Below are 144,179 nucleotides of genomic sequence, written 5' to 3' on the forward strand. Positions count from 1 at the left end.
AACTCCGCCCATACAATGCCTCAAAAGGACTTATTATCAATGATTCCTCATACCCATTGTTGTACATGAACTCTACCAAGGGGAGATACTTGTCCCATTTCCACTGTTGATGAATCATGCACATCCTAAACATGTCCTCCAATATCTTGTTGACCCTCTCTATTTTTCCATCTATTTGCGGATGATAAGTCGTACTGAAGGCCAACTCTGTGCCCAAACCTACAAACAATCCCTTCCAAAACTTGGAAGTGAACTTCACATCCTTGTCTGACGCAATCTTCTTTGGAACACCATGCATTCTGACTACATCTTTGATGAATACTTGTGCTACATTGCTAGCTGAGAATGTAGACTTAACTGGAATGAAGTGTGCAACCTTTTTAAACATGTCCACAATAACCATGATGGAATCATGTTGTCTTACTATCTTTGGAAACCATATGATGAAGTCCATGGAAATTACCTCCCATTTCCATTCTTGAATTGCAATCGGTTGTAGCAGCCTACCTCAATGCTTACATTCTGGTTTCACTCTGCTACATCCCTCTTCAAATTTTGCCAATAATAAAATTTCTTCACCATTGCCAGTGTCTTTTGATACCCTAGGTGACCCGAATATGGTTTTGCATGAAACTCCCTCAAGATTACATTCTTGAATTCACTGATATTTGGCACATATATCTTATCTCGTAACCTAACCAATCCATCTACCGTAAGACAATAATCCATATCCTCTGCACCTGCACCTGTACTTGTACCATCACCTATACCTGTAATGTACCATCACGTATACCTGTGATTTGCAGCAACCTATGTACAATATCCATATATTTGACATCCTGTTGAACTGCCTACAAGATCTTATCATGTAACTATGTCCCATAGGAGCTCATAGATGCTAAGTGATTTACCTCTATTCGCATGCTAAGAGCATCGACCACTTTATTATCTTTACCTTTGATATATCAGATCTCAAAGTCAAACTCATTGATCGTGGCCAACCATCTAGCCTACCTGGCATTCAGATTCAACTGGTCAAACAAATACCTCAATCCAATATGATCACTCATAAGTACAAATCTCCTTCCAAGAAGATAGTGTCTCCATGCCTTCAATGCATGTATGATCGCTGCTAACTCCAAATCATGTGTAGGGTAGTTATTCTCATGCTCGTTTAATTTTCGGGACTCATAACATACCACTTGTCCATCCTGCATAAGGACTCCACCAAGTCCTCTCTTCCAAGCATCTGTGCACAATACAAACTATTTGTCTAGATGTCCTAGATTTAGCACTTGTGCATGTGTCAATAACTACTTAAGCTGCTCAAAGCTAGCCTCACACTCCTCAATCCATTTGAACTTATTACATTCCCTCTTTAATGATGTGATAGGATAAGCAATCTATGAGAAGTTCCTGATGAACCTCCTATAATAGTCTGCCAAACCCATGAAAGATCCTACATCATCTACATTCTTAGGAGCTACCCACTCCATGATGGCTCTTATATTCTCTGGATCTACTACAATTCCCTCCTTGGAGACAACATGCCCCAAGTAGTGTACCTCAGCCTGAAAGAAAGTACACTTGCTGATATTAGCATACAATTGATGCTCTCTCAACAACCTCAACACTACTACTAAATGTTCGACATGCTCTTCCTCATTCTTAGAATATACCAGTATATCATCAATGAACATAATAAAAAACTTATCCAAATATGGATGCAACACACTATTCATAAAACACATAAATGTAGATCGAGCATTAGTTAATCCAAATGGAACAACGACAAACTCATAATGCTCATACCTGGTCCAAAAAGTGGCCTTGTAAATTTCTTCCTCTTTGATGTGTACTTGATAATATCCGGGTCTCAGATCAATCTTCGAGAAAACTGCTTCTCCCTTCAGTTGATTGAACAAGCCATCAATCCTCGGTAACAAATACCTGTTCTGTAGAAAATTTGTGATAGGTTAACCCAATAATGCAATATAAATCAAAGAAAAATGTTATAACCTACTTCTACTATCAATTTGTGGAAGCTTAAATATCGAGTTGAACAATATAACCAGAAGAAGAAGAATCAATGGCACAATACACATGAAAATACTTTAGGGAAAGCCTCAACTAAAAACCCCACACTATTGTATTATCATACAAGGTGGAAATACATAGGAATTATACAAAGCCTTAGTTCTCACAGCTAGCCAACTCTCAGTACAATCCTCACAGATGCTCACACGAAATCTTGGCTTCTCTCCAGCCTTCCTCTCTGCCCTCCAAGCTCCTATTTCCTTGTGTTGTTCCTTTGGGATGATTCACCTTCAACCAAGTGGAACACTCTGATCTCACACACTGTCAGAACTGCACAATCCTCAAGGAATGATTCCTTGACTTCATGCATGAGTTTTCTTTAAAAGAAAACACATGCAACTGATAGTACACTGTCCTTGTCTTTAATATCAACTGGGTCTTTCTCAGAATAGAAATGCATGAGTTTTAAATGAGGGAATCTTCAGTTAATTGGAGTATGCTAGTTGAGTGCATGCATTCATCAACTGACTGTTAACTCTCTATTAGTTCTTTAAATAGTTTGGAACTAATTTAACTAGACTTAACTTAGTAAACTGAGTTAACTAAGTACAACTCAACTATAACTCAATCTTATCTCCTTAATTTAAGGGATAACTCTTGCATGAATTCAGAAGGGCTTCAACTTGAATTTCTCCAACTAATTAATTTAAAAATAAATTAAGTAATTATTTCCAAGTAGCTATTAAGAGTAAATTCGATTTTAATTCACAATTTAATTCAAGGACAAATTAAATTGGAATATTCTTGTTGCCACATTTCAACACTCCCTCTCAACAAGAAAGGGATTATCTGCCACCCCGATCCTGTCTCTATGGAACTCGAGTTTACACTTTGACAATGCCTTTGTTAAAATGTTAGCATCTTGCTCCTCTGTCGAAATATACTGCAACAACATGATCCTCCCATCACCAACAGCTTGTTTTACCTTGTAAAGCCAATGAGAACTCACAATTGACTTGTTCTCCGGTCTTAGAACCACATCCCAAACACTGTTATGAACTATGGAGTCATACTTCTCCACCATAACATCAACCCAAATTGGCTACTGCATTGCTTCCTCAAAGGAAGATGGCTCGGTCTCAACACATTCCCCGGCAAGGGCCATGTATCCAATGTACCTCTCAGGTGACCTCCTTTTTCTACGCTAAGAAGATGGTGCTCCCACATTCTCTCTCATCCTCCAACAATCTGTCAGCTTCTCTTGTGCACTTTTGTCCATCTCTGGAAGACTCGACTTGAGTGGATGTCTCCACTCCTAGAACTTATGAATTTGGCTGCTTCGTAATCTGAGGCTCCTCCTCCTTAGGAACTAACAGTTCCTCCACAACTTGTAGTTGGAGCTCCCTCTCGAGGGAAACTTGCATGGCTTCCTGCTCATCAAACTTGAGATCTCTGCCAACCATTTTCCTCCGACTGGTAGGCAAGTACACCCGATAGTTGTTAGGTGTATCAGTGTACCCCATGTTAACACCCAGGTTGTTCCCTTTGACTCCTAAGGGAATACGGCCGGGGTAACCACTAACCAAGCTTTGGATTACAGGTTCTAGCCTACCTGTAATCAGAGAGGGATCTCTCTTTTTAGATTCAACTTTGTTTTTTGAAGATTTTAGGCTAGTTATGAGGTGAGAGTTTTGTTTGAATTTTGGTTGTCGGCTATTGTTAAAAGAAGGGCATGCAAGCATCAAAGGGAGTTCAGTCCATTGGGCATGTGGAGTCCAGAAATGAAAAGCATTAGAAATCTGTGATAAAGAAAGGTTCACTGCAGGGCCAGATGGGTATTCATGATACAAACTTTGATTTTTTAGAAAAGAAACGGTATAAATTACACCAGTAAAAGGCAGTTAAGAGTTCTTTCACAGTGCAACAGGGAATAACGGACAAATCCTAATCAGTAGCAAGTGAGAATTACTGAATAAAGACTTATCATGTGATTAGAGCAAACAGGAGCATTTAAGAATTCCATAGTTGCAGCTAACCCTGGAGAAAACATATTTAGTAGTAAAGATTGAGTTTAGGGTGTCTTTAGTGGACAAATCCTGAACTATTCTTTTTCTTTTCTACCAAGACTAATCACCATGCATCACAGATGGATTATGCAAGAAATGAAAACACAAATATGGAGAGAAAACACTTATTGTATCACGCCATAACACGAGAATCCTGCAGCAGTCAATAGTTTCATCACAGCACGTCCAAGCCAAACCGATTTTTTTTTTTTGGAAACCAACAGCTCCTTTGCATTATATCTCTCAGAGGATATACAGCCGAGTTCTCTCGAACAACTAAGCAACAACAACCCTCCAATAAGCTATGCGGGGGTGCATATATACAAAATATCACAAAATATCTCAACAATGAGTTATTGCACAATAACTGCTCTTACCAACTTTCTAAGATATTTCTTACAAAATTTAAAGCTACTTAAATAAATATACATCAGCTGCTTGCTGTTTGTCAGAAATTCTTTGACTTTTGGGTTTATGGGCCATTTGAGCTCCTTGCGGCGATTTCGATTGCTTTTGCCTTTATGCTACCGTGTCAGGGCACTGCTGTATTCGGACAGCTCATCTGTGATGCTCAAGCTGTGCATAGCCACTGTCCACCTCATTCAACTGTTTTCTTGTTGCTGTGAAAAACTTTTAGACCAAAATTTAGACTTGATTTAAAGCAAAGTTTTAATCATATTCATCCACCACTCTTTAGTGGGCATTTGATGTCTCTGCATCTTGATTAGGGTCTCATCTACCTCTGTATACTTATAATAATTAGGGGGCACTTCAAAAAGGTGCTTAATTTCATGTTCAATGAAGAATAAATTCTCTAATTTATCATAAATCTCTTGCCCTGATGGTGGCCCAGCTCCTTCTGGACTGCTTGCTGTAGCTGTCAACTGATTAGATGTATATTTGTTGACCCTTTTAGCATACTGTTCATGGGACAACAGTCTTCCTACACTGGTCACTAGGCTGGGAAGCCCTCTGCCATGCAATGCTGTGATTTTGGTGGCAAAAGCATTGACCTCTACTTGAATATCTTGGCACTTTCTTTCTAATGTCTGCAAATAGTTCCTAAGGGTGAGCACCCTTTCGATTAACAAAATTGTATCAGTCCTATCCCTGATACCCATTGTTGCCAATTGAAGGCCAGTTCTATTATTTAGGAAATTGATCATCCTGGTAGCAATATCAGGCATACTTCCCAGAGAGGCTCTGGCCCTTTGATTTTCAGCATGAGCCCTGTTCAGCAGATCCATTTGCTCATGAATTGTCTCTATGTATTTCTACTGATCTATGATTGACTGGCCAATCTTAGCCCATAGGATCTTCTTGACCTTAGTTATGACCTTGCTCATGGTGAGCTCCTTTTCAAGCTCTTTGACCCTTCTTTCTAGAGCCCTAACTTCCCTGGTCCTTTTTGCCACTTGCTGCTTGGATTTGTCATATTTCTCGTCCAGCTAGGCCAGCTTTTCTTTGGCATCCTTTAGCTCAATCATTTGGGTTTCAAGAGCTCGTAGCTCCTTCATCATATCTCGCATACCGAGGCCTGGGGCTTGCTCTGCTGCTGCTTCCTTTTCTATGTCTTGAGGCTCAGCAATTGAGGCACTTGCTTCTGTTGTTTGTACCAGGGGAGGACTTATAATTTGAGGAGGCTCCTCAAGATTTATTACTGGCTGAGAGGGCTGAGGTATCTGCTCTCCTTGTTTTTGTTTCAGGGCTGCCTCTAATGCACCCTCTGTTGCTACCAATCGTCCTTCTGTTTCTACCAATTGTTTGTGTAATGTCAACAGCATGGCCGCTACATCTTCATCCTTTCTCTGCTAAGCAACATCTTCTGTTTGGGGGTGAAGGGTTGCTGGAAGTTTGACCATCTTCCTCAAAGCTGATATATCTTCATCTTTTTTCTTCATTAGCGCCTGCATAGCTTTGGGATCATTTGGGTCATGCCCAAGCTCTATGATGATATCTTCCAAAGACTTAATCCTGTTGTCTTTGGCTTGAGAAGAAGCTTTCTCCAATTCTAGTTGGGCAGTAGTATTATGGAGAGAATTTTGCAGTTTGTGTGCTAGAAGTGTTTTATCTGCAAGAGTAGAGTAGACCATCTCACCCATTTGCTTATGCAGCTCTATTTGGTCCATTGGGTGGATGTCTTTTGCGAACACTTCTAGGTTGGTTCTGATGTAATCTGCAGCTGACTGTGGCTGTAGCATGGCAGGCATGAAATGGCTCATAGTCATCTTCCCTTCTGTAATGTCATATGCTGACATGAGCCTCTGTTGATTGGTGGGAGCCATCTTGAGCAAATGATTGTAAAGCTGGATTCTGACTGGCTCATTCCTAGCTTTTATATCCATAAATTGCTTTTTGATTCCAGACTCTGCCCTTCTTTGCTGGCTTGAGGAGCTGACCTCTCCTCCAAGTGGTCTCTCTTGTTCCTGCTGGAAGGAACTGGCTGATGCTTCCATACTAGGGGGGCCCATACCCATGGATGGTCCAATAGGCATCTCTTCTTCAGAAAAAGGGTTTAGTCTTTGCCTTTTCTCCCCTTGTTGACTTGCTGATGTAGTAAGGGGAGTTTCTTGCTGTCTGTCCCTCTTCCTGGCTCTCTCTTCATTCATCGGGGTTTGGAGCACCGAGGTCTCCACTGCTATTTCCTGCCTTGGAGGCACACTTTCTTGAACCTGTTGCTCTGTGGATACAGGGGCCTCAACCATTTCTTCTTGCTGTTCTGCTGTTGGGAGTGTCTGATCCTACTCCATTTCTTTCCCCTTATCTGTGCTAGCTGCTAGAGTAGTGGTTTGAGCTGCTTACTGGGGAGCTGTAGAAGATGAGGCAGCTGCTCCAAGTTGAGTATGATGAAAAGAAGAAACCTGCCCACAATATTCCAAGTCAGCTTCCTTCTCAAGTGTCTTTGCTGCTTTTTGTGCTATTTCCTCTTTAGAACTTGCCTCTTCTAGGGTGCCCTCTTTCCATTCTAATTGATTTGCATATTTTTCAATATGTGGTAACCTGAGATGATCATAGCTAGCCAATTTATATTTGACCCTTCTAAGACTAATGAAGTGATTGGGGTCATAGGGTAACCAGAGGAAACTGGTTTGCAACTCGAGGCACTTCAGGATCTTATCTGCTTCTTGCCATGCCTCTTCTCTTTTGTTATAAATAAATGGGCCTAGCTGGTTTTTGACTTTGAGCTGTGCCTTCTTATTTTTGCTGTGGACATGGATCATGTCTGCATTTCCAAATTGTCTGAAATATTCTAAAGCAAAAAGTCTCATAGGGACATATCTTGGTAGCCTGTATGGGGCTAACTCACAACCATATATCCTGATCACTGTATGGTGTTGGTAGAAGTACCAATCCCCAATGCTGTAGGCCTTTGAGAGCTGGAGGATTCTTTGCATCTCATCTGTCAATCTTGGAGGAGGAGAACTCAACAACAAGGACATGGCTGGGTGGATGAAAAGGTCTATGAATTCACAGTAGCTATATGGTGAAAAAGAGGTGTGATGAAAGATTGAAGACCAAAATACCACAGACCTTTGGTTCCCCTGGGCATCAAACTTCTTGAGAGTAATAGGGAAGCTGTCAGGCTGATTAAACAGGAACAAGTGATAGATGTAAGAAGTGTATCTAAACACCCTTTCCCTCTCTAAATTCATCAACTGCTCGTGAATTTTGTTAGCAATGGATGTAGCATAATCATAGTGAACCGAAGGAGGATTTCCAGGGGAGAAGACAGACATCATAACCAGAATGGTTTCATCAACATACTCAGTTGACTTGTAACCCAGGATAAATTGATCATATCCATAAGAATCCTGCCCAACTCATTGAGATATACATGTCCAATAGGAGGAGACCTCACAGTTTGAGAGCCTGATTGAATGAATAGTTGATTAATCTTTATGATTTGGGCACTGGATAGCTTGCCTCCTTGGTCTATCAAGTGCATCATGGATAGAGGAGTCAATGGCTTTGTAGTATGAAAGTGCAAAATTTGATTTATAGCCTCAGGGGTGACATAGAACAAGACTGAGCCTGAGGGACTGAGGACAACTCTCTGACATGGATCGTAGTTGGCACTGCATCGATGGATTAAATCTGGGAGGACATTGACTTGAGGAAGATTGAAAATGGGCAAATAGGAGTCCCAAATCCCTAGAATATCAGTTCCATTGAGATGTTTGGCTTTTAGCTCATTGATTAAATGAATATGGTATCTGCTGTAATCTGGGATTACCTCTGCCATCTGGTAGTCTCTATCAGCCAGGGGCAGCCATTCTAGCTCTCTGTGTGGGGCATTTAAAGGTGCAATGTTTAGAGCTACTGGTGTCTGCATGTGTTTGGTGCTCTTCAAGCAGAATTTCACTTAGGAATGTAGGCAAATGCAACCTTGTGCGGTGAATTGCGGTAAAAAGGATCTGTGGCGAAAAGAGGGTAGTTCTGGTGTAAAAAGGGGCACAATTGGTCACTCTTGGAAGAAATTGAATCACTTGCAGGAGGAGGAAGCTTGAGTTTTTAGGAGAAAATGGCAGTTCCGCGCGTTTTTTACAGTGAAGAACAAACTGAACCAGGTGCAGGGAAAATTGGTAAATACCTGGTCACGGCGCGATGGGTGGAGGCTTTTCCAAGCTGAATTCTGGGCGGCCACGGCTTTGAATCAGTTTCTGCGGGTTGGCGGCGAGAACATCGTGAAATTTCATGCAGGAGGCATAGTAGTTTTTTGGTGAAAAATGCGAAAAAACGTGATTTTGGGCAAAAATATAGAAAATTTGGCCTTTGGCGCGCTTTTGTCGGATGACGTCAGCATGACGTCATAGGTGGGGTCATGGTACAGAATGATGACGTGGCGGTCTGTGAGTGGTCCACGTGGATAGGGGATGTGGCAGACAGCTCGGAGTGATGGCGGGTCGGGCGCTGATGTGGTGCTGACTCGGCAATGGCGTGGAGGTGACGTAGGGGCGACTTGGCGGGTGGTAAACAAAAGGTGGTAAGCGGTAATTTCGGACCGCTTAACGTACGGGCGCGGTTTTGGCAGGAGGTCTCCCGATACAATTAAATTGTGACGCATGTCCAGCGCCCTACGTCATCATTCTGACATTTTCGGGCGCTAAAGTACCGCCATCGGAGGCAACCCGATATTGCAGAGGACTGTCGGATGGGAGGGCCCAGATCAGACGGTCGGCGGGGAGCAGATCTGATCGGATAATACGGCGGGGAGCGGATAATAAAGAATTATTTTTTCTGGGAATGCGCGCCAGGGCGGAACTTTAGTCATCAGCGGGTTTTTGGGTTTTGCAATGTTTTGTGGGCAAAATGGGTTTTGGGCATTTGATTAATAAAACGCGCTTAGGGCTGTTAAACCAAGCGGGTCTTGATTTAATCCCGAGACATAGTTTTAGCGCTATTTTGCCTTTAGCGCTTCAATTTCTTTGCGCTCTGACCTTTTGGAGCTATAAGGCTATATTGCCTAGGGGAAGGGGTATATACATATTTTTTGGGTTTTTTCATATACAATAGTGATATAATTATAGGGAAAAGGGGAACATAGGGAGTTAAGTAATAATAGAGTTAGTAGTTAGTTTTGGATGGGAGATATGGAAGAGAGGAAGCAAACACTAAGTTTTTAGGGAACAAACTTAGTTTTGAGAGTAGATCAAAATGAAAAGATTTTTACACAAGAAATGTGGCTCTTCTATATAACAAGAATCAACAAATGAGTTTGATTTCTGTTATGACCCAAGGTGATAGTGGGATGTTAGAAAGAAGTTTGATAGGGAATGATTGGGAAATTAGACATGCTTCACTTTGTTGCTACAAAATTGCTGAATAGGAAGATCTGCACTGGCCACCATGTGTTTCCTTTGCTTAGGCCAGTGATATGAAAGAAATCATGCTTCTGCAACCCCATCTACCTACCCATTCTATTACCTAGCATTTTTTATTACTTCAGGGAGGGTGCACTTAGACTGGCAAACCCTCAATTGCTCTCTTTCTTTTCTTTTGCATTTTCTTTTGATTTTCTATCCAAGGCTAGCCTTATTACTTCCAAGGCCCCAGATTAAGTAGTTGGGAACCTTCATTCTCTACCTAACTACTAATCTGCCAAGATTGAACAGTTTGGACAGATTTCTTTCTCTAATCTACAACAAAAATTGAAATATGGCATGACCCAGCTTAGACTGTTGGATCACCCATTTAGAAGTAGGACAGTATCAAACAATTGTAGATAGGTGTTTTCCACAAAAATATGAGATCTTTGCATCACCAAAGTAGAGCATATTTGGAACTTCCCCTGCCAATCATGAAAAATGAAACCTATTGGTATAGGTAGCTAACAGTGGCTCCACTTGGGGATGGTTTTTCTACTTGAAAGACCAAGAACAGCAGGTCAGAATGCCTTGGCTCTTGAATTCTTATCAAACTTGAAGGTTTTCTGCTTGAATTTCAAAACTGGAATCTTCCACCATTGTGGAACTTCTGAAGTAAAAAGCCTTTTCCTGCTTATTTACAAAACTTGTGAAGCTGCAGTATCTATATGCTGAAAGAAAATACTATATACAACTGATAATGTACAGGGCAAAGCCATGTTATATACATGGAAAGTAGTCAAAATAATGCTTTAGCATCCGGCCATTCACAGGGCCCTCTTCAGCTTCAGTGTCATCCAAATTTTTCAAAAAATAATTGTTATTTCCCTGCACTGCTTGAATAGCAAAAGGCCCTGTCCAAAGGGAATCAAATTTGCCATGCTTTCCCTTGTCTTCTTTTCTTGAATCCCATTTAAGCACTTTATCACCAATGAAAAAATCTTCGGCCTTTGATATTCTATCAAAGGCTTTCTTCAACTTCTCTTGTAGGATTTGAACTCTGCTGTACACTTGATCTCTGGTTTGCTGTAAACAAATTATCTGGTTGATTCTTCTTTGCATGTTATTTGGTTCAACCTGATTTTCTTGAAGTAGCTTCATGACAGGGACCCCTAATGATGAAGGGAATTTGGCTTCCATTCCATAAACCAACTCATATGGGCTGACACCAATAGATCTTTTAGTTGTTAGCCTATCTGCCCATAAGGCATTTACAAGCTTCTTATGCCAATTTTTCTTATTCTCTTCCAATATCTTCTTAATGATGTTGATAAGGCTTTTATTAGATGATTCAGCTAAACCATTGCCTTGAGGGTAGTATGCAGTGGAATGACCCAAAGTGATATGGAATTTGTGACAAAAGTTCACCATCTTCTTGGATCTGAAAGCAACAGCATTGTCTGTTATAATCTTGTCCGGACAACCAAATCTGGAAAGAATATTCGTTTCCAGGAACTGAATGATAGTAGAATCATTTGCTTGTCTGCATGGAACAGCCTCAATCCATTTAGTGAAATAATCGGTGGCTGTTAGGATCCATTTATGTTGGCCTGAAGACGAAGGATGAATTTCCCCAATGAAGTCCAAACCCCATTGCTGAAAGGGCCTTTCTGTTGCAATAGGCTTTAGGGGAAGTGGTAGTAACTTTCTTTTTCCCTCAAACATTTGAAACTTGTGACATGAAGTGGTAAAATTTTTAACATCAGAGAACAGTGTGGGCCAATAGTAACCTGCCCTTAATATCTTATCCGCAGTGGACTTCCAATACAAATGTCCACCACAATCACCTGCATGAAATTCTTTCATAACATTGTTAGTCTCATCCATATTCAAACAATTCAGCAATATACCTTCATGATTTTTCCATAGTAAATTACCATCTATAACACAAAATCTGGAAGCTTTCATTTTTAAAAATCTACATTTGGTTCTAGATAATCCTGGGGGAGCACACAGGTTTTGCAATATATAACAGATATCAGAATACCAAAGGGATTGTTCAAAGGCTGCATTGATCTTTGGAGTCGCTAGCTCTGGTTCATTGTCCAGTTGGTTAATATCCAAGGCTTGGAAGTTTGCTTCAGACATCAGTTTAGCCTAACCTTGCCCTTTTATCAGTTTTTTAGGTCTTATTTCAATGTCAAATTCTAAAATGTTAGCAATCCATTTTCCTCTTCTGCCCTCTAAGCTTTCTTGAGTCAATATGTCTTTCACAATGGCATTTGGTACATAAGCAATAACATGGGAGTATAGGATGTAAATCCTAAAGTCTTTGATGGCCTTAACCAAAGCATAAGCTTGCTTTTCCATGATCTGATATTTCAGAGGTGCATCTCTGAGGGCTCTACTGAAGAAAGCAATTGGTTTTTCATTCCCTTGATCACCTTTCTGCAATAAGACAGCAGCAATGGTATGCTGGGAGGCAAAAGAGAAAATGATAAATCCTCTGTCAAATTGAGGATTTGTTAAGACTGGGGTTTGGGTAAGGGCCAATTTAATACATTCAAAAGCTTGATTTGCTTCTACTGTCCACTTCACTTTAGAATCCTTTTTTAGCATGTTGTTTAGTAATCTGATCAATTTTGCTAAGTTTGGGATAAATCTCCTTAAAAAGTTGATCTTTCCCAAGAAGGCTCGTAATTCTTTAATATTTCTTGGATGGGGCATTTGCAAGATGGCCTGTATTCTGTCTGGATCAATTCTAATGCCATCCTTTGAAATGATATGACCCAATAGCTTACCCTCCTCCAAGCCAAATAGAGACTTCTTGGGATTTAAGGAAATTCCATATTTCCTACATGTTATGAATATTTGTCTCAAGTGTTTCAGATGTTCTTGGTCAGACTTTGAAAAAGCTATGAGGTCATCTAAGTAAATAACAAGGAAATCACGAATCTATTTAGCAAAAGCAATATCCATTGCTCTCTGAAATGTAGCTCCTGCATTTTTCAACCCAAAAGGCATTTTGACATACTTGAAAGTTCCCCATGGGGTTGTGAACGCTGTTTTATCCTGATCATCAGGGTGGACTAGGATCTGATTAAAGCTTGAAAATCCATCAAGTAATGAGATTCTTGAAGCCCCCACCACTCTTTGGAGAATGTGATCCATTTTGGGTAAGGGATAATTGTCTTTGAGGGAAACTTGATTCAAATTCCTTAGATCAACACAAAGCCTAATCTCACCAGTTTTCTTTCTTGTGGGGACCAAATTTGAAATCCAATCTGAAAACCTGATTGGTGCTATGATGTCGGCTTTAAACATTTTTTGTACCTCTTTCTCAATTGAAGGGAGAAGCATAGGATTGATTCTTCTTAATTTTTGCTTGAATGGCTTTTGATTAGGCTTGAGAGGGATGGTGTGTTGAATAACAAAGGTGTCATAGGATTTCAAATCCTCATAACTCCATGCAAACACATCTTGGAACTCTTTAAAGAGATCAACGTATTTGGGCTTCTGGTCGGGAGGTAAAGATGTAGACAATTTTATTATCTTGGGTTTTTCAGTAGTTCCAATGTTGCATTCTTCAATGGCAGCATTACAGGGTTGCATTTTTGGTTTCCTAGGAACATCATTTGAGTCAAAAATGTCCTCCAATGGAGTCAGGCATGTTGGTAGAAAATTGTCTTTTAGCTGTATGACTTCAGCCTCTGTACCAGCTATTACATCAAAATGTAATTGTTTGAGTTCTTGTATATTTACCTTGTCAAAGGTTGTTGGACAAAGTATTTGATTTGCTGTTTTGGGTGATATAGTTGTTTGGTCCTATTCACTTAGTGGTTGTGTGTCTTTCACAGAATCAACATCAATGTTTAAACCTGAAAATTCATGCTGCAAGGTCAAGAAACTATTTATCTGTGTGTCATCCTCAAATACTTGCCAATCTTTGACATTGTTTGGGATAGAAGGTCTGTGTTTTATCTCAGCTGTAAAACAATGGTTGGGTTCAAAAGGTAATTTGAAAGGTACTGGAAAATGTAGCTAAACTATGTGCATGAAGGTTGTGGGTTCTAGATATTTTGGTCATTTGAAATTCAGTGAAGGCCTTGAGTATTTCAATAGCAGCAGATCTGTATGATCTTAGTCTTTTTTCATTGGTGACAAAATTTCCTTTCACTTGTTGAATAATGAGGCCTGAATCTCCCAGGATTGAAACTTTTGTGGCCTGTAAGGATTTTACCAGTTTGAGGCCTAGAAAAAGAGCTTCATACTCTGCCACATTATTAGTACATCTGAAATTAAGCCTATAGGCTCGACCTTCTGCATGGTTGCTTTGTTTGTTATGAATCCACACTCCCGCTCCTGCCCCTAATTTGTTGACTGATCCATCAAACTCAAGAAACCAAAGGATTTCTTGATTTAGGGGAGGTTTAACAACCTCTCTATGACTTGGAATTAAAAGCTGGAGGTCTTGTTTTTCATCTGGTTTGTCTTCTAGAACGGTCTCATCAATTGATTGCTCCACCTCGATTTCTTGGGAACTTGATTGCTCATTCATATGCAGATCTTGTTCAAGTATGACACATTTGTCATCATGTATTGGACTTATATCATCATTGAACAGAATGAAAGAATCCATGTCAGAATGGACTGCATAAATAGGGAAATTTTGAGGTTTTTCTTCACTGCTCACCATGTATTTCATGAGTGATTCTCTGTATAGCCTCTTTGGTTGCCCAAAGACATAGATGGTGGCATATGACATGTCCAATTGTAGGGAACCCTGGAGTTTAGCTCCCCATGATCTTGACAACAACATTCCATATTTAGGTGGGATATCAGCAACCACAACATCCATTAAAATTGTTTTATTTGGGTACTAGACAAGGGAAACACATAAATCTTTTATCAAGCCTAAACACTTAACTTGGCTGGAGTCAAATGAAAATAGGTCCTTATATGGTCTTGTGATGTCTAGATTCAATCTCTCCATTACTGACTTAGGCATAAGGTTATGAGAGGCGCCTGAATCAAACATTGCATTGTGTAATATCTTATCATGAATATGTAAGCTGACCTAAAAAGGTAAGATTCCAGTACTTCCTGTCTTTCCATCAACTTCTGGACCGAAAAGCAATTCTGGGGTGTCATCCAACACATTAACATCATCCTTATTATGGGTCAGTTGAAGGGATTTCTTGATTTGTTGTTTGTAAATGTTATGTTTAGCCAGCTCTGAAAGAGGAATGGCTATCTTTAATTTACCAATTTCAGCTTCCAGGTCAAAAGGTTTTTCAGATTGGATCTTGGTGTTCTGATTAACCACTTTTTCTTTGTCAATTGACCTTTTAGAGGTTTCCTCTTGACTTTCTATCTGATCTTGAAGTTTATCTTTTTTGCTCAACTTTTGAGAAGTGTTACTTGGATTGTGCTGTAAAGGTGGTGTGGCCAATGGCTGTTGATTTGAGGGATATGCTTCGGTTACCTCTTCAACTGTTACTTCATTTGTAATTGAATAAGTTTTGTCAATTGGATCTGTGATAATAACCTTCCTGGGCTGTTGGCTATCCTTTGTCTTCTCAGGCTGTGTCACGTTTATAGTTCTGCTTCTCAATTTGTATTATTTATGAACTTCAAAAACAGCTGTGTCATAGCCTTGTTTGAAATCAAATGATTCACCTGATTTAGTTTGGAACTGATTAATGTCATAATCCTTGTGATCTTCTTGACTCAAAAAAACTTGCTGATCATCGTTCAGGCCCATCAAATTAATGTGGGTATCATCTATCTGCTCACTAGAAATGGATGCTTCAGCATAGTTTTCTTGGAACGGAGGCCTAATCTCTGGTTCAGGGCTGGCCTTGCCAGCATTAGGATTTTGATTTCTTCTAAAATTGGGATTCCTGATAGGATTATTCTGTGGTGCCTCCCATGATGATTTCCTCTCAACTGATTCTACTCTGTCACCTAATCTGTGCATACCAGTTATTATTGCATCTAATTTCTAATCCCAGCCTGAAGGATCTTCTTTGAAGGTAGTTTTTCTTTCAGTTCTGGTCCTATTTCTCTTAGCTATCAGGTTGGCTTCTACACTAACTGCTATATCTTGCATCTCAGCTAAAGTTCGGCGAGCTCTTTCTCTCAATTGGTATGCCATATCTGGATCAAACCCATCAGGAAAGGTGTATAAGGCCAGATCAGGTGGGGGTCTCAGATTTTTGGGAATATCATTGTACACATTGTTGAATCGAGCACAATAGTCCAAGACAGTTTCTTGAGGACCTCTTTTGATAGCATTGTATTCAGATAAAATATGAAGTGGATCCTTTTTCTTCTCCCATCTGTTAATAAAGGTTTGGTACAGGGCTTCGGGGTCAGCTATGGAGTTTTCTGGGAGTGACTTGAACCATGATCTTACATCTCCGGTTAGACTTTGCACACAAATTTTCATTCTAACCCCATCATCAACTATCTCATAATTTTCAAAATAATCCTGCATTTTCTTAGTATTTTGAAGGGCTGAATAATAGCCAGTACCATCAAAATATGATATCTTGGTTTGATAATCTTGAGGCATAGGCCCTGGATTGGCAGGTAACTGCAGTGGAGAATATCTATTAGCCATGTTTGGTGGGACAATAGGGATAACAGGAACTAATGGGACAAGTGGAGGAAAGGGGATGAGAAGGGTATGTGCAGTTAATGGAGGGTTTGAAAGGACACCTTGTGAGGTGGATGAAGAACTAGGAGAGTGTGGAACGGTGGTATGAGGATGTAAAGAAACCTTAGCAGGGGTTGGAATATTAGTTTGAAATCCTGCCTCAGAACGTGAATCTGATAAAGTCTCTTCCGATTTTTGTTTCTTAAGGATTCTTGGAATCAGGTTTGGATTTTGGAACTCAGGTGATGGATCTGGATCCGGGTTAGATCTTGTATAGCGAGTTTTCTTCTTAGGAGCCAGCTTCTATGATTTTCTTTGGGAGAATTTTCTAAGAAATATTAATGTTTGAAAAGGACTGATCATGTATAGAACAACTGTATGGAACTTAAGACTGAATAAAGATTGACTGAGGCAACTTTTATATACTCCTGTAAATGCAAAGCAGAGGCAGTTTCTAAGGCTGTCTGGCTATCACTCAGGCTTTATCTACAGTATTAAGAATCAGACAGGGGTTTATGAATTGGGTTGTCCCCAGCGGAGTCGCCATTTATGTTAACACCCAGGTTGTTCCCTTTGACTCCTAAGGGAATACGGCCGGGGTAACCACTAACCAAGCTTTGGATTACAGGTTCTAGCCTACCTGTAATCAGAGAGGGCTCTCTCTTTTTAGATTTAACTTTGTTTTTTGAATATTTTAGGCTAGTTATGAGGTGAGAGTTTTGTTTGAATTTTGGTTGTCGGCTATTGTTCAAAGAAGGGCATGCAAGCATCAAAGGGAGTTCAGTCCATTGGGCATGTGGAGTCCAGAAATGAAAAGCATTAGAAATCTGCGATAAAGAGAGGTTCACTGCAGGGCCAGATGGGTATTCATGATACAAACTTTGATTTTTTAGAAAAGAAACAATATAAATTACACCAGTAAAAGGCAGTTAAGAGTTCTTTCATAGTGCAACAGGGAAACAACGGACAAATCCTAATCAGTAGCAAGTGAGAATTATTGAATAAAGACTTAGCATGTGATTAGAGCAAACAGGAGCATTTAAGAATTCCATAGTTGCAGCTAACCCTGGAGAAAACATATTTAGTAGTAAAGATTGAGTCTAGGGTGTCTTTAGTGGACAAATCCTGAATTATTCTTTTTCTTTTCTACCAAGACTAATCACCATGCATCATAGATGGATTATGCAAGAAATGAAAACACAAATATGGATAGAAAACACTTATTGTATCACGCCATAACACGAGAATCCTGCAGCAGTCAACAGTTTCATCACAGCACGTCCAAGCCAAACCGATTTTTTTTTTTTGGAAACCAACAGCTCCTTTGCATTATATCTCTCAGAGGATATACAGCCGAGTTCACTCGAACAACTAAGCAACAACAACCCCCCAATAAGCTATGCGGGGGTGCATATATACAAAATATCACAAAAATATCTCAACAATGAGTTATTGCACAATAACTGCTCTTACCAACTTTCTAAGATATTTCTTACAAAATTTAAAGCTACTTAAATAAATATACATCAGCTGCTTGCTGTTTGTCAGAAATTCTTTGACTTTTGGGTTTATGGGCCATCTGAGCTCCTTGCGGCGATTTCGATTGCTTTTGCCTTTATGCTACCGTGTCAGGGCACTGCTGTATTCGGACAGCTCATCTGTGATGCTCAAGCTATGCATAGCCACTGTCCACCTCATTCAACTGTTTGCCTGTTGTTGTGAAAAACTTTTAGACCAAAATTTAGACTTGATTTAAAGCAAAGTTTTAATCATATTCGTCCACCACTCTTCAGTGGGCATTTGATGTCTCTGCATCTTGATTAGGGTCTCATCTGCCTCTGTATACTTATAATAATTAGGGGGCACTTCAAAAAGGTGCTTAATTTCATGTTCAATGAAGAATAAATTCTCTAATTTATCATAAATCTCTTGCCCTGATGGTGGCCCAGCTTCTTCTGGACTGCTTGCTGTAACTGTCAACTGATTAGCCATATAATTGTTGACCCTTTTAGCATACTGTTCATGGGACAACAGTCTTCCTACACTGGTCACTAGGCTGGGAAGCCCTCTGCCATGCAATGCTGTGATTTTGGTGGCAAAAGCAATGACCTCTACTTGAATATCTTGGCACTTTCTTTCTAATGTCTGCAAATAGTTCCTAAGGGTGAGCACCCTTTTGATTAACAAAATTGTATCAGTCCTATCCCTGATACCCATTGTTGCCAATTGAAGGCCAGTTCTATTATTTAGGACATTGATCATCCTGGTAGAAATATCAGGCATACTTCCCAGAGAGGCTCTAGCCCTTTGATTTTCAGCATGAGCCCTGTTCAGCAGATCCATTTGCTCATGAATTGTCTCTATGTATTGCCACTGATCTGTGATTGACTGGCCAATCTTAGCCCATAGGATCTTCTTGACCTCAGTTATGACCTTGCTCATGGTGAGCTCCTTTTCAAGCTCTTTGATCCTTCTTTCTAGAGCCCTAACTTCCCTGGTCCTTTCTGCCACTTGCTACTTGGATTTGTCATATTTCTCGTCCAGCTGGGCCATCTTTTCTTTGGCATCCTTTAGCTCAATCATTTGGGTTTCAAGAGCTCGCAGCTCCTTCATCATATCTCGCATACCGAGGCCTGGGGCTTGCTCTGCTGCTGCTTCCTTTTCTGTGGCTTGAGGCTCAGCAATTGAGGCACTTGCTTCTGTTGTTTGTACCAGGGGAGGACTTATAATTTGAGGAGGCTCCTCAAGATTTATTACTGGCTGAGAGGGCTGAGGTATCTGCTCTCCTTGTTTTTGTTTCAGGGCTGCCTCTAATGCACCCTCTGTTGCTACCAATCGTCCTTTTGTTTCTACCAATTGTTTGTGTAATGTCAACAACATGGCCGCTACATCTTCATCCTTTCTCTGCTGAGCAACATCTTCTGTTTGGGGGTGAAGGGTTGCTGGAAGTTTTACCATCTTCCTCAAAGCTGATATATCTTCATCTTTTTTCTTCATTAGAGCCTGCAAAGATTTGGGATCACTTGGGTCATGCCCAAGCTCTATGATGATATCTTCCAAAGACTTAATCCTGTTGTCTTTGGCTTGAGAAGAAGCTTTCTCCAATTCTAGTTGGGCAGTAGTATTATGGAGAGAATTTTGCAGTTTGTGTGCTAGAAGTGTTTTATCTGCAAGAGTAGAGTAGACCATCTCACCCGTTTGATTATGCAACTCTATTTGGTCCATTGGGTGGATGTCTTTTGCGAACACTTCTAGGTTGGTTCTGATATAATCTGCAGCTGACTGTGGCTGCAGCATGGCAGGCATGAAATGGCTCATAGTCATCTTCCCTTCTGCAATGTCATATGCTGACATGAGCCTCTGTTGATTGGTGGGAGCCATCTTGAGCAAATGATTGTAAAGTTGGATTCTGACTGGCTCATTCCTAGCTTTTATATCCATAAATTGCTTTTTGATTCCAGACTCTACCCTTCTTTGCTGGCTTGAGGAGCTGACCTCTCCTCCAAGTGGTCGCTCTTGTTCCTGCTGGAAGGAACTGGCTGATGCTTCCATACTAGGGGGGACCATACCCATGGATTGTCTAATAGCAATCTCTTCTTTATAAAAAGGGTTTAGTCTTTGCCTTTTCTCCCCTTGTTGACTTGCTGATGTAGTAAGGGGAGTTTCTTGCTGTCTGTCCCTCTTCCTGGCTCTCTCTTCATTCATCGGGGTTTGGAGCACCGAGGTCTCCACTGCTATTTCCCGCCTTGGAGGCACACTTTCTTGAACCTGTTGCTCTGTGGATACAGGGGCCTCAGTCATTTCGTCTTGTTGTTCTGCTTTTGGGAGTGTCTGATCCTGCTCCATTTCCTTCCCCTTATCTGTGCTAGCTGCTAGAGTAGTGGTTTGAGCTGCTTGCTGGGGAGCTGTAGAAGATGAGGCAGCTGCTCCAAGTTGAGTATGATGAAAAGAAGAAACCTGCCCACAATATTCCAAGTCAGCTTCCTTCTCAAGTGTCTTTGCTGCTTTTTGTGCTATTTCCTCTTTAGAACTTGCCTCTTCTAGGGTGCCCTCTTTCCATTCTAATTGATTTGCATATTTTTCAATATGTGGTAACCTGAGATGATCATAGCTAGCCAATTTATATTTGACCCTTCTAAGACTAATGAAGTGATTGGGGTCATAGGGTAACCAGAGGAAACTGGTTTGCAACTCGAGGCACTTCAGGATCTTATCTGCTTCTTGCCATGCCTCTTCTCTTTTGTTATAAATAAATGGGCCTAGCTGGTTTTTGACTTTGAGCTGTGCCTTCTTATTTTTACTGTGGAAATGGATCATGTCTGCATTTCCAAATTGTCTGAAATATTCTAAAGCAAAAAGTCTCATAGGGACATATCTCGGTAGCCTGTATGGGGCTAACTCACAACCATATATCCTGAGCACTGTATGGTGTTGGTAGAAGTACCAATCCCCAATGCTGTAGGCCTTTGAGAGCTGGAGGATTCTTTGCATCTCATCTGTCAATCTTGGAGGAGGAGAACTCAACAGCAAGGACATGGCTGGGTGGATGAAAAGGTCTATGAATTTACAGTAGCTATATGGTGAAAAAGAGGTGCGATGAAAGATTGAAGACCAAAATACCATAGACCTTTGGTTCCCCTAAGCATCAAACTTCTTGAGAGTAATAGGGAAGCTGTCAGGCTGATTAAACAGGAACAAGTGATAGATGTAAGAAGTGTATCTAAACACCCTTTCCCTCTCTAAATTCATCAACTGCTTGTGAATTTTGTTAGCAATGAATGCAGCATAATCATAATGAACCGAAGGAGGCTTTCCAGGGGAGAAGACATACATCATAACCAGAATGGTTTCATCAACATACTCAGTTGACTTGTAACCCAGGATATAACTGATCATATCCACAAGAATCCTGCCCAACTCATTGAGATATACATGTCCAATAGGAGGAGACCTCACAGTTTGAGAGCCTGATTGAATGAATAGTTGATTAATCTTTATGATTTGGGCACTGGATAGCTTGCCTCCTTGGTCTATCAAGTGCATCATGGATAGAGGAGTCAATGGATTTGTTGTATGAAAGTGCAGCATTTGATTTATAGCCTCAGGGGTGACATAGAACAAGATTGAGCTTGAGGGACTGAGGACAGCTCTCTGACATGGATCGTAGTTGGCACTGCATCGATGGATTAAATCTGGGAGGACATTGACTTGAGGAAGATTGAGAATGGGCAAATAGGAGTCCCAAATCCCTAGAATATCAGTTCCATTGAGATGTTTGGCTTTTAGCTCATTGATTAAATGAATATGGTATCTGCTGTAATCTGGGATTACCTCTGCCATTTGGTAGTCTCTATCAGCCAGGGGCAGCCATTCTAGCTCTCTGTGTGGGGCATTTAAAGGTGCAATGTTTAGAGCTACTGGTGTCTCCATGTGTTTGGTTCTCTTCAAGTAGAATTTCACTTAGGAATGTAGGCAAATGCGACCTTATGCGGTGAATTGCGGTAAAAAGGATCTGTGGCGAAAAGAGGGCAGTTCTGGTGTAAAAAGGGGCACAATTGGTCACTCTTGGAAGAAATTGAATCACTTGCAGGAGGAGGAAGCTTGAGTTTTTAGGAGAAAATGGCAGTTCTGGGCGTTTTTTACAGTGAAGAACAAACTGAACCAGGTGCAGGGAAAATTGGTAAATACCTGGTCACGGCGCGATGGGTGGAGGCTTTTCCAAGCTGAATTCTGGGCGGCCACAGCTTTGAATCAGTTTCTGCAGGTTGGCGGCGAGAACGTCGTGAAATTTAATGTAGGAGGCACAATAGTTTTTTAGTGAAAAATGCGAAAAAACTTGATTTTGGGCAAAAATATAGAAAATTTGGCCTTTGGCGCGCTTTTGTCGGATGACGTCATAGGTGGGGTCATGGTACGGAATGATGACGTGACGGTCTGTGATTGGTCCACGTGGACGGGGGATGTGGCAGACAGCTCGGAGCGATGGCGGGTCGGGCGCTGACGTGGTGCTGACTCGGCAATGGCGTGGAGGTGATGTAGGGGCGACTTGGCGGGCGGTAAAGAAAAGGTGGTAAGCGGTAATTTCGGACCGCTTAACGTACGGGTGGGGTTTTGGCAGGAGGCCGCCCGATACAATTAAATTGTGACGCGTGTCCAACGCCCTACATCATCATTTTGACATTTTTGGGCGCTAAAGTACCGCCATCGGAGGCAGCTCAATATTGTAGAGGACCGTCTGATGGGAGGGCCCAGATCCGATGGTCGACGGGGAGAAGATCTGATCGGATAATACGGTGGAGAGCAGATAATAAAGAATTATTTTTTCTGGGAATGCGCGCCAGGGCGGAACTTTAGTCATCAGCGGGTTTTTGGGTTTTGCAATGTTTTGTGGGCAAAATGGGTTTTGGGCATTTGATTAATAAAACGCGCTTAGGGCTATTAAACCAAGTGGGTCTTGATTTAATCCCGAGACATAGTTTTAGCGCTATTTTGCCTTTAGCCCTTCAATTTCTTTGCGCTCTGACCTTTTGGAGCTATAAGGCTATATTGCCTAGGGGAAGGGGTATATACATATTTTTTGGGTTTTTTCATATACAATAGTGATATAATAATAGGGAAAAGGGGAACATAGGGAGTTAAGTAATAATAGAGTTAGTAGTTAGTTTTGGATGGGAGATATGGAAGAGAGGAAGTAAACACTAAGTTTTTAGGGAACAAACTTAGTTTTGAGAGTAGATCAAAATGAAAAGACTTTTACACAAGAAATGTGGCTCTTCTATATAAAAGAATCAACAAATGAGTTTGATTTCTGTTATGACCCAAGGTGATGGTGGGATGTTAGAAAGAAGTTTGATAGGGAATGATTGGGAAATTAGACATGCTTCACTTTGTTGCTACAAAATTGCTGAATAGGAAGATCTGCACTGGCCACCATGTGTTTCCTTTGCTTAGGCCAGTGATATGAAAGAAATCATGCTTCTGCAACCCCATCTACCTACCCATTCTATTGCCTAGCATTTTTTATTACTTCAGGGAGGGTGCACTTAGACTGAAAAACCCTCAATTGCTCTCTTTATTTTCTTTTGCATTTTCTTTTGATTTTCTATCCAAGGCTAGCCTTATTACTTCCAAGGCCCCAGATTAAGCAGTTGGGAACCTTCATTCTCTACCTAACTACTAATCTGCCAAGATTGAACAATTTGGACAGATTTCTTTCTCTAATCTACAACAAAAATTGAAATATGGCATGACCCAACTTAGACTGTTGGATCACCCATTTAGAAGTAGGACAGTATCAAACAATTGTAGATAGGTGTTTTCCACAAAAATATGAGATCTTTGCATCACCAAAGTAGAGCATATTTGGAACTTCCCCTGCCAATCATGAAAAATAAAACCTATTGGTATAGGTAGCTAACACCCCACAAATATCCCCAACTCTACTGTTGGCTCAAGCTTCTTCCATGCATCCTTTGTCACATGGAAATATACTGATGAGCCAAAGATCCTGAAGTGACCCACATCTGGTTTCTTACCAAAAAAAGCTTCCTCTGGTATCTTCATCCCAAGTTTGCGATGTAGGCTTTTATTCTGCAAATAGACTGCTATGTTGCATGCTTCAGCCCATAAGTGAAGTGGTAGGCCTTGGTCATGCAACATTGCCCGCTACCCCTACAATAGTTTTGTTCTTCCTCTCGTTCACCCCATTTTGCTATGGGTTATGAGGTGCCATCAACTCTTGCTTAATTCATTTCGCTGCACAGAAGTCCTTAAACTCTTGAGAGACATATTCTCCACTGTTGTCACTTCTCAAGGCCTTGATCTTCTTCCCTGACTCTCTCAATCAAGGCTTTGAACTCACAAAAGTTTGTGAAAGTTTGGTCCTTCTTCTGCATGAAATAAATCCAGCATTTATGAGAATCGTCATCAATGACAATCACATAATACCTTTTCTTCGTTGTGGAGGCCGTTGAGAATGGTCCACATTAATCAGTATGAACTCACTCTAAGATAGCCTTTGCTCGATTGGCTTGATCATGAAAGGAAGACTTGGTGTACTTTCCCAAGGTACAACCTTTGCATGTGCAACTTGCTCAAGTTTACCTTTGGGAAGTCCTATAGATATCTGCTGCATTATCTTCAAAGTTCCATGATGAAAATCGTGCAACTGCCTGTGCCACAACTCGCCAATGTCTTGGCTTTGCACCAATTCTTCTTTCGTACTCAATGCTACACAATCATATACCTCTAGTTTATATATATTCTTCACCCAAATCCCTGTCATCTTGGTTTGACCCATGGCTATGTGTCTTAGAAACGCCTTTTTACTGAAGATAAGATCGTAGTCTTTGTCCTCCAACATCACGACCGATACCAAGTTCTTCTTCAGTCCACGCACATACATCACATTTGTCAAGGTGAGAGGAGCTCCATGCTCCCTCTGAAAAGCAACTGTGCCCACTCCTGAAACACTATACCTTCCGTCGTCACCCATCTCTATGCGCATCTTGAGGTCTTTCTCCTCCAAGGCACTGAATAAACTTTTATCACCAGTCATGTGGAATGAGGCTCCACTGTCAAGATACCAAACACAACCCATCATCGATGACACCATGCATGCGATGAGGGTAAAGTCCATTTCGAACTGAGAGGCTAATGCCTCACCTTCTGATCCTTCCGAGGATCCCTTCTTGGACTTCTTCGATGGGAAATTAGTCGCATAATGTCCCATCTCGTGACAATTAAAGCATCTCACTTTAGACATGTCACCCTTCTTCCCTCCATGAGAAGAATTTGATTTGGAATGGGAAGCATTCCCCTTCCCTTTCCTTGCCTTACTTGCTAAGGCCAGATTTTCTTCATCATCATTCTTGGATGAAGAACCATCTCATGTGTTCCTCCTGTTCTCCTCCTACATGAGATCTGACCACAATCGTTCCCAATTCGGCAGTTTCTCCCTTCCATTCACAGAGTCCTGGTAGCTATTCCAACTCTTTGGAAGGCCAAGGAGAGTGAGGCTCACTATATCATCATCGATAGTAGTTATTCCCACACTGCCAAGCTCATCTCTGCACGTGGTGAGCTTTTTCAGATATGTGGAAATAGTATCACCCTTCTCCATCTTGATTCTTTGAAGCTTATCCTTGAGCGCCAATTTCCTCTGGTCGCTACTGTTCTGGTAGAGGTCCTTCAATGTCTTCCACATTGAAAATGGAGTATCCTTCCCATGGAGACTCGAGACAATATGGTCTCGAACTCCCTCAAGGATGATCTGACTCGCCTTCGCCACACACTTCTTCCACTTAGCCAACTCTTGTGCATTAGTTTAACCTGGCTTTGGGATTTCTTGATCAATGAAATCCTTCAAGCCATTGTCTTCTAATACATCCTCCATTCTATCTTTCCATGCTATGTAATTTTAGCTACCTTCCAAGGCATATTTGAGTCTCAAGCCATAGAATGCTATTGGCCAACCTTGAAGTATGATATGAATTCAATTTGCACCTGCAACCCCGAACTTCAAAATTTGAATTCTCTTCTTAGTATATTGTTCACAGCTCTGATACCATGTATAAAATTATCTACAAATCCATCTCTGATACCATGTAGAAAATTCTCTATAAATCTAGCTCTGATACCATGTAGAAAATCTGCGATAGGTTAACCCGATAACGTAATATAAATCAAAGCAGAATACTATAACCTACTTGTACTATCAATTTGCGGAAGCTTAAAGATCGAGTTGAATAATATAACTAGAAGAAGAAGAATCAATGGCACAATACACATGAAAATACTTTGGGGAAAGTGTTAGCTAAAAACCCCACACTGTTGTATTATCATACAAGGTGGAAATACATGGGAATTATACAAAGCCTTAGCTCTCACAGCTAGCCAGCTATCAGTACAATCCTCACAGATGCTCATAGGTAATCTTGGCTTCTCTCCAGCCTTCCTCTACCCTCCAAGCTCCTATTTTCTTGTGATGTTCCTCTGGGATGATTCACCTTCAACCAAGTGGAACACTCTGATCTCACACATTGTCAGAATTGCACAATCCTCAAGGAATGATTCCTTGACTGCATGCATGAGTTTTCTTTATAAGAAAACACATGCGACTAATAGTACATTGTCCTTGTCTTTAATCTCAACTGGGTCTTTCTTAGAATAGACATGCATGAGTTTCTGATGAGGGAATCTTCAGTTAACTGGAGTACACTAGTTGAGTGCATGCATGCATCAACTGACTGTTAAATCTCTATTAGTTCCTCAAATAGTTTGGAACTAATTTAACTAAACTTAACTCAGTAAACTGAGGTAACTAATTACAACTCAAATATAACTCAATCTTATCTCCTTAATTTAAGGGATAACTCTTGCATGACTTCAGAAAGACTTCTAACTTGAATTTCTCCAACTAATTAATTTAAAATAAATTAATTAATTATTTCCAAGTCACTGTTAAGACTAAATTCGATTTTAATTCATAATTTAATTCAAGGAAAAATTAAATTGGAATATTCTTGTTGCCACATTTCAACATGTTCTTGATGGTCACTTTGTTCAATTGTTTGTAGTCAATGCATAATATAAGTGTTCCATCTTTCTTCTTCAAAAACAATACCAGTTTGCCCCATGGTGATACACTTGGCCTAATGTACCCCTTTTCCAACATTTCCTTCATTTGCAACTTTAACTCAACCAACTCAGGTGTGCTCATCCTATAAGGTGATTTTGATGTTGGAGCTACCCCTGACACTAACTCAATAGAAAATTCTACCTCCCTATGAGGTGGAAACTCTATAATGTCATTAGGAAATACATCCTTGAACTGTTGTAAAACTAGGTACCCGCTCAAAACATACATATCCTCAACTTCCTTACCCTTATCACTAGAAATGTGCATTGCAAATAACTTACACCCTTTCTTGCGACTACACTTTTCTTGCATAATTGTCACCATCCTAATGGATGTAGCTTTCTTCTTACCCTATAAGACTCTTGGTTCCCCATTTTCATCAACACACTCAATGGATTTATCATAACAATCCACCTTGGTTCTATGAAGATACAACCAGTCCATGCCCAATAACATACTATATGAACCCAACAGTAATACATTTATATGTGTTGCGGTAGACCTACCATTCAATTCAAATGCACAAGCTCTTACCCAATGATGAAATCGCTTCTTTGTACATGTAGCCAACTGAACTAACTAAGATTCTACACGAAATTCCTTACTCAAACCACACTTATCCACAAAGTCAAGACTAACATAGCTATGATTAGATCCAAGGTCAATCAAAATAGAAATAACTTGATCACAAAGCTTACCGTCCATCTCAATGATAGATTCCTGATGCTCTTCCTGTTTGTTATCCAATGCTACATAGATACATGGAATACTCTAACCATAATCTCCAACAATTTGTGCCTCCTGCGCCCTATATAGCTTAGGCCTACGACTATGGTACTGTGGACAATCTCTCCTATGATGATCTCCTCCACAAGTCCAACACCACATATGCTCCTTTGTCTGTTCCTCATATCAGTGTCCCTGTCCTTTGTTTGATGCATTGAACCTCTTATGTGGTGTGGCATTCTCCTTGTTACATGTATCCTAAGGCCTTGCTCTCTTTATTTCCCATTTTCCTTTGTTCTTTGCAATACCTCTCCAGTCAAGCTTAGTCTTGGTTTTTCACTTCAATTGTTCATAGCAACGCCTTAGCTTTCGAAAGGCCTCCTTTAATGATCTAGGCTCATTGAACTCAATTCTATATTTAAATGAAACCATTAACTCACTAATGAACCTCTGAATCTTGGCCTTTTCCTCCGTGAGATGAGACACATACCTTAGTAACTCCAAGAACCTACTAGTGTACTCATCATCCGTCATAGATCCTATCTTTAGCTCATAAAATTCCTTCACCCTGTCATCAAAGCATCTTTCTAGCAAATACTTCTTCTTGAATAGCCGCTCAAACTCAGTCCAAGTCAAATATTCCTCATGAATACATTTGACATTCTTCACATTACCTTTGAGATTGAATGTAGCCACTCTAGCTTTCATGTTCTCTGAATAGTCATGCAACCTGAATAATTTCCTCATGCCAAGCAACCATGCCTCTACAACTTATGGTTTCTTCATCTCTCCATCAAATGTTGGTGGATTTTCTTTCTTAAACTCATATGGAAAATATCCCCTATCACTCCTCTTGTAAGGATGATGACGATGATGATCATGATGCCTATCTGAATCAGAACTAGAATCATACATGTGTCTATGCCCTCTTCTATACGGAGTCTCCAACAATCTGTCATCTCTATCTGATCTATGAACACCATGTGATCGAATACGATATGCCCCATTAGTTCTATCCTGCTTCTAATAGCTGATCCGACGTGGTCCCTAGCGTTGCAAATCTGACAAACTATGAAGTATTATTGCCTGTTTCTCTTGTGCCTGTATGATATTGTCATTATCTGCCTTACAAATCCTTATTTCTTCCTTTAAGATTCTCATTGTAACTACAAATTTAGAAGAGTTCCCAACACCATACTTCTCTTTGGATTCATAGGGAGAGGCTTTGTATTCAACCCTCTTGCTAGCCATTTGATATTTCTTCTTGCAAGGTGTATCATGTCAGCTAAACCAACGTACGTTGGTATAGCTCAGGGAGGATACCTTGTCTACAAGATCAACAAATCATAATGATACATGTATAACATAATCATGAAATCATATCAAAATATAAAACATAAGCATATGACCATGTAATTGTCATTCTAGCTAGGGTCCAACCATGAATGCACGACCTCAATAATAAAGCACCACGACCTCATGCATGACAACCACCACTACATCATTGTACACTTGAACACATGCAAACATGAACATGCATAAGCAATGGATAACCATCCACACATATGAATAAACACGTATGATCAAGCATGAATGAGCAATACTTGAAATCAAACCTACAAGAATGGTGCATTCAACCAAGCACACAAGAGTGTAACCAATAAAGAAAGAATGTAACCAAGCATACTACAATGATACATGTAAGTGACATAATTCAACATGTAACTAGTCATACACTCATGACGATGCATTCCTCAACAAAACATCAAGTTTCACTTGACGACATCACTACAACCATGAACAACATCATGCAAATGCAGCAAGCACATGTAATGCAAGGGTGAGAGACACACATGCAACTAACATGCATGCATGACCAACACATATCCCATCTAGTCTGAGGGGTGAACCATGCTCTGATACCACTCTATAACAACCTCCTCCCACATCTACCCAAGCAACCAACCAGATGGGGTAAACACATGATGAGAGGCCACTATGATATGATTCGACCTCCTAAGTCACATTAAGGAAGTGGAACCAACAGAAACACATCATACAAACATTAATCATCAGCTACATGACCCTTAGGAACCAATCTAATGCTTTAGGCATCTTGTCTTGGGGTCCCACTAAACTTTTGGACAACTTAAGCATCAGTCGCTCTCATGCTATAGGCATGACGACATCCAGAAACCCAAAGTCGCTCTCATAGGCTTGCTTGCTAGCGACTAGAGACCAAAATTGTCAGTGCTATGCCAACAACTCCAGGATTTGAGCCACCTTTTAAGGCGCAGATCCCAAGTCACTGCCCATAATTGAACCATCTCTTCAAATAAGAAAAATAACATGGAAATGAAAGTACTAAAGCAATCACTTTTTCAAGACCTTGGTTGGACCTCTACTAGCCATGATAGGAATTTCATCAAACATATTGCAAATGTGTAATATACAGGTGTAATTAATAGTTCTAAGCATAGGCGTCTCATACTTAGCTAAGAATTTTTAAGAACCATGGATGTATCAACACATCAACTACCATTCCATCCATTAGGTCATAGATACATTGACCATTCAATTACAAGTAAAAACATAATGAGAGTCACACATGGCTGCTGTCATGAAACACATACATAACTAGCATAATAGTAGTAGAAATACTCATGAAAGTATAGTCACATAAACCACCTATAATCTGTTAGAATGATCATAGGAATACAAGGAGAAACAACCTTTCATTAATGATGCAAAATCCAAACCCGAGATGAGACTTCCACATTCCACCCAACCATAGAATGACTGAGCCAAATCTCTCTTTAGACATTCACCCCCGTTCCATATTCCAAGCACGAATGTGGGATCTCATAGAACACATCAATAAAAAACCATCCAAGGCTTCTAGAGGCCATCCACCTCAACCCATTAAACAACGATTCCACCTCACGGTCGGAAATCACAAAACCATCATTGGATTGGTTTCTATCCTAGCCATCCAAGGCTCCAAATAAATTGTTCCAACCAAGGCTCTAGGGCTAGTATCTCAACCCATAGCTTCCGCTGGGCTCCAGAGCATTTTTCCAACCAAGGCTCCAAGACTAGTAACTCAACCCATCAAGGGCTCCAAAGCGTTTGTCCAACTAAGGCTATCAGACTAGTAACTCAACCCAAGCTAAGGAAACATGAGAACCACCTAAAAACAAACAATGAAAGTATACCCACAATCACCATGGCTATCTAGGAAATGGCAAGGCTAGGAAATCCAATGTCAATCCAGGAAATCCTCCATGCCAATGACAGATCACAACCAAGAAACCACATGCATGTGCCATGCATGCCAAAACTAGGGAAGGAAACATACATGCAACTCAGTACCTACAAGAAAATATGATGTAGTTGCTCATCCTGATGCCTTCTTGTGCTTTCCTACTCTTCCTTTGCCTTCTTACTCCAAGAATCCAAATATGCCACACGCACCAAGAGTGCTCCAAGAAAACTCTAAGTGTCCAAGAGTATGAGAGAGAGAGAGAATAATGAGAGAGCTCCAAAACTGAGCTAACAAAAGGTTACCAACTGATCCTTAGAAGCATTTTTATGAATGAGGCCTATATTTTCTTCATTTTTCATTATTTCCCTTCATTTTCATCTTCACATGAAACCTGTGACCTTTAACCTCCATTTTCTCCTAATTTCCATTATTTTCATAAATAACTATGCCAAAAATTCCATTTTTCCTTTCCAAAGCCTTAGCCATTGCCTTTTCCAATTTCCTTAGCCTTAAACAATCACAAGTGATCCCCGTCACTAGGATTCTGCCCAATATTTAGCTTGGAATAAGTGTCCCACTATCCATGGTTATTAATTTTCTTTTATTTGCTTTTATTACTTGGTATTTTCATGAGGGTTGTTACACTACCATAGACCCGATTTCTAGGTTAACTAAAGAACCCTTAGGATGCACATCACACAATGTGAAAGTGGCACATAGTTATAACATTGTTGATAACCTCGCATAGTCCCCCACTACCATGTCAAAATTGGAAGTACTAAAACATGTCCAACTCGAAAGAAGGATTTTCTCTCAACATTAAGCGCAATTAACCCTTCTAATTATAGCTTCAATCACAATTGATTTAGACAACTCAAAATTGCAACTCCCATCACTACTAACTTTCCAAATCCCAATTACTATATGTAATTTCACCATTCATTGATGCATCACCATTGTGGTTTAATCCACATGTATTATGTCCAAGATAGTACGGAAGAAACTACGATTACCTAAGAATCGAGGAGCTTGCATAGTCTTCTACTTCCATGTCAAAATTTGAAGTACTTAAAACATGTCAAACTCAAAAGAAAGATTTTATTCCCGCATTAAGTGCAATTGACCCTTTCAATTCCATCTTGATCACATTTGATTTAGACAACTCAAAACCGCAACTCCCATCACTAGTCATTTTTCGAATCTCAGTTCCTACATGTAACATCACCTCATTGATGCATCATCAATGAGGTAGAATTCACATGTATCATGTCCAAGACAGTATGGTAGAAACTAGGATTACCTAATATTGTAACTTCATCTATCATCTTAAGGCATATGATAGTCACCCTTCAAAACCAGTAGGACTCTTTTAGAATGTCCTTCGGTGGAACTCATTCAAAAAACAGTTCTCATCGATATCGAAGTCTTGGATGCCCCCTAGTCTACATCATTTTGTTTGGAAAAAGTTACATGTTGGACATGAAGGCTATAACATCTTCATTCTTTTGCACAATGAGATTTCCTCGTAATGGAAAAATCATAACCATTGACCAATTCACACACTATGAGTGAAGGGCCTCCCCCTCCCTTGACATTGGGTTTCCATTTGTGGGTTCCCAATAAGAATTGGTCTCGTCTTTCACAAAAGTGGCTCGGAATATTTAAGGATTCCATTCTCCTTGGTACATATCCAAGAGACCCCCCAGTCATACCTTCTCCCATGTTAGTTTCTGTAAGTGTAGTAACCAATTGACAACCATAAAACTAGAGATGGATCTAAAGAGTGATATGAAACTTTTACCATATGCTATCACTCGCACTCCCTTCCTATATCCCCTGCCTGGTTTCACCTCACATCAAGTGATGGTGATACTTAACTTGTCAAACATGGCTCTGCCACGAACCACTGGGTATTTGGCACCTCTTTCCACATCGACTATGTTAGTGGCCACTCCCATTAGAAATATCACATCAACTTCACCTTCAGAGGACCCTACTACTTTGGAAACACCAACCAACATAAGGATACTAGAGGGAAAAAAAGATTTAGAAGGGAAAAAGAAAAATAAGAAATATCCCCCAACAGAAACTACCCCCAGGATGAGCCCCCCATGCAGCCTTTACAATATGGAAAGCCATACTACCAATCAATTCCTAGCACTGGAAGCATTGAAATGCCTTCTTCATGCCCCTAAGGAACTCCCATTATGTCCCACCCCATCAGGTGTGTTATAGACATTTTTGGGCACTGCAACCCCAATCAAACATGTCCATAAACCAAGGGCTCCTAAGTCCCTAAAAGTGTTGTTTCATACCCTAAAGGAACAAGGTCAACTGATTACATCATCTCCCAGAAGTTCTCCACAGGAAACTGCTCAAAACTGGTCAAAACTGGACCATACAGGTTGCTCAGTGCTAAGGGTGCGATGCATCCCACCTGCCTAGTGTAAAAGGTACGATGCATACCAAAAAGACCTTCTGTAGGGTGCGATGAGCGAGAGTGGACAAATGGCAGAGACAGTTTGCGAGGTGGATGATCATAGAATCTTCCAGAAACTTCTCCTATGACACTTGCCTCTCTGAATTCGCCCAGGGATGAGTAAGAGATCATCAATCTCTAAGTGGAATCAAGAACTATCAGAGAGAGGACACTAATCAAAATCCCAGAAGATGACTCACCCCCCTGCAATCATCTATATATGGATCCCTCATCCCAGACATCTAGAGGCTAGAATTTTGTATCTTGTAAGGAAGTGTTGTTGGTTTCTTATTGGAATATCATAGTGTTGGGTGATCTAAGCTTTTCATGAGGTGAAAGAAGGGCTTTCATGCTGGAGGATGACGCTGGGTCAGAACAATTGGTTGTAATCCTCTTTGCTATTCTTGATTATTAATAAAGCTATTCAAGTTTTCCTCCACATTCTTGTATGTTTGATGATATATGCATTTGTGTGGTCAATATATATCTGGTCTTATATTGTTTATGATTGTAGATCTCTGTTCTTCGATAGTATTATGCTGCTTTGATTCCACAGGTTCTCTTTGAAGTTGGGTAGACAAAGGAGAAGCGGCAAAGATCTGTCAGAAGGGAGAGGAACCGAGCAAGGAACCAAGCGCAAGACTGAGGTTGGTGTCCTTCATTCCACTCTTATCTACTTCTCATAGAGGAAAATGAAAGTAGTTTTGGTTTGTTTGTTTCTAAGATAGCTACCGAGTGGACACTAGATTTCCAGATAACAAAATGGCGACTCCACTGGGGAGTGAATAGATTGTTTGTTTGTCTATATTTGTTTGTTTTATAAACTTACAGGCGGAGCCTGAAGTCAAGCCAGCTAGCCTTTGAACTGCATTTGCTATGCAAGTGAAAAGTGGATCAATGTTGCTTCAGTCTATCTTTGGGTTTTGTTTATGAACCAAACAATCGATTTGCAAACCTTCTAATTTCCCTAGTGGTGGCTCTAGTAACCTCATTAGATCAACCCCTGTGATTTATATTTACTGAACATCACTTGCTCGGCCTAAATCCCTGAACTGAGCTGCAAACTGTGACCCGGAACCCAATTGAAGTCTCGTCCCTGGATCATCGTACCTTCTCCTCTTGGGAATCTGGATGCATCGCACTTCCCGTGTGTAGTAGGTGCGCTGCATCTCACTTTCCCTGTGTTACAGGTGCGCTGATCAGACAAGACCTCTTCTGCTCTCAGTTTTTGGTTTCTGTGTTCACTCTCTTCAGCTCTATTCAAGAGTTTTGTTGTCTATGATCAGTATACCACTGTGGAAACCCCCTTCCTTTCCATCATTCCGTCTCCATTTTGCAAAGAACTGTGAATGTTTTTATGTATTTTGCGACATTTTCAGTTCTCTTTTACAAAGTAGTAGCATAACCGAACTGTCGTCTTTTGATTTGAAAGTGTCGCGAGTGTCGTTTTCAGTCAAAGAAAAGGATTCTATTGTTCTTGATGGTCGATTATACAATTACCCTTGTATTTGATTTGAATTAGTAGTTTTTCAAGTGTCGAAAGCAGATTTCAATTCAAAATAGTAAAGTGTCATCATTATCTTCCTTTTGTTTTTGAAGAGAAATTTGTTAGTACTATCGCTTTGAAAAGATAATTTAGATTTATGCTTAGCATTCTTCTTGTCATTCACACATTGAGAAAGCTGAAAACAAATACATGCATGTGAATTTGCATTTAGACTGCTTGTTGGTTTGATTTAGGACAGTGCATCTAGTGTGTGCTCTTTTATCTATGTTGAAAGAATACCGTCTCTCTTTCTTTAGTAGCTAGGATTTTCATTTGCAAAAAGAAGATTAAACGATTGTTTATCATCTTAGATTGCATTTTAGGAATTGTACATCTACATCATGCGGTGAACTTGAAAGGAAAATTTCTTAAGAAAGATCAACTATAAAATAAATTTAATGAACCTAAAAATGTTTTGGAACCTAACACACAACATCTAGAAGTCTAGGCTAGAGACGTATTCTGGCGTCGTAAAGCCTGGTAACTATCGCTTTCACTGTTGTTTGGGTGATTCCTCCTCTTGAGACGAAAAGTGCCAGTATGGACTTGTGCTCCCATGTACCGTCGAGTATATATTGGGAGACCGCAATAGGCTATATCCTTTATCCATAGGAAGCCGTGTCTGCCGCCCTATCGATCGCAATGCACTGAACACATCATTTGGGAAGATTGTCTGTCGTACCGTAAAATGTATTCTGTAGTTTTGCGATTGGTTTGGTAATCCCTCTGTCTAGATTTCCAGAGTAGTCTCTTTCGTTCCTTTTCAGACTCCTTAAAGGAAAAGGTCCATATGAGCACTTGTCACTTCAGGCTCATTAAAAATCAAAGGCGACTAGAGTCATCTTTTGTTTTTTCTCGACTCTTAAAAATTAAAAAAACAAGTTGTGTCAAAGCGTCTAGAATTTATTTTAATTAGAATAACACCACCTTTCCCGCGTTGGTCTTAGGTTGAGAAAAATGGAGTCCACCAACCAAGGATTTCCCCTTTGAGGAAATCCTAGTCCTTTCTCCTCTTGGGGAGATGTTGGTGCACCCCATATGGCCACATTGTCACTTCCAGGATTGACAATCGGCTTGCCCGTATGGCTCTTCTCAACCTCTGTCATTCAGAACACTGTGATTCCTGAGCAATCAAGTCAACAACTAGATGATACTAAAGTTACCCCCAACCTTCTACTTCATCCAATTCTCCCTCTCCTCCTTCCTCTTCACTTGATAAAGCCAGTAAAGCTAAAAATCAAGTAACTGAGAAGAAGAAGAAAGGGAAGGAGAAGAAAGAGAAGAAAAAGAAGGAGCCAAAGGTGAAAAGGAGTAACTAGGCATCGTCTAGTGAAAATCCACACACTGCACCATCCAAGCCTAAATCTCCATGTTTCATTTGCAAAGGAGACCACTATCACCGAGATTGTCCCTGTATCCCTCGGATCTTAAGGGACTGGTCTCCTCGTTTGCACAACCTGGTGTCATCAACCTCTGAAGACCATGTTGAAAGTACACCATCAACTAGTGAAAGCGAAGCATTTGGACAAAAAAGGAAATGTAAATTTCCTTGTAAACTGTGTGAAGGTGATCACGCTATCCACCGTTGTCCCTTCCTAGATGAAGCTAAAAGAGTTTTGGATGACCGTCCGGCTTCACCGCTACGACTTCCTCCTGGATATAAGAAACTCTTGCCGAGTCCGTCGCTAGTTGAAAATCCGACCGACACGCCATTGTGGTCGGTCGAAGCATCTGTCATTGAAGATAAACCTGCTGAATCCATACCAGATGAAAGTCAAAAGGTTGAGGTGGCAGTCGACCCGGTCTTGCCTTCGGAAGGTCCATCTTCAGATGACACAATCACCGAAGAGAATGAGAATGACACCGTTCAAATTATTTTCGTAAACACCGACTCCGATGAACATGGGGGCAGTCTACCCGTTCCTTTACCGTAGGAAGGAAGTTCGTCAGAGTCATATCCGGCCGTCTATTCGGTCCCACCTCCAAGAAACCTAGTTGTTTCCTTCGATTGGAACCTACTAGGCAGACCCCGTTTATCGGCTAGTGTACCATTCCGAATCATTGCACAAGTATACAGAATGATCATGGCCGGTACCATCATAGATGAAGGGGCTTTTGTGAGTATCCTTTCCTCAACTGCTTGTAAAGCGCTTGGTTTGCCATCGCTTCTGCCTGAGATGAGCAATCTGATAGGCTTTGACAAAGGAACCAGTTGATCGTTAGGGATCCTTCCCAATGTGCTGATAACATTGAGAAGGAAAACCGTTCACATGAACGTAATGGTAGTCCAAGGACCTCTGGATTATAATCTACTCCTTGGGCGTGACTATATTTATTGCATGGGAGCCATTGTCTCCTCACTCTTTAGAGTAATGTGTTTTCCGCGCGAAGGCAGAGTGGTCAAGCTCGTAGACCAGTTGTCGTTTCCCGACTCACACATAGCTAATAGTCAAATTCCATCCCTAAATGGTCTTTTCACGCAAGGAATGTCTCATCAATCTCCAGTCCATCCACCTGATGAGCGCGAGTGATTCGGGAGGACATGACTGAAACCCAGGGGGCATGCACCGTGGTCTGTTTCGGTAGGAAAACCTTGGGTATAGAGTAGGTTTCCGCGGAGGATATATGACTAGTTTGACACACCCTCCCGTTTAGGAAAATGGGATTAGACTGGAATAAGATTCCCTCGTCAAAGTTATGTGAGTGGAGGCAACCGCGCCACTCACCTTTGTCTTTTTCGGTAGACATCGCCAAGGAAGCATTTTGTCTGCAACGCGGATGGAGAGATTTCATATGGTAACCTAGAAACTTTTCGCTATGCCTGGGGGCATGCAAACCTTTTTGCATGCAAGCGAAGAGTGACCATTTATTTTCTTAGTTTGTAGTTTCTCAACCCTTTAAACTCGTAGGATTGGTTGTTCCTAACTTGCATAAATAAAGGATCCGGGGAAAAGCTTTGAAAGGTGCAAGCTCCATAAAAAATGGCATCTTAGATGAGATATCCTTATTATACGACTGGCACGAACAATTTTTATGTGGAGTTCAAGCTCGTTAAAAATTAAACCTAAGCAATGAGAAAATGTTTCCCCCAGCGTTTAAGCTCATTAAAAAATGAACCAATTTCCGGTAAATAACCATTGTGAATGCATTATCATCAGCGTTTGAGCCCTGGTCGTGTTCTCATCAGCACCTCCACTCTGTTTTAGCCAATCATTCACCTCCATTTGATTGTTTACCCCTTTTGAGGAATAGCTGTGAAGAGTGATCCTGTTAGCCATCCTTGTGACACTGCCATGATTGGAAAATTCCAAACCTTACCTGGAATCAGCTGCTACCCAAAATTATCACTCTTCCTCAAAAAACGAGTCTCCTTTAAGCTCTTTTCAATTGACTCGTAAAATATGAGAAGATTTCCGAGAAATTGACCTCTCCAACTTGTTAAAGTGACCAGAAGTGCTATCCCTCCTCTAGATTTTAATCTTTTTGGACCTGAGGGATTATTACACAAAAAGATCGAGCGCTTGTTTTATTCAGATCGTTAAAATTACCGAAAATTCATCCCTTTCGTATTGTTTTATACTTTTTCGGACTTAAGGGATTATATAACAAAAAAGGATTATTGGATTTTCCTTTACGTCCCTTTCAAACTCTCTAAAATTGAAAAGGACCGAGTTATCTTTGTCGTTAAACTCGTTAAAACCGAATAGCGACAAACTTGTCCATACAGACAAGAACGAGTTTCACTGTCGCTAGGCTCGTTAAAACATAGCGACGGGTTTTTCCGAAGGGAAAATTATAGAAAAAGCATATGTTATCCTCCTCAAGCTTGACAAAAATAAAGAGATACTGGTCAGCAATGACTAAGGAAAAATTGGGAAGAAAACTTGAAGAAACTTTATTGGTAGCAAGTCGCTCTTGAACATGACACTTTCACTCCGCATCCGAGTTAGGTTGGGTTGTTCCGTTCACCAGTCATATCACCATTGGTCCACCACACCATCCATATTTGGGGATAACGCTACAATCCATGTCAGTGTCGCCGGTATGTTCAAGAGAAGTCGCTCAGAGAATTCACCTGTGTCTCATCCACTGCAATACATTCACGCTCCATTCTTTCATGACCGCCACCCTAAACCCTGTATCATCAAATCGTTTTCACCTCAAAAATCATTTACTCAGTTCCATGTTGTAGATGTGGGATTCATTAAGGCCCTCCTACGACGGGTCGCTTCTTGTCGAAATCAGCTCATTGTCCAAGAAGTCGACTTAGGGACAACCCTTTCAGTACTTTGAAGCTTGCATGCCTCAATGGCAAGTTTCTCACTTCCGGCGACAGGTTTACATCATTGGCCTTTGATCGAAAGATTTTGCGTGGTGTTCGATGCCAAGTCCCTTTTCACACCATGCGAATTGTACTGTAGTACCTTGAGGGTCATCATCATTATCGGTGATTCCTCTCATGCCTGTTAACAGCTTACATCATTGGCTGGTAATCAGGTGATGTCTTTCCATGTTCGACTCCAGAACATCTTTCACATGGATCGACTTGTACTCCGAGTGAAGATTGAATGAGTTTGAAGACCCCGGATCTAGTTTCATCCATCCGGGCTGCGATATATTCAGGAAAATAAAGACATCAAATGTACATTGTTGCTGCACAGATGATCATCTGAATCAAAGGATGATGACTCTATCAGAATCATCGGTCTCCCGCGCAGACGGTTGTCTGTCTTATGTACATGAAAATGAATTTATAAAGCTGAGCATGGGAATGCCTGCCTCAGCTAGATCATGAAAAATATTATGAAGATAATGTATTGTATTGTATCTTGTTACAGGTCACCTTCCAGCTCGAAAAAACTTCAGATCCTCATGATAAAGCATTTCACCCGACATCAAAAGATTAACTACCTCATGCTTTAGGGGGCAACTGTTATAGACATTTTTGGGCACTGCAACCCAAATCAAACATGTCCATAAACCAAGGGCTCCTAAGTCCCTAAAAGTGTTGTTTCATACCCTAAAGGAACAAGGTCAACTGATTACATCATCTCCCAGACGTTCTCCACAGGAAACTGCTCAAAACTGGTCAAAACTAGACCATATAGGTTGCTCAGTGCTAAGGGTGCGATGCATCCCACCCGCCTAGTGTAAAAGGTGCGATGCATACAGAAAAGCCCTTTTGTAGGGTGCGATGAGCGAGAGTGGACAAATGGCAGAGACAGTTTGTGAGGTGGATGATCATAGAATATTCCAAAAACTTCTCCTATGACACTTGCCTCTCTGAATTCGCCCAGGATGAGTAAGAGATCATCAGCCTCCAAGTGGAATCAAGAACTATCAGAGAGAGGACACTAATCAAAATCCTAGAAGCTGACTCACCCCCCTGCAATCATCTATATATGGATCCCTCATCCCAGAGATCCAGAGGCTGGAATTTTGTATCTTGTAAGGAAGTGCTGTTGGTTTCTTGTTGGAATATCATAGTGTTGGGTGATCTAAGCTTTTCATGAGGTGAAAGAAGGGTTTCATGCTAGAGGATGACACTGGGTCAGAACAATTGGTTGTAATCCTCTTTGCTATTCTTGATTATTAATAAATCTATTCAAGTTTTCCTCGACATTCTTGTATGTTTGATGATATATGCATTTGTGTGGTCAATATATATTTGGTCCTATATTGTTTATGATTGTAGATCTCTGTTCTTCGATAGTATTATGCTGCTTTGATTCCACAAGTGCTCTTTGAAGCTGGGTAGACGAAGGAGAAGCGGCAAAGATCTGTCAGAAGGGAGAGGAACCAAGCAAGGAACCAAGCATAAGACTGAGGTTGGTGTCCTTCATTCCACTCTTATCTACTTCCCATAGAGGAAAAAAAAAAGTAGTTTTGGTTTGTTTGTTTCTAAGATAGCTACCAGTCTTAGTGGGACTAGCAGCTCCGAGTGGACACTAGATTTCCCGATAACAAGGTGATAGATCAACCACATCATGTAGTAAGGATCTACAAACCAACCACTTGTATGCCATGTGTCTCTAACACTAATAATATACACATCATTGTCCTTATCTTCCATGATATCAGGACCAATTTTTAGCCCTACACCATGACTCGACAATTGCACCACCCTTTCCACCAACCTTGGATGTAGATGAGGCATTGACAATAATTTACTACATCACCAACTTAGTTAATCAATATGAAGCACACACTTGTGTACTTTGTGTTGAGACCACTCACTTCATGTATATGTGTCCTTTATGCATCACATATCAATAGACCCAAGATTCTAATGAAATCTCCCCCACCTTAGGAGATTATTCCACTTTAGTATGAGACTACTCCTAAAGCACCAAATTCCTCAACCATTCCAAGGGACACAATCACACCACCACAAATCCCATTTGGGATTTTCAGTAGCATTTCACACTAGAATGGAATTTACCTTAAGGCACCTATTACCTTGACCATTTCAAGGGAATGAGTCACCCCTATCATGGTTCCCATGACATAGGCATAATCATCAGAAGTCTCAACGTCCCCACCAACTAGAATCAAGTAGGATATTCTTCCATCCCCAGGTATTAATGACACAAAATGTTAAGAACATATCTACAACATTTGTTCACCTATAGGAACTAAATGATACCAATCATCATCTCATTAGTCCATGGTGTCGATATTGCTTCATCCACTATGAAGATAACACCATCTAGGATAGCATGGACTCAATCTATCTGTGTTGTGTCCACATCCATTGTTGCTACAATATCTAGTACAACATCACACTCTTGTATGTCCACTGCTACTTCCATGTGCCAACCATTGCCTCGTCACTCGACAATGACATCGCACCCCTCTTAGAGTATCTTCCACTTATATTAGGATATCCTCGCGACCATGACAACACCTAAGTGTCCCTGGGATCCCATGCACTATTTCTCCTTATTTTTACCCCGAGGAGCATAAAAACATTCCTTACCAACTATGGACAATGTGTGCACAGTGGAAACAAGGGATTTTATTCTAGTTAGATATGTACATTGGTTAAAAAACCCCATTCCTACAACATATTCCTTTGAAGAATGTAATATGGTTAACATTTCCCCAACCATCAAAGTGGACATATCAACCAAGTCCAATGTTATTAAAGAAATAGAGTTGAGGCATCTTGCTCCCAAGAAGAAATCGCCACCTAGAAAGCCTTATTCTAATAGTACTATGATATTTTTACTTGGTCGTATGCATAAATTCCTAGCTTAAGCCCTACTATTGTAGAGCACCATGTTGAAAGATGACCCGATTCCTCCCTAGTGAAGTGAAATAAATGCTCACTGCACCCATTAGAAGACACAACTATCAAAGTCGAAATTGATAAGTTACCTAAAGAAGGGTTCATATACCCCATTTCTTATACTACATGGGTATCTAAATTAGTACATGTCATGAAAAAATAGGGGACTATTTTGATATGTATTGATTTTTTGGATTTGAACAAACCATGCCCAAAGGACAATTTTCCAACACCATTCATAGATCAAGTCATTGATGCATGTGTAAGACAAGAGTCCTTGTTCTTTGTCGTAGGATTCTTAGGCTACAATCAAATTCAAACCCACCATACAAATCACTTCAAAACTATAAATAGCCCCAGGTTAAAACTTCATGTAAAAAAGTTAATAAAGGCAAAATAATAAGACCAAGGTCATGGGACACGCATTCCAAGTTGAATGTTGGGAAAAACATCCTAGTGAGTGTCATTTTGGTTCATTATGGCTAAGGAAATTGGTGAAGGCATTGGAAAAGGAAAAGAGGCATTAATTGGAATTTTATTTATGAAAATAAAGGAAAATAGGAGAAAAGGGAGATGAAAGGTCAACGGTTTGCATGAGAGGAAAATTGAAAGAAAAATAGAGGCCTCAATGATAAAAATGCCTCTGAGGATCAATTCACAACCTTTTGTTAGTTCAGTTTTGGAGCTATCTCTATTCTCTCATACTATTACACACTTAGAGAATTCTTGGAGCATCCTAGCATTGGAGAAAAGAAGGAACAGAAGGAAAAGGGAAGAAAAAGGAAAGGAAAGGAAAAGAAAGGAAGTTTGGATCAAGTAACTTTAGTAGGAAGATTTGTAGGTAAGAGGTTGCATCAATGATTTCATAGCTGGTTTGTGAATGCATGGTAAATGCAATTTTGTATTTCTTTCTTTTTATATCATTGTCATGGTTTTTTTTGGGTGTGATAGTAGTTTCAACTTTGCCATTCCATTTTTGGATAGCCATGGTGTGATGGGATTATTTTATTTGGTTGAGATTTGAATTACCAAAAGATTTTGAAGCTGAGTGAGGTGGTATTAGGATAATTCCCAAGGGGTGGGGGTGGAGGTGGTTTAATCTATAGGAAGCCCTTGAAAAGTGGGTGGAGACAGGAAAATTCCTCAAGGTATTGGTGAAGAAACTTTGAGGCTTCTGAGCTTGTTTTGGGGCTGAGTGATCCCTTGGCCGGTTTTGGTGGAATCACGATAGCCTGAGGGTGGAGGTGGTTTAATCTATGGGAAGCTCGAGTTGTTTATGTCTCGAGTTCCCACATTCGTGCTTGGAATATGGCACGAGGATCTTGCAAGGTAAGAAGAAGACTACATTAATGAGAATGGTCACAACTATGCAGGCTAAGCACAATTTCAATAAAGGGTGTGTTGTGTTTGTAGTGCATATTTATAATGATAAAGGTAAGGATGTTGATGATGCAGAAGTATTGAAGAGGTATCTAGTTTTACAACATTTCTAGGATGTATTTCTAGTAGAGATTTCAGAGTTGTCTCCTCACAGGGAAGTGGATTTCTCTACCGAGATGATATCAGGAGCAACACCAACATCAAAGCCACCTTACATGATGAGCACTCCATATTTAGTGGAAAAGAAGTTGTAGTTGAAGGAACTGCCTGACAAAGGATACATTAGGCCAATTGTGTCACCTTAGGGTGCACCAATGTTGTTCGAGAAGAAGAAGGATGGTACTAAGGTTGTGCATTTATTAGATGCAACCGAACAAGGTGATGATCAAGAACATGTATCTATTGCCGAGGATTGATGACTTGTTTGATTAGTTGAAGGGAGCAACAATGTTCTCAAAGATTGATTTGAGATCAGGATATCATCACGTACGCATCAAAGAAGAGGACATCTACAAGACTGATTTCTGGACTAGGTATAGGAATTACAAGTTTATTCTGGTTCCTTTTGGTTTGACTAATGGTCCAACTAATTTCATGTGTTTGATGAATAGTGTGTTGCGTCCTTATTTGGACAAGTTTGTGATAATATTCATTGATGAAATATTGATATATTCTAAGAATGAAGAAGAGCATGCAAAACACCTGGAAACAATATTGAGATTGTTGAGAGAGAATCAGTTGTATGCCAAGATTAGTAAGCGTAGTTTATTTTAGATAGAGGTACATTACTTGGGACATGTTGTTTCCAAGGAAGGCAAGGCAGTGGATCCATAAAATATCAGAGCTATCATGGAATGGACAACTCTTAGGAATGTGGATGAGGTTAGATCATTCATAGGGTTAGCAGGTTATTACAGGTGGTTCATTAGGAATTTCTCATGCATTTCTTATCCTATTACATCCTTGAAGAGGAAAGGAAAGAAATTTGAATGGACAAAGGAATGTGCAACTAGTTTTGAGCAGTTGAAACAATTGCTTACAAATTCTCTGATTCTAAAGATTGCAGATCCAGATAAAGAGTTCGTGTGTACAGATGCTTGCAAGAGAGGACTTGGTGGATTCCCGATGCAAGAGGGACAGGTGGTATGATATGAGTCAAGGAAATTGAATGAGCATGAGAAGAATTATGTGACACATGATCTTGAGTTGGCAATAATCATTTATGCATTGAAGATGCAAAGACACTATCTTCTTGGCAAGAGGTTTGTTTTGATGAGTGATCAAAATGGAATGAGATACTTGTTTGACAAACCTAATCTGAATGCCAAGAAAGCTAGATGGTTGGACACGTTTAGTGAGTTTGACTCCGAGATCAGGCATATTAAGGTTAAGGAAAATAGGGTTGTAGATGCTCTTAGCAGAAGAGGGCAGGTAGATCACATAGCAACTATGAGTTCATATGGGATAGATTTACAAGATCATATCTTACAGGTAGGACAACAAGATGAATTCTATTAGCAGCTTAAGCATAGGTTGCAATAGTAGGGTACAAGTGATCAAGGTGTGGATTATCATCTAACAGAAGATGGTTAGGTAAGATTTAGGGACAATATCTATGTGCCAGACAACCGTGAGCTCAAGAATATTATCTTGAGGGAATTTCATATTAAGTTGTATTTAGGTCATACGGGATATCAAAAGACTTTGACAACTTTGAATAAGTTCTACTATTGATCGAATATGAAGAAATAGGTAGTTGAGTTCATCGCAAGGTGTTTGGATTGTCAAGAAGTAAAATAAGAGTGCAAGCATCCAGGTGGTCTATTATAGTTGATCTCAATTTCAGAATGGAAATGGGAGGTCATTTCCATGGATTTAAATCACAGTTTTTTTAAGGACATCTAGACAACATGATTCAATTATGGTTATGGTTGATTGGTTTTCCAAGGTAGCTCACGTTATTCCAGTGAAGTCTATTAATTCAGCTAGTGAGGTAGCTTAGGTCTTCATCAGGGAGGTAGTGAGATTATATGGTATTCCTAAGAAGATTATATCCAATAAAGATGTTAAGTTCACTTCTTAGTTTTGGAAGGATTTGTTTGTAGTTTTGGTTACAGAGTTGGATTTTAGTACTTCTTATCATACACAGACAGATGGACAAACAAGGAGGGTTAACATGATTCTTGAGGACATGTTGAGGATGTATGTTATTCACCAACAAAAGAAGTGGGAAGAGTATCTTCCATTGGTAGGGTTTGTATACAATAATGGGTATCAAGAGTCATTGAGGATGAGTTTGTTTGAGGCACTTTATGGGTGGAGTTGTAATACTCCTATCAGCTGGAGTGATCCAATGAATAGGGTGTTGATTGGACTAAACATGTTGGCACAGATGGAACAACAAATGTAGGTTATCAAGAAGAATATAAAGGAAACACATGACAAGAAGAAGAGTTATGCAGATCAACACAGGGTATTTAAGGAGTTTCGGGTTGGGGAGCATGTGTACTTTTCATGTGCCAAGTTGGCACCTCGGTATTGTGGGCCTTTTGAGATCTTTGAGAGGATTGGACTAGTGGCCTATAAACTTGCATTACCGATAACAGTAAAAGTCGATGATGTTTTTCATGTTTCATTTCTTAAAAGATATGTGAAGGATGTTGATCATGTGATTGAATTCTGTATATTGCAGGTGGGGCCAGAAGGAAAATTATAGTCATAACCTTAATGCATATTTTAGCAAAAAAAACTCATGCTTTGGAACTGAGTAATCAAGCACGTTAAAGTGTAGTGGAAGCACTTTGGGCCCAATGAAGCTACATGGGAGATGGCTGATCAGATGCGAGCTATGTGTCCTTGATTGTTTGTCGGTTGAGGCAAAGGATTTTTGGTATATGTACATATTTATGTATGTTTGTTATTGTAAATACCGCAATGAGCTATGTTATAAAGCTCCAATAAGTGGTATGGTTTTCATGTTGGTTTTCTTTTCAGTAGCCTGTTGTTCGTTGTAAATACTGCATTGAGCTAAGTTATAAAGCTCCATGGGCAATATGTTTTGGTTTAGTAGTTTTGCTGGTCATAGGTGTCATAGAACACTGAGGATTGTGTTCCCTTAAGGGGGAGGGGTTTGTAACAACCTTGGGTTAAAATTTCATGTAATAAAGTTAATAAAGGAATAAGGATAAGACTAAGGTCACGTGACACATATTCCAATCTAAATGGTGGGAAAAACATCCTAGTGTGTGTCATTTCAGTTTATTATGTCTAAGGACATTAGAAAAGGCATTGGTAAAGGAAAACATGCATTAATTGGCATCCTTTTTATGAAAATAAAGGAACATAGGAGAAAATGGAGATGAAAGTTGACAGGTTTGCATGAGAGGAAAATTGAAGGAAAAATAGAAGAAAATAGAGACCTCAATGATAAAAAGGTTTATGAGGATAAGTTCACAACCTTTTGTTAGTTCAGTCGTGGAGCTCTCTCTATTCTCTCATACTATTGCACTCTTTGAGAATTCTTGGATAATTCTAGCATTGGAGAGAGGAAGGCAAGGAAGGACCAGGGAATCAAAAGGAAAGCAAAGGATAAAGAAGGAAGGTTGGATCAAGCATCTTCAATAGGAAGACTTGCAGGTAACATGTTGCATGAGTGATTTCCTAGCTGGTTTATGAAGGTATGGTAGATGCATTTGTGTATTTGTTTCTTTTGTTGTAATTGGCATGTGTTTTGTTGAGTGTGATAGTGGTTTCAGCCTTTCCTTTCCATTTCCAGATAGCCATGGTGTGATGGGATTCTTTTATTTGGTTGAGCTTTGGATTGCTAAAAGTTTTTGAAACCGGGTGAGGTGGTCTTAGCAAAATTCCCAAGGGTTGGGGTGGAGGTGGTTTAATCTCTGGGAAGCCCTCGATAGGTGGAGACAAGAAACTTCCTCAAGGTATTGGTGAAGAAACTCTGAGGCATCCAAGTTTGTTTTGGGGCTTAGTGAACTCTTGACTGAATTTGGTGGGATCACGGTAGACTGAGGGTGGAGGTGGTTTAATCTCCAGGAAGCCTTAGTTGTTTATGTCTCAAGTTCCCATATTCATGCTTGGAATATGGCACAATGGTGATTGGTTGAAAGAAAGATTTGGTTCAGCTTAATTTATGGTATGGTGGTACATGGAAGTTCCTGATTTCATTGGCTTTTGCATAAGTTAATAAGAAATATTTTCCTATTGTGTTCTATTAGAATTTGTGCTTGTTATTATAGTGATTTGATGGTTGTTATGTCATGGTTAATAATATGTTTATATGTTGGTTATAAACATGTATTTGAAATGTACTCTAGCTATGTCTTGCTCATTATTTGATAAGTATTTTATGGTTAATGAATGCATGGGATAATAAATGTTATTACAACTATTATCAGAGGGCATTAGAACTTCTTGGTGATTTTTTAGATAATTTTCAGACTCCACTGTTTAGATATGCATTCATGACTTGTAGATTGCATGTTCACTATATGTTTGACGAAATGTTTTTCAATGTTAGGCATGGTATAGTCAAGTCCTTGATAAAATTTTGTAGGCTTAGAATTGTCTTAAAGTATTTTTTCATCCTAGAAAGTCTCATGATGTTTTGGGCAGTGTTATGGAGGCTGGCCTAGAATTGTGGCTTAGATTGCGAGACTACAGGCACTGAACTAAGGATTTTGGGTCACAACCGCACTCAGATAGGCGTGTGCATGTGGTTGGAGGGTCACAACCACACACATGCAAGATTGTGCATGCGGTTTGGGTGTTAGGTCACTAAAAAAATAGTTTAGCTCAATGTTTGGTCACCTGGGGTGGTCCTTTAGCCCCTGAGTGTCCTGCAAGCCTTGTAGGATGTCCAGTTGTGGTCAGTAAGTTCCAGTTGTTGGCCCCACTTCCATAACTGAAGCTTGGAGGTCAGGTCATGTCATAGTAACTCTTCGTCTCATGTTTACCCTTGCAGACTAGTGAAATTGGGTATATGTGGGAGGGGTGGTTACAAAAACCATTATCACCACCCATAGGGTGTCTTAGCATATCATGTAATTCCTTCCTACCTTAAAAATGTTGGAAACACTTTCCAACAAACCACGAATTAAATTTTTCATGATTTTCCTCATACTATCCTAGCCTATTTGGATGATCTCATTTTTCTTTCCAAATAGTGCTCTAATCACATTAAGGGTCTACATATTCTATTCCAACAACACCAGCTGTACAAACTCTATACGAATCCCTTCAATTGTGTGTTTTGCATCTCTACTAGATTATTGTTGGATTCATTGTTTCCCATCAAGGAATCATGATAGAACCCCTGAAGGTCCAAGAAATTTGTGAGATACCCCCACTGAAAACTCTGCACCAATTATAGAGCCTTCAAGGAAATTTAAAATTATTATGCCACTTCGTTCCCATCTACACCATTTGTACTTAAGGCTTTCTTCGTTTTCCCTGTCACAACATCCATTTCCAAAAGGATGAACAAGAATAACAATAATTTAATGCTTAAAATACTGAAATTTCATAAGAATGATTGATAATCCCACTTGACTATACTAAGGACTATACATTATACATGTGTTGTCTTTGCTACAACACCCTCCAAAATTTTTCTACATCTTTGGAGCCTACCTACTGTCATATCAGGCATTGGTTTCAATCACCAAGTGTCATTTAATGTTATTTTATATGTTTCAAGTGTCCTTGTTCTTTCCTAAATGTCATTGCATCATCAAGGACATCCATAATGCACTTCACAGTCTTGATACTCTTTATAGTCACAAAATGACACTTTTGGTCGCAACTACACACACTTTGTTTGTTGTACTTGGAGAGTGTTTGAAAAATAGTGTTTTGATGTATACTTCTATGTATTGGGTCATGTATAAGTTTAACTAATGATTTTGTATGTGTCGCACTTGTTTTTACTCCAAAATCATTGTGTTTTCCCACTCCTTACCTTCTAGACTTAAACAAATTTTGGTTTTCACAAGATTGCCCACTAGGCCCAAGAGAGTGCACCGTGCACTCTCAAGACTTAGTCAAACCCTCCTTGTTTGTTGAGACTATGCCCAATCTTAAGCCCAAAATTTACCCCCTTCCAAGCATACAATGCACTCTCAAGCACCAAGACACCCTTTTTCTTCCAAACTACGCCCTCCTTTTGCTCTCTCTCCCAAATGAGCATACAACGCACCAATAGTGGTCATTCAATCCTTACTTGAGAGTTAAAAGTTTGCCTTGTTACCTAATTATGTTTAATCCTCCCAATTTGAGTGCACTTCACATCAAAAGTCCACAGTTATCTCCCTCACCTTTTTTTATTGCACCCTGCACCCTCCATTAGGTCTCCTCTTCTCATCAAACTGCATAGTGCATCCTCAGTGGCCAATACAAAACCCCTTGTCCCTTGTCAGTGCGTCCTACACCCAAAAAATTCCTTGAAGACATAGGTGGCAATATTTTTCACCTCTCAAGAAATTCCATATCACAAGTAATTATGGGTCCAAGTCATCAATGTTAGTGGCTTGTCATGTTGTTGCCACATGAATATGTGGAAACAACAATTTAATTTTGTAATTATTATAAATATGAGTATGTGGAAGTCCAAGAGTCATATATGGACAAACGAGTCACATAGATAAGTCTAAAGGTCACATATAGAAGTCCAAAAGTCATGTTTAAGCCCAAGATGCATTTCAAAATCCAAAGGTTATTTAGATGTCTAAAGGTCATTAGCAATTGAAAATTCATATAAGAAGCTCAAGAGTCATGGGGATATGAATATTCATGCCTCTAGTTTTAAAATAAGCCTCATTACCAAGAGAGGAATTTTCACCTTGGATTCTCCCACAAATAATTAGAGAGACAAGGATAGTTCTTTTGGAGAGAAAGTAGTGGCTGAAATGCTCCACTATTGGAGCTAGTGGTGTTCATTATACTCACATATCTTGGAAATTTTGCTTAAAACTTGAAGCCTATTGGGCCAACACATTTTCATGCATAGATCGTGGATGTTCTAAGACTATTCTTTGAGTGTTTTCAATTTATGTTGGAATTATTATGTACTAAATAAATTGAACTATTTTGATGGATTTGGTGCTCATATTGTTGAAAGTGTGTTGTGGTGATTACAATGATCATTTCATCTATGTGAAATATTTAACTTGGTGTTTAATGATTCTCTCATGCATTATTTGTGTTTATTTACTAGATTAGTACTAATACTTGTCCATCGAAGACTCACTTTTATTCCTTTCAGTGAAAGAACCTCAATACATTCTCCAATTGAACACTTCAAAAGGCATAATTTATTGCTCATTTAAAAGTACATGTGCACTACTCTCTTATGATAATTTCTCAAGGCAAGGAAAAAATTTAATTAAATGGTGATCAAGCCATATTATGGATGGGACTCATATACCAAATAGTGTGAGGTCTAATTGGGACTTCATATCGGGGACATCCCCTGTATGTTGGCGGTATCCAACACCGTAAAAAATTGGCGCTAGAAGGAGGGTAGCCACCTTTTTTTTTAGAAAAGTATATATTACAGAGCAATGGAACACATAAGATATTGCGGAAATATAAACACAGAAAACACATAAAACAAGAGAGACATAGATATACGTGGTTCACCCAGTTTGGGCTACGTCCACAGAGAAACAACCAATCCCTCCTTTTATATTATCCAGCAAACTGAAGAGATACAACCTACAACAGATCCGCTGTAATTCCCTCTTCGCTCTCAATCTCCTCTCTCTCTTGTGGAGGTAAATCCCCTCTGTGGACAGAGGCAATCCCTACTAGCCCAAATGGGGTATAGCAACAATCAAACAATGCTAACACGCAGGTTCCTAATTACAAATCAAATACCAATGATGAGGGCCTACCTGGATTCCAATGCTAGTACTTGTAGAAGAGTCGTCGCTCCCGTTCCTTTGCTTCGGCCGGTCACAATCCCCACGATCCTCGTGAATGGACACCTGCACATGCAAAGAACAACATAAACACAAGCATAAAATCTAATAGATGCAACTATATATCAGTCAGAAAGGATATAACTCAATCACCATTACAAAGACAATAAGAGTGGAACCATAATGATAGTCATCTATTATTGACAAAAAAAGAAGAATACAACCATAGTTCTGATGTCAAATCCTTCTCAAGAGGGTCTAGCTAGCCAGTTCCTCAAGCATTCACCCTTGGAGATAGATCTCCCAAGACAAAACTCTCTCACTCACAAGTTCACACAAGATCAAAACACTTCTCAACCTTCCTCAAGCTCTCAATCAATCCCACACTTGTCACACCAGTTATCTATCAAGATCACAACACCATCAGCAACACTCCAAAGACTAAGAATTCCAAAACTAGCAGCTCATAGCAATGGTGGAGGCTTAAATAGGAGAAGGAGTCTCCATGAATGGTGGGAAGATGAGCTTATCTCCAAGGAAGGTGGCTCAAATGACGAAACAGACATGCCAGAGAAGGGAGGGCGACATATACAAGGCCAACAACCAGGTCTGGAGCCATCTGGAAGGCCGACTGTTAGAAAAAACTCGCCCAGATTGGATCATCGCGGGTACATAACTGTACTGGAGCGCTGACATCGCTACTTCATAACGGAGAAGGTCATGTCATCACGATCAAATATAAGCAACAGTCGCGCTGTCTCATGAAATCCGACCATCACGGGAATCACGTGTACTTCCGCGATGGCAGCGCATATGGTCTGTTTTGAAGCGCTCATAAGCGCGTTTATTTTGACAACGGTTGCGATGATGCAGAAACTTTGGAAAAGTGGGTCATTTGGCAACATCAGAGAGCATGAGCATGAATGATTTGGACTCATGACACAGTAGGAAGACTGGGATGAAGGTAGTGACAAATTACTATGTAAAAGATGCCCCCTAAAGTATGAAGCCTGAGAGAGTGGGAGGGGTGAAATGCTTTATGAAACTGACTTGAACTGGAACACCACCGGGAAGAACCTGCACGCAAGTACAATTGATATCTCTGATAATGAATTATGTGTAGTATAGGCATGGGCGTAGCTATCCAAAAGACATACGAAATAGGTTTGTGGTATGGACGCAGCCACCCAGCTAATGAGACAATGATGATAACAAAGGTATTGTCGCAGCCATCCATGAAGACTCAGGTATGGTCACAGCCATCCATCAAGGAGTCATGTAATGATCATAATAATCCACAAAATCGCAACCTGGAACTTAACAGACAAAATCTATGGTCTTGCGCTCCATCTCGACCTGAACAAAGTACAAGTTCAAGCATGCGAATATGGGACTCGAAGTCGAACATGCAAGAACATCGTCTGATTACCAGTCAATGATGAAAATTGTTAACAGACGCGAGAGGTACCACCAATAACGACAATGGTCCTCAAGGTACTATAGGTACAATCTACGGTGTGCGAATCAGTGAGCTAGCGTTGAACACCTGTAGAATCATTCGATCGGAGGCCAATGATGAAAACCTCGCATCGAGCACAAAGAACCTGCCATTGAGGCATGTAGGCTCCAAGGCACCTGAAGGGAGTCTCTAGGTCAAATTCCTGGATAATGAGCTGAAGTCGATAGGAAGTGACCTTGATCGAAGGTGGGCCATAGTGTTTCCCACATCATCGACACGAGACTGAGAAGGATAAGATGTTTTGTGTGAGGTATTAGAGGTAGGTTGATTATTCTGCAGAGGTCAACTTCTCTTGAACATATCAACGACACGACAATGGACTTGGCAGTATTTGACATTAAATGATCAGGGGTCATGGTGACAGAGCAATGAGCAGATGAGAGGTCAAACAGGATAACCCAAACCCACGGAGGTAAGTGTAAAAACAAGATGAGATGTCCCCACCCAGACACGAATGCAGACAAGTGCCATGTTCAAGAGCGACATACTGCTGACACGACAATGATTGTGGTTCCATTTCCCCACCATTGCTAGTGAGTACCCTGGTTATTTTTTGATGACAAGATTGATGGGGATAGCGTATGCTTGAAAGGCATCATTTCGACGGAATCCGATGTCATTAAGTTTTAGCGAGTCTGACAAAGGAAGAACTCGGTGTCTTTTCCTATTTAGAGAGTCTAAAAAGACAGCAGAAAAGTAAACTCCAGGGGGGTCCTTTTTCGTAGAGTTGTGTCTCTCGAGCTCGAAAAAGTATAAAAAAATGCTTGAAAGAACCGCCCGAACAATATGATCGAGGAGTACTTTTCGTAAGTAGTAACTTCGACCCGAAAAAGTAAAAAAGCGGTCAGAAGCACGTCGTTTCGTAGCCAAAAACGAGTCTGAAACGACAAAAACCTGACGATCTTTTTAAGTTTAAACGGTCGAAAAAAGAGCTTAAAGACGACTGCCTCTCGCTTCTTTTAACGAGTTGAGAGGGAAACTCGGCTATCTTTTCATGTTTCATGTCAGAAAAGAGCTTAAAGACGAATTTTCGGGACCAAGTGCGTATAAAACTGTCGTAATTCCACCACCTGAGATCCCGCACAAAGAAAACTGCACACGTAAACCCGTTCAAGATAATATAAACAATGCGCATAAAAACATAGTGAAAAACCATATTTTGACCAAGCATATAGTAAAAACCATGATAAAAACCAATATTTATGGAAAATAATATTTAATTTTACAAAATTACCATAAATAGGGGGGGTAAACCATATTTTTTACCATTGTTACCATTGAGCCTTTGTGGAGCGACTTGGAGCATTGAGGTTGGCGAATGAAATTCGGCCCCGTATGTGCATCATTCGTCCCGAAACCAGTTCCAGGTAGACACACATTGCCCTACGCTCTGTTTTGATGTCTTTTTACTGCATTTTGATGGTGGGATGTGGTCATTTGGGCGGATTTTGAATTTGCATTCCGCTCTCGATCATCGCGGGTTTCGCTATCGGGTCCGCAATGACCGATAAAAATTTCCACAGGCCGCACCTGGATCAGTGTGGAAAAGTGATGTACTTTCGCGCTGACCTGGGAAAAATAACAAAGGCGCCCATTATCAGCGCGACTGTTTTAAAAATAGTCGTGATGACGCCGCGCGACAAGTTTAAAATAAAATTTACGTTTGAAACTTTGCAAGCAGAGCGCTAATGAGATTTTTGGTCATGCAGGGTTATAATGGCGTTCGTCTGGCAAGAACGCGCTCATGATAACGATGATATAGCGGCTTTTGCTGATGTCGGGTGCTGGAACGCATTGCGGGGGTGTGGATTACTCAAAATTTTCTTAACTCCATGCTTATGGGCACAACCTGACCTTCTGGAGCTACTGATCAGGGCCTGGAATCCCACGGATGGGGAATTTGTTATCCGAGGCCGGGATATTGAGTTCGATTATGCAGACATCTATTTTTTGACCGGGCTATCTCGTCGAGGTGAGATGCCTATTCTGGAGGGGCAGCGACCCGAGGGTGATACTTTAGATATGCTGATGGCTCAGGTGTGCCCACAGGCACGCAAGTCGAGGAGTGGAAAGGTGGCAATCCCTACGGTGGAGGACATAATCCTTCGTGCGATGCTCTTCATGGTGACACGGGTAGCGGGCTCCCAGGCCCAACATGAGGCCTCGAAGACTCATCTTCGACTAGCCCTCGAATGCCTAAATCCCACCATGTTTAACTGGGCAGGGGCAGTAGCGGCAAACATGAAGAGACAACTGACCAACTGTCGTCGCAGTGAGACGAAACAGTTTGGCTATGGATCGATCTTACTCCCACTCATGCTGGAGCGGGTGCCGGCACTGCAGTTACAAGATATGGTTTTGGACCCAACCAGGCCACGTGAGACGAGGGCCACACGATGGGCCCATGTCATGCCACGAGGAGGTGGCGGCCGACCGGTGGCATGGGGGACATACTTCCAAGAGTGGTTGGAGCGAGAGACGATCTTCATGGAGGACTGGCCGTATGCCGGCCTGGACTTCCGCGGAGATCCTGACATGCAGCTAGCTGCTGGAGAGTAGTGGGATGACGGTGGTAAGACACTTGATCTCATTTTTTGATTTTTTGATTTTTATGATGTTTTTTATTTTTTCATGTACATGCCTTATTGACGAATGCTATGGTATGCAGATGTAGGACCGGCGAGACCCCTTGGACTGGCTCCAGAGGCGTGGAGGGATGCGAAAGACGTTAGAGTTCTAGCCCTGGCTCCTCCGGGAGATGACACGATGGAGACAGTGATCCGAAACCTTGAGGACCTGCTAACAGGGATTCCAGACTACATGGGGGTAGAGGAGGTCCCCATAGCATCCCAGATCCATACAGTAGGAGTAGAACCTAGGATGCACCACCTGTTGAGGTGGGTGGCACAAGCGGCTGTGCAGTATAGGGAGTATAACCCACCGCAGTAGATACCTAGGTCTTTATTTCCTACTGGTGATTTTTTGAGAGACGTGTCTCAGATGTACAGAGAACACATACTCTATTTAGACATGTACACTTATTTTTGAGCGCCTTGGTGCGCCACATGATATATATATATATATATATATATATATATATATATATATATATATATATATATATATATATATATATATATATATATATATATTCCTATGGTCTATCATTATGATTTATGTGCTTGCTTGTATAATGTTTTGATTATATGTTACGCAAATGTCTGTCCAATACATGATTAGCCAATGCATCAGATAACGTGTTCAATCGTCGTGGAATATGCTGATATGTAATGAAATCAAAATTCCTCTCTAACAATTTAACACGTAAATACAACCTTAAAATGCGATGGTCTCTGACGGAATATCGCCCATTGAGCTGGTGGACGACAAGTTGAGAGTCCAGGTTCACAACCAATGTACGAATATTGAGATTAATCGCCTCAGCTAGTAATTCAATCATAGCACTATATTCAGCGACATTGTTTGTGGTACAACCTAAACACACACCTTGAAGGTCTATCAACTCACCGTGAGGATCGTAGATCACCCACGCCGCAGAAGACAAGTTACGGGTGCTGCGGCAGGCACCATCAGCGAAACCAACGTAAGGTGCACCAGACATCTGCACAAGAAGCAAAAAACACAATAAGCGGCAATCACGCCTTCACACCAAGCCAAAAACATGAAAACACACACACACAACACACCTGCTAAAACACACGCATGTACAAACCGAAGTGCATGGAGTTCACGCATAGTACTTTTTCAAGTACAGCCCGTTTCGGGGCTTATCAAGAGGGTTACCTTCGTAGTCAATTAGCTCATATGCCCCTTTCTGCAAAACTCTCTTTACAATATAAGGGCCTAGCCACATGGGCTCGAGTTTGCCTGCCCCCAGCTTATCATTCGCTTGATCATATAGCAGGACTAAATCTCCCTCAACAAAGGAACGAGGGTGGATGGTATGGTCGAAGTGAGTTTTAACTCTCTTCTTATGTGCTTCGATAGCTAGAGAGGCTAGTCGACGGGTCTCGTCCAACCTTTCTAGGTAAAGAAGGCGTTCCTCTACCGGAGTAGTGTTGGGAAGTAACTCGATGACCAATTTTAATGAAGGGATTTCGCATTCGATAGGAAGGGTAGCCTCCAGTCCGTAAACTAATTGAAATGGAGTGAAACCGGTGGCATCCTTCACAGAGGTTTGGTAGGCCCACAAGGCGGGGAACAACATCAAATGCCAATTAGACTTATGCATGCCAACAGTACGTTGAAGCATCCTAAACAAAACCTTGTTGACGACTTCAACCTGGCCATTGGATTGAGGATAGTATGGAGTCGAACTATCATTTCGTAAGCCTAGTTGGGTTGTTAGTTCGGTCATCATGTGATTACGGAAATGCTTCCCGTGATCCGTGACGATGGCCTGAGGAACTCCAAACCGTGAAATAACATGGTTGAACAAAAATTGCGCCACTGTGTGACCGTCTTCAGTTAATGTGGGCATCGACTCAGCCCATTTTGTAAAGTAATCAACGACAACGATAATATACCCAGCCCCCCGGCCGAGCGAGGGTTACAGGTCGTATAATCAATGCCCCATTTTGCAAAAGGGCCAACGGTGACAACAGGGTGCAACAGAGATGGAGGCGCACACATCTTCCCTTAGTATATCTGGCACTCGTGACAGGAGCGGATGGCAAGAATGAAATCCTTAAAGATGGAGGGCCAGAAGTAACCAGCACCGAGGATTTTTTGAGAAGTGGCATATCCGAACATGTGACCACCACAGGCGCCAGAATGGCAGTCATTCAAAACTCGCTCAGCTTCCTCGAGAGTTAGACATCGACGGAGGACGGAGTCAGTGCCGAGATGGTACAGGGTGTCCCCGATAATACGGTAGGGCTGAGACTGATGACGGATCCGTCGCCGAGCATCCTTGGACACCGCGGGACGGAAAGAGGATGTCTGCAGGTATACAATGATATCCCCGTACCAGGGATCGAGGGTGCTAATTAGGAATAGAGTTTCGTCCGGGATATGGTCCTCTGAGTGAGAGGGTGCGTAGGAGATGGCAAAGAGAAAAGTAACTCAGCAAAGACCAGGTACTTCTTAGACTTGGCAGTGGTGAATTCCAAGTCAAACTCTTGGAGGATGACGATCCAGTTTGAGTACTTGCCCCCCAGCAACTGACGTGACAAAATGTACGTCATCGGGTCACAATCAGAAATCACGGTCGTAGTACGCAACAAGATATAATGCCGGAAATGTTGGACGGCACAAACGGCGGCCAATGCCAACTTCTCGACGTAAGCATGTCAAGTTTCCGTATCTAAAAGATTGCGGATGAGGTAATATATTACATGCTAAGTGTCATCATCGTCGTCTTGGATGAGAACCATGCCGATAGTGGTATCGGCGGCGGCCAAATACAGAGTATAATCGCGATGGTAATTCGGAGGACGCAATAATGGAGCAGAAACAAGTAGACCCTTGAGACGCTCGAAGGACTCTTGAGCGATGGCATCCCAATGAAAAGGGGTATCTCGCTTCAATAACCGTGTAAAACCTTTAGTCACTTCGGCATAGTTTGGAACGAATCATCTTAAGAAATTTGCTTTTCCCTGCAAGATTTGCAATTGCTGCAAAGAAGCAGGGGGAGGAAGATTCAGAATAGCCTCGACTTTAAGGGGATCCAAACAGATGCCCTCTCAGGAGACGATAATTCTGAGCAGTCTGCCTGATTCAACGCAGAAGACACATTTATGATGATTAAGCCTGATCCGGTAGTGTCGACAGCGGAGAAATATTTCACGAAGATGGGTGGGGTGGTCCTGGCGTTTGACTGAATGAGCTGGCAGATCATCCAGGTACGGTTGTACAATGTGATGGATGTCATGAAAAGCATAGGACATTACACGTTGGAAGGTAGCACCGATGTTCTTCAAACTAAAAGGGATCTTTTTGTAAGCAAAAGTGCCCCAAGGACAGATAAAGGCAGTCTTATGTTGATCAACGGGCGCAATATTGATCTGGTTATACCCAGAAAAACCGTCCATAAATGAATACATTTCGCTCCCCGCACACTCATCAATGAGCTGATCAATGAAGGGTGTGGGGAAGTTATCCTTAGGACAGGCCCGATTAATGTCACGGTAATCAACATAGACTCGAATGGTACCCTGTTTTTTATTCACAGGGACAATATTGGAGATCCAATCTGTGAGTGGAATGGGGTAAATAAATCCAACCTTGAGAAGCTTTTCAACTTCCGCTTTAATGGCTGCAGCCTTTCAGGGGTGCACGGGGTGTAGACGTTAGCGAACAGGCTTAGCACCAGGATACGTAGGTATCTCATGCACCACTATGCTAGGGTCAATGCCGGGCATTTCTTCGTAGGACCAGGCGAAGACATCACGAAATTCATGAAAAAGGTCGGTATAGAGCTGAATTTCCTTCGGAGTGCAAGTGACTCTAATGTGAATGTGCTCGACAATCCCTAGTTTCGCAAAGATGTCGATGGGTTGGGTCTGCGTGATGTTTCCCATATTTCCTTCAGAGGACACTTGATAAACTTGAATAAGTGTTTGAAGGGGTTGAGATGGGAGACAAGGAGCAAACCGCTCGAGACAGGTGATCATTTCCTTATGGGCAGGGAGAAACGAGGAACGATGGTGATGGTCAGACCAAGGAGGTTCCTCGAGAGACATGGTCTCGATAATGGCTTCATCGGAAGGAAATATTTCCTTTAAAGGATCCAAGGTAGCATCATCTCCAAGCCAAGGGGAATGAACATACAAGTCGGGAGCTCTGCTCGAAGGAGCAGGTTCCGGAGGGGGAGTTGATGCAGCAATGATTTCAACGTAGTTGAGCTCGACAGGACTCAACGACATCATATCGCCACAAGATTCTATCTGATTAGCGGGGGGAAGAACCCACAGATCAGAGCGCATGGAAATCATATTAATAGGAGCGAGATTAGGAGGTGGGAGGGAAAAGACACCCATCAGGGCAGGATCTTTAAAAAGTCTAGCTCCCACACTCTCACATGATTTGGAGGTATGCTCCATAAAAGGCACGTTGCCTTCGGAAGAGGAGGCGAAGAAGGAGAGCTGGTCTACGGTGACAATCTTCCCCTGATGAGGGAAACGAATGACACGAAAAAGAGACGAAGCCACGGCTTGCATGGCGTATGTCCAGCTACGTCCGAGGAGGAGGTTGTAGGTAAGATTAGCATCAACAACTTCAACTTCCACTTCGACCGTCTTCCCCTCCAAAGAAATGGGCAAACGTTGGAGTATACCATAAGGGCGAGACTCTCTTCCATCAAAGGCTTCCAAGGTTGTAGGAGACTGGCTCAGCGTCGGAGAACCAATAGCCTTCCAACAGGCAACAAACATGATGCAAGTTGAAGCACCTTAATCAATGACTATACGATGAATCATTTTGGTGTTGATAATGACTTGTATGAGGAAGGCGATTTGGTGAGGCAGTCTCAGCGTATGGCTTTCGAGGTCAAAAGTAATCAGATCCGAGTCGGCCGGGTCTATGCCACCGATGGCCGATAGCAAGGACTTCCTCTAGGAGGGGCAGCTCTGGAGTACTTCTAAGGCAGACATAGCAGACAGAGCCTGAGCTAAGTCCTCAACGATGCTGTAGTGCTGGGCAGCACGAGCATTAGGGTTGTAAGAAGATTTTCAGAGTACACCTTTTGGAGGGGGTCGGATGGGCGTCTCAGTGCTAGGTCTCTCGATATGGAGCGGACTAGAACTGGACGGAGGAGCGCTGGAGGGGACCTCAGGCTCTTTCCCGGCATGCGACAGATATTCTTTTGCCCGAGTACTGATGTGGACGGGGATTGTCCCAGCCATAAATACTTGAGAGCCAAATGAAGAAGAGGGTTGAGATGGATCAGCCACCATTTGAGTTTGCTGTGAGGGGAAAGGTTCTTTGAGCACAACAGGAGTCCCGGGAGCACCTTTTAGCAATCGATGAACTTCAGACCGCCTGGGGCAGTCTTTGGTATAGTGATCCTCATCACAGATAAGACAAGGATACTTGGGCTTACGTTTGGCTCCTTCCTCAGGTGGAGGTTTAGGGGAGTCCTGTCTGGGTTGCTCAGATTTATTTTTCGCTTTCCCCTTCTTCTTTCCTTTCGAGGCTTTATCCGTCATGGTGGACTGGAAGGCGTTGACCTCATAAGTATTTCCAGAATTAGATACACCCTGAGAAGTGTTTTCATTTGAAGCATTCGATTTTTGCTTCCCAGGGTTCGCGGATGATTTCTTCAAAGATGGATTTACAGAGCCAATAACACCGTCAACGGATGGCTTTGGCGGAGCTTTGGATGTTTCGGGCCTCGCGGCATCAGGCAAATAATCATATAAAGTACCTCACTGAGAATAAACTAAGTCGAGGTACTGAGCACGTGCGATAGCTTGCTTTTCAGTTACACAAGCTCCCATAGCAATTTCTCACGCGATTGCAGGGACAAAGGAGGTTGTAAACCAATCGTCAGGAGCTGATCAGGAATCCAGAACTTGATCAAATAATGATGCTGTCTCCATTCATGTATATGATCGGATATGTGTGTGGCTGTGTCCTGTTTAAGAGACGTGAGGAGATGCGTTCCCATCTCATACCGAATGGGCAACTGAAAGTGAGTTAGAAATGCCATTGCCAACGAGTTGAAATCTTGAAAGGATCCGCGATTCAACTCAATGTACCAATTAGCAGCCGAGCCCATGAGAGTCCTTTGGAAAAGGCGGAGCTGGATGGAATCGTCAAGCCATGAATTTGACGAACACCAAAGGTGATAAGTCATAACGTGGGCTTGAGGGTCTTCTCTAGCTTTGCCATCGAATTTGGGACAATCACCGGGTATCTTGGTTGGAACTGGTGGCCAGTATGGATTATGAAGAATAGGATCATTAGTTAATTTAGACACATCCGACAGTTCCAATGTTGCTAAGAAAGGTAACTGAGGATTGAAGGACATCTGTGGCCGTGGATAAGAGGTAATACCAGAGTTCCAACCAGTTGGTAGTTTTCCCCATGGAATTTGTCCGGACAGGCCTGGCCCATAAGGGTTCTATCCGTAGGGATTCTGTCCATAGGGGTTGTAGCCATAACCGGACGGTTGACTCTGGATCTTCCCCCCAGCACCCCATTGATTACCAACTTGGCTTGCCTTTCGAGATAAACACAATGATCAGAGTGACATCTAGTATAACCTTGTTCAGACATAAACCTATCAAATTTTAGATACCACTGCCTTGGAGTTTGCTTTAAGCCATACAAGCTCCTCTTCAACTTGCACACTAGTTTCTCCTTCCCTTTTACCTCATATCCTTGTGGTTTCTACATATATATCTCTTCCTCCAAATCCCCATGGAGAAAGGCTGTCTTTTAATCTAACTGTGCAAGATGCAAATCTTCAGCTGCTACTAGACTTAAAATAGTTATGATTGAAGTCATTTTAACAACATGAGAAAATATCTCATCAAAGTCTGTACCATTTTTCTGTGCAAACCCTTTCACCACAAGTCTAGCTTTATACTTTATTCTACCTCCATCTTCTTCCTTCAACTTGTAAACCCATTTATTATACAATGTTGTTTTAATTGTAGGAAACCTGACTAAGTCCCAAGTCTGGTTATGTGCTAAGGAGTCCATCTCTTCTTTCATGGCTTGCTCCCACTTCTTCATGGTTTCTACTTGTACTGCTTCTTCATAACATTTTGGTTCACCAGAATCAGTCAAAAATACATAAGATAATGAAGGAGAGTATCGTTCAGGGGGTCTACTTATCTTGGTAGATCTTTTAACACCACTTTCAGGTGTTTGAGGTGCTTGTTGCTATTGTGGTTGTTGTTCTTGATGTTGGTCATTATGATTTTTAGGCACCATCACTTTTTCTATGATCTCATCAAGCACTGTGTATTTTCTATTTTCTTTTTCCTGTTTCTTTTCTTACAGCTGATCCTTATACAAAACCTTTTCATTGAATATGACATCTTTGCTCCTAATGATTTTGTGTTTTTCATAATCATAAAATTGATAGGCAAAATCATTAACACCATATCCAATAAAGGTACATATCTTTGGTTTTGCCTCAAGCTTTATACAAAACCTTTTCATTGAATATGACATCTCTGCTCCTAATGATTTTGTGTTTTTCATAATCATAAAATCGATAGCCAAAATCATTAACACCATATCCAATAAAGGTATATTTCTTTGATTTTGCCTGAAGCTTTATACAAAATCTTTTCATTGAATATGACATCTCTGCTCCTAATGATTTTGTGTTTTCCATAATCATAAAATCGATAGCCAAAATCATTAACACCGTATCTAATAAAGGTACATTTCTTTGATTTTGCCTCAAGCTTTGTTCTATTTTCTTTATTAATGTGGACAAAGGCTTCACAGCCAAAAGTCTTTAAAAAAGAGTAGTTTACCGTTTTACCTGTCCATGCCTCCTCTGGAATACCACCATCCAAGGAACTTGAAGGCCCTCTGTTTATTAGATAAACAACCGTATCTACAACATCTACCCAAAATTGTAAAGACAATCCTGTGTGCAATCTCATGCATCTTGCACACTCCATGATTGTCCTGTTCATCATTTCTGACACACCATTTTCTTGTGGTGTTCCTGGAATTGTCTTCTCTCTGCGAATTCCATTCTCTAAATAGTACCTATCAAACTCTTTGCTATAATATTCACCTCCATTTTCTGATCTGAGACACTTCAACCTTTTTCATGTCTCATTTTCAACCAAAGCTTTCCATTTCTTGAAAGTATCAAATACATCATATTTATTTTGAATACAATAAATCAAGAGTTCTGTCCGTAGGGATTCTGTCCATAGGGGTTGTAGCCATAACCAGATGGTTGACTCTGGATCTGCCCCCCAGCACCCCATTGATTACCAACTTGGCTCGCAGGAGCAACATACTGTTGCTGGTAATTCTGATAAGGAGCGACCTGCATTTGTTGATAATTTTGGTACGGGGCCAACTGAGTTTGCCCTTGGGGTTGCTGGTAACCATATGGTTGCTGAGCTCCATACTGAGCTTGGGGACCAGGCTGTGCTTGGTAAGAAGGTTGGGATTGAAACCCACCTTGCATCTGAAGACCAGTTTGGGTCTGGGGCCTAGCCTGGGGTTGAAAGCCGGATTGAGCTTGAGAAGCAACCACCATTTGAGTGCCCGGTTGAGTAGGCCCAGAAGGATGTACTTGAAAGGATGGAGATTGGGCCACCTGGCCGGAAGGTTACCCTGGTTGAGTTTGGGATGGACCCATTTGCCCAGAAGGATGAGCTTGCTGGGTGTTAGGTTGTCCTTGTACAACCGAGGGTTGTCCTTGCGGAACAGATGGCTGAGCGGACTGGACGGCTGGTTGACCCTGAGGTCGACCAACTTGTCCAGATGGATGACTAGGCTGGGCAGTGGGTTGGCCTTGCTATACGTAAGGCTGACCACCCTGCCCAGAAGGGTACCCTTGCTGGATTCCAGGTTGTCCTTGTTGCATATAAGGTTGTCCCGCTTGTCCAGATGGGTAACCTTGCTGGACACCAGGTTGACCTTGTTGGATGTAAGGTTGTCCCGGTTGCCCAGATGGGTAACCTTGCTGGACACCAGGTTGACCTTGTTGGATGTAGGGTTGTCCCGGATTGCCAGAAGGTTGAGCAAAATAAGTAAGTGACGGACCACCAGAGGCCAAAGGTTGTCCCTGAAAGGGTTGTCCTTGTGGGCCCCTAGGTTGCCCTGGGTGAGACTGGCCGTAATACTGCTGCCCTTGGGAGGTTTGCACGTAAGACAACTGGCCTTGGTTAGGCGGTCCCTGAAGCTGTGCAGGCATTGCTTGGCCACCATGATAAGTGGTGGTGCCCCAAGCAACGAATAATGGCACCGAGACCTCAACAGCAGGCTGAGATGGCAAGGGCCTGGAAAGATAAAGGTACTGTCCTGTGGAATCGTAGTAATAGAACAAACCTTGCGAGCTCGGATCCTGGACAGCTTGCAAATATCGATCGTATGCCCCCCTGCTGGAGTGGGACTAGAAGAAGGTGGGGCACTTTGTGCAGGGTGAACAACTCTGGGTGTATGTGCCGGTTGGCTACTATTTACTAGGCCGTGGGACGGACCAGCAATAGTAGTCATAGCCGAAGATGCCGTAACAACACTAACAACCGGTGTCGAATACGCTACACAAACAGTCGGAATAGTTGGAACTGAAGTGACGGGTGTATTGTGAACTTGTGGAATAAAAGATCCTGTAGTGGGAGTGATGTGGTGATCCCACATGGTACCTGAAGAGGGGTTCCTAGTACCCATATTATCCCTCAAAAACTTATAGCGTGAGGGTACCGGGGATGTGGCCGGGATAGGAGTTTCGATACTTGACAAAAAAGGTGTCTCACTTGCTCTAGGAGATGTGTCATCCATGTCAGAGGAAGACATTGGGACCGAAACACCAGTAGGAGTAAAAGGAATATCGTCTTCGTAAGGCTTCCAAATGGGGTTCCAGTGAAGTTCGTAAGCCTCGTCGTCTAGAGCACGAGAGTTAATCGGGCTGATACTCGAAATAATAAGGAGAGTATCACTCACAACCGGTACCTCAAGAGCAACACAAGAAGGAGACCCTTGGTCACTTGGAACGGGAGACGGGATCGATGATTCCGCAAGGATGAAAAACTTCAAAAAATCCTAGGGAAACTAATGAGAAAGGACCCTACTCAAACTAATGCAAATAAGATCTAACCGGGTAAATGTTAATCGTGGTCGAATAAATTTTAAGACGCAAGGACATAACTTGACCTTTTCATTTTTTAAGAGTCGAGAAAAGGACAAAAAGATGACTCTAGTCGCCTTCGAATGTTTAATGAGCCTGAAGTGACAAGTGCTCAGATGGACCTTTTCTTTTAGGGAGTCCAAAAAGGAACGAAAGTGACTACTCTGGATAGCTAGGCGAAAGGGTTTACCAAACAAATCCGTAAAACTGCATATACACCTTGGCAGTCATATGAAAACCAAGGACTTTCCGTACGGCAGTCAATCTTCCTGAATGCTGTGTTCGGTGCGTTACGGCTTGTAAGGTGGTAGACACGGCTTCCTATGGATAAAGGATGATAACCCAGTGGGGTCTCCCCATATACTCGACGGTAAGTGGGAGCTCAAATCCGTGCTAGACCACTATTGAGTCACAGAAGGAGGAATCACCCAACCTTGAGTGAAACAAAAGTGACTAGGTTTAATGACGCCGAAGCACGTCTCTAACCTAGACCTCTAAACAATGTGTGTTATGTTCCAATGCGTTGTTAGATTCATTCAGTTCATTTTAAAGTTGATCTTGTATTAGGTTTCAGTTTTCAGGCCTTACCGTATGTAATCTCTCAAAATTCCCTAAATGCAAACTATATGCCAAAATATGTCATTTCATTCGATGAATGCTAGTTACGAGAGGGTTTGAGGGCTTTCACACAAACGAAATGACCACACAACAACAAATAACTTCCCTAATGCAACTAATGGAAATTAACAAACTTTTCTTCAAGATCACTAATCACTAATCAAAATGAAGAGCTTCTAATTCTCATTAACTAATACAAAGCAAAAGAGATTTTTCTTTTTGTTTATGGCAAAGTGCATTAAACAAGCCTTGAGAAATGATAACAAACAAATGTGGAAAACCGGTTGACCCCAAACAATTGTGATCTATGTTCGGGTAGTGAAAAGAAATCGAAACAACGTCAAGATTGGTTCAACAACGATCACTTAAACAATCAACCAAAAGCAAGCAAAGGGGAAGGCTCAATCGGACCAATAGCAAGCAGTAAATGAACCTTTGCAAACAAGTAACCAAGCAAGGCTGATCCAACAAAGTTGGAATAATAAAACTAGGTCACAAAGCAAAAAGGCAAGATTCGCTCAACAAAACTCACAAGAGAGTGCTTCAACCTCCAAACAGTGAAAAAAAAGTCACAAACCAAGTGAGAACAGTAGGGGATAGCAAGACTAATAGGTTCAGGAGGTAGAATCGAAGAAATTCAATTCTACAAGAATCAGCGCGGGTGATACACAGCAACAAAGCACTGATAAAGAACTACGCGTAGCAATAATGCGATGTCAGCGCAGAAGTACACGCCTTACCCGCGATGGTTTGATTTACAGAATCGTCGCGTCTATTAGGTGTATTAACGCAATGAACAGGAGATCACAGAAAGGGGTGCGCGATGACAGCGCGACTGTTTAATTATAAAACACGATGAGGTTCAAAGACAGCCACAATCAAGCCAAAAAACTCCCAAACCAAGACAATCAATCTTTAAACAAACCAAGCATCTCCCAGACCAAACTAGGAAACCAAGAAACAAAGAACTAATCCCCAAATTTTGAAAAGAGACCGAAACAAAAACTCAAGGGAAGAATGAACAAAAAGGGACAAAGGCCAGCTCCAAGCTATTTAGTTCATAAACCAAACCGAAGATTGACTGAAGTGGCGTTGATCTACTTCGCTAATGCAGAGCAATAGCATTTCGAAGGCTATCTGGCTGTGCTTCAGGCTTTGTCTAAAGTTTACAAATCAAACAACAAGCTCCCCAGCGGAGTCGTCGAATTGTTGTGGAGGTAAATCCTTTCTGCGGATAGAGGCGATCCCTACTAGCCCAAATGGGGTATAGCAACAATCAAACAACGCTAACACGCAGGTTCCTAATTTCAAATCAAAGACCAATGATGAGGGCCTACCTGGATTCCAATGCTAGTACTTGTAGAAGAGTCGTCGCTCCCGTTCCTTTGCTCCAGCCGGTCACAATCCCCATGATCCTCGTGAATGGACACCTGCACATGCAAAGAACGACACAAACACAAGCATAAAATCCAATAGATGCAACTATATATCAGTCAGAAAGGATATAACTCAATCACCATTACAAAGACAATAAGAGTGGAACCATAATGATAGTCTTCTATTATTGATAAACAAAGAAGGATACAACCATAGTTCTAACGTCAAATCCTTCTCAAGAGGGTCCAGCTAGCCAGTTCCTCAAGCATTCACCCTTGGAGATAGATCTTCCAAGACAAAACTCTCTCACTCACAAGTTCACACAAGATCAAAACACTTCACAACCTTCCTCAAGCTCTCAATCAATCCCACACTTGTCACACCAGCTACCTATCAAGCTCACAACACTATCAGCAACACTCCAAAGACTAAGAATTCCAAAACTAGCAGCTCATAGCAATGGTGGAGGCTTAAATAGGAGAAGGAGTCTCCATGAATGGTGGGAAGATGAGCTTATCTCCAAGGAAGGTGACTCAAATGACGAAAAAGACATGCTAGAGAAGGGAGGGCGACATATACAAGGCCAACAACCAGGTCTGGAGTCATCTAGAAGGCCAGCTGTTAGAACAAACTCGCCCAGAGTGGATCATCGCGGGTACATAACTGTACTGGAGCGCTGACATCGCTACTACATAACGGAGAAGGTCATGTCATCGCGATCAAATATAAGCAACAGTCGCACTGTCTCATGAAATCCGACCATTGCGGGAATCACGTGTACTTCCGCGATGGCAGCACGTATGGTCTGTTTTGGAGTGCTCATCAGCGCGTTTATTTTGACAACAGTCACGATGATGCAGAAACTTTGGCAAAGTGGGTCATTTGGCAACATCAGAGAGCATGAGCATGAATGATTTGGACTCATGACATAGTAGGGAGACTGGGATGAAGGCAGTGACAAATTACTGTGTAACAGGGGACATTCCCTGTATGTTGGCGGTATCCAACACCGTCAAAAATTGGCGCTAGAAGGAGGGTAGCCACATTTTTTGTTAGAAAAGTATATATTACAGAGCAATGGAACACATAAGATATTGCAGAAATATAAACACAGAAAACACATAAAACAAGAGAGACATAGATATACGTGGTTCACCCAGTTTGGGCTACGTCCACAGAGAAACAACCAATCCTTCCTTTTATATTATCTAGCAAACTGAAGAGATACAACCTACAGCAGATCCGCTGTAATTCCCTCTTCGCTCTCAATCTCCTCTCTCTTCCTCAATAAGAATACAGATCTACATAGATGCAATAAAATTCCCTCATATAGAGCAAGGGGTTGCCTTCTAGGGAAAAAAACCATAAATTAAACATAACTTCTATTGTCAGATCTCCACCTAATGAATGGCCCATATTGACTACGAAATTACAACATTTTACAAGGTAATTTTACATCTATTTTTTGGCTCCCAACGGTTGCAGTTGCCCCCCCTGGACCCCCCTTGTAGAAAACATTTTATGAGTGGCATATCTGACCCATTACAAACTAGGGTCCAATGTGGTGATACCTTTGAATACAGAAGATAATCAGGCTCCACACCCAACAATCTCCCACTTGGAGACTGATTATAGCAACTCCACCGTTGCTTCATTTGCTAGACAATGACTCCAGTTTGGACGTAATTGTTTCTCATATTCTTCATCATACTTGAAGACCAATTGAAATTGAGAATATTCTTAGTTTCTCCCTGGTTACAACTTTTGTTAACATATCTACAGGATTTTGGCTAGTGTGTATCTTTTCCAGCTTCAACTATCCATCTTTCAACGATGACCATATGAAATGGTACTTGAGCTGTATATGTTTAGTCTTGGAATGAAATGCAGAGTTCTTTGCAAGATGTATGGCACTCTGGCTGTCACTGTATAACCTGCCCAACTCCTGCTTCTTACCCATCCAGAAACCTTTGTAACCAAATCATTTCTTTACTAGCCTCTGTAGCAGCAACATACTCTGATTCTGTTGTTGAGAATGCAACAACACTTTGAAATTTTGAGACCCAACTGACAGTTGTTCCACCTAGAGTAAACACATACCTTGTTGTGCTCCTCATGTTATCTCTATCACCCACCATATATGCATCAACATATCCCTGTAGAGCAATGTTTGAACCACCAAAGCATAATGCTTGATTTGTGGTACCTCTCAAATACCTGAGAATCCACTTCACTGCCATCCAATGTTCTTTTCCTGGATTGTTCATGTACCTGCTTACAACTCCCACTGCATATGCAATATTAGGCCTTGTGCAGACCATTGCATACGTTAAGCTTCCAACTACTGATGCATATGGAACTTTAGACATATGAGCCATTTCTTCCTAAGTCTTGGGACACTCCTCCTTAATTTGAAATGTCTAGCCAAAGGTATACTAATTGGTTTTGCATTCTGCATATTAAACCTTTTCAACACTTTTTCTATGTACTCACTTTGAGACAATGTTAAGTTACGATTCTTCCTGTCTCTAGTTATTCTCATACCAAGGATTTGTTTTGCAACACCCAAATCCTTCATTGCAAATGAGTTTGGAAATTTTATTTTGAGCACATTTATTTCTTGCATGTTAGAACTTGCAATAAGCATGTCATCTACATACAATAACAATATAATATAGTTGCCGTCATTTTGCCTTTCGAGATAAACACAATGATCAGAGTGACATCTAGTATAACCTTGTTCAGACATAAACCTATCAAATTTTAGATACCACTGCCTTGGAGTTTGCTTTAAGCCATACAAGCTCCTCTTCAACTTGCACACTATTGATTTATTTTAAGGATCATCAATAAAAGTAACATAATAACAAGCTCTAATTCACTCTTCTTTTATTTCCCAACTCTGAGGAATCTGACTCTCTTCTGTTTTCCATAAACACAATTCTCATAGAATTTTAAATCAACATGCTTCAAACCTAGCAAAAAATTTCTTGAGTGAAGAATCTGCATCCCCTTCTCACTCATGTGCCCGAGCCTATGATGCCACAATGCCGTGTCTTCTCTTGTAGATGTTAAAGCATTAACAGAATTAGAAATACCATTGCATAAATACAATGTACCAACCTTTTCTCCTTTTGCTATAACCAGGGATCCTTTAGTGACCTTCTAGGTTTTATCTGTAAAAGTAGTCACACAGCCTTCACCTCCCAACTGGCCTGTTGAAATAATATTTTTCTTCAGATCTGGAACATACCTTACCTCCTTCAATAGCCATTGATTTCCATTCTGTTGTTTTATGAAAACTGTACCCATTCCAATGATTTTATAGGGTTTATCATCACCCAATCGAACCTGTCCAAAATATTCTTAAACATAATCATGAAAATGTTTCCTATCAGGTGTGGCATGGAATGAGGCCCCTGAATCTACCACCTAGGCATAAATAATATTTTCTAAAGAAAGAATCAAAGCATCTTGCAACACATCACCTGTTACATTCACTTCATGATTATTTTCTTGTTGCGCGTCTCCTTATTTTCCCTTCTGAGACTTGCAGTCATTCTTTAGGTGTCCTTTATTCCTGCATTTCTAGCACACTATCCCCATTTTGGACTTGGATATGCCTTTTCTTGACTTATTACGATATCCAGGGCTCTTTTCTCTTTCAATGTTTCTTCCCCTAGACTCTGCAGTCAAAGCATTACTTGATGTCTCATCGGAGCTTTTTCGTCACATTTCCTTGCTAAGGATTGCACCAACAACATCATCAAACTTTAAAGTACTAGATCCAGAGACAGAGTTACTAATGGCCATAACTAAACCATTCCAAATTTTTGGCAATGAGCACAGAAATAATAGAGCCCTAATTTCATCATCAAAAGTTACCCCTACAAAACTTAACTGACTGGTAACTGTATTAAATTCATTTAAATGATCAACAACAGATCCATCTTCTTACATTTTCATATTAAATAAACGCTTCATAAAAATACCTTATTTGAGGCCGAGGGTTTTTCATATAGTTTGGCCAATGTCAACATTAAACCCTTTGTCATCGTTTCCTTTGAAGTATTAAATGCTACCGACACCGCTAGGCATAATCGTATTGTTCCAAGTGCCTTTTTGTCGAGAATATCCCATTTTGTGTCTGTCATACTCGTCGACTTCTTTGCCTTTCCGCTCAATGGTTGGTACAGATCTCTCTGATACAGATAATCTTCCATCTGCATCTTCCATAGCTGGTAGTTTTGGCCATTAAATTTTTTGACCCTAAACCTACCATCTTCGGCCATTTCTCCCACTTGAACCAGGAACCCTTCTCTCCTATCAGCCCAATAGACCTTCGGCTCTGATACTAGTTATTAGAAAATTATATATTACAGAGCAATGGAACACATAAAATATTGCAAAATATAAACATAGAAAATGCATAAAACAAGAGAGACACAGATATACGTGGTTCACCCAATTTCGGGTACGTCCACAGAGAAACAACTAGTCCTTCCTTTTATATTATCCAGCAAACTGAAGAGATACAACCTACAGAAGATGCGCTGTAATTCCATCTTCGCTCTCAATCTCCTCTCTCTTCCTCACTTAGAATATAGATCTCCATAGACGCAATACAATTCCCTTATATATAGCGAGGGGTTGCCTTCTACGGCAAAAAACCCTAAATTAAACATAACTTCCACTGTCAGATCTCCGCCTAATGAACAGACCAGATTGAATACGAAATTACAACATTTTACAAGGCACATCTATTTTTAGCTTCGGGGGTGCTGCCCACGATCCCCCTACCAGGGAGGGGCTCCCAAAGGTCATAACTGCCCCTGTAGTGAATATTTTACGAGTGGCATTTTTGCCCCATTACGAACTGGGGTCCAATGCGGCGATACCTATGAATACAGAAGATAATCAGGCTCCACACCCAACATTTTTATGGCTGACAATTTATCTCACCCAAAGAAATAAGCATCTATCCAAGGTAGTAATGGTCTAAGTTCAACTTCAATTCCCACTCCTAAGATTGGAGAATATTCTCATCTTGGTCTAGAACAAACTTTTGAATTTCCTATTAGAAAATTATATATTACAGAGCAATGGAACACATAAAATATTGCAGAAATATAAACACAGAAAATGCATAAAACAAGAGAGACACAGATATATGTGGTTCACCTAGTTTGGGCTACGTCCACGGAGAAACAACCAGTCCTTCCTTTTATATTATCCAGCAAACTAAAGAGATACAACCTACAGCAGATCCACTATAACACCCTCTTCGCTCTCAATCTCCTCTCTATTTCTCACTCAGAATACAGATCTACATAGACGCAATACAATTCCCTCATATATAGTGAGGGGTTGCCTTCTAGGGCAAAAAACCCTAAATTAAACATAACTTATACCGTCAGATCTCCGCCTAATGAACATCCCAGATTGACTAGAAATTACTATACTTTTACAAGGAAATTTTACATCTATTCTTAGCTTCGGGGGCATTTCCCACGAAACCCCTCGCTGGGGGGGGGGGGGGGCTCGCCAAAGGTCGCAACCGCCCCCCCTGGACCCCCCCTGCAACGAATATTTTAATGTGGCAAGACCTTTGAATACAGAAGATAATCAGGTTCCACACCCAATAATCTCCCACTTGGAGACTGATTATAGCAACTCCACTGCTGCTTCATTTGCTGGACAATGAATCCTCTTTGGACTTGACTGTTTCTCATCTTCTTCATCATACTTGAAGACCAATTGAGACTGAGCATATTCTCAGTTTCTCCTGGTTACAACTTTTGTTAGCATATCTGCAGGATTCTGGCTAGTGTGTATCTTTTCTAGCTTCAACTCTCCATCTTCCAACATTGATCGTATGAAATGGTACTTGAGCTATATGTGTTTAGTCCTAGAATGAAATGTTGAGTTCTTTGCAAGATGAATGACACTTTGGCTATCACTGTATAATGTGCCCATATCATGCTCCTTACCCAATTCACCCATAAACCTTTGTAACCAAATCATTTCTTTACTAGCCTCTGTAGCAGCAACATACTCTGCTTCTGTTGTTGAAAGTGCAACAACACTTTGGATTTTTGAAACCCAACTGACAGCTATTCCACCTACAGTAAATACATATCTTGTAGTGCTCCTCCTGTTATCTCCATCACCTGCCATATCTGCATCAACATATCCCTGTAGAGAAATGTTTGAACCACCAAAGCATAATTCTTGATTTGTGGTACCTTTCAAATATCTGAGAATCCATTTCACTGCCATCCAATGTTCCTTTCCTGGATTGTTCATGTACCTGCTTACAACTCCCACTGCATGTGCAATATCAGGCCTTGTGCAGACCATTGCATACATTAAGCTTCCAACTGCTGATGCATATGGAACTTTAGACATATAATCCATGTCTTCTTGGGTCTTTGGGCACATTCCCTTACTAATTTTAAAATGGCTAGCAAAAGGTGTACTAACTGGTTTTTGCATTGTGCATATTAAATATTTTCAACACTTTTTGTATGTACTCATTCTGAGACAATGTTAGTTTGCAATTTTTTCTATCTTTAGTTATTCTCATACCAAGGATTTGTTTTATAGCTCCCAAATCCTTCATTGCAAAAGAATTTGCCACTTTTGAGCACATTTATTTCCTGCATGTTAGACCTTGCGACAAGCATGTCATCTACATACAATAACAATATAATATAGCTGCCATCATTTTACTTTTTCAGATAAACATAATGATTAGAGTGACATCTAGTATAAACTTGTTCAAACATAAACTTGTCAAATTTTAGATACCATTGCCTTGGAGCCTGTTTTAAGCCATACAAGCTCTTCTTCAACCTGCACACTAGTTTCTCCTTACCTTTTACCTCATATCCTTGTGGTTGTTGCATATATATCTCTTCCTCCAAATCCCCATGGAGAAAGGCTATCTTTACATCTAACTGCTCAAGATGCAAACCTTCAGCTGCTACTAGAATTAGAATAGTTCTGATTGAAGTAATTTTAACAACAGGATAAAATATTTCATCAAAATCAATACCTTTCTTCTATGCAAACCCCTTCACCACAAGTCTAGCTTTGTACCTTTGTTTTCCTCCATATTCTTCCATCAGCCTGTAAACCCATTTATTCTGTAATGTACTTTTACCTGCAGGCAACTTGACTAAGTCCCAAGTTTGGTTACGCAGTAAGGGGTCCATCTCTTCTTCCATGGCTAGCTCCCACTTCTTCCTGATTTCAACCTTCATTGCTTCTTCATAACATTCGAGTTCACCAGAATCAGTCAACAATAAATAATATAATGAAGGAGAGTATCGTTCAGGGGGTCTACTTATCCTGGTAGATCTTCTAACACCACTTTCAGGTGCTTGGGGTGCCTGTTGCTATTGTGGTGGTTGTTGTTGTTGTGGTTGTTGATTATTATTATTTTCAGGCACCTTTACTTTTTCAGTGATCTCATCAAGAACTGTGTATTCCTTGTTTACTTTTTCCTATTTCTTTTTCTGCAACTGGTTCTTATACAAGACCTTTTCATTGAATATTACATCTTTGCTCCTAATGATTTTGTGATTTTCATAATCATATAAGCGATAACCAAAACCATTAACACCATATCCAATAAAGGTACATTTCTTTGATTTTGCCTCAAGCTTTGTTCTATTTTCTTTATTAATATGGACAAAGGCCTCATAACCAAAAGGCTTTAAAAATGAGTAGTTTACCTTTTTACTTGTCCATGCTTCCTCTGGAACACCACCATCCAAGGAACTTGAAGGCCCTCTCTTTATTAGATAAACAACAGTATCTACAACATCTACCCAAAATTGTAAAGGCAATCCTGCATGCAATCTCATGCACCTTTCACGCTCCATCATTGTTCTGTTCATCCTTTTTGACACATCATTTTCTTTTGGTGTTCTTGGAACTGTCTTCTCTCTGAAAATTCCATGCTCTGAACAATACCTATCAAACTCGTTGCTGCAATATTCACCTCCATTGTCTAATCTGAGACACTTCAATTTCTTTCCTGTCTCAATCTCAACCAAAGCTTTCCATTTCTTGAAAGTATAAAATACATCAGATTTATTCTTAATACAATAAATCCAAGTTTTTATAGTTGCATCATCAATAAAAGTAACATAATAACGAGATCCACCGAGAGATGATACTTGAGTAGGTCCCCATACATCTGTATGCACAAGCTCTAATTTTTCACTCTTCTTTTCTTTCCCAACTCTGAGAAATCTGACTCTCTTCTGTTTTCCATAAATGCAATTCTCACAAAAGTCCAAATCAACATTCTTCAACCCCGCAACAAATTCCTTGAGTGAAGGATCTTCATCCCCTTCTCACTCATGTGTCTAAGCCTATGATGCCATAATGCTGCATCTGCTCCTTTGGAAGTTAAAGCATTAACAGAGTTAGAAATACCATTGCATAAATACAATGTACCAACCTTTTCACCTCTTGCTATTACCAGGGATCCTTTGGTGACCTTCCAAGCTTTACCTGTGAAAGTTGTCACACAACCTTCACCACCTAACTGCCCTGTTGAAATCAGATTTTTCTTCAGATCTGGAACATGCCTTACCTCCTTTAGTAGCCATTGGTTTCCATTATGTTGTTTTACAAGAACCTTACCCATTCCAACAATTTTACAGGGTTTATCATCACCAAAACGGACTTGTCCAAAATCTCCTTGAACATAGTCATGAAAGTATTTCTTATCAGGTGTGGCATGGATTGAGGCCCCTGAATCTACAACCCAGGAATCAATAGTATTTTCGAAAGAAAGAATCAAAGCATCTTGTAACACCTCACCTATCACATTTTCTTCATGATTTTTTTCTTGTTGTGCATCTCCTTCTTTTCCCTTCCGAGATCTACAGTCTTTCTTTAGGTGTCCTTTCTTTCCGCATTTATAGCAGACTATCCCCGATCTAGACTTGGATCTGCCTTTCCTTGATTTACTGCGATATCCTGAGCTCTTTCCTCTTTCCATTTTTCTTCCCCTAGACTCTGCACTCAAAGCATTACCTGATGTCTCACCGAAGCTTTTCCGTCGCATTTCCTCGCTAAGGATATCACCGACACCATCATCAAACTTTAAAGTACTAGATCCAGAAACAGAGTTACTAATGGCCATTACTAAACCATTCCAACTTTCTAGCAATAAGCACAAGAATAACAGAGCTATAACTCCATCATCAAAGTTTACCCCTACAGAACTTGACTGACTTGTAACAGTATTAAAATCATTTAAATGGTCTGCAACAGATCCACCTTCCGAAATCTTGATAATAAATAAACGCTTCATAAGAAATACCTTATTTGAGGCCGAGGGTTTTTCATATAGTTTCGCCAACGCCTTAATCAAACCCTCCGTCGTTGTTTCCTTCAAAATGTTGAAGGCAACCAACGCTGTGAGGCACAACCGTACTATTCCGAGTGCCTTTCTATCGAGAAGGTTCCATTCTTCCTCTGTCATACCCGTTGGCATCTTTGTTTTTCCGCCTAATGGTAGGTACAGATCTTTCTGATATAGATAATCTTCCATCTGCATCTTCCACAACGAGAAGTTTTGGCCGTTAAATTTCTCGACCCTAAACTTACCATCTTCCGCCATTGCTCCAACTCGAACCAGGAATCCTTCTCTCCTGCGAGTTTGTCAGCCAAAAAATGACCTTCGTCTCTGACACCAGTTGTTAGAAAATTATATATTATGGGGCAATGGAACACATAAAATATTGCAGAAATATAAACACAGAAAACACATAAAACAAGAGAGGCACAGATATATGTGGTTCACCCAGTTTGGGCTACGTCCATGAAGAAACAACCAGTCCTTCCTTTTATATTATCCAACAAAATGAAGAGATACAACCTACAACAGATCCACTGTAACACCCTCTTCGCTCTCAATCTCCTCTCTCTTTCTCACTCAGAATACAGATCTACATAGACGCAATACAATTCCTTCATATATAGTGAGGGGTTGCCTTCTAGGGCAAAAAACCCTAAATTAAACATAACTTCTACTGTCAGATCTCCGCCTAATGAACGACCCAGATTGACTAGAAATTACTATACTTTTACAAGGCAATTTTACATCTATTCTTAGCTTCGGGGGCGCTGTTGCCGAAACCCCTCACCAGGGGGGGGCTCCCCAAAGGTCACAACCACCCCCCCAAGGACCCCCCCTGCAGCGAATATTTTACGGGCGGCATTGCCGCCCCATTTCGAACTGGGGTCCAATGTGGCAATACCTTTGAATACAGAAGATAATCAGGCTCCACACCCAACATTTCCTTACGATAAACTCTGGACAATCAGACCAATTACTCATCAGTTCACAAGGGATCTTGGATTACTTCCTGTTGCTCATAATATTATTCATAATCCAAGAAAGAAAGAGGAAAATCGTACTGGTGTATTGGTTTCATCATTGGAAGATCTGGCTATTTCCGCCCTTAAATAGTTAGCAAAACATACATATGAGATAGTTCAATAAGGGGACCTTCCACCTATTGAGGAAGGCTTATAATGTGACGAGGGATATTTTCAATTTTTTTTATGAAGAACAATCGAGATACGCAGATTTTAATGGTGAAGGAGAAGACTCTTCATATTTAGAAAAGAGGAGGAAGGAATAGAAGAATACAAGGTTGTTCAAGACTTGGATTGAATGGCCCAAGGGCCACTTGCTCTTCTAAACATCCAGAAAAGTTGTTGTCAAAGTTCGATCCTGACAGGAATGACAAAGTTGAATACCATATTGATGATTTCTACATGCATTTATGAATGCTTGAGGTACATTTTGATGGCGTTGCTTGTAGAATATTTTCGTACACTCTAGAAGGTAAAGAATCAATATGGTATCATAGTCTCCTGGCCAATTCAATCCATAATAGGAGGAAGTTTAAGAGGGTTTTTTAGAAATTTTTTATGATGATTAAACTTTCGATATGTTATTAAAATAATTCGAGAATATCAAAATGGGGGACAAAGAAAGAGTCAAATATTTCAATCAAATATTTACCCGTATATTGCATAAGTTCCCCGCAAATGTGCAACCACACAATAGTATCACTAAATGCTATTATACAGTTTCATTTTTTATCAACATCTCCGTGTTTTTCAAGAGAGCTGCAAAGGATACATTAGATTTAAATTTTGCATAATCCCTTGTTGTTGAAAAGGATATGTGTTCTATCAGAGTCATTGTAGACCCCGAGGGTTCTAAAGACTCAAAATATGTAGGTAAGAAAACTCAAGCCTATTCAACTAAAACTAAGGAAAATGATTCTTATGACATGGAAATATTGGTCATATTTACAATTACTTACTAATGAAGTGTCTGAATTAAAGAGAAAGTCATGCAAGGAATCTACCAACAACATGTCTTATAATTCGTTTTTTCTTAAGAGAAATAACGATAATTAACATGACAAATCTACATAGAGCCCGAATGTTTAGTTTAATGTGGAAAGTTTGGGCATGGAAAACTATTGCATCTTCTATCAGAAGAGGCATTTAGAGAAAACATGACCATAGTGGAATCAAATATGAATGATATGGTAGCTCATATTGTCGATACCTTATTAGCAGATGAGCAGTTTGAGAAGATTGAAGAAATAAATGAACCTATCATGGCCGAGGAAAGTATAGGTGTTGGACACTTAGTTAATGCATTCAGAAATCATATTCAATGTTGATAAGGAAGGTGTTTCAGAGCCATCAACAAGTGAAGCTCCTCCTCAATCTACAACTAGTCGATATAACCTGAGGATCAAAGGACCAATTTATTAGTATGAGTTGAAGAAACAAATGTTAAGAAAGATTCTACCACCATCTAAACCTGCTACGAGTATGAAAAACAAGTCTAGAAGTGATCCTTCTTATAAAAACACTTCTGAAAATAGTAAGAACAAGTCCATCACTCCAGAAGTTGCTAATAAAGACACACCTCCAAATACTTCAACATTGTCTGTTAGAAATGAAAGTATTGTTTATAACATCATTGAAGATATGAAGAGATCTTGTGCTAATATTTCAATATTTGAACTCACAAAGATGATAGGCCAATGTGAGCTGATTGTCCAAGTATTTTCATCACAACCTCCATCAGGTGACCAAGTCTCTACTTCTCAACCTGTGTCTGATAAGTCACTTGGTATTCTTGAAACTGTAGGTAATGTTGTAAATTTAAATACTAACATTGTCTACTCTCCCTTTCTCTTAACATTTGAAATCTTTAATTATAATGTCCACAATTGTCTTGTTGATTTGGGTGCATTTGCAAACATAATTCCTTTATCTATTGCCAAGAAAATCCATGCTAAATGGGATAAAACCGATGCACGAATCATTTAGCTTGACAGATCACTAGTCTAGGCAATTGGTGAACTCAACAATGTTCTAATTTTCTTGTCATCAAACCATAGAGTGAATTAATTCATAAACATTTTTATTGGGGACATTCCTGAAGCCTATGATTTACTTCTAAGTGAATATTGGTCCAATAAGCTACAAGGATATTTCTCAACAAACTGGACACATTTATGGCTTCTATATAAGGAAAAAAAAAAACCAAATTCAAGTAGAAAATGAGCCTTACATGAAGTACACTGTGACACCCCTTGAAGGACACAATGATCTAGTCGGCTTTGCAAACATTATATTTGGAAATTATTTCTTAGATACTAATCACAGTTTTTATCAAGCACAACCCTCACTTGTCCCATTAGATACACAGTTGGAGCTCCTTCCTTGCAGTCCAATTGGTGAAAATGAATCTTGTAATATAGATGTACATAGTAGTAGTGTAGGAACTAGCTTAGTAGCTACCAATTTTTGGACTTTGTACTTCGATGGTTAATTCTAAGACTCTGACTGGATCTGGAGATGGTTGTGTTCCTATAGGCCCACATAAAAAGAGGTACATTTTATCATGTCACTTGGAGTTTGAGTGCATGAATAACATTGTTGAATATGAAGCACTCATTTTGGGAATTAAAAAATCCATTAACATCAAGGTGGAGGTTCTTAAGGTAATTGGTGACTCAAAGGCCACCCGTCAGGTATGGAATGATATCCACTATGTTTCACCAAATTTGAAAAAATAAAAGCAAGAGGTATGGCAAGTTATTTCTCATTTTAAAGCATTTAATATTAGTTATGTTCCTAGAGCTAGAAATGTCACCACAAATACATTAACTAATGCAGTTGCTAGGATGTCACCTTTTAAGAGATGGTTTTTGCATAGAGATTATTTATAAACCATCTATTCCATATAACAAAACTAAATTTCATGTTTTTAATGACGATCAACAAATACTGCATTTTATGGCCAATATGGCCATGCTTAAAGATGTGGCCATTGAAGAAGATGAGCACAATAAGGCTTTGCAGGGAGCAGTTGAAGCAATGAGAGGGAATACTATGCCTAAAGGTTTGGTATCTATGGAATAACTCTATGTCCTGCAAAACTGTTTCACAGGACCAGCTAATACTAAGACTCAGATCTCAAAGTTATCATTTGAACAAGTCAACTTGGGAACCAAAGTCGATCTGAAATGTGTAAAACTCAGTACATTTTGTCCTCCACAAGAATAGAAATCATTTATTTGTCTTTTCAAGCAGTACCATGCCATTTTTGCATGGACATACATTGATTTAAAGACATATGATACGCGTATTATCCAACACATCATTCCTATTAAAGAAGGGCTAAATTTGTTCAAGAAAAAGGTAAGGAAAATCCATTCAATGATTGAACCCCTTATCCAAAAGGAGTTAAGGAAGTTGCTCGATGCTCAGATCATCTTAAAAGTAAGACACTCTAGTTGGGTTTCCAACTTGGTCCCTGTGAGGAGAAAGCCTGGTGAGATATCCCTGTGTGTTGATTTTTGCAACCTCAACTGGCCATCATATAATGATAATTACCTAATGCCATCTATGGAACAAATACTCCAATCAATATTTGGGTCAGAGCTATTCTCATCGCTAGATGGATACTTTGAATATAATTAGGTGCTAGTGGTAGAACTAGATTGTATAAATGCCACCTTCAAGACAAAGTGGGGGGCTTTTGCAAGAGCATGCCATTTGGACTTATCAAGTTAGTGCTACTTTTCAAAGGGCTATGGACATCGCGTTCTTTGGCTTAATTGTACATAGTTTAGTAGTTTATTTGGATAATGTCACTGTATTTTCAAAGAAGATAACAGACCATGTGCATCATTTAAAGCAGATACTCGAGTGATGATGTAAGTATGGAATTTATTTGAATCCCAAAAAGAGAATATTCAGTGCATTGGAAGGTACTCAAGACACATCATTGCTAAAAGGGGAATCAAGGTTGATCCAGAACGGGCCAAAACTATAACTCAAATAGATTTTCGTGTGAACAAGGAAGCTATGCAATCTTTCCCGGGGAAGATTAATTTCTTGCGTAAGTTCATCTTTGATTATGTACAGATCATCAAGCCACTGCAAGAGATGATAAAGAAAGATGTGATTTACAAATGAGATAAAAGCGAAAAATATTTTTTTCCCGTATTAAACAAGCCATCGTCGATGCTCCTGCATTATATAGTCTAGATTATGGCAAAGATTTCGTGTTATATACTTTCGCTTTTGATGCATATATCGTGGTCGTATTAATGCGAAACCATAATGAAGGAAATGAATGGCCTATATCTTTTATGAGTGTTGGTTTATACGGGTCAAAGTTAAACTACCCTGTCATTGATAATCAAGCCTATGCAATATATAAGGAAATTAAGCATTCCAAGCCCTATCTCCTCAAAACTCACATGGTCATATATGTGCCTCATCCAATAGTCAGAATGAACATAGTTATCATTCAAACGAGAAAATTACCCAGTGCCCTTTTTTTTGAGGTAGCAAAAAATTGCTCGATTTTGAAAAGTGGTGATGCAGAATACACCTTTTTTTTTGGAGCATATTTTTGGCATTTTAAATTTTCTTATGTATCAAGTATGAACATTTTTTTAAATGTTAGTGATTTTCATGCTGATTTTGAAAAGTGTTGATACAACATCAACACATTTTTTAGAGGGCTAATTTTTGACACTTTATTTTTTTCATGTATCAAGTCTGAACATTTTTTTTTATTAGTGATTTTCATCTTCATTTAGAAAAGTGTTGATGCAACATTAACCCTTTTTGTTTGGAAGGCTTATTTTTTACACTTTAAACTTTCTAATATATTATGTGTGGATATTTTTTCTTAAATGTTGGTAATTTTCATTATGGTAATAAAACATAAGAAAAAATAAAAAAAACATGACAAAAATAAAATAAAATATAAAAAAAGAAAAAGAAAACATAAAAAATATAAAGAAAACAAATTATATATATATATATATATAGAAAACTAAAATAAAAAACACATAATTTAAAGAACAAAACTACATAAATTTAAAAAAAAAAAAATAAAAAAAAAATTATAATAATTAAAATTTAAACAAAACAAAAAAATTTAAATAAACAAATTTAAAATAATTGAAATAAAAAAATTTAAAATAATTAGAAAAAATCAATTAAAAAAAAAACATTTAAAAACTATATATATATATATATATATATATATATATATATATATATTAAAACCGACTTGCCTAGGTGGTCGCGAGGGCTCGACCCTAGGCGGGTGGGGAGCTGACAAATGCCTACCCACCTAGGGTCGAGCCCTTGCAACCACCTGGGTGGGGGGACGCTGATTTCGGGAATCAACCTCCCCCCATCTAGGTGGTCACAGGTGCTCAGACCTAGGCAAGCTCCGGAATCGGCCTCCCCCACCCAAGTGGTCGCGGGGGCTCAGCCCAGGGTCGAGCCCCCGCGACCACCTGGGCAGGTTGGTTTTTAATATATATATATATATATATACATATACATATACATATACATATACATATATATATATATATATATACATATACATATACATATACATATACATATACATATACATATACATATATACATATATATATATATATATATATATATACATATATGTATATATATATATATACATACATATATTATTTTTTATTATTTATTAGTTTTTAAATGTTTTAATTTATTTTTTGATTTTTTTTAAATGTGTTTTTTAATTATTTTTTTGATATAAATGATTTTAAATTGATTATTTTAATTATTTTAAATTTGTTTATTTTAATTTTAAATATTTTAAATTTTTTTAGTTTAATTATTTTATTTTTTAACTTTAATTTTATTTTTTTAATTTTTATTATTATTAAATTATGTGTGTTTTTTTTTTTTAATTTTCTTTTAAATTTTCTTTTTTTTTTGTTTTCGCTATTTTTTAATTGATTTTTGGCCTCTCTTTTTTTCAATTTTGTGTTTAAATTTTTTATTTTTACAAGTTAATTTTGTTTATTTTTACATTTTTATGGGTTTCTTTTTTAATATTTTTTTTTTTTGGGTCATGTTTTTCAATTGTTTTTTTTTTTTTTTTTTTAATTTATTTTTTTAATGTGTTTTTACAAGTTTATTTTTTTTAAATGTTTTTTTTTTCTTATTTATTTCTTTTAATTTTTTTTTAATGTTATTTTTTTTTTAATATTTTGTTTGTTTTTTAATCTCATAAATATTATTAATTTCTTTTTTATTTTTATTTTATTTTTTGTCATATTTTTAAATTATTTTCTTAAATTATGTTTTTTTAAAATAAATTACCTTTTAATTTTTTTTTACTATTTTTATGTTTGATTTTTTTGTCTTTTATATACATATATTTTTGGTTCATGTCTTTTTATTTATTTTTATGGTTTAATATATATTTGTATTCACTTGTTATTATTATTTTTTTAGATTTTTTGTGTTTTTTTATTTATTTATTTTTTCAATGTTTTCATACTCTAAATATATTTGAATAGATATATGTCAAAATAAAAAATATGTAGAAGTAATAAGTTAGGGGAACAATTTTTTTGTTGATGGTGTACTTCGTAGCAGTCCATAGGATTCTAGAAATGACTTTTTTGTTGTTGCATAACCTTTAATCTGTTTATTAGTTTTGATTTCTTAAATTTAAAAGAAATATAATTTTATTATTAAATTATTATTATTACTATTATATATGATAATAAAATTAAATATATATATATTTCTCAATAATGAAATATAGTTTGGATTTTAACTGGTACTGTAACATAAGATGATCTGCAGCGGAAACGATTAAACAGGGTTTCAGCACGGTGCAAGTATTCGTTGCTAATGGAGGGCGCAAGAGGAGGGAGCTCAACTCCCTCCTACAAAGACGCGGCAGCTGGCAGAGGAAAAACACAAATCTCTAGCAGCAAAAGTTTTGCGGATGGCAGGAACAAAGATAAGGAAAAGGAAATAGAAGGGAACAAAACCAAGGAAAACAGTAGCACAAAGGACATGGAGGAAGAAGACAAAAGTCAGGGTGCAAGAGACAAAAAACAAAAGGGACCCTGCAAACCAAAAGCAAAAATCACTCCTAGAATAATATTAAATGATCCTGCTCTGCAGGCGCACAGGGAACACATGGGAACCTACGCCATTATATGTAAATTCATGGGACTCTCGCCCACTGAAAAAGCTTTACAGATGTGGATCAAGTATCACTGGAAACCCAAAGGAAGCTACATCTTGGGTCAAAGGGATTCTTCACAGTAATGTTCTCAAACATCGAAGACAAAGAAAGAATATTTGAAGGAGGACCCTACTTTTACGCAGCAGTCGGTCTCTATATGAGGCCTTGGAAGATGAACTTTGTTCCAGAGCGGGAAACCTTCACTTCAGTCCCTGTTTGGGTAAGACTTTATTCTTTGCCTCTGGATTATTGGCAAGCAGAATCGGTTTCTGCCATTGGCAATAAATTAGGATGTTTCATCAAAACTTTTGAAGCCACAAGAAGGGGAAAATATACCTCCTTCCCCAGAATATGTGTGGAAATGGATCTATCAGGTGCTCTGCCCGAGGAAGTAATCTTGGAAGTTTTTGATGAAGAATGGTTGCAAGTTGTGGAATACGAGCATACCCCATTCAGATGCCGTAGATGCCATGAGCATGGACATTTGTTCAGAGACTGCCCTCTTAGTAAAACAGAGAATAAAGGGAAACCTAATATAATGAAGGAGACTTAAAGCTTTCAGAAAGTGGCAAGTAAAGGGAAAGTGGGAAAAAAGGGGCCAAAGCAACAACACAATGAGGCACAAAAGAATAATCAGAATAAGTTTCAAGTGTTGGAAGAGAATGAAGAAATCACAAGAGAAACTAGTCTCAGGAGAAAGGTCCTAATGAAGAAGAAAAGGAAGAAGACAACAAACATTCTCAAGACACTAGTTATCCAAAAGAGCCAATGATGATTGAAACAGAAATGGAGATGGACCAGGAAATGACCCAAAGTGAAATAGATCTGGAAGATCAGGAACTACTGGAAATACTTGATAAGGAGAACCTGGATCTAGAAGGATTCTTGATGCAGGGAACCAAGGGAGGAATAGACTCTCTGCCTCAAGAAGAATGCAACAGAATACAACAGTTGTTTTTATGGAAAGCTCAGGAAAGAGGGTTGGAGAAAGGTAAAAACATTCACAAGCAAGAGAACCGAGGTGTGAAAACTATGAAAGCTACTCCAGGATTAGTGACTAGAAATCCAGGAAATAAGAGGGGCAGAAAAAAGAAAAACGAGCTCTTGATGGAGTGTGGAAAGCTAATGATAGATTCGGGTAAGATGAAAGACCTAACCAGTTACTCCTTTACAAATATTTAATTATGAAGTTCATATCTTGGAACATCAAAGGTCTAGGTAGCAAAAGAAAACAAAGAATGCCAAGTAATAGAATGAAACTAGCAAGGCCGGACATTATCTTCATTCAGGAAACAAAATGCTCTATTCAGAAATTAAAACAGATTCATAGTAAATGGCTTAATAGATTTGAGTTTCTAGAGGTTAAAGTAGAGAACACAGTGGGAGGTATCCTAACTCTATGGGACCCACTAAAAATCAACATAATAGATGGGGAGGCATCTAGAAATTACTTATCAATAATTTTTCAACCAGTTGGGGTTCAGGGTAGTGCCCTGGGATTTTTTTTTTTGGACCCTATATTAGGTTGGGCAGACCTGCCTATGGTTTTGTGTATGGTTTTCGCACATGGTTTTGGAGGCGATGGTTTTCGGTCCATGATTTTGGACGTGATGGTTTTTGGTGCATGGTATTGGATGCTTCAACATGTATAAATATGTATTGTAACATTAAAGGAAAATAATGAAAAATCAAGCTGGTAGTCCCAGTTTTGGGATCCATGGGAAAATCTTTGTGTATATGTGTTTTATGTGTTATGCTCTCGCATTGTTTATTTTCTGTGTTTTAGAATTCGTATGTAGGTAATTTCTATACGGGGTTAAAACCTACATTTGGTATTAGAGCTATTTTGACTTCAAGGGGATGCCTTTATTGCTGAGGGGTTTCGCTTGGGCCTATGGTAGACCTTGTTCATTGGGAGATCTACGGGATCGATTCTGGTGGTGAAAGAAGATGGCGAGCAATGGAAAGATAGAGATAGAGAAATTTAATGGTTAGAGTTTTGAGTTGTGGAAACTCAAGATGGAGGATCTGTTGGTGGATAAAAATCAGTGGATCGTGGTAGATCCAGGTACTAAACCAACGAGAGTGTCTGATGAAGAATGGAAGAAATTGGATTGGAAGGCAAAGAGAACAATACGATTTTGTGTCTCAAATTTAGTATTGTTGAATGTATCAGGGGAAGCTATGGCTAAGGCGTTGTGGGACAAGTTAGGGACTTTGTACCAATCTAAGTCTTTGATGAATAAACTGTTCCTACGGAAGGAGTTGTATAACCTGAGGATGAAAGATGGAGACTCAATGATAGAGCATCTGAATGCATTTAATACTATGGTAAGTCAGCTATTATATGTTGATATTAAAATTTCAGATGAAGATAAGTGCATCAGTTTGTTATGTTCTCTACTAGATTCGTGGGATAGTTTGGTTATTGCAATAGGTAGCAATGCAACTGCCTTGCAGTTTGATGAAATAGTCTCATCCTTGCTGATGGAGGAGATGAGACGGAAAAATATGGAGAGCCAGGATGGTGATGCCTTGTCTATACAAGGACGGTCCCCGGATAGAAACAAAAATAAGTCATCGAGTGGGAGATCTAAATCTAGAGGGAGATCTAAATCTCTAGGAAAACTTGTAAAGGTGGGGTGCTGTAAATGCAGAAAGGAAGGACACTACAAAAGGGATTGTAAATCTAAAGCTCCTAACAAAGGAAAGGGATCTGATGATGCTCCTTCTGCAGAGGCAAAAACCACCTCAGATGAAGGTGGGGATGTGTACTTGGCTTCTTCAAGTACACATGTAGATCATGAGGCATGGTTGATTGACTCAGGTGCATCCTTTCACTTCACTCCCCATAGAGAGTGGTTATGCGGGTATGAGAAATATGATGGTGGTGATGTCTTCTTAGGGGATGATAGGAAGGCTAGAATCGTTGGTCGCAGAAAAGTAAAGTTGAAGTTGCAAGGGGGAAGGGTTAGAACACTTCCGGGTGTTCTGCATATTCCTGCATTGGCTAGAAATCTGATTTCTGTAAGCAAGCTCGATGATGCATGTGTAAAAATAGTGTTCGAGAAGGATACCTACAAGATGGTTCGGGGAGCACTGGTGATGCGGGGAGTTCAGATTGGAACTCTGTACAAGCTGCAAGGCAGTATTGTTGTTGATGGGTGTAATAGTTCTGTGGTTCCTGAAAGTGGAGCAAAAAAGCTAGTGGTATCTGGAGAGAAGACCATGCTGTGGCATCAAAGGTTTGGACATATTAGAGAGAAGGGCCTTCGAATACTTCATGGTAAAGGTATGGTAGATGGTATGAGCAATAGCTCTCTGGATTTTGATTTTTGTGAAAATTGTGTATATGGGAAGCAGAATCAGGTGAGTTTCCCCTATGGTGGTAAGAGGGCGAAACAAATATTAGAGCTTGTGCATAATGATGTGTTTGGACCTGTGAAGGTTCCATCACTGGGTATGTCTGTGTATTATGTATAATTTATAGATGAATTCTCAAGGAATAGATGGATATATTTCCTTAATAATAAATCTGAATTCTTTGACAGGTTTAAAGAATTTAAGGCTCTGGTGGAAAACCAGACAGAAAAGAAGATAAAGGTGTTGAGGTCGGATAATGATGGAGAGTTTTGCAGCAATAAATTTGAATAATTCTGTAAGAAATGTGGTATAGCACGACAGAAGACTACTCCAAACACACTTGAGAAAAATGGAGTTGTAGAAAGAATGAACAAGACATTGATGGAAAGGCAAGAAGCATGCTTAGTGGTGTCAGGTTAGGACAGGAATTCTGGGCAGAGGCGGTGGAGACAACATGTTACCTGATCAATGGATCACCTTCATCAGCGTTGGAGGATAAGACTCCACAACATGGAAAATTTTAGGGGCTAATGTTCGCCATGTGGGCTAATTTTCCATGATTTTTCCATAAAAAAGATTCGCCAATTTCCAATTTTTATAAAAGATGATTCGCCCAAATTTTAGAATATAAAATTATTTTAACCTAAAAATCGCCAAAGTTAAATAGAGACTATATATAAAATCACTATAAATTTGAATAATTTTACAAATATATCAATAAACATTTTATAGTTTGCACATTAGGGATTAGTGAGATTCGCCAATGTTTTTAAACTTCAAGAAAATTTTCCATCCTTAAAATTTTCCTTGCTCCACAAGAGGTATGGACTGGTAAGAAACCCTCTCTTTCACATCTGAGGGTATTTAGATGTGATGCATATGTACATGTTCCAAAGGAGAAAAGAACCAAGTTGGATAGTAAATCTGAAAAGTGATTTTTTATTGGGTATAAGGATGGTTTAAAGGGTTATAAGCTTTGGAACCTAGTAACAAGGAAGGTTGTGTACAACCGAGATGTGGTATTCAGAGAGGTGAAAGATGTTATTAAACATGAAGTCCCATCAAAGGAACCTGAGAACATAGAGTTTGAGCTTAAGGAGGAAGAATCAGACTCTAAAGTAGAATAGGAATCAGAAGATGAAGAGCCACAAACTTCGGGTGTGAGAAGATTATTTCGAGAAAGAAGGCAACTAGAAAGGTACGGTCCATATGCTTTTTGTTCAATTTTTTTTCTTTATCTATTACTGATGATGATCCAAGAACTATGAAGGAAGCAACATATTTAGAGGATGGGAAACTCTGGAAAGAGGCCATGGTTGATGAAATGGCATCTTTGCATAAAAATGAGGCATGGGATCTGGTGGAGTTGCCAGCTGGAAGGAAACCCATTGGTAGCAAATGGGTGTTCAAGAAGAAGACAAATGTAGAAGGAAAGGTCGAGAAATACAAATCTTGGTTGGTAGTAAAATCTTATTCCCAGGTGTCGGGAATTGATTTTGGTGATATTTTTTCTCTTGTTGTCAAGGTAGCTTCTATTAGATTACTTTTATCTATTGTTGCTGCTTTTGATTTTGAGGTAGAACAGATGGATGTGAAGACAACATTTCTTCATGGGGATCTGGAAGAGGAGATCTACATGAAGCAACCTGAAGCCTTTGTGGTGAAGGGTAATAAAGAACTGGTATGCAAGTTAAAGAAGTCTATGTATGGGTTAAAATAGTCACCAAGAATGTGGTATAAAAAATTTGATACATTTATACGGGGACTTGGCTTCACTAGAAGCAAAGGAGATCACTATGTGTATTTTAAATTAATTGGTGACCATGTTATTTATCTGGTCTTGTATGTGGATGATATGTTGCTGGTTGGAAATGACAAAGAAATTATCCAGGATTTGAAGACCCAATTTTCCTCCAAATTCGACATGAAAGATCTTGGTGCTGCAAACTATATTTTGGGCATGGAAATTAAAAGAGATTAGGAAAAGAGGAAGCTATGGTTAAACCAAAGGAAGTATGTCGAGACAATATTGCAGAGGTTTAATATGCAGGATAGTAAATTGGTGAAGGTTCCTATTCCTATAAGTGTAAAGTTATCTACCGAATAGTGTCCCAAGACACAAGAAGAGGAAGAGGACATGTCCCATGTTCCATATGCAAGTGCAGTCGGTAGTTTGATGTATGAAATGATCTGTACTAGACTAGAAATTTCACATGCAATGGGCGTATTGAGTAGGTTTATGTCAAAACCAGGGAAGGAGCACTGGACAAAAGTGAATCGGGTTTTCAGGTATTTGTGTGGCACTAGTGATTATGGTTTGTGCTACCAAGGAAGACCAGGATTAGATAGAGTGTTGGATATTTGTGGCTTTGTTGATGCAGACTGGGATGGAGATTTGGATCAGAGAAGATCTACAAGTAGGTATGTGTTTAACCTATTTGGAGGTGTAGTCAGTTGGATGAGTAAGAAACAATCTGTAGTGGCACTATCAACTACAGAGGTAGAATACATGGCAGCCACTCATGCAAGAAAGGAAGCAATTTGGTTGCAGAGATTGTGTTCAAGTATGGGTTTAGTACAGGGAGCGATAAGGATAGACTGTGACAACCAAAGTGTAATTTTCTTGGCAAAGAACCCTGCTTACCATTCAAAGACAAAGCACATCGATGTTCAGTATCACTTTGTGAGGGATATGATAGAAGACAAAAAGGTGTTGATGGTAAAGGTGGACACTTCGAAGAATATTGCAGATGCATTGACAAAATATGTGAGCTCTAATAAGTTCTCTTGGTGTAGAGAAACAATGGGTGTTGTAGTGTTGGATAAATGACTAAGCTCTCCTGTGGAAAGAAAACAACAAGTGGGAGAATGTTGGGTTGTGTTATATTGTTTCCATGACTATCCCATGTAGTTTATCGGGGGGTTAGATGGGAGGCGGAGGCCCCCCTTCATTGCACCAATTGCACAACGGGGGGTTTGAGGGGGGCGGGTAGCCCCTCTCTACGGGGTCCGAGGTAGCGCCCTGAGATTTTTTTTTTTTGGACCCTATAGTAGGTTGGGCAGACCTACTTATGGTTTTGCGCATGGTTTTCGCACATGGTTTTGGACGTGATGGTTTTTGGTCCATGGTTTTGGACGCGATGGTTTTCGATCCATGGTATTGGATGCTTCGACAAGTCTAAATATGTATTATAACATTGAAAGGAAAATAATGAAAAATGAAGCTGGTAGTTCTGATTTTGGGATCTAGGGGAAAATCTCTGCGTATATGTGTTTTATGTGTTATGCTCTTGCATTTTTTATTTTTGGTGTTTTAGAATTCGTATGTAGGTAATTTCTGCATGGGGTTAAAACCTACAAGATATATGACAATATATAGAGCATGGCACCTTTCCCACACATTTATTGAATAAACAAAAAAAGGAACTTCACCTAAAAGATCTATCTTATTAGCTCATACATGGAATGATTTTCTATAAGCAACATAATGGTGTCCTACTAAGACGCCCACAACCTCAGAATATAGGAAGGGTATTAAAATATTTTCACGATTTACTAGTAAGTGAACACTTCACAGGTGATATAATTGAACATAAAGTAATGAGGGTTGGTTATTATTGGCCCATTTTATTTAAAGGCACCCATGCTTATGCCCAAAAGTTCCCAGCATGCAAGAGATGTGCTATTCAAGACCCAAATTTAGTCGCCCCACTATTACCAATAGCAATTGAAGAACCTTTCCAATAGTGGGGACTAGATGTTATTATTGAGATCTTTCCACATTCGTCGAAGCAACACTGATATGTTTTAATAACAACAAATTATTTACTCGGTGGGATGATTGTTAAATTGGCAACTAGGGCAAAACTCCATGTGGGTCAGCTTATTTATGGCAACTGATAATTTTATTGGATCCCTCTCATCGAGAGGTGTAGGATTGATCCAAAGATCATCCGATTCCGATAAGTATTTATGGAGATATGAATTTATTTTGTTTATGTAATTATTATCAAGCCGACCAGCACTTATGTAGGCTCTAGAAGCCCAACCGACGTGTCTATTCAACCTCTACATTTTTAGTATAAATTGGTGAGGATTCGAAGTCATTTTGGACATGTATTCTTGAGGTGATCTCCTCTCCACGTCTGGGTTTTTGGAAGGAGAGAACCAAAAGATACACTTGCCCAAGGTTGATGCCCTAACCGCAGGAAGCCGCAGGCATATGAGGATGATCAACAGACAGAGTTGGATACGAGGCACGCAGGCCCTAATCTATAATGAATCCGATAGCACAACTCTTATACGCACAACGATGAATGTTGAATGTTGGTAATGGAAGCAACTACGCACAGCAAATGAACTCTATACGTTGTCATCTTCTGTATGCTCAGCAATTACTAATACACAGTTCTTGTAAATACGTATACGATGTTGTTCTTGAACCATATGCAGGAAAGAGGTAGTCAAACCACATGCCGCAGTCATAACCGTAGTCATGAGGAGGTGAAACCGCAGCTAAGGCGTGGAGCTGCTGTCTCAAAAAGGGGAACAAAGATCAGCCATAGTAAGCCGCAGTCTATAGGGGTTAAGAAGCTACAGATCTGTGGGCCGAGAGCCAAGGCATATGAAGCAAAGCCGCAGACAGGTATATATGAACCACGTTGTTTATGAATAAATATCATACGTTGTAATGAAGGCAATATATACGCACAACATTACGCTGTCCATACACTATAATGAAGGCAATACGCACAGCATTACGTTGTCCATGGAAACCTTTATACACAGTTAATGAAACCACAGTAAGACCCTATGTGCAGTCATGGAGACAGTCATACGAACTCAAATACTTTTGATGTTTTGAAGAGCAGTTACAGGTATACGTAGTTAAGGAGAGACGGACTTCTCATATCCGCAAACAGAAGAAGATTCACATTAGGGCTTGACTGCACCTCGGTTGGGCATTAGGTGCAGTCATGGCAAAATCTCAGGTACATGATCTAATTCGATGAGGACACAACATTAACTAAGGTCTGGTGTAGGTTCCATTCTCAGCATACCTGTAGGTGCAGTCTAGATGAATCTCAAATCTCATACTTTGTAGATCATGGATGGATGAAGGAGAAAGGACTGCGGATAAGGTTACAACATTAGCATGAAGTCTGTGCTATTAATCTCGGCATATACATAAGTGTTTTTGTGCCCTTACTATCCTCACTGTCTGGGTCTAATTGAGATCATAGTAATCCTGTAGTTGCTATCTCAGTCTTAGCATTGATGTGATCATGTTGGAGAGTATTTAAGTGATGACTGTGTTTACTACACTCTAAGCATAATCTACAGTGATAAAATGGCTTACCTGTAGCAGCCCTATCACAATGAACAACAGTGATAGAATGCCATCTGTCAAGGCAGCAACATGATGATGATGCACATTAGTATGGGCAGCATGATGATGAATGATGATCATGGACATGAAGGGCAACATGATGATGGATAAGATCATGGACATGAGCAACGTGATTAGTGAAGTATGGTGCAGTATGAGTGGTACAGCAAGAGAACCAGATGCAGCACGATGATAGGTGAAGGAGTCACCTTGGAGAATCAGTTGAAGCAGAATGTCTTCAACTGATCTCATTGTTATAGAAGATGATCTATGCTTAGATCTAGACAAGTCAAAGTGTTGACTTCTATTGTAATTATACTCTCTCTCTCTCTCTTTCTCTGTTGAACTTTGAAGATAAAAGAAGATTTGATCAAAGGGTTTCCCCACACATTATGGGGTTTGTCCCTGGCTTGTGCCATATCTTGTGTCCTCTTGTCTTGGCTTGTCTTCTGCATATTATATTTATGTTCTATCTGCAGTTTATCGTAATGCTAATGTGATTGCTAACTGTGAAAATTTAAATAAATTGCTCTAGCATAGAACATACCAAACATTAACAATGATGCAGTTCCTTTAAGGCAAGTCATTGACTAGGAGGTCACCCAATTTCTGAAGCAGAACATCACATCCAGGTTTGGCGTTCCAATGTCTCTTGTCTTTGATAATGAAACTTATTTTTCCTTGTTAATTTTTTATGAGTTCACATTAGAAAATGGTATTGCTTTGAAGAATGCATCAAATTATTACCCACATGGGAACGATTTAGAAAAATAAATTAATAAAAATCTTATTCGCATAATCAATAAAATCGTCTTCTCTGAATGAAGGAATTGGCACAATGCTTTGGTGAATGCATTATGGGCTGGCCGTGTAACTCCCAAACCTTCTCTTAAAACCTTGCCATACTTCCTCTTATATGGTAAAGAAGTTTTCCTGCTGCCAAATATGTATCTCCTAGCCTTACAATTTTCCCAAGAGTTTCAACGAAAACCATGTCTCCTGGTTCAAAGGAGGATAGATACCTTGCATAAACTTTAGGAAGAAAGGCTTAAAGGCAAAGAAATATTTTCCATACACCTAAACCATAACAAGCTTTGGTTTGATAAGAAATATGCAGGGACTAAGAATTACGATGTGGGTGACTTAGTATCGAAGTGGTATAAATCCAACAAAGAGAAAGCAAAACACACAGAGTTTCAATCTTTATGGATATGCCCTTTAACCATTGAAGAAAAGCTCAATCACAATTATTTCAAGTTGAAATATTTATATGGTAGGAATGACCCTCTTCCCCTTAATGGCCGAGATCTTAAACACTACTTTTAGTAGCAACCTTAGGTTGTGTTCCTCTGTACAATTTTATTTCTTTGTATGTTTTATGTTTGTTATGTCGAGTCATGTCCTGTCTTGTTTCCATTTGTTGGTAATTGTACATAAATAAGAACTTTATGTGAAAGTGTGTATGGATTTGACAATGGTAAAGCTTGGCTACCTGTTAGTTCTCCTTCTTTATTTGGGAAAATGTCTTAGGTCAAATAAGGTCCAGACGAAAAAATGATACATTCAAGAATAAAACCTTGAGTGAAACTTTGATACCCATATTAATTTTAGCATCTCCTCTCCTCAGACTTGGTGTTGAATATAACTAGTGTTTTACTTGCTTATCCAATCAAGTAGAGAAAGGATATGGGGAAAATCTATAGCGAAGTAGAGAAAGGATATGGAAGAGGGATCCAAACTTATTGAGAGAACAAGAGGTTTCCCCTTCAAATCAATAAGTTTGGATTCTTCTTCTACCCCATTGAAATAATAAGTTCCTAAGAATTTTTATACTAAATGAAATAAATAAAGGGTGAAAGAAGAGAAAGGCTTCCTTCTCAGGGAGGTGAAGCAAGTAACTTCGTCAAGGTACTATTCAGGTTCGTTGGCAGTGAAGCAATGTTTGTGCTCCTGTAGTGACTCTGTTGGGGTACTATCTAGGCCTACTGGTAGTGGAGCAACACCATAGATGAAACTCATATTTTGAATATCTTAAATTTGTGATGATATATTACCTTTTCCTGGATTGAAACAATTGTGATATGGCATAATCTCTTGCGTGTTAAACCAATGTAAGGAATGGTATGTACTACATCTATAACTGAGTTGAGTAGGAAAGTCAAGGCAATCCAATTAATGAGTCAATACTTCCTGAAGGGCTAAACCTTTACTTAAATATATTCCTAGGTAGAGAAGTTGAAGTTCGCCCAGTGTGTCGCCAAGTGTTGTCGTTGCTACAACACCCTCCAAAATTTTGCTACATTCGAATTTTGGAGCCTACCTACTTTTATGTCAAGTGTCGCTTTCAACGACCAAGCGTTATTTCATTTTATTTTATATGTTTCAAGTGTCATTTTTCCTTCCTAAGTGTCTTCATGTCATCAAGGACATCCATAATTCACTTCACTATCTTAATACTCTTTCTAGTCACAAAATGACACATCCATACTGCACACACTTTTTCTTTTGTACTTGGATAGTCTTTGTAAACGAGCGTTTTGATGTCTACTTCTCAATATTGGGTCCTATTTAAGTTTTACTAATGAGTTGGTATGTGTCACACTTATTTTTACACCAAACTCGTTGTGTTTTCCCACGCATTAGCTTACAGACTTGGACAAATTTTGGCTTTCACATGCTTTCCCACCAGGCCTAGGAAAGCGCACTTGTAACAACCCCTAGTTGATTTGCACGTAAAAGATATAAGACCAAGGTCATGGGACACATATTCCAAGTTGAATGATGGGAAAATATTACAGTGGGTATCACTTTCAGTTTATTTATGGCTATGGAAATTGGCAAAGGCATTGGTAAAGGAAAAGAGACGATAATTGGCATTTAATTACGAAAATAAAGGAAAATAAGAGAAAAGGAAGGTGAAGAGACACAAACTTGAATGAGAGGGAAATTAAAGGAAAAATGAAGGAAAATCAAGAAAATAGAGGGCTCAATGATAAAAAAAGAATCCAAGGATTAGTTCATAGATTTTGTTCAGTTAACATTTTATCAGTTTAGTTTTGGAGCTCTCATTTCATTCTCCCATTCTCTCATACTCTTGCACAATTAGAGTATTCTTGGAGAAATATTGGAGAATTTTGGCATGCATTGGATTTGGAGAAAGAAGGCAAAGGAAAGAAGGAAAGCGCAAGGGAATATTTCGGTTAGCAACTACAACTTTATTGCTTTGTAGGTAACAGATTGCATGTGTGATTTCCTTACTGATTTTTGGGTGCATGTTATATAAATTTGATTTTATATTTATGTGTTGTCATTGGCATGAATATCTTCTAGGATTCAAAATGGTTTTATCCTTGCCTTTCCATTTCTTGAATAGCCATGATGTTATGGGTTTTTTCCACTTATTTATTTTTATTGGTACTTAGTTTCCTTATGCTTGTGGGTTGGAACAAACGCTCTGGAAGCCCTGGAACAACTTTGGTTGAGTTACTAGTTGATGAGCCCCAAAAATGGATAATTATTTGGGCTCATTCAACCTCCTAATTTGACTTAATCCACCATTCTCATTAGTTTATTGCATGTTTTTGATTATATTTATGCTAATAGAGTGAATTGCGTTAGTCATTATGCCAACAAGTCTAATGTGTGCTTTGTGTAGCCTTTTTGGTCAATTTGGAGACAAAATTGAAGGTTTTAATGAGCACTTGGCAGCCAAATTCGTGGGAGAACAAGGGAGAGGATTTGGAGGAAGGTGTCCCCTTCATTTATGGGCCCTTACCTCGAATTCTCCACCATGAGCTCGGAGTTCAAGGGCCACCAAATCAATTAGCACAAGGGTAGCCAAGAAAGTCAAATAGGACTGCTGTTAACTGCAAGTTTTGGGCAGCCGAGTCCCTAAAGTTTAGGAGGATTGTTGGGGTCCTCAATTTGTATAAATAAGAGGGCTTAGGGCCTCATTTCAGTTAGTCATTTTTGTTAGCTAGTAGTTAGTCATTTTGTAGTCACTTTATAGTCATTTTGTAGCCAGTAGTTAGTCACTTTATAGGCAGTAGATTAGCTTTTCTTTCAGCACATTTTCAAGTTCTCCTTGTGGACAGTTTTTGGAATGTAACTATTCTTTTGATCAATAAAGATGAATCCAGCTTTGCACCAGCTCTAAATCTCTCTTAGGAGGCTGTAGCTCTTGGGGTTGGGCCCATCTCAAGTACCCAGTACCTCCTTTGTTTACTTTCATGTGTCTTTGTTGCATTCTTAGAATAAAATTTGTTATTTAGATTTAAACCTTGTTTTATTATTTAGGTTGTTTTTGATGAGTAAAATAGCTTTTCATGTTCAGATCTAGTTGGTAGGATAACAACAGAAAAAAGCTCCAAGGAAAGGGTCAACAACAATCTCTGTTTTGCCTCATCCTTATTGGATCAGGGGTTGGAATTGAAGAAACAGTGTTGCCCCAACAAAAACACTAGTTTGCTTGACCATGCAATCCTTAGTGTACTGTTTCATTTGCAGAAGTTAGTTATGGGTTCAGATCTCTGAAATTTTTCTTTGCATGATTGATGTGCATGGTTTTCTTTCCAAATAAAGCTGTTGTTCAATCGTTTTATTGACAGTTAGATTAGATTAGCTAGGACTTTGATTATTTGTAAGACGTTGTTGATTCGGTTAAATGTACATTGTGGAGGGAATCTCTACCACTCTCCCATCCGCCTAAGCTTCATCAGAGCCATTTGATCCATCTCCTAGCTAGGTTCCTTGTCTCACATCTATCCTCTTGCCCACATAACCCTAGTTTTTGTACATCATTGTTTAAGCCTTCTTTGAGCCAACTTAGCTATCTACACCTTCTCACCACTCCATCCACCAGTCCCTGGGCCACTTCAGACCCCTATCCTACCTCCATATCCATTCATGCATCTTCCCTCACTCACCCATCCTCCAAAATCCAAATTTTAAATATCCTGTAGAAATTTTTGAACATCCTGTAGAAATTCCGGAAACATCCTGTAGAACCCTTGCAGACTTCCTGTAGAAGCTCACAAATGAGGTTTCTTGATAGCCAAACTCTGTGAAACTCTCTGGAAGGGTGTTAGGGACCCCTTAGGCCCTCTCTGAACCTTCCCGACCTCTTCCAAGAATTTCCTCTCGCCAATCCACCTCTGCACAGTAAAAAACAGTTAAATTGTATGCATGATAATTGTGACAACTTATTCAAAAATACAAAAAGATGTTTTCTTCAGATAGTGATAACTTAGACACATGCATTTTACCTTCCTAGAATTCAATGGCATTCCTTTCAGTAGCTTGCATCCTCTTCCTTGCATCAGTAGGACTAGCTGGTAGAATTAGGGTTTGCGTTTCTTTTTGGCTTTCAGTTTCTTTCTGCAAGTAGATTAGCTTCCTTTGAGTTAGCTTTCATCCATCAGTTAAAAAGCTTCTTCTAAGATCTCATAGAAGTTGGCTTAAGCCCCTAGCGGACTTGTGCCAGCTAACCAAGTGACAACTGCGGCAAGAGCTAGTACTTGTGCATACAGCACCGTCGCTTCCAAGTTTGTTACGAACTACCGGGTTGATAAAAGTAAAGACGGGAGTCCCAGGAGTTGCAGCATTATTGCTGCAATACTGGAGCCCACCATCATTTTGGCGCCGTTGTCGGGGACACGTCAAAGTATTGGTGATTGCCGCTTTTCTTCTATTTTCCACTACAATATTCTGCTAAGTAGTTTATTTCATTTCCATTATGCAATTTCGTTTATGCAAAAGTAGATTAGAATTTCCTGCTTTCATAGATTAGCATTTCAATTCCGCAATTTCATTTCTGCAAGCGTAGATTAGCATTTCAATTCCGCAAGCGTAGACTAGCATTTCATTCCTGCAATTTCATTTGAGCAAAATAGATTAGTCATTTCCTGCTTTCGTTTCAATTCCGCATTTTCATTTTAGCAAGATAGTTAGTTGCAGTTCAATCTATTTCAGTTTTGCAGGTAGAAGTAGAAAAAATAAAAAATCAACCAAAAAGATTTCATTTCATGCCTTGTAGGAGTAGAGATAAGTTAGAAAAATGATTGCACAACATCCCCACTGCTTCACACAGCCAACATTCTCTCTTCTTCGATGGCTGTGATTAAAGAACCCTTAGGTGGACATCAAGACATATTTGAAGAACCTCAAGGGAAGAAGAAGAAGAAACCATTCCTCTGGAGCAAATGGCTACAAGCAGAAATGTTGGGAGCAGTACCTTGTCCAAAAATGAATTTGAAAATCAGATGGAAGATTTCAAGAGTGATATGAGGCAGTTTCTTGCCATGCAATTGGATACCCTGCGGATCCAAAGGAAGCAAGAGGAATCCAAGAGTGCTTTGGCCATCTTTTGTCCCAGGTGCACTAGAAGGCATCCTAGGAACGAATGTCCAATGCACTCCCTAGAAGTGTGTTTCTTTTGTGAAGAATACCATCCTACGAATCAGTTCCCTTCCTTGCCTAGACTTAAAGCTGCATATCAGAGAGCCAAAGGAGCCACTGAACCACTCTATTATATGAACCAAAGGAGGCCACATAGACCTAGATCTTACCAGCCGGAACTGCAAGGGACATCCGATACCTATTATGACCCCTATCAAGCCACTTTCATGCCTTCTTGGGGTCCCCTTGCTCATCCTTCTTGGTCCACACCCCCTCCTTGGTCGGATCCATCTCCATATTATGCCCAACCAGCTGCTCATTCGTTTCACTCTTATGCTCAGCCATAGCCTCAGTGGAATGCACCTCATCAGGGGTGGAGGCCCCAATACAACACTCCTCCCGCTTCTTTTCCTCCACCACCTGCTCATCCACAACCATTGCCTCTTGCTCCACCAAGGCAACCCCAAATGCCTGCCCAACCACAACCCCATCCACATCCATCTCAAATATACACCCCCACTCAACTACCCATACCACCATTTCCAAACCCGCTCATTGGAATAGCTCAACCTAATTGCAAAGCTGAGGCACAACATGTCCAAATGACTCCTCTTGAGTTTAATGATCTTCACCATAGCTCAGGAAAAGCATTGCAAAAAAGAGATTATCTTGAAAGCATTGAAGGACCACATCCGGCAAAAGAAGATTCAAAAGAGGAGATCAAAGAACCATGGGCTGCACTTGATGAAGAGAAGAGATCAGAATCAGAGATCGAGAGAGTTCCCTCATGGTTACCATCAAATCCTCCATGTACTCAAGAGAAAGATCAACAAAAAGAGGAAGATGAGAAGGTCATGATAGAAGGTGACATGAAGAATGATCCAGATCAGCAAAAGGACCAAGGATATCAAAGCTATATTGAGACATGGTTCCAGACAGTCACTAAGTTGCAGCAGTACTCTCTTCCTCAGCTATGTTTGATCCCTTCAAAGTCAGATCATTTTGTCTGTGAAATATGGATAGCTGTCAAAGCATGCATTTCAAGCCTTCACATCATCTTGTCTCTAATCTTGATGTGCACATGGCTCCATTGGAAGTATTCTTATACTTGAAAATGATTTTGTTTTTCAAGTAGGGTAGGGTAGAAAAAAGGAAAAAAGAAAAAAATTGAAAATAAGAAGAAAAATAAAAATCTAAGGTGAAAACCTCCTCAGAGGCGCCTTAGATTAGCTCATTGATTGAAAACCTCCATGAGGCGGTCAATGGGTTGGGAAAAAAGAGAAAAGAGAATAAGATCTCTGGGTGAAAACCTCCCTTGGAGGCGCCCAGGGCAGGCAATTAGGGTGAAAACCTCCATGAGGCGCCCTAGTTGTTTTTCAAAAAAAAAAAGGAGAAAAAGAGAAATAAAAATAAACCTAATTTCCATTGGATAATTTCAGGTTGCAAGAAGGACATTGCAGGTCAGGAGGATCACACAAAACAAAGACAAAATAATTTTTGTGCCTTCTACAGGAAGTTCTGTATTTCTACAGGAAACATCCTGTAGAACCTTCAAGCGAGCCAGATTCGATTTTGGAAGGGAATCTAAATCTTGGAATCTATTGGTTATGCCTGCAAGCATCCATTTTTCCATTCCTCACCCTTTTCCATCATTTTTTCCACCTCATTGTGCTTCTTTTATGAAAACTGTGTTTTCTACAGGAAGTTCTGTGTCTTCTACAGGAAGCTTACAAAAAAGCCAAATTGATCTCCGAAGAGGACCCAAAGGCTGGGAATATGTCCATGAGGCCTGCACACATCCATTTTTCCATCCCTCACCCTTTTCCATCATTTTTTCCATGTCATTGTGCTTCTTTCCTCAAAACTGTGTTTGCTACAGGAAGTTCCTATAGAAATTACAAGAAGTTAAAAATGGATTGAAAAAAAGTAGTTTGGCGAACATCGTAGCTTCCTCAAGGGTTCAGAAGTCCTCCTGCAATTTTCAAACTCCTCCTCCATCATCTCCATGCCTGCATCACAGCCCAAGCTCATTCTTTTTCACCATGCAAAAACTTGCAGAATGCTTTGAAGAAAAAAATACATAGAACAGAATTTGTTTTTGCCCTAACTTGAAAACCATGCATCCGTTTGAAAAAACGTTTTATGGGGAATTGTATAGGGGTGATGGAAACATGCCTGAGCAGTTTTAGCCAATTCCGGTGCACGGTTTCCAAGAAATCAGCTTCCATCACCTTCAGCCATTTTTGCATTTTCTCTATATCCGTGCATCCATTTCAAAATCTATTTCATGGGGAGATGCATATGGGTGATAGTAACCTACCCAAGCAATTTCAGCCAATTCCGATGCACGGTTTCCGAGAAATTGATCTCTAAAATCTTCAGTCATTTTCCATTTTTCTCGAAATTTGTGCATCCATTGATCGCAAATTTGCTATGGGAGGTGCATAATGATGATAGGAATATGCTCAACAAGTTTCAGATTGATCTGATCTATCGTTCAGGAGCAATGGCGAAAACAAGTTTCGGTCTTGAGAAAATTCAGCAGCAATAGCTTGAGGGTGCAGATCTGAACGTGGAAATGAACTCCTCCAGCTTAGATCCGGCTAGAGGATACCTGCACAAGAAAAATAACCACACATCAGACAACAAAGAGCTTATAGCACAAAGGATCCATCATGCAACCACTGAAACAGATGCATGCAGCAGCAAAAAGCACCTCACAGCAACCATTTGACTTCAGGTACGTGACTAAAACTCATTCCTCTGATTGCATGAATGTAATTCGGAAACAACATGAGCAATGAGATGGTCAGGATTAAAAACAAAATCGGTGGCCAACTAACTGACCACCATCATCCAGTTCAATAGCGCTCGGTGGGTGAATGAGACACGTGCGCTCAGCCATCTCAAGAGGAAATCGGAAAATAGGTAGTGATGACGAGTTAAACTTCAGCGTGATTGATGGACGAGATTACAGGTAGAGAACAAATAGTTAAACATTGCAGTGGGGACCAATAGTCTGCATGGGGCCAACGTGCAGTTGGCCAGCTCACCCTCCATCAACGGGAATCTTCATAAACAGCCAATCGAACTCTCATCGCTGTTGTTTCCAGTTTATCATCGTCCTTGCAGCTGTAACTTCACTCCCCCACTGCAAATCATTCCGCAATTAAAAGATGCTCGGCTGACTCTCACCACCCGCTGATTAATTTGCATGTGCAACATTCTTAGCTGAAGGATGCGTCCTCAGCTCCCACAATCGGTTAACCTATCGTCCTCCACTGAGTTTTTTGGCCTGTTCAAAATTCTCCCGCATACCAAGATCGTTTAGAGGCGCTAAGACATCCTACAGAAGCCGACCAGCATTCTACAGAAAGACGTTCTACAGGAAAGTACAGCAAAGCCTTCCAGAGTAGAGAAGCCCGAGTTTTTCTTCATCCAGTTTGGAGCTTGAAGAGAGGTAGGCTGGAAAACACCATTCCCATGCATGATATTTTGAAAGCTGGTGAATTAAACTGTTTTGAATAAGAAAGTATGAAACAAGTCTGCCTGTGAATCCAGAATGGTAGTTTTCCTGTGTGCTACACGGAATATTTCAGTTGGTTCTGCGTCAAATTCTCTTCCATAGTTCCTGTTAAGAAATTCCTCTGCTAGAAACGATAAACCACTGTGAGGGTTAACCTGTGCATGGAGAATGTGAATTTTATGTCATTGTATGCATGCTGAGGATGAAAATTAAGCTCTGCACTCTGTCTGTGGGAGCCTGATTCCCTTTTGACAGTCGGGTTTGGGAAGCAAAAGCATTATAACCAGGGAATTGGTGCAAAGTTGAAATACAAACACCTGAGAAATCCTGTCCCGAGGATCAAAAGAGGAAAACATAAAACATCAGTCCCTTTCTACTCGGAGCATTGAAATAGGGCACTCTCACCAAACTAGACCACCAGCTTACATCCTTTTTGGAGCAAGGTCAGCCTTCAGGTTATGAAATATATTACCTATGAGGGGCGATTCAATATTGTATATGGTTATCACTTCCATTTGTTAACTGAGCTCAGGCATAAGATGGATTTAACCGCAGCACAAGTCAAAGAGAAGGTACCCCCAGCCAAGCAAGCCAAATCAGGGAAAACTGCTTCTACAGGAAGCCAGAAAACAGCCACTACAGGAAGTTTGGGGAAAGGGCAGCAGAAGGAGAAATTAGCCGAGATTTTAGCTAGGGAGGCAGCAGTTGTGCTGGCCACCCTAAGCACATCCCCCAAGCAGAAGGAGAAGCAAAAGAGGGAGCCCTCACTGTATTTTAAGGCAAGAAGAAGTGTAAGAATTAAAACCGGCAGACCTCAACCACCGTCCAAAGAACCAATCACCATTGTTGACACCCCTACCACACCAAAGGAGGAGTCTCCTTCAAGGATGTCCATCACCTATGAATGAGGAATCCAAAAACCTTCACTTGGAGAGAGAGAATTCAGATAATGGACTCAAAGACAGTTCTACAGGATGCTGAGATAGTTCTACAGGAAGTTGAGAATTCTCTAGGAAAAGAAGCATAGGCAGTGGGAAGAAGCAAAGAGAAAAGCATCGTTTCATGATCGAGAAGAGGCCATCACTTCAGAAGCTTGGCATGACAGGGAGGCCACCAAGGCCATCAAAGATGAGGAGATAGATTGGTTGCTCAGAGGATGAGCAACACTTTCAGTAGGGGGGTGATGATGAGCCCCAAAAATAGATAATTATTTGGGCTCATTCAACCTCCTAATTTGACTTATTCCACCATTCTCATTAGTTTATTGCATGTTTTTGATTATATTTATGCTAATAGAGTGAATTGGGTTAGTCATTATGCCAACAAGTCTAATGTGTGCTTTGTGTAGCCTTTTTGGTCAATTTGGAGACAAAATTAAAGGTTTTAATGAGCACTTGGCAGCCAAATTCGTGGGAGAACAAGGGAGAGGATTTGTAGGAAGGTGTCCCCTTCATTTATGGGCCCTTACCTCGAATTCTCCACCATCAGCTTGGAGTTCAAGGGCCACCAAATCAATTAGCACAAGGGCAGCCAAGCAAGTCAAGTAGGACTGCTGTTAACTGCAAGTTTTGGGCAGCCGAGTCCCTAAAGTTTAGGAGGACTTTTGGGGTCCTCAATTTGTATAAATAAGAGGGCTTAGGGCCTCATTTCAGTTAGTCATTTTTGATAGCCGGTAGTTAATCATTTTGTAGTCACTTTATAGTCATTTTGTAGCCAGTAGTTAGTCACTTTGTAGGCAGTAGATTAGCTTTGCTTTCAGCACATTTTCAAGTTCTCCTTGTGGACAGTTTTTGGAATGTAACTATTCTTTTGATCAATAAAGATGAATCCAGCTTCGCACCAGCTCTAAATCTCTCTTTGGAGGCTGTAGCTCTTAGGGTTGGGTCCATCTCAAGTACCCAGTACCTCCTTTGTTTACTTTCATGTGTCTTTGCTGCATCCTTAGAATAAAATCTATTATTTAGATTTAAACCTTGTTTTATTATTTAGGTTGTTTTTGATGAGTAAAATATCTTTTCATGTTCAGATCTAGTTGGTATGATAACAACAGAAAAAATCTCCAAGAAAAGGGTCAACAACACTCTCTATTTTGCCTCATCCTTATTGGATCGGGGGTTGGAATTGAAGAAACAGTGCTGCCCCAACAAAAACACTAGTTTGCTTGACCATGCAATCCTTAGTGTACTGTTTCATTTGCAGAAGTTAGTTGTGGGTTCAGATCTCTGAAATGTTTCTTTGCATGATTGATGTACATGGTTTTCTTTCCAAATAAAGCTATTGTTCATTCGTTTTATTGACAGTTAGATTAGATTAGCTAGGACTTTGATTATTTGTAAGACGTTGTTGATTCGGTTAAATGTACATTGTGCAGGGCATATCTACCACTCTCTCATCTACCTAAGCTTCATCAGAGCCATCTGATCCATCTCCTAGCTATGTTCCTTGTCTCACATCTGTCCTCTTTCCCACATAACCCTAGTTTTTGTACATCATTGTTTAAGCCTTCTTTGAGCCAACTTAGCTATCTACACCTTCTCACCACTCCATCCACCAGTCCCTGGGCCACTTCAGACCCCTATCCTACCTCCATATTCATTCATGCATCTTCCCTCACTCACCCATCCTCCAAAATCCAATTTTTAAACATCCTGTATAAATTTCTGAACATCCTGTAGAAATTCCTGAAACATCATGTAGAACCCCTGCAGACTTCCTATAGAAGCTCACGAATGAGGTTTCTTGATGGCCAAACTCTGTGAAACTCTCTGGAAGGGTGTTAGGGACCCCTTAGACCCTCTCTGAACCTTCCCGACCTCTTCCAAGCATTTCCTCTTGCCAATCCACCTCTGCACAGTCAAAAACAGTTAAATTGTATGCATGATAATTGTGACAACCTATTCAAAAGTACAAAAAGATGTTTTCTTCAGATAGTGATAACTTAGACGCATGCATTTTACCTTCCTAGAATTCAATGGCATTCCTTTCAGTAGCTTGCATCCTCTTCCTTGCATCAGTAGGACTAGCTGGTAGAATTAGGGTTTGCGTTTCTTTTTGGCTTTCAGTTTCTTTCCACAAGTAGATTAGCTTCCTTTGAGTTAGCTTTCATCCATTAGTTAAAAAGCTTCTTCTAAGAGCTCATAGAAGTTGGCTTAAGCCCCTAGCGGACTTGCGCCAGCTGACCAAGTGATAGCTGCGGCAAGAGCTAGTACTTGTGCATACAACACTGTCGCTTCCAAGTTTGTTACGAACTACCGGGTTGATAAAAGTAAAGACGGGAGTCCCAGGAGTTGCAGCATTATTGCTACAATACTGGAGCCCACCACTAGTCCTAGAGCCTAGGTTGGGAAAAACGCTCTAGATCCCTGGTGGGTTGAGTTACTAGTCCCTGGAGCCAAGTTGGACAAACGCTTTGGAGCCCTGCAAGGTTGTGGGTTGAGTTACTAGTTCCTGGAGCCTTGGACAACTTGGGTATAGACCAATCTAGTTGATGTTAGTGATGTCCGATTGTAGAGGTGGAATCACTGTGTTTGAGGGTTGAGGTGGTTTGGCATATGGAATCCCTAGTTTGGTTTTTTCTTGGTTTGTTTCATGATATCCCACATTCATTCTTGGAATATGGTGTGAGAGAGATTGTCTGGAAGAGAGATTTGGTTCAACCCAATATATGGCCATGTTGTACGTGGAAGTCCCTGAATTGTTTGGTATTTTCAAATTTTAATAATAATTATTCTGCTACTATGATTCATATATATTGTAATGATTATGTTGGTGATATTATGGCCAAGTTTCCATAGTTTCTGTGCTGGTTATTTTCTGGTTATATGTTGGTTATATGATGTGTACCATCTATGGCTCTTGACATGAATTGTTCAGCTATTGATTGGTTGATGAATGTATGGAGTAATAAGTGTTATTCAAACTATGTAGAGAGGGAATAAAGCCTCTTGGTGATTCTCAGATGAATCTTAGACTCTTATGTTTGGATATGCATTCACGACCTAAAGCTTACATGTTTTCCACATGTTTGATGAAATGTCTAGTGTGTTTTAGGCTGTCTAGGTCAAGTTCTTAATTTGAGATTCAATTTTTAGCTTCATTGTCATGTTAATTATGATTATGGAAAGTATCAAAAAAATTTGGGTAGTGTTTTGGAGGCTGGCTTGAAAAGGTGGCATAGATCCTGGGACCACATGCTCAAAATGGAAAAGTTTAGGCCATAATTGCATGAAGGCAAGCCTGTGAGTGCGATTATGGCCTTATAACCACATGGAAGCAGTGTCAAGGGTGCGGTTGTGGGTCCAGTCAATGAAACAAGGTTGTAGCTTAGGGATTGACCACCTGGGGTGGTTGTTCATCTCCTAAGTGATCTGTAGTTCCTGTAGGATGTCAGTTTATGGCCAATTTGTAGGCCCCACTTCCCTAACTATAAATGGGAGTTTAGGTCATGGCATGGTGACACTCGTCTCATGTTTACCCTGGTGAGTGCGTGAATTTGGGTAAATTTTGGGAGGAGGCATTATAGGGTGGTATTAGAACAAGTTTTGTTCTATTTGGGTGATATCTCATACCATAGGGTGGTATCAAAGATTCTAGGTTCAAACACTTGGACTAGATGGGTTAAATCTATATGGTTATGCATCTATAGTAGGTTAGACATGCATCATGGTGGTCATTATGTAGCTTGTGACATCATGATGTTGTCAGTATGTTATGATGCTGATATGTTGGTTGAGATGGAGTAGGAGATGCAAAATATCAGAGCGAGGTTGCCAGACTTGACCTCGAGGTAAGAACATATCATCATACGAGTTTGTATGTTGGGCATGCAGGTTTATGGTTAATGGTTGTTATATGAATTATGGTTATATACATGTCTATCATTCTATTATTGTTGTGGTTACATGATTGATAGATGCTAGTTAATCCGTGTGGTCATATGCACATGTGTTAGATAGTCATGCATGATAGTTAATTTGTAGTTATATGAATTGTAGTTGTACACATGATGATTATGGTCATTGAAAATAATATCTTGATTTTATATGTTTTGTGCTAATTTGGATTGGATTGTGTAGATGGTTATGGTTATGATATTCAGGTACGAGTCAATATACTTGTGATATTGTGTCGTACTAATATGGATTGACATGCACAGATGTGATAGCCTCCCTTGAGATACACTAAGGTATGAGTTTGATTATTTCATCTATTTGGTTTATCTAACATGGTATGCTTACAACAAATAGAAGATTAGGGATGAAGATCAGAGTAATGGACTACGGTTCACATGACTCCCCTTATAGGCCTAATGTGAAATCTACAAAATGGAAAGGTGGCATGATTATGTGGTATGTTTTCAAGTACAAAATGTATGAGAAATGAAAATCAGTTTTGGAAAGTGTGGTTAATTTAGTAGAGCTTTGGAGATCCCATTTCCATAGTTAGACATTGGAGATCAGGCCATTATAGTAGTTGCTTCCTTTTACCTTAGTGTGGAGCATGGATAGTAAGGGGGTTATGTTTATAGGTTGTTTAAATGTTTGATTAATCTCATGATATGAGTATGTGTCTATAACATTGCATGAAGGAATGATCTTGTTTTAAGATGGTTGTACTAACAGAATATGTCCTGAGACAACTGATATGCACTTGAGTGCAAGTGGACAATATTTGTAGTATTATGACTAATGACTATGAGTTGATTATGACATGGTTGTTAGTTTTGGTAAAGGCTAATTTCAAATTAATAGACACGATGTCTTGATCTTTCGAACATATGACTAACATGTGTGAACAATTGCATGGCAACAAGCTTGGTATTAGCATGAAAAGGTAACAATTGATTTGTTTATATAAATAACAACTAGGTGATGTGATAACACATAATAAGACTCAATTGCACCAAGGAAAAAGGTAAAAGAAAGGAAATGGGCGATAATTCCTTTGGCTATGTTTGGAAACCAAAATTCCAAATGAATGAGTGCTTTGCATGAATACAGGAAGTCTTATTAATCTTGATTTGTTTGAAGTTATGTGGACATATGCTATACCCCTGAACATGTATTTGATAGGTATAACACCTGATTTTCAGTTATGGTTGGATTCATCAAGGAATTGGAGTCCCTTGAGAGATGATATCTGTATGTGTTTAGTTATAGGTCAGCATGTTGGGTACGAAAAGGTAAGGTAACTAGTATATTGTATATTTATTTATGCATTGACAATTATGTGTTTATGGAAATATGATGCAAGGGATTTCCTAGAAAAAGAGACTGCCATTAAAACTTGAAGAAGTCTTGGTTTGAGCTTTTGCTTGGAAGCTTTGGGAACCTCAGGGATTGATTCATGATGTATGTTGAAATTTGTGCTTTCGGTGCTTTGTGATTTGTTTGCGCTTGATTTGCAGTTTATTTATTTATTTATTTATGTCTGGTTCATGGCCATGCCACTTTGTTTGCAGTGTCGTATTGTTATTGGTTTTCCATGGTTTTCTTATTTTTCTTTCCTTTTATGTTTTGGTGGTCTGAGGAATTGGTTAGGGAAACAAGAAAGTTAGTGGAACTTGGGGAGAGTTGACTGGAACCCAAAATATAATGTAAGACCCGAACGAAGCCTGATGCATGAGTAAAGGGCAGCCAAAGGCAAGAATATGACAACCAGTTGGGTTGGTTGGGTCCATTGGGATAAATGGATGGTGGAAGGACAATCATGAGAAAGGTAAAGTAAATAGGTGTTAGATGCCTTGGCATGTTGGGAATTGTTGTTCTCAATGTTGTGCATGTTATGCACGTATAAAGGGAGTTCTCTTAACCTTGACCTTATATATATATATATATATATATATATATATATCTGAATGCCATTGTCTAACAGGGTCATTAGGGATCATTATTGTGGAAGAATGATGGTTTTATGCATGAATGGCATGAAAAGGTTCCTAGTTTATGAGGAATTAAGTGGGCAAAGTAATCCTAACAAATCTATGAAGTCAGTATCATATGGTTATGATTTGATATTATATGATTATATCATGCCTATGTTTATGCTATGGTAGGTAATGTTGAAGGATACATAAGCGGAATGAAAGCAATGTGTTTTGCAGCATGTTGGGACAAGCATGGATAGTGGAAAGAACCACATACATTGAATTTGGATTATGGATGCATGCAATAAGGCATGGGAAGGACACTAGAAGCAAGGTTTCTTAGTAGAGACAATGTGGGCTCTCAAAGTGCAATACTATTGTTATGTACATGTGGTGTTGTGTACATGTTGTACATGTGGTGTTGTGTGCATGTTGTACATATGGTGTTGTGTGCATGTTGTATATGCAGTACTGCGTACATGTGGTGTTGTGTGCATGTTGTACGTGTGGTGTTGTGTACATGTTGTACTATGTACATGTTGTGTAGGTGGTACTGTGTACATGTGGTGTTGTGTACATGTTGTACATGTGCTACTGTATACATGTGGTGTTGTGTGAATGTTGTACATGTGGTGTTGTGTACATGTTGTGTTGTGTAAATGTTGTGCAGGTGGTATTGTGTACATGTGGTGCTGCGTACATGTGGTGTTGTGTAGTTGATGCTATGTACATGTGGTGTTGTGTGCATGTTGTACATGTGGTGTTGTGTACATTTAGTATTGTGTGCATGTTGTACACGTGGTGTTGTGTACATGTTGTAGACGTTGTGTTGTGTACATGTGGTACTGTGTTACATGTATTGTGTGCATGTTGTACATGCGGTGTTGTGTACATGTTGTAAACGTTGTGTTGTGTACATGTTGTAAACGTTGTGTTGTGTACATTTAGTATTGTGTGCATGTTGTACACGTGGTGTTGTGTACATGTTGTAGACGTTGTGTTGTGTACATGTGGTACCGTGTTACATGTATTGTGTGCATGTTGTACATGCGGTGTTGTGTACATGTTGTAAACATTGTGTTGTGTACATGTTGTAAACGTTGTGTTGTGTACATGTGGTACTGTGTTATGTGTATTGTGTAGTCGTTTTATCATGACATGTATATTCATTGTGTTGTACACCAGGTGTAGGTGTATGTGTTGTGTTGTACACTGGGTGTAGGTGTATGTATTATGTGGTACATTGTGTGTGGGTGTATGTGTTTTTATGGACACTGTGTGTATGTGTATGTGATTGAAGAGAAGAGAAGGCATTGACTGCTTGCCAGGTTTGGAAATCGATTCAATGTGTGTAAGAAAGGATAAAGAGCAAAGGAAAAAGAAAAGAATTATTTGAAGGATAAGTATCAATATTTTATTTCATTTTTTATTAGGCATGTGATCTATGATTCTAATTTATGATGGTTGAATTTGAGCTAACCACAAGTGATATGTTTATACATGATGATTTGATCAAAAAACTAGTTTGACTTGTTGTGACATGAAGTAAAAATAATTGTAGGTGTACCTTATTTACGAGCTACCAATGATTTATGATTTGAAATTATTTAAATTCCTTTTTAGTCTAATGGAGACTCTATGCTTGGTACGGAAAAGCATTGAAAATGCGTGGTTTGGGTGGTTGGACCTAGTTACAAAATTAGTAGCAACAATAAAATGAATTGAAACATGCAACAATATGATGTTAAAGCATTCAAGAGCAAGGCCATTGTGAGACACTATACCCAATAGTGCCCATTATTTCCATGAGCACTCTATGCCCAATATTATGGTTTTGAGGCAAGTATATGCCTTTCTTTTTGGACCTTCTGATGCGGGGAAACCTTGCCAAGGGATGGATCGCTCGAGGGACTATGTGACAAAGAAGGGGATGTTAGCAGAACTTGGAAGGTGTGTGACTACATGGAAGAGGGTGACTGTATTTCCCGAGGGACTGTGTAGCATATAAGGGAAAGCTGAGGAATGATTGTTTTTGTTCATTAGCATTGTTGGATGGAATCAAAAGCACATTGGGAGTGTGCCCTAGAAAAATGAGCTAGTAATTGTTACTGAGATAACAAGTAGCACAAGGATTGTAGCGTTGGACATTAGATGTGGAATTTGATTTTGGTAGTGGTTTATGGACTTCCTAGGAAGGAGATGAATCTTGGTACTACTTTTGAGGGTGGAGGTGTGTTCCTTTGGATTCCCTTGTTGACTAATGTGGGCACCGTATCCTTTTATTCATTTGTTAGAGGAAATGTGCATATGTATATATGTTTATTTTATTGTAAATATTGTATCAAGTTAGATTTATAAATTTCCATAGACAGTATGATTATTTGATGATTGAAATAAATGCGTATAAGTATATGTGGTTGTGATTCTAAATACCATAATGAGTTGCATTATAAATATCCAGTAAATGATATGATTGTCATGTTTTTAACAATGGTCATTCTAAATATTGCAATGATTTGTGTTATAAAGCTCCATGGATAGTGTTAGTGCCTATCAGTCATGTCAATCACCAGTGATCAAGTGTACTTTTTCAATATGGTTGATTAGGTCCTAGGTAAAATTTTTACAGTTTCAATAGGTTTTCAAATAAAAATTTGGTCACTAGTTAGTGTGTTTAGTTATGTTGCTACTTCCTTCATTTCATGATCAAATTGTCATCTGAATCATGCCATCACTCATTGTGATGAGTCATCAATGAAGTGTCTTGATCACCATCTTAGTCGTCATCTCATAGTCAGTCATGTATCAATGTCCAAATCATCAGTTTCGTACTCCATTAGATGTTATCATTAGGTCAAGTCATCAAAAAGGTCAAAAAAGAGTTGTGACATCATCTAGGTCATCATTGTGGGAGTAGTAATAGGGAAAAGTGTTCTATAATGATCTATAAAGTGAATTTTGATCTTTATTAAGATGTAATTATGTATAATAAGGTTTGAAGCTGTAGTCCACTAGCGTTTCATATCATTTTATGAAAAGACAAGGTGGGGCCACATCACCACCTAAGAGAAAATTGACTCCCAGCCTAAAAGAAGACCAAAGGAGCAAACCATTTGCTCATTACACCCTCAGGGAATCACTCCACCAACAATAAGAATTTCCACCCTCTAAAAACAAGATTCTTGCTAAAAAAGTGCCAAATTTCCTCCCTCGCTACGCTTTTATCAACTACGCTATGCTTTTCTCCAAATTGTTGCACTTTTCTCAAGGGAGAAAAATATACCTTTTCAATGGGTTTCTTCATCAACAAAAAGTTCCAGCACATCAGTAATAAGTAAGTTGGATTCATTTTCCCCTCTACCTTTCTTTTGCTTCAGTTCGTTCTTGAAAGCTCAAAAAATCACACTCTCCTAGGGTTTTGTTGCGCTTTTGGTCTCATAGTGTTTTTAATTCATTAGCTGTGAAAAAACCTAAATTTCATGCTCAAAAAACCCTCCCTCAACCTCCATGAACCTTCTTTGAAACTTCCCCTCACTCGTTTCCCTCATTTCCTTCATTTCCCTACAAACCCTAGCCTACATTACACTTTCCTAGGCTAGGACCATGTTTTTCATTTCTATGCCCCTTCCCCTCACACATTTCCCAAATTTTCACCTCCCTACACTCCCTAACATATATCCCTACCCCCAAAATTTTCCCAAGAATTTAGACACTCTTAAAACCCTTCATCTCCCTCCATTCACAAAATTGCCCCAATTCCCCTGTTTTCCTAACACTAAACCGTAATTCCCCTTTATAGTGAGCTAAGGTTTCACAATGGATCTAGAGACCACAACCACTGATCATAGGAAGAATAAAGGAGGTCAGATTATTAGGTATGAACCCACCAAAGTACAGGATATCATGGCTTCACCATTTCTCAAGAAGTCATTCCAAGATGTAGGCTACCTTGCTTTCTACCAAAAGATTGAAGACCTAGGATTTAGTGATAAATTAACAAACACCTATCTAAGGAGGGACAAGGAAACTATCACAGGGGTCAATTTTACCATTTTAGTAGAGGCCATTTCCATAGCCACTGGGCTCCCAAATCATGGAGAGGTTTGGTTCAAGAGGACAGACCTAAACATTGAAAATTATAAAATGTTTTTGAAGCCTCCTTACAAAGCTGCTCTAAAGCATATTTTTCCTCTTCGACACTTGCTTGATAAGTATATCCCTATCATGAATATGATCATGAAATAATTCACATGTGAGGGTAGGTTTTCAAGGATATATCAGTACCATGTTAGATTACTAATGCATTTCATAGGTGTTAAACCTCTTAACCTACCTCACTACCTCTACAGTGTTAAGAATTTACTACAGAGAAATAATTGATTACCCAGAGGAACAAATATAAAAATAACTAGAAACAACCATAAACACATAATCACGCATGTTTATTCATGAAAACCAAAAATCTGGGGGAAAACCCAACCCAATGATATCTCATTATCATTGGCCAAAACCCTAGCCAATCCGGCCAAGTGAGCCTTCACTGCTCACCTACAGGCCTACCTTACAATGAAGTATTCCCAACCTTTTATAGGCTCCATTAAATGCAATACCATGGACCATAATACCATGGGTACACTATACCATGTGCCCAAAACCACTACTATTTAACTAGGTCAACATTGACTCAACCCCCGAGTCAATTTTACCTAAAAATTCCCCCATTAAACTTGAATTGGAGTTCCTTGACTAAATCCAACCAAAAATTTCTAAGTGAGACAACCCCTCTTAGTTTAGCCCTTACCCCCCTTAGAGTTTTTACCCGGGGTATTGATAACCCAACATCCTCCCTATCACCTAGGTCTAACCTAGGCTTTACCAGTGATTACTGAGGGGTACACATGCCATACAAGGTCTTACAACAGTATGCCCATTTACATGTAAAAATTGACTCCATAATATTTTTTTTCCCTTGTCGTTGTCATTGTACATATGAGATCAGTGTCCATATAAAACAAACCCATCTACTGGATTACATGGGTCACCAGCCGCTGTAACCGCCAGTTATCTAGGCATTCTTTTCAAGTACATGGTTCATCAATTAATTAATCCACGTGCACATATCCTCTCATCTCTCATGAACATCATTGTCATTTCCATTGACATTGATTTCCATCATTTCATCGACTTTCTTAGATTTCTCTTTCTTGCGACTAATCCTGCCTTCTGTGCCCAAACATTAGTGCTTAGCAGCTATGACCATAGTTCATTTCATGTGGCTAAGATACATTGAGGTCTAAACCCTAACGACCCCTCTTCTACCTTTTGATGTTTACCTTGAAATCCTACTTTGGCACAGGAATCTCCATAGTGTCAACTATGCCCCGATCGAACTTATCAAGAATCGCCTCACCAAGGCATTTATTGACCTCTTCCTTCAAAATTTTGATCTTTCTCATCCCCGTTGCCTCTTTCTCCCATTGCATCTACAACATCCATCATCTTTGCCTTTTGTGTGATCACCACAACATGGTTGCACACAATAACCATCACAACGTGATCCCGCATGGATAAGTTTGTTGCGGGAGCACTGCCTGATTCCGACACCTATATCTACAATCGTTTCAATGAGCACCAAACCTACATAGCTTGTTTTTATCTAGCACTGCAACCACTTTGAGTTCCCGTCTTCCATTGTATCCAAACAACTTTCTTCCTTCATCGCCTAAGCTGGAATATCCTCCTCTACGGGCCACTTAACCATGAAGCCTCTCTGCAAATAACACAACCTTGTACAGAAAGCATTTCATCATCTTCACCATCGTCGACAGCTATAGTGGCGTGAGACAACCAAAATAGTTTACCAGCATCATACCTTTAGATTCTCGTCATCCTCCTCGGATTCACCTATGTCATATGGGACTCCGATGTTCCAAATGTTCAGGAACTCCTCGACCCTATCCCTACATCGTCTCATAGTAGCCAAATGCATATTCTCATGCTTTCTTCATCAAACCGACTTCTCCATGTGTTCGCATGGCACATAAATCGCAAGCCCTTCAATCTCTCCATCCATCAGGCCATCTAACCCTTGGCAATAGAAACATCCCTCTAAAGTCAAAATTTATCTAATACCAATTGTTAAGAATTTACTACATGAAATAAATTATTACCCAGAGTAACAAATATAAATATAACCAACAAAAACCATAAACACATAATCACACATGTTTATCGGGGAAAACCCCACATCCGGGGAAAAACCAAACCCAATGAGATCTCATTAGCATTGGCCAAAACCTTAGCCAATCCGGCTAAGTGAACCTTCACCGCTCACCTGCAGGCATACCTTACAATGAAGTATTCCTAGCCTTTTCTAGGCTCCATTACATGCAATACCACAGACCATAATACCATGGGTACACTATACCATGTGCCCAAAACCACTACTATTTAACTAGGTCAACCTTGACTCAAACCTCGAGTCAATTTTACCTAACATACAGAAGCTTTGTCAAAATGGAAGAAAAGGTATATAGCAAAGGGTAAGACCATCAAGCAAGCTTGTTTCATCATGGCTTGGTGAAAATCATTGTCTTACATCAGCGTACACAAGTCAACTTGTCTTGGGAGGCATTCATGCAGTCAACCTCTCTTTTGCCTACTCCAACTCAATCTAGCAGTTAGTCTACACCTTTGGCATCACCAAGACCACACGAAGTGGGTTCTACAAGTAGACATGTAACAAGAACATCTAGGGCCGAGGTGACTAAGTAATATACCAGAGGAAAGAGGATTGTGTTTGCTCCTAGTAGTGTGGAAAGGGCCAAGCCTACTTCAGTTGAGAAAGATACATTAACACATCACCATGAGGCACCTTTGCAAGAGGAAGAACATGTAGAATTTGACACCTATATGGAAGATCTAGCAATACACGAGGAGGAAAAGTCACATGAGAAAATCATCAAAGAGAAAGAGGAATAAATCAGAGGGCTAAAGGAAGACTTGGCAAAGGCAAACTATATGATTGCATTCCTACAACAAGAAAAAGGAAACTAAAGGTAAAACATCTCTTGCTCAACAAACCTAAAACTAATGTGGTGGAAGAGCATGAAAAAGGAAAGGCAGTGATTGATGTAGAATAGGTTGAAGACACAGAGTTTTAGGTCAAGTTTAGAAGGCCAAAGACCAGAGGTTTACAGAGATAATAAGGGCAAGGGAGTGAGTCATCTCCTCCATTAGGTCAGCAGGACATTGACAAATCGTTTGAAGCAGATTTTGAATAAGATAAGGAATATTGGCTTCAAAAGGTCAATGATCATTTGGAGATGCTCTCGAGGAGGGAAAACAGGTCCACTAACCTACAGAGGCACATCGCAAGGCATTACTACACTCGGCACTTGATCAGTCAAATCAGGGTCAAAAACTTGAAAAGGGAATTGAGGAAAACCCTAATTAAGCAAAGGAAGAAGGATAAGCTTGAACTGTTGGTTGAGGCCTCTCTCATTGCCTAGAACATAATTTTCCAACTTAAAGGAGCAAGTCAGAATGATTTTTGAAGAAAATTTTGAAATTTTGTGACTTTTTGCTATGACAGGAAATTTCAGTAAGCCAAAAGAGCAGCGCCCTGGTGCTGCACTTTTCCCTGAGGCCTCCAAATCACAAAAGGTTTATATACCTATATATCTTGTGACCTGCACGTATCAAACATGTAGTTTTTGTGCCATGTTAGCCTTCTGGTTGGATGAAAAATGCCAAATACATGCCAAAAAACCACTTTTTGCCACTGTTTTCACCTTGGCGCTACTCTTTTAGAATGACCTTGGGAGAATCCATTTTTCTCACCCTTGGAGAGCCCATTTTGCATGCTTAAGGACTCTATGGAAAAATAGAAATCCTAAGCTTTCCAATGATGCATTCAGATAAGAATTTGGAACAATGGAAGTCACTCAAAACTGTCCTCCAAGTTGGCGTTACTCTTTTCCTAGAATTCGTTGTGCTTTTCCCAGAAAGACAAGAATTTAGATTTTCTCTAGTCAAAGTCAAAGATGTTGGTCAAATTACTCCTCCAAGGTAATCATGTGATGTAATTAAATTTAAATGAGGTGGACAATGTAAATTTCATGTAGATTCATGCTTACTTATGTTTGTAAAGTCAAAATGAATGAGTTGGTCTAATCAGGGAGTTTGGTTTTAACTTCCCGAGGTTTAGGTTTGGTTAGAGATAATCATGTAAACTTTTCCTATCATGAGGGATTCGACCCCTGAGAGTGGAAAGAGTTGTTTTGGTCAATATCTACCCAAATCAAACTGAAGGGAAGGGTTGGACACTAGAGAGTAAAAGGCTTTGGAGCTTGTATTCATCATCTTTTTACAGGAAATTAACACGCTAGTTGCAACTATTATTTAGGAATTCTTGTGGTATGATTTTGTGACATTGTTTTTCTTCTGTAAATCACTTAAATGAATGATTATTTATCATTATTTCCATATCTTTTCTTTCAGTGACCTTTCTATGATTCTTTAAGTAGAGTTCTTAAGCTTAAGCTCTGTTTTGTTAGGAATTTCATGTTTATGTTATCTATCTTCTGATAAATGAATTCATGATATTCATGCTCATTTTGAACCTTTTCTTTTTCAACCCTACACTACATCAACAAACCTCAAAGTGTCACTGAAACATACCTACCTTTCTCCTCTATATCCCTTGCAATTGAATCTTTTGAAACCTGACCTAGTTCCCTGACCTCTACTCCTGATCCAGCAAAACCCTAAAATTTCAAAACCCTAGAGCTGAACATACCTAGCCTAAAATATTTTCCTCCTCCAGTCATTCATTGGTTGTGAGTTCATAGAGAGAGCCCTCTCTGGTTTGGTAGGGCTAGCTGCCAAATCCTAAGTGGTTTGAGGTTACCTCCATCGGTCTCCTTTCTCAACCTTGGGACACTGAGGAGTGCTAACATTTTTGGCAACCATACTGGGGAGCAAAGCATCAAATCTTCCACAAGATTGTTCTCATGAGTTCTTCAAGATCTAGGCTTGTGGGTGACAGGTTCTAGTTTTCAAGAAGGATGATTCGGTAATTGAGCCAAAGTGCAGATTGAGGAAAATACTGGGTCCTAAAAGATATACAAGATCAAATCCTGATCCCAACCCTCCAGAAGTAGTTGAAAATCCTGAGAAGCTCTTGAGAAAGATGAAGTCTCAGCCTCTAGAATTTGAAACAGGTACATCCCCATTACTAAGAACTACATCTTTACCTGCACAACTGATTTTTCTTGAAGATTTGTCTTTTGATCTAAAATTCGAGTTATCATTATTCAATTCCAAGTCCAAGTCTTCCCTTGCAAAGGCACTTTTTGACCTTGTTAAGTTTGAGTCATATGTGCAATTCTATGAGGATTTATCTGATAAGCTTGACAATAAAATATCCATAAAATTCATAATCTAGTTGATCAGTTGAAACTAACTTCTAAAAAATATTATGCCCTATATCAGCAAGAGGCCCTCCCTATTGTTACACCCCCTCACACAGCTACCCCGTCATCCTCCATCCCTAAACCATCATCTCCTCCCAAACCATCCTCTTCCAAACATCTCCTCCATTAATACACCCTGTTATAACTATCATATTAGCTTCTGCAACCTTTATGGCGAGATTTGGCCCTTTGATTTTGCCTAGGCAACTTGCTGCATTACCTCAGAATTATGGCCAAATGTTGCATCTGTTTGATGGCACAAGCGAGATCACAATAAAAAAACACATTGATAAGATAATTGATTTCATTGACCTTGAAGAAGTTGATGATAATGATGCTAAAATGTGCCTCATAGCTCAAAGTTTTTTTGGTGAAGTGAAGAAGTGGTTTTGTGCTTTGAGAGCTGCCTCAATAGACAATCCCCAATAGTTGATAGGCTTGTTCTTGGCCAGATGGGAAGAGAAAAAGAACCCCCTCCAGATCCTGAGTGAATAAAATTCATTGAAAAGAGATCCAGATGAATTTGTATAATAAATTATTGTCAGATTCAATAAGGTCTATAATGATATCCTAGACAACGTCAAACCCCCTCCTAACTTGGAATTGATTCACTATCCTAATGTTTTTGATCCTGACAGGGGCTATCAGCTGAGAGAGAGTAATCCTACAACTTTAGAAGAAATGCAAAGGAATTCCGTGAGTTTTGAATCAAACTTGCCGATTAAGAAATCGAAGATGAAAATAGAAAAGAAGGTCACAATCAAAGAGGATCCCTCTACTTCATCGGATGTTATGCTTGAAACTTTAATCAAAACCATGGAGAAAATGATGGATAAGATGAAAATATCAGAAACTCAAGTCATGAATCCTAATTACCAAGGTCAACAACAAAAACCTCAGTTTAGAATAAAACAAAGAGAGAAGAAGGGTTAGGATCAACAAGCACAACAACATATTCGTACTCCACTCCAACAGAATGATGCATAGGGTCTTGATGAAGAAGACAATTTTGCAAGTGAGAATCACTTTTTTGAGTAGGATCGAAAACTTATTTTCCTCACAAAAGAGGATGAGTTTTTTGAGGAACCATATGCTGCTGATGATTAGAGAATTGTTCTTTCAAATGATGATGTGTTGGCAGTCGATACAAAAGATTATCAAAGGGGTTACCAAAATGCTCTTAGCCATGTGCAAAGCTAGTATAATTTGAGGAACAAAATTGTGCAACTTATTTCAAATCCAAAGAAGCCAACTTCTCAAAAAGATACTCATACCAAAGAATAAAACCTTTGCAAATCAGAACAAAGAAAAGGAGGTTGTTTCCACTAGTGAGGGAAATAACAATGCAGAAACACAAGCTAGAGGACAGAGAAAGGAGATTCCCACCAAAGAATAGCAAAAAAAAAGGATATGACTTCCAAAGAGGTAGAAAAACATCCTAAATTATTTAGTCTAGAGAATGAGATTTCTAAATTGAAAATTTCCATTCCTTTGACCAAATTAGTTAAGAATGATCAGTATAAATTCCATATAGCCAAATTGCTAAAGGTCGATCAAATGTCAGACATGGTGAATGTTAGTGATGACCATCCTAAACTTTTGTTTGGCCCTGCTGTAGATGGAAATTTAGAACACAGTGAAGTCCCACCATTTTACCTCAGTCTTAGGATCCATGATTCATCCTTCACAATTCCATGTTAGATTTTGGAACTTCTCACAATCTCATGCCCAAGGCCATCATGGACAAGTTAGGACTGGATATTACTTGATCATATCATGACCTTTACTCCTTTGACTCGAGAAGAATTAAGTGTCTCAGTCTCATTAAAGACTTGGTAGTATCTTTATATCAGATTCCGACAAAAAATGTTTTGATGGATGTGGTTGTTTTGGATATTCCTCCAAGGTATGGGATGTTTCTCTCTAGGTCATGGGGAGAAAAACTAAAAGGTACTTTGTATATTGGATTTTCTTATGCTACTATACTAGTGTTTGGTCAACTTAGAAAATTGTACTAGGAAACCAAGATGAAACTGTATATGATTACTAGCAAAGAGAAGCCGAATAATCACCTTATACATGTTGTACATACTGATTTAGAACATTTTATTTTGTACAATGATATTAGTTCAATTGATTTAGAAAGTCAGAGTGAAGAAGTTTCAGAAATTTCAGAAGTTTCAGGCAGTGTTGAAGTAGTTCCACTTGCAGAGAATCAAGAACAGGGATTAAATAGTTCGTAACCTAATATATCAGTTGAAACAACAATGGAATTAGTGAAGGAAATAGATTATGTCAAAACAATGGATCACCTTCCAACATAAAATGAAAATCAGTCTTCTGAGTTTTAGCTTCCTAATGAGGAAGAGGCTCTTTGGACCATGGATTTTGATGGAGCCCTAGGAAAGGAAGGAGCTGGAATCAGAATTTGGATTCATACTCCAATGAATCACTTAGGTAACATTCCTCGTAATGTTAGAGTATGTTCATATAAACTAGCTTTTGATTGTTCTAATAATGAAGCAGAATACGAGGCCTTGATTACCAGTCTTAAGATTCTTAAAAATCTAGGTGAAAAAAGAATTTTAGTTTATGGTGACTCCAAATTGGTAATCAAACAAGTAAAGGGGGAATACCAGGCCAAAAATTCTAGGATGCGAGCATATCGCAATGTTGTGTTAGATATCCTCAAAACTTTTCCTGAGTATACATTATCTCTGATTCCAAGAAACCAAAATTTCATGGTTGATTCTCTTGCCACTACTGCAAGCATGTTTAAAATCCCAATACATTCCAATAAGAAATTTGAAATCAATGTTAAACATCACCCTGTTGTCCCTGATAATCTCCGGTACTGGAAAGTGTTTCAAGATGATAAGAAAATCAATAATTTTCTGCAAATGGAGGAAGAATTCACCACTTCTTACATAGATGATGTATTTTATGAAGATGATCAGGAGATCCAAGCCACAAAATTGGAAGTATTACAGCTGAAGGACAATTCCATTCCAAGAGGTCTTATACCCTTGGAAGAGCTCTTCGATCATGATGATGTTGCACAGAAGCCAACATTGGTCCCCACTGAAACAAGAGTTGAAGACATCAATATTGGCACAACAAAGAAGCCAAATATGGTGAAGTTGTCAAAGTTCTTAACCCCATAAATGAAAGGTAAGTATGTAGCACTTTTGGTTGAGTTTTTTGATGTGTTTTCACAGGAATATTCAGATTTGAAGGTTTATGATAAAATTTTTATTCAGCATACTCTTCCTATCAAGCCTAATCAAAACCATTTTCGCCAAAATATCAAACGAATCAATGCAAAGTTGATTCCATCCATAGAGAAAGAGGTAAACAGATTATATAAAGTTGGTATCATTATTCCTCTTCGATTTTTTGAGTTGATGTCAAATCTAGTTCCAGTCCGGAAGACGACAGGTGAAATTCATTTATGCATTGATTTCTAAAATATGAACAAAGTGTCCTTGAAAGATAATTACCCTCTCCCAAATATGGATCACATTCTACAAAGGGTAGTGGGTTCATCTAGAATGTCTTTACTCGATTGCTATTCTACGTATAATAAAATACTGGTCCATACTGATGACCAAGGAAATACAACATTCACTACATCGTGGGGTACTTTCATGTATGCTGAGATGCCTTTTGGGCTAAAAAATGAAGGAGCTACATTTCAGCGAGTGATGGACATCGATTTCACCAATGAAAATGATGTGTTTTTTCTTATTTAGCTTGATGATATCATAGTTTTTTCCTAAAGAAATGAAGACCATTTGCATCATTTGAGGATAGACTTCCCGAGGTGCAGGAAATTTAGGATATTGCTAATTTCGAAAAAGAGTTTGTTTTCCATGGAAGAGGGAAAATTACTTGGTCATATCATATCAATGGATGTCATTCACATAGATCCTGCAAGAATTGAAGCAATCCAACAATTGGATTACCCAAGAAACAAGAAGGAAATTAAGTCTTTTAATGGTAAGATCAACTTCTTGAGAAGGTTTATCCCTAACCTTGTTGAACATCTAAGAGAAATAACTAACATTTTGAAAATGACAGCAAGGTAAGTTGGTCTGAGGATGCAAGGAAATCTTTCAACTAATTCAAAATTGCATTGTCTTGTGCTCCCATCTTAATCAGCGTTGATTACACTATGGATTTTATCATTTTTTTCATTTGCTTCTGAGCACACATTGGTTGTTGTCCTAATGCAGAAGAAAGACCAAAAAACAGAGTAGCCAATTGCATTTTTTAGTATAACCATAAGGGATGCGGCATTAAGGTACAATATCATTGAAAAACAAGCTTTGGCCCTAGTAAATTCTTTTAAGGATTTCCGAGTGTACATTCTCTATTCGCATATTTTTTCCTATGTTCCAAATGTTGTAGTCAAGGATGTTTTGATGCATAATGATCCTAAAGGTAGGCGAGGTAAATGGATTGCTGCCATGTTAGAGCATGACCTCAAAATTAAGCCTACAAAGCTGGTCAAAGGGCAGGGTTTGGTGAAGCTGATTGCAGAATCCAATTTACATGTTCTAGACATCAATCTTATTGCTGCAATGTCCGAAGAAGACGTGGTTGATCTATCTGTTTAGGTATCAACATTTTTTACCTCATCTCCTTGGTACTCATATATTATTTATGTTCTTCAACATTAATTCTCCACTGGGTGTGTCGAAAAGTGAGGCTATATAATTAAGGATAAAGGCTCAAAGATATTGTATTTTGGATAATGTGTTATTTTGGAATGACCCGGGGGGGATTTTTTTGAATTGTCTGGTCGAAAGTGAAGAAAAAGAGGTAATGAATGACTTTCATAAGGGCGATTGTGGTCATCACCTTTAGTGGAAAACTACATAAAATGATATCTTAAGAGCTGGGTATTAGTGGCCAAGTTGATTTTCAGATGTATACAAAAAGGTAATGAGTTGTCATGAGTGTTAGATCTTTTAGGGAAAAAAAAAGTTGTTACCGCTGCCCTTGTAGCCCATTTCTGTCCAAGCACCTTTTCAGTAGTGGTGTATTGATTTTATTGGTGAGATTCACCCTTGTTAAAATTGGCAACTAGGGCCAAACTCCATGTGGGTCAGTTTATTTATGGCAGCTGATATTTTTATTGAATCCCTCTCATCGAGAGGTGTAGGATTGATCTAAATATCATCCGATTCCAATAAGTATTTATGGAGTTATGAATTTATTTTGATTATGGAATTATTATCAAGCCAACCAACAATTTGGGCAGGCTGAAAAGCCCAATAGACATGCCTATTCATCATCTCCGTTTTAGTATAAATAGAAGAGGATTTGAAGTCATTTGGACACACTCCTTATGTGATCTCCTCTCCACGTCTTGGGTTTTTGGTGAAGGAGAGACACATAATAAAAGCCAAGTATGATGCCCTATCCTACACACTATTCAAAAAACCCTAACACATTTGAATGCAGCCCTGTAATGGAGTCTCCTAGTCGTAGTAAGAGAATACATTCTTATGCTGTTCATGGAAACCTATACACAGTTCATAATGAGGATTCTACGTAGAAATGGAGGCTCTAATACGCTATTCTAAGCAGCCCTAAACGAAGTCAATGGATGCCTTTATATGCTATTCAAATATGCTGTTCATAGAGGATCATATACGCTGTTCATAAAGGATGATATACGTTGTTCTAAAAGGATGTTATACGGTGGTCATAGAAACACTTTAACGCAATCAATGGGAGGAGCAGATATGCAGTCAATGATGACACCTTAACGCACAATACATGAGGGTAAATTCGCAGCAAGTCAAAGAGATCTGGCTGTAGTTAAAAGGGAGGCCTGTAGCTGCCAAAAGGAATACCTTACGCAGTATGAAGGTGTCACTATTACGCAGCCCTAACACAATGAACAGCAGTGATATTGTCTTGGTATATAAACCTCGGTGGCATACCTGTAGCAGCACAATGAACAACATGATAGATATATTCTCTCGACTCTATGAAGACTATGTCAGAAGTTACAGTCTTGGCATAACTTTGATAATGAAATAGATTTCAATGACGGTCAAGAGATCCTTGGCATACAGCAGTCTCATCATGTTTCAAAGAACAGTGACAAGGATCACGTTAATTATAGATAATCATCATATATATGTATATCAGCATGATCTATGAGACTGCATGATGATGAATGGGCAGCATGATAGATGAGATCATGGGCAGCATGATGCATGGGAAACATGAAGCATAATGATCATGGGCAGCATGATGTATGGACAACATGATGTATGGGTAGCATAATGGTACTACATGGTAAGGTGCAACAAATGAACGAGATGTAGCACTATGATAGGTGAAGGAGTCACCTTAGAGAATCAGTGGAAGCAATATGTCTGCAACTAATCTCTGCAGATATCAAAAGTCAAAGTGTTGACTTCTATTGTAAATGTACTATCTCTCTCACTTTCTCTGCTAAACTTTGAAGAACATAAAAAAAGAATTGATCAAGGGTTTCCCCACATTGTGGGGTTTGTCTCTAGCTAGTGCCACATCTTGTGTCCTCTTGTCTTGGCTTGTCTTCTACGATTTATATTTATGCTCTATCTGCAATTTACTTTAATGCTGATGCGATTGCTAATTGTGAAAATTTAAATAAATTGCTCTCGCATAGAACATACCTAAAATTAACATGGTATCAGAGCTGAGGTGAAGACAATGCCTAAGCAAGAGTGAAAGAGCAATCACCAAAGATAGTTGGGACAAGATAAAAGGATCAATGGCTTCCTCATCCCTCTTCAAATTCACACTGGGTGAAGTTGAAGCAGAGATTATCAAAATGGCGTAGCGGAAGGTTTTGATGGCCTACCTAAAGATCACTTCATTGGGAAGTTTGAATCTAAGGGTGGAAGGAAAGACAGATGCCTTGGTTACAATAAGTTCGGCCATTATGCGAAGGAGTGTCTGAATGGCAGAGACACTTCTCTTGATGAAGATAAACAAATCATTCTAGGGTCAAGGGAATGATAGGTAATACAGTTCATCAAGGCGAAATGGTCGACTCTTCAAATAAAGCAACAAACTCCAGGCACTTCATCGGATAGATAATCATGGGATTATACTTGGAGCCGATACCACCTATCCCGAAAAGGGTGTAGGGAATGTTACCCCTCAATTGAATGAGGGTAACTCGATTCATTTACAGAATCTCTTTTATGTACCTGATCGTAAGAAGAACCTGGTGTCCATGTCAGTAATGGAAATCAAAGGTTATAGGGTGGCACTCATCGATGGAAAGGTACATGGTTGAAAATACATTTTTCAAAGATGTTTTTAAGTTCAGGGTTGTATCAAGTTGCTAGAAGTCCACTAGGAACCATGTCCATTGAAACAACACTGGAGGTCTACGAGTCAGATGGTGACAGGGATGCCTGAATTCAAGAGGAGCATGAAGGTACATGTTTGAGATGTACCGAAGGAAAATATTATAATGGGACCATTCCCCTCATGCCACATGTCCACAAGTTTGGAACAACCCAAGGAGTTTGAGATTCATGATCAGGAATCTCATGTATGTTGGTGGTATAAATCCCTCTAAGGCTTGAAGCAAATCACCCTGGGCATAGTATGAGAGGATCAACTACTGTTTTATGAAGCTGAGATTTAATAGAAGTGAAATTGATCCAAACCATTACTCGAAGGTTGTGGATGATAGACCTCTCATACCGGCACCTATGTCTGACAGGTACAGACCCTCTCATTTGTAGGAGACAGAGGGAGTTGGATTCAGAATGTGGAAAGATAAACTGCAAGCCTATAACTACCTCGAGGATCTTAACTTTCAAGAAGTTATATGGTAGTGATGTCAGACCAGATTTGGGAAATGCCTCTGAGTATCATAAACTCATTCGCATTGATGTTCATGGAGAACCTCCGTTCGGACATATGTGTTGCAGTTAGCATGGTGAGCTCATATTTGGTTGAGCTTCACTGGATTGGTGCCTAGAATCTTCTGAGATATCTTCAAGGCACAATCTCTCATGGATTGAGATACATTGCTTGGAATATTTCAAACGCTGAGTGGGCAGGCAATGTGAAGGATCACTACAACACTTCTCAATGTTGGTTCTCCTTGGGATCTACTTCGATATTATGGCTGAGCAGGAATTAGAAGTCAGTGGCTTTGAGCACCGTCGAGGCAAAGTATATTGCTGCTAGCATGGCTACCTGAGAGGTAGTCTGGTTACAAAATCTCTTCAGTGAGCTCTTTGGATACCAATATGTAGTAGGATGATTAGTTCTCCTGTGAGGTCTGGATGATGTGTTCTCCATGACAATTATGTATCAGGATGATTAGTTCTCCTGTGAGGTCTGGATGATGTGTTCTCCATGAAAATTATGTAGCAGGATGATTAGTTCTCCTATGAGGTCTAGATGATGTGTTCTCCATGACAATTATGTAGCAGGATGATTAGCTCTTCTGTGAGGTTTGGATGATGTGTTCTCCATGATAATTATGTAATAGGCTGATTAGCTCTCCTGTGAGGCCTGGATGATGTGTTCTCCATGGCGATTGTGTAGCAGGATGATAAGTTCTCCTGTGAGGACAAGATTGATTAGTTCTCCTATCGAGGCATCCTACCCATGCAGTCTGGGACTCATGGGAAGTATCCCTCATCTGATCAATGAGCAGGGAAATGAGGATAGGTACCATAGTAGTACCAATTGGCGCATCCCTGTATCTACCGTACTCCCTATTCTAGGATGACCTTCATTGATCTAGGATCAATGATACTAGTCTGGGACCAATTGTAGGAGTTGTACCTACTATGATGCTGACTTTGGGTTGGTTGAGACTGGTCTGGGACTAGTGGTACATACTCTGAGACTGACTTCTGGTCAGTGTAGGATTGGTCTGGGACAGCTTGTAGGAGTTGTACCTACTATGAAACTAACTTCGGGTTGGTTGAGACTGGTCTGGAACCAGTGGTACATACTCTGAGACTGACTTCAGGTCAGTGTAGGACTGGTTTAGGACCAGTGAGAGTGGTACATACTATGACGTTGACTTCGGGTCAGTTGAGACTGGTCTGGGACTAGTGGTACACACTCTGAGATTGATGATACTGGTCTGGGACCAGTGGTAGGAGTGTTACCCCCTATGATGTTGATTTTGGGTCGGTTGAGACTGGTCTAGGAGCAGTGGTACGCACTCTGAGACTGACTTCGGGTTAGTGGAGAATGGTATGAGACATTCTCGATCAATTCTTCTTCTTCATGGTTCAGAAGAGCTAAGTAGAGCAGAGCAGAGCCAACAGAGCTAAGCAGAGTAGAGCAGAGCCAGTAGAGCTGAGAAGAGCAGAGCAGAGCCAACAGAGCTGAGCAGAGAAGAGCAGAGCCATTAGAGCTGAGTAGAGCAGAGCAGAGCCAGTAGAGCTGAGCAGAGCCAGCAGAGCTGAGCAGAGGAGTGCAGGGCACTGATGGCAGAGACAGTACAGTCAGACATATGGATTAGCAGATGGAGTTCTCCCTAGTTGAGAGGGAGTGTTAAATTTGGCAAATACGGCCAAACTCCATGTGGGTTAGCTTATTTATGGAAGCTGATATTTTTATTGGATCCCTCTCATCGAGAGGTGTAGGATTGATCTAAATATCATCCGATTCTGATAAGTATTTATGGAGATATGAATTTATTTTGATTATGGAATTATTATCAAGCCAACCAGCAATTTGAGTAGGCTCAGAAGCCCAATAGACATGCCTATTCATCATATACGTTTTAGTATAAATAGAAGAGGATTTGAAGTCATTTGGACACACTCCTTATGTGATCTCCTCTCCATGTCTTGGGTTTTTGGTGAAGGAGAGACACATAAGAAAAGCCAAGTATGATGCCCTAGCCTACACGTTGTTCAAGAAGCCCTAACACATCTGAACGTAGTCCTGTAATGGAGTCTCCTAGTCGTAGTAAGAGAAGACATTCTTACGCTATTCATGGAAGCCTATACACAGCTCATGATGAGGATTCTACATATATATGGAGGCTCTAATACGCTGTTCTAAGCAGCCCTAAACGAAGTCAATGGATGCCTTTATATTCTGTACAGATACATTGTTCATAGAGGATCATATATGCTGTTCATAAACGATGATAAACATTGTTCTCAAAGGATGTTATACGCTGGTCATAGAAACACTTTAACACAGTCAATGAGAGGAGCAGATACGCAGTCAATGATGACACCTTAATGCACAATACATGAGGGTAAATTCGTAGCAAGTCAAAGAGATCTAGCTGTAGTTAAAAGGGAGGCATGTAGCTGCCAAAAGGAATACCTTACGCAGTATGAAGGTGTCACTATTACGAAGCCCTAACACAATGAATAGTAGTGATATTGTCTTGGTATACAAACCTCGGCGGCATATCTATAACAGCACAATGAAAAACATGATAGATCTATTCTCTCGACTCTATGAAGACTATGTTAGAAGTTACAGTCCTGGCATAACTCTGATAATGAAATATATTTTAATGATGGTCAAGAGATCCTTGGCATACAGCAGTCTCATCATGTTTCAAAGAACATTGACAAGGATCATGTTAATTATAGATAATCATCATATATATGTATCTTAGCATGATCTATGAGACTGCATGATGATGAATGGGCATCATGATAGATGAGATCATGGGCAGCATGATGCATGGGAAACATGAAGCATAATGATCATGGGAAGCATGATGAATGAGATAAATGGGAAGCATGATAGATGAGATCATGGGCAACATGAAGCATAATGATCATGGGTAGCATGATGTATGAGATCATGGGCAGCATGATGTATGGACAACATGATGTAGATCATGGGAAACATGATGTATGGGCAGCATAATGGTACTACTCAAAGGTGCAGCAAATGGATGAGATGTAGCACTATGATAGGTGAAGGAGTCACCTTAGAGAATCAATTGAAGCAATATGTCTTCAACTGATCTCTGCAGATATCAAAAGTCAAAATGTTGACTTCTATTGTAAATGTACTATCTCTCACTTTCTCTGCTGAATTTTGAAGAACATAAAAGAAGAATTGATCAAGGGTTTCCCCACATTGTGGGGTTTGTCCCTTGCTAGTGCCACATCTTGTGTCCTCTTATCTTGGCTTGTCTTCTATGATTTATATTTATGTTCTATCTGCATTTTATTTTAATGCTGACGTGATTGCTAACTGTGAAAATTTAAATAAATTTCTCTCGCATAGAACATACCTAAAATTAACAACCCTTCATCTTCATCTCAGCACAAGTGGATTTTGACATTAATCAACTACTCCATGAAGTGGATCGAAGACATCCCTACTAGAGAAGCTATGGATGCGGTAAGAATTCAATTTCTTGAGTCTAATATTTTTTCCTAATGCGGTTGTCCACAAAAAATTATCAGTGATAATGCAACAACTTTCAAGTTGAAAAATATGATTGATTTCTATGACAAGTACCACATCAAACTCGGACATTCAATGGCATATTACCCACAAGGTAATGGGTTGGATGAATCATTAAATAAATCATTGGCTAATATCATCAAGAAGTTGCTAGAAGAAAAAAAGAATAATTGGCACAAAAAGTTGATCAATGCATTGTGGGCAGACAGAGTGAGCACTAAGAAGTCCATAGTTATGTCACCTTTTCAGCTTTTAGAGGTCAGAATTCCTATTTGTTAGAAGAACTAGATGGAAAAGAGCTACCAGGAGGACCGATAAATGGTTGATTCCTCAAGCATTACCTCACTTGATTTCTTCAAAAATTTCTCATTTCCATTGTACATATTAGTTTATTTTGCTACCAAGTGTGAAGGAGTTTTCATGAAAGTTTGAAGCCCGAGGAGAAGGCCATAAGACTTTCCTGATTAGTTGTTGTTGGGATAGGGTCCCCTGGGTCAGTTTTGGGGTTAAAATAACCCAAGTGTTGATGTATTTTTGTAAGTAATGTAAAGTATCCCAAATTTTTGGATGCAAAGCACGCAAATGATTAGGAGTCAAAGGGGTTTTAGACCCTCATTTATGTAAAGTTTGAGTCAGTTTTGAGACCCACCCATGGTCCGCGAACCATGGAATTGTATGAAAAAGGCTATAAATAGCTGTGTCTTAGAGAGTCTAAGGCAGGTCATGTTAGGGAATGGATATAATGGGTGAATAGAAGAGAAGGGATAGCACAGAGAAGTGGGTCAAATAGGAGAAGAAAGGCTCTGCAACTGAGTGCACAAGGTAGTTTTGAGTCTGTAATACTATATTGAAGATCAATAAAGAAAGGTACCGAAGAATTCCTGTGTATATCTATTTATCTCTGTTTACTTATGTTTACGATATATGTTATGGATGAATAATGTGTTTATGAAATATTGATTTAATGATGTGCGATTCTCTTGAATAAGTTTTAATACATGTATGCTATGCATATTAAGTACTTTCATGAAGATTGTGATGAATTCTGTTATGTTTACTAAATAAATTAAGAAGATCTGCATGAACACTAATTAAGGGTTGTTCTTCGATGTACATAAGTGGATAAATTGACTGTTAAGGGTCCACAAAGGCTAATTGTAGACTTTCACGAAGGTCTGAGGACTGTTTTAGTAGAGTTGCAGTACTGAGCCCTAAGGTATTATCGATCTGCATGAAGGTAGATCTGAGGTGATAAAATACATCACATTCATATCTGGATGTAGAAAATTGGTTCTTTCATCCCCCCATACTACTTTGGGTGAGACTACAGCCTGCGCTACACGGGTTGTTTTTGAGAGGGTCAGTAGTGTAGGGATTTGCTGGTTGGCACAACTAACTCTGAACCCCGGTCAAGAACCCCCTAAGCCAAAAAATGGTTCCGTTGCCAGGACCGGGATCTGCTTGAAGGAGATGTGTGATGTCACATCACTGGAATCTGACCAAGAAATAAACTGAAAAGTGGTTGGATCGGAAGATTCACAAGTTTTCAGCGCAAGAAAACAGGAATCCACGCCTGTCAAAGGAATAGTGGTTGAATAGGTACCTGTACACAGAGATACACAAGATCTTTTTCTACACTTTTCCTATTGTTACAGGGAAAAGTGTCTACACAGAACTGCTTATCCCACTAAGGTGTGGTAGCTACCTTAGAAACAAACAAAGTAAAGCTACTTTCGTTTTTCCTTTATGAAATATAGATGAGAGAAGAACAAAGAAGACCAACCTCTGTCTTGCGCTAATCTCCTAGTTCGATTCCTCTCTCTCTTGATAGTCTTTCGCTACTTGCTACCTTGTACGCCCAACTTCACAGAGTACCTATAGGATCACAGTAGCATAACACTATACAAGAACATGGATCTATAATCATAAACAATCTAGGATCAGATGTAAATTGACCATACAAATGCATAAAACATAAATGACATAAGAGTATGGAGGAAAACTTGAATAGCTTTTATTGATAAACAAGAAAGAGCCAAGGGAGTTACAACCAGTTGTTTTGACCCAGCATCATCCTCTCAGCAAGTAAGCCCTTCTTCACCTCATACAAAGCTTAGATCACCCAACACTATGATGTTGTCTCAAGAAACCAACAACAATTCCTTACAAGATGCAAAATTCCCACCCCTGGATCTCTCGGATGAGGGATCCATATATAGATATCTGTAAGGGAGATGAGTCAGCTTGTGATTTGATTAGTGTCTTCCCTCTGATAGTTCTTGCTTCCACTTGGATATTGATGATCTCTTACTCATGCTTGGTCAAATTCAGAGAGGCAAGTGTCACAGGAGAAGTTTATGAAAGATTCCATGCCTCTCCACCTCGCGGAATGACACTGCCATTTGTCACTTCTCGCCCATCGCACCCCATAGAAGGGATTTTTGAAATGCAACGCACCCACAGAGTGTACTTAGGTGAGATGCAACGCACTTTGCCTATGGAGCAGCTGAAATGATCCTGTTTTGACCAGTTTTGAGCAGTTTTTTCATGGAGAACTTCTGGGAGAAGCTGTAATCAGTTGACCTTGTTCCTTTAGGGGTTAGAACAACACTTTTAGGGACTTAGGAGCCCTTGGTTTATGGACATTTCATGCTTGGGGTTGAAGTGCCCAAAAATGTCTATAACAATTGCCCCCTAAAGCATGAGGTCGTTAATCTTTTGATGTCGGGTGAAATGCTTTATTATGAGGATCCGAAGTTCTTTCAAGTTGGGAGGAGACCTGTAATAAGATACAATACAATACATTATCTTCATAATATTTTCATGATCTAGCTGAGGCGGGCATTCCCATGCTCAACTTTATAAATTCATTTTCATGTACATAGGACAGACAATCGTCTGAGTGTAGACTAATGATTCTGGTAGAGTCATCATCCCTTTGATTGGATGATTATCTGTGCAGCAATAATGTACATTTGATGTCTTTATTTCCCTGAATATACATCGCAGCCCTGATGGATGAAACTAGATCTGGGGTCTTCAATCTCGTTCGATCTTCACTCGAAGTACAAGTCTATCCATGTGAGAGATGTTCTGGAGTCGAACATGGAAAGACATCGTCTGATTACCAGCCAATGATGTAAGCTGTTAACAAGCGCGAGAGGAATCACCGGTAATGATAATGACCCTTAAGGTACTGAAGTACAATTCACGTGGTGTGAATAAAGGACTTGGCGTCGAACACCACGCAAAATATTTCGGTCGAAGGCCATTGATGTAAACCTGTCGCTAGAAGTGAGAAACTTGCCATTGAGGCATGCAAGCTTCAAAGTACTGAACGGGGTGTTCCTAGATCGACTTCTTGGATAATGAGCTGATGTCGACAAGAAGCGATCCGTTACAGGAGGGCCTTAATGAATCCCACATCAATGACATGGAACGGAGCAAATGATTTTAATGGAGGTGAAAACGATCTGATGACATAAGGTTCAGGGTGGCGGTCATGAAAGAATGGAGTGTAAATGTATTGTAGCGGGTGAGACACAGGTGAATTATCTGAATGACTTGTCTTGAACATATCGGCGACATTGAAGTGATGAATTGGTAGCATTAACCCAAAATGTGGATGGTGTGATGGGACCATGGCGATGTGACCGGTGAATGAAACAACCCAACCCGACTTGGATGCGGAGTGAAAGTGTCATGTTCAAGAGCGACTTGCTACCAACAAAGTTTCTTCAAGTTTTCTTCCCAATTTTTCCCCAGTCATTGGTGACTAGTACCTCTTTATTTTTGTCAAGCTTGAGGAGGATAACATATGCTTGTTCTATAATTTTCCCTTCGGGCAAACCCATCGCTATGTTTTAACGAGCCTAGCGATAGTGAAACTCATTCTTGTCTGCTATGGACAAGTTTGTCACTATTAAGTTTTAACGAGTTTAACGACAAAGATAACTCGGTCCTTTTCAATTTTAGAGAGTCTAAAAGGGACGTAAAGGAAAATCCAAAATTCCTTTTTCGTCATCTAATCCCTTAAGTCCAAAAAAATATAAAACAATACAGAAGGGATGAATTTTGGATACTTTTAACGAGCCGAACAAAACAAGCGCTCGATCTTTTTGTGTAATAATCCCTCAGGTCCAAAAAGATTAAAATCTAAAGGAGGGATATCACTTCCGGTCCCTTTAACGAGATGGAGAGGCCAATGGCTCGGCAATATTTTCATATTTTACGAGTCAGTTGAAAAGAGCTTAAAGGAGACTCGTCTTTTGAGGAACGAGTGATAAAATTGGGTAGCAGCTGATTCCAAGTAAGGTTTGGAATTTTCCAATCACGGTAGTGTTACAAGGATGGCTAGTGGGATCACTCTTCGCCGTTGTCCCTCAAAAAGGGGTAAACAATCAAATGGAGGTGAATGATCGGCCAATACAGAGTGGAGGTGATGATGAGAACACGACCAAGGCTTTAAAGGCTGAAGTACTACATTCACGATGGTTATTTACCAGGAAATAGTTCATTTTTTAATGAGCTTAAACGCGGGGAGAAACATTTGCTCATGACTTATGTTTATTTTTTAACAAGCTTGAACTATGTGCTAAAACTGCTCGATGCGGGTTTATTTTTTAACGAGCTTGAACCCTGCAGTAACACTGCTCGTGGCAGGTTTATTTTTTAATGAGCTTGAACCTTGCAGTAACACTGCTCATGGTGGGTTTATTTTTTAACGAGCTTGAACCCTGCAGTAACAATGCTCGTGGTAAGTTTGCATGCCCCCAGCATAATAACGTAAATTGAGGTGCATGCCCCCCAAGCTTCATTGCATTCAACTCGGTGGTTGGAATCAAGGTTTACCTTTGAGATTTGGAAAGGGGATTTGTTTCATTTTTTAATGAGGTTGACACAGTGAAAGAACTATCCTCATGACTCCTTGTTTCATTTTTTAGCGAGGTTGATGCGAGATAAGAACCATCCTCGAAATCCACCGTATTTACAGTATTTGATAGAAAATCAACAACTGAAGGATGCTTAAGGTAGCTGGAATAATCTCCGTGGTAATCCGGGAGATGGGAGCGATGGTGGTAATCTTCCCATGGTGCCTCTCCTATCATCATTGATTGAATGATTCCTTCGTCTGTAGAATGTACATGCGACCAGGGATTTGAAGAGGTGCCATATTCCTTAGACCTATCTATCCAAACACTCGATGAGCATTGATTTGGGTTTGCCCCCCAAGCCAAGAAAATTGATTGCTACAATATTTCTAAAATGGCGATGATCCATGCTGACAAAATGTTTAGGAATCTTCCGAATCCATTAGGTATAGAAGATTTCATATTGCAGGTTTCCACTGTGGCCACTTCCGCCAAATTACTCGGAGGTGGTAGGGAAAAAATACCCATTAAGGCAGGGTCCTTTAGGAGGCCTACTCCAATATTTTGAAGCGAATGATTGCTTCCATGGATCATTGGAATGCTTCCCGTAACTTGTGAACTGTTGGGGAGAAATGTTTGTTGGTCGACGATTGTAATTCCTCCTTGGAAGGGAAATGCATTCTTCCTGGAGTAGGTCGACACAACTACGGCCATGGCATATATCCAGGGCCTTCCCAATAGGATGTTGTAATCGAGGTTTCCGTCGATTACCTCAACATCTATTTCTACTGTTTTTCCCCCTAGTTCAACTTGAAAGTTACTTAAAATCCCATATGGGGTGTATGATCGTCCATCAAATGCTTTTAACATCATTGACGATCTCGACAAGGGTGGTGAGCCTAAATTTTTCCAGCAACTCATCGACATAATACATGTAGATTCCCCCTCATCAATAATTGTTCGATGAACAGTTTTGTTGAGGGATTTCACTTGAATAAGGAAAGCTACTTGAGCCGGTAACTGAGGGTCATATCCTTTGTGATTAAAGGATACAAGATTGGAATCCGTTGGGTCAATCCCACCTATTACTGATAATAGATCCTGCTTTTGGGAGAGGCAATTTTGCGGTACCTCAGGTGTCGACACAGTGGACGGCGATTGGGCCAGGTCCTTTACTATATTATAATTCTGTGCTACTTTGGCACGAGGATTAAATGTCGATTTATGTACTACTCCCTTTGGCGGCTTTATCATTGGTTCAGGAATGATGGGTGGCACAACTTCGGTCAAAGTTGTTGTCGAACTACTAGGTTGTTCATTAGCCTTGTTATTCGACAGCTATGGATTCACGTAATCTTTATTCCTTGTCAAAGCATCATTTTGCTGCTTTGAGATAGACAACATAAGAACTTCGGATCGGGAAGCATTTTGATTCGCAACCAGTTTGGTTCCCGGGTTTGGAAACAGATCAGTCAATACTGCTGAGGTTTTTGAACTCTTAAAGAGTTTCTTAACTTCAGCTTTATGTGGACAATCTCTCGTCCGATTATCCTCATCGCATATATGACACCCCGCAGGGGGTTTCCTTTGCCCAGAAGGGTTTGCAGAAGGTTTTTCAGGAGATGACTCATCCTGCTTCTTTTTTCTCCCTTTCTTTTTCTTCTTTCCCCCTGGTTGCTTCAGTTGTTTGCCCTTGTCGGTTGACATGACATTTACCTCCGAGGCGAGAAGTTCTTCATTTGCATTTTGATCAGAAATCTTACGGGCTTTCTTAGATGTAGCCTTTGTCGATTTCGTGCTTGTCGTACCTCTCATGCCATTGCCGGCATGAGAGTCTTTGTTTGATTTAGGAGGAGGAGGAACGAAAAATTCCGTTCTAGGAGCATCAGGTATTTTATCGTAGAGCGTGCCAGACTGAGTATAGATCAAGTCTAGCTATTGTGCATGAGCAATAACTTGCTCTTAAGTGACGACTCCTCCCTTTGCCACATCTTCTGTGATAGAAGGTAATGATGACTTAATAAACCATTCAGCTAGCAGCTGATCAGGAACATATGTTTTTACCATTCTGCGACAACGTCGCCACTCATGAATATGATCAGATATGTGAGTGGCCGTTGTTTGCTTGAAATTGGTAAGAACTTCTGTTCCCGTTTCGTACCTTATGGGTAACTGAAAATGGGTTAAAAAGGTTGTGGCTAAGGTACTGAAGTTATCAAACGAAGCTCTAGGTAATTCGATATACCATTTTGCTGCCGGACGAGTTAACCTTCTCTGAAAAAGGTGAAGCCTAATCAAATCATCGTTTAGGGTGTTTGATGAACACCACAGATGAAAGGTCATCACATGATTCGACGGGTCTTCACCCAAATTTCCATTAAATTTAGGAATATTTGACGGAAGTTTATGCGGAATCGCTGGCCAACAAAGGGCATAAGCAATTGGATCATTCGTCAGCCGGTTTAGATCTGGTAATTCTAGAGTTGCTACAAAGGGCAACTGTTGATTCAGGTTAGACGAAGCATACCAAGGATAAGATGGAATCACCTGAGCAGTGAGTCTTTGCATACCAGCATAATGTATTTGATGCTGGCAACTTTGACAAGGTTGATGGGCATAACCATTATAATATGGTTGTTGATAACCGCTTTGGAAATGCGGTTGCCCATTACTTACAAAGACTTGTTGCTTAGGTCCTTGATATGATTGCTGGAATGGTGGTTGTTGAGATTGAATTAGCCATGGTTGTTGGACCATTTTCTGTTGCCCAATACTGGATGATTGACCAAGATGAGGATTCATAGTACTTGTTTGAGCCTTAGTCATTCCAGATAAGGAGGCACTAACCTGAGGTTGTGATTGAGTCGTTGAGACAAGAGGCTGTTGTATTTCAACTTGAGAAACTTGGGGTTGACATACAACAGGTAGCGCTTGTACTTGCGACGCAGTCACCATAGCAGGTATAGTGGGAATATTTGGCACAGGGTGGACTGGTTGCATTGAATATACAACCCTTGGTTGCTGAGGTAGTATTGGTACCCAACCGCTGGATGTAATTCCTGCTTGACCTGAACTTTGTTGTAAACTCCCATATGGTTGTTCTTCGGGAGGGAACAATGAAAAGGCATACTACCCTCCATATGGTGGAAATCCAGTACTTAAAGGGTAGATTGGCCTTTGAAGACACATTGGATCAATTTGTTGAGTTTCAACATAAGAAATACCAGATGATAATCCGGATGAAGAAATAGGAACTGACCATGTCGTCGAAACAGTCCTTGATTGGACTCCGGCTTGTTGTTGATAACTTGCCAGGACAGTTGGTATACCGATGAACATCGTTGGAGTAGCAACAGGAGGCTCTGCCGTTGCTGCGTCAGATGACACAGTCCTGGATGTTGACGGTTGTTCAGACATATCTAGTCTATCCAAAAGATTTCCTAGCGATTCTACAAGAACTTGCGATGAAGGGAGACTAACTTCTAAGAACAATGAGGGAATAGTGACGTTATTCCGATTAAAATAAATTTTAGACGCTTTGACACAACTTGTTTTTTCAATTTTAAAGAGTCGAGAAAAAACAAAAGATGACTCTAGTCGCCTTCGATTTTTAATGAGCCTGAAGTGACAAGTGCTCAGATGGACCTTTTCCGTTAAGGAGTCTGAAAAGGAACGAAAGGGACTGCTCTGGAAATCTAGGTAGAGGATTACCAAACCAATCAAAAAACTACAGAATACTTTTTACGGTACGGCAGTCAATGTTCCCGAATGCTGTGTTCAGTGCATTGCGATCGATAGGGTGGCAGACACGGCTTCCTATGGATAAAGGATTTAAGCCTATTGTGGTATCCCAAAATATACTCGATGGTAAGTGGGAGCACAAGTCCGTACTGGCACTTATCGTCTCAAAGTGGAGGAATCACCCAACCCTCAGTGAGAACAACAGTTACCAGGCTTTACAACGCCGGAATACGTCTCTAACCTAGACTTCTAGATGTTGTGCGTTAGGTTCCAAAGCATTGTTAGATTCATTAAATTTATTTTATAATTGATCTTGCTTAAGAAATTTGCCTTTCAGGTTCACCGCGAGATGTAGATGTACAATTCCTAAAATGCAATCTAAGATGATAAACAATCTTTTATCTTCTTTGTGCAATGAAAATCCTAGTTACTAAGGAAAGAGAGACAATATTCTTTCACAAAGAGCAAAGAGCACACACTAAATGCACTGTCCTAAATCAAACCAATCAAACAGTATAAATGCAAATGCACATGCATGTATTTTTTTTCAGCTTTCTTAGTATGTGAATGGAAAAAAGAAAGCTAATGTGCAAATCTGAATTACTTTTCAAGCGAAAATTACTAACAAGTTTCTTTTCAAAATAAAAAATGGAGACAATCACAACACTTTACGATTCAGAAATGAATACTTGCTTTCGACACTAGAAAAACTACAAATTCAGACCAAATACAATAGCAACAGGGTAATCGACTATCAAGAGCAACCAAACTCTCTCCTATGACTGAAAACGACACTTGTGACACTTTAAATTCAAGGAACGACAATACAATTACGTTACTTTTTGCAAAGGAGAACTGAAAGTGACTCAACAAATACACAAAAACATTTACAGTTATTTTGCACAATGGAGGTGGAATATTAGCAAGGAAAGGGGTTTCAGACAGAGATATACTGACTACAAATAGCAAAACTCATGAATAGAACTGAAAAGAATGAGCACAGAAACCAAAACTGAAGAACAATGCCTAGTCTGATCAGTGCACCTGTAACACAGGGAACGTGAAATGCAGTGCACCTACTACACTCAGGAAGTGCGCTGAATTTCAGATTCACAGAACAGAGCTTGCACTGGGCTAGAGACAAGACTTTGCTTGGGTTCCGGGTCACAGTTTGCAGTTCAGTTCAGGGGTTTCGGTCGAGCAAATGATAATCAGTAAATCAACAATCAGGGGTAGATCTAAGGAGGTTCCAAGAGCTACCACGTGGGCAATTAGAGAGTTTGTGAATCAGTTGTTTAATTCATAAACAAATCACGGAGATTGACTAAAGCGACATTTTTCTACTTTGCATTTGCATAGCAAATGCAGTTCGAAAGCTACCTGGTTCGACTTCAGGATCCGTTTGTAAGTTTATAAAATAAAAAACAAAGAAGATAAACAAACCTAGTCGGTCCCCAGTGGAATCGCCATTTTGTTACAGGGAAAAGTATCTACACAGAACTGCTTATCCCACTAAGGTGTGGTAGCTACCTTAGAAACAAACAAAGTAAAGCTACTTTTGTTTTTGCTTTATGAAATATAGATGAGAGAAGAACAAAGAAGACCAACCTCTGTCTTACGCTAATCTCCTAGTTCGATTCCTCTCTCTCTTGATAGTCTTTCGCTACTTGCTCCCTTGTACGCCCAGCTTCATAGAGTACTTGTAGGATCACAGTAGCATAACACTATACAAGAACATGGATCTATAATCATAAACAATCTAAGATTAGATGTAAATTGACCATACAAATGCATAAAACATAAATGACACAAGAGTATGGAGGAAAACTTGAATAGCTTTTATTGATAAATAAGAAAGAGCCAAGGGAGTTACAACCAGTTGTTCTAGCCCAACATCATCCTCTCAGCAAGTAAGCCCTTCTTCACCTCATACAAAGCTTAGATCACCCAACACTATGATGTTGTCTCAAGAAACCAACAACAATTCCTCACAAGATGCAAAATTCCCGCCCCTGGATCTCTGGGATGAGGGATCCATATATAGATATCTGTAAGGGAGATGAGTCAGCTTGTGATTTGATTAGTGTCTTCCCTCTGATAGTTCTTGCTTCCACTTGGAGATTGATGATCTCTTACTCATGCTTGGTCAAATTCAGAGAGGCAAGTGTCACAGGAGAAGTTTCTGGAAGATTCCATGCCTCTCCACCTCGCGGAATGACACTGCCATTTGTCACTTCTCGCCCATCGCACCCCATAGAAGGGCTTTTTGAAATGCAATGCACCCATAGAGTGTACTTAGGTGAGATGCAATGCACTTTGCCTATGGAGCAGCTGAAATGATCCTGTTTTGACCAGTTTTGAGCAGTTTTTTCATGGAGAACTTCTGGGAGAAGTTGTAATCAGTTGGCCTTGTTCCTTTAGGGGTTAGAACAACACTTTTAGGGACTTAGGAGCCCTTGGTTTATGGACATTTCATGCTTGGGGTTGCAATGCCCAAAAATGTCTATAACACCTATCAAACTGTACAAGTGGCTAGCTAAACTGACAACTAGCCAGGGAAGTTGGAATCTTGATAATCCTATAGTGTGGACTCCTAAATTAGTGTGACGATTATAAGCCTCTGAAAATCAGATCGCACTGGATGTTGATCATTATCTTGATCAGCTTCTAGGAGGATTTTTTACAAAATTCATAGTTGATACCTAAGTCAGCTACAATGAAGCAGAGCAGAGATTTTTCGAAGGACCGCGAGGTAAGTATTTAAGATCTTTGAATACCTGGATTAAAATGTTGTTATGTGAAAAATGGGTTATGCCATTGCCTTGATGTTTGGAGCTACGTGAAGTGGAAAACTCTTTAGAGATCGAGAGAGATTAGGTCCTAAATATAGCCCGTTGATCGGACCTCCTTCGAGCGACAATGAGGGAGCGGTAGAGGCCTCACCAAGGAGTGTTGTCCAGTTGATAACACAGGGTTTCCTGCGGACACATCATCCATCCACTCTGCCTCCACCTCCACCTCCACCACATACACCTTCGCACACACCTCCACCACTACCACCACCATTCAAAATGTCAAGCACAATGAAGTTTCCGATTTTCAAAGGCATCAGGAGTGAAGATACATAGCATTTTTGGTTTGTTGTGAATGTTGTGTGGACAACACAACAGATTACTGATGACAATATAAATAAGGCACAATTGGTTACCACTTTGCAGGATCATGTGCTGACATGGTATATTAAATATTGTTTTGATAATCCTCTGGCATCGCTAGTAGAGACTAAGGCTACTTTAAACAAAGAGTTTAGTAAGCCTAAGTCTGACTCATAGTTAGTAGTTGG

Source organism: Pinus tabuliformis, chromosome 9 (assembly GCF_031772625.1).
Source record: "Pinus tabuliformis cultivar Carrire ecotype Pingquan chromosome 9, CPIR1, whole genome shotgun sequence".
NCBI lineage: Eukaryota > Viridiplantae > Streptophyta > Pinopsida > Pinales > Pinaceae > Pinus > Pinus tabuliformis.